Here is a 110,509-nt window from a genome sequence, read left to right as displayed (position 1 = left end):
TGAGCCGCTTCAGGAACCAACTCAAGCCCCACTCTCTGGGAGGTGTTCCCAGACCCGCAGAATCACGCTGGGCTCTGTTCATCCGGATGTTCCGCTTCCCTCATAGAGACGAGTTTCGGCTTCCCCTGCTGCAGCACACCGAGGCCATTTATCCAAAATCTTTTGTTGTTGTTGTTGAGACAGGGTCTTGCTTTGTCACCTAGCTGGGAGTGCAACCACAGCTCCCCGCAGCCCTGACCTCCCAGGCTTGAGTGATCCTCCCACCTCAGCCTCCTGAGGCTGAGACTACAGGTATACGCCATCACACCCTGCTGATGTTTAAACTTTTTTGTAGAGATAGGGTCTATGTTGCCCAGGCTGATCTTGAACTCCTGGCCTGAAGCTATCCTCCTGCCTTGGCCTCCCATAGTACTGGGATTACAGGTGTGAGCCACCCAGCCCGGCCAGGATTTTGGGTAAGTGGCGAGGCACAGGGAGGTGGCACTAGCCACCAGCAGACGCATGTAGGAGCACCTGTCTACAGCTCTGGGGTGGTGGCAGCAGCTCTTCACGCCCACCCCAAGACCCACTCCCCTTGGCACTGGCTGGTGGTCATGCTTCCATTAGAAGAACCTTGGGCCATGCTGCAAAGGGACAACAGGATAAATCAAGGGACCCAGGCAGGTGCTCCCTAGAGAACAGGGTGGTGGATCAGAGGCTTGACCCCACTTAAGCTCTTCCTCAGGGATGAGATTGGTTGAGTGCTGAGGAAGCCAATACCTGGCTTGTTATGGGATGAAGCTCTCAGCCAGAGGGGACCCAAGTGTGAGCTGGTGAGAGGGCCCATCTCCAGGCTGAAAGCGTTGCTTGGGCGCTGGGGAGCACTAATGAACAAACGTGTGGTTGGGGTGAGCCTGCAGGCACCCTGGCTCAAAGGGAGAGGCACAGAGTGCAGAGTACTTTTTCAAGGTGGAGCTGGGGGAAGGACCCAGACCAGGGAAAGCTCAGAAACAGGACTGCACCCAAACAGCCTGGTGGCCCGGGCCGCCTCTGCCGCGTTCACAATGACGGCTTTGCCTGCGAGGGCCTGCAGGTGGTGGTCATCGCTCCCCCTGTCCGACGAGGAGGGGGCTGCTTCCCAGGCGGGTTAGGAGGGGCCTGGCCCAGCCCCTTCCCCTCAGGGGAGAAGGCAGAACAGACAAGACAGACACAGCAGACGTGCCCACGGATATAACTTAGTTTATGGGTCAAGCCAATGCAATGCAAAGTTGTTTCTGTTCCTTTTTTTTTTTTTTTTTAACCAAAATAAATAAATCAGATCTGTCCCTGTGAAGGTCAGAGTGATGAATGAGGGGGCAGCTGGCCCCTTGACCATGGTCTGCCCCTCATCCCCAGCCCCTCCTCTCCCTCTTCTGACCTGCTTTGGCACAGCAAAGAAAATGATGCATCAGAAAGTCTCCATTGGGTTAAAGGAGAAAGAAAGAATGGTTGGGGTGGGGAAAGAGGCCAAGGGAAGAGGTGGGTGGAGGTGGAGGGTTAACAGGACCAAGACAGACCAGCCAGTGCCCCGGTGGTGGCGACCTGAGCCGGGTTTCCTAGCTATGCACAGACTCTGTGGGCTCCAGGTGCTGCCTGGGCCCAGGCGGGGTGGGTGGGACATGCTTGGGCCCCACACACAGCCTGGAACCCTCGAAGGAACAGCAGACAATGGACACTGCAGAGACTGAAGCTGCCCTTTCTGTGCCAGGTCAGGCCAAGGCTCTCTCCTGCCAGCTGCCCCGGGTCGTCCTCAGTTCACGCCACAGCTGGGGACCACCCTAGAAACCTCTGCCAGCCATGGCTAGATCCGACTCCAGGATCCTCTATAGATTCTAAGGCTCAGGCTCAAGTGAAGCTATCCTAGTCTCAAATACAGGAGCCTGTGCCTTGCTGGGTGACGGGGTTGCCAGCACACTAGGAAGCCACACAAGGCCCAGTCCCTACTCTAGTAGGTGACACTGGTGGGGAGGGTTGTGGCCAGAGCTGACCCCTCCCCAAGGACATCCCTCGGGGGCTACCTTTCCTCCTCCTGCTCCCCCTGGTCTCCTGGAAGTCAGCAGAGCCTGGGCAGTGTGTGGCCTGTGGGGCAGCCAAGCACTGGAGGGGGACGACAGCCTAACTCCTATGAGAGCAGAGGGAGGGGTGGCGGCACAGCGAGGAAGGCGGTGGTGTGGGCAGCGCTGAGGCACTATTCTTTAGTTGAGAAGCAAGGGGCAGTCATGGGTGTGGAGAGGGCAGTGGCCCAAGCAACCCTAGGCAGCATCTATGAGAAGTTCTTAAAGACGTCCAGGTCGAAGGCCGTGTCCAGGAGGCGCTGCAGCTCCGTCAGGTGGGTCTTCTTGTTGCCAGTGGCTGGAGCAGCTGCTGGGTCCCGGCCGGCATACCTGAGAGATGGAGGGATGGGGCAGTGAGGGCAGCGGCCACTGAGTGGGCCCAGCCCATCCCTCTGCTGCATGTGCCTGGCTAACCGCCTACTGGCCTGAGAGGAGGGTCCCACAGCTTTCCTGGCGGGGACTGAGCCTTACCAGACGGGCTTGGCACGGCTGATGGTGGTCCGAAGTCTTGGCTTCACGTAGTCATAGTAGCCTTGGTTCTTGTGCTCCTCCTGGCACCAGGCCAGCTCAGCATTGGGGTACTTCTGCACCTCCTTCAGCAGGAGGTCAAAGGGGAATGGCGACAGCTAGGAGACAGCAGGGGTCAGATCAAAAAGGGGAAACTCAGAGGGCAGGCATGATCCAGCAAAGGGAAACTGGTGTTCCGAGCAGGGAAGGTCAGGAACCTGAGGGCCACACCCCAGGCAAGGCTGTTCTGTGAAGGCACCAGAGCCCTGACCCCTACATGGGGGACACCCTGATGGCACCACCCGCCCTCACCTGCTCGATCCTTGTGATGGCCACCTGCCCCACCATGTCGCGTGCTTTGCGCTCTCGGGTGAGGTCATAGTACACTTTGCCGGTGCAGAAAAGAAGCCTTTTGACACTCTCTGGGTTCTGAGCTGCAGGGCCATCTTCTGGGATCACCCGCTGGAAGTGGGTTCCTACAAGAGAGTTCCCATGGCTGGGCTGGTTCTCTCAGGGATGTGGCTGAGAGCTCTCCTGGGCCTGATCTCACTTCTGCTGTGTGAGCAGAGGGCTCCTGGAGCCAGGGCTCCATGGACTGCTGCCAGGACACACAGCTTTCAAGGGTTAGAGATGCTTCCCCTTCACCAGCCTCTGATGCCCTATATTTGCTCAGACCAGGCGCACTTTGAAAAGCACATGATATGTAACAAATACACAGCAGACATGGCCAGCTCTGGCTATCAAGTAACACCAGGCTAGCCTTCAAAACAGCTTCGCTCAGACTTCAGGGACAAGAGTATATTAAAACAGGCCTGGCGCGGTGGCTCAAGCCTGTAATCCCAGCACTTTGGGAGGCCGAGACGGGCGGATCATGAGGTCAGGAGATCGAGACCATCCTGGCTAACACGATGAAACCCCGGCTCTACTAAAATACAAAAAAAAAATTAGCCGGGCGAGGTGGCGGGCGCCTGTAGTCCCAGCTACTCGGGAGGCTGAGGCAGGAGAACGGCGTGGACCCGGGAGGCGGAGCTTGCAGTGAGCTGAGATCCGGCCACTGCACTCCAGCCTGGGCAACAGAGCCGGACTCCGTCTCAAAAAAAAAAAAAAAAAAAAAAAAAAAAAAAGAGTATATTAAAACATCCCAGCTGGGTGCAGTGGCTCATGTCTACAATCCTACACTTTGGGAAGCTGAGGCTGGCAGATTGCCTGAGTTTAGAAGTTCGAGACCAGCCTGGGCAACATGGTGAAACCCCGCCTCTACTAAAAAAATACAAAAAATTAGCCTGGCGTGGCAGCGTGTGCCTGTGGTCCCAGCTACTGGGGAGGCTGAGGTGGAAGAATCGGTTGGGTCCAGGAGGCAGAGGTTGCAGTGAGCCAAGATTATGCACTACAGCTTGGGCAACAGAGCAAGACTCCATCTCCAAAAAAAAGAAAAAAAAAAATCCCATGTTTATTCCATTTCTGCTGCTCAGGATTTTACAAATATAAAAAACTTTCAACACAATCAGAGAAAATATTCAGATAGAGAACAGTATGTTGGCCAGGTGTGGTGGCTCAGGCCACCACAGCACTTTGGGAGGCTGAGGCAGGAGGATCCCTTGAGCTCAGGAGTTTGGGACCAGCCTGGGCAACATGGTGATATTCTGTCCCTACAAAAGTACAAAAATTAGCCAGGCACGGTGGTGCACACCTTGTGTTCCCAGCTACTTGGGAGGCTTTGGTGGGAGAATCACTCTAGCCTGGGAGGCAGAGGTTACAGTGATCCGTGATCACTCCTCTGCACTCCAACCTGGGTGACAGGGTGAGAATCCATCTCAAAAAAAAAAAAAAAAAAAAAAAAGTGGGTTGAATGGTACAAATACACAGAAGGAATAAATTCAACGTCTGATAAAGGAGTAAGGTTAACAAACATGTATTGTACTCGAGTGATGGACACCCTAATACCCTGACCTAAGCACTGCACATCATATACACGTAACCAAAACCAGTTGTGTTTCTATACATGAACAATGAACAATAAGAAAAGGAAATTAGGCCAACAATTCCATTTATGATACAAAAAAATCAAAGGCTGGGCACAGTGGCTCAAACAGGTAATCCCAGTACTCTGGGAGGCTGAAGTAGGAGGATCACTTGAGCCCAGGAATTGAGGCTGCAGTGAGCTATGAATGCATCACTGCACTCCAGCCTGGGTGACAGAGTGAGACTCTGTCTCAAAAAAACACAAAAAATAAAAATCACAACAAAAAAATTAGCTCAAAGTGGGTCAAAGATCTAAACATAAGAGCAAAAACTATAAAACTCAGAAGAAAACATAGGGCAAAAGTTTCGCAACACTGAATTGGTAATGATTTCTTAGATATGACACCAAAGTCACAGGCACCTGAAGAAAAAATAGACAAATCTGACTCCATGAAAATTAAAAACTTTTGTACATCAGAAGATACTAACAACAGGCCAGGTGTGGTGGCTGATGCCGTAATCCCAGCACTTTGGGAGGCCGAGGAGGGCAGATCACCTGAGGTCAGGAGTTTAAGACCAGCCTGGCCAACATGGTGGAACCCTGTCTATACTAAAAATACAAAAATTAGCTAGGCATGCTGGTGTGCGCCTGTAATCCCAGCTACTCATGAGGCTGAGGCAGGAGAATCACTTGAACCCAGGAGGCAGAGGTTGCAGTGAGCTGAGATTGCGCCAATGCACTCCAGCCTGGGTAACAGTAAGACTCCACCTCGATGAAAAAAAAAACAAACCCAAATCCACAGATACTAACAACATAATAAAAGAGCAACCATAGAATGGGAGAAAATATTTGCAAATTATATTTCTGATAAGGAATTAATATCTAGAATATACAGAGAACTCTTAAGAGTCAAAAACAAGCAACCAGATTAAAAAATGGGCAAATGATTTGAATAGGCTGGGTGCCGTGGCTCATGCCCGTAATCTGAATACTTTGAGGCCAAAGTAGGATTCCTTGAGCCCAGGAGTTCAAGACTAGCTTGGGCAACACAGTGAGACCCTGTCTCTTAAAAAAAAAAAAAAGGATTTTAATAGACAGTTCTCCAAGGAAGACATACAAATGGCCAATACGCATATGAAAAGATGCTCAACATCACTTAATCATTAGACAAATGTAAATCAAAACCCAATGATGAAATATCATCTCACACCCATTAAGATGGCTACTATGAAAAAAACCAGAAAGTAGTAGGTGCTGATGAGGATGCAGAGATGGTGGGATCCTCATATACTGTTGGTGGGATGTAAAATGCAGCCACTGTGGAAAGTTTGGCAGTTCCTCAAAAAACTAAAAATAGAATTACCATATGGTCCAGCAATTCCACTTGAGTACATATTCAAAATAACTGAAAGCAGGGACTCAAAGAAATATTTGTACACTGATGTTCATAGCAGCTCCTCTAATCACAATATCTGAAACATGGAAGCAACCCAAGCATCCATCGACAGATGAATGGATGAGTGAAATGTGGAAATGTGGCATACACAGATAATGGAATATTTTCAGTTTTTTTTTTTTTTTTTTTTTTTTTGAGATGGAGTTTCGTTCTTGTTGCCCAGGCTGGAGTGCAATGGCGCGATCTCGGCTCACCACAACCTCTGCCTCCCATATTCAAGTGATTCTCCTGCCTCAGCCTCCCAAGCAGCTGGGATTCCAGGCATGCACCACCACTCCCAGCTAGTTTTTTTTTTTTTTTAAGATGGAGTCTCTCTCTGTTGCCCAGGCTGGAGTGCAGTGGTGCGATCTTGTCTCACTGCAACCTCTGCCTCCCAGGTTCAAGCAATTCTCCTGTCTCAGTCTCCTGAGTAGCTGGGATTACAGGTGTGTGCCACCATGCCCGGCTAATTTTTGTATTTTTAGTAAAGACAGGGTTTCATCATATTGGTCAGGCTGGTCTCAAACTCCTGACCTCAAGTGATCCACCTGCCTCAACCTCCCAAAGTGCTGAGATTACAGGTGTGAGCCACTAGGCCCAGCCTATTCAGTCTTCTGTTTTGTTTTGTTTTGAGATGGAGTCTTTCTCTGTTGCCCAGGCTGGAGTGCAGTGGTGCAATCTCGGCTCACTGCAACCTCCGCCTCCCGGGTTCAAGCAATTCTCCTGCCTCAGCCTCCCGAGTAGCTGGGCGTGCACCACCACACCCTGTTAATTTTTGTATTTTTAATAGAGATGGGGTTTCACCCTGTTGGCCAGGCTGGTCTCAAACTTGTGATCTCAAGTGATCCACCTGCCTCCACCTCCCAAAGTGCTGGGATTATAGGCACGAGCCACCACACCTAGCTATTCAGTCTTAAAAAAAAAAAAGAAATTCTGACACATGCTACACAACATGGATGGACCTTGCAGACATGCTAAATGAAACAAGCCAGTCACAAGGGACAAAGACTATGATTTCACTTATGAGTTCCATAGAGTAGTCAAATGTATAGAGGCAGTAACACACTGAACTGGATACTTAAAAATGGTCAAAATGGTAAATTTTTTTTTTTTTTTTTTTTTTTTTTTTTGAGACGGAGTCTCGCTCTGTCGCCCAGGCTGGAGTGCAGTGGCCGGATCTCAGCTCACTGCAAGCTCCGCCTCCCGGGTTCACGCCATTCTCCTGCCTCAGCCTCCCGAGTAGCTGGGACTACAGGCGCCCGCCACCTCGCCCGGCTAGTTTTTTGTATTTCTTAATAGAGACGGGGTTTCACCGTGTTAGCCAGGATGGTTTCGATCTCCTGACCTCGTGATCTGCCCGTCTCGGCCTCCCAAAGTGCTGGGATTACAGGCTTGAGCCACTGCGCCCGGCCAAAATGGTAAATTTTATGTTGTGTATTTTATCATAATAAAAAAAGATTGGGGACTGGGTGCGGTGGCTCACGCCTGTAATCCCAACACTTTGGGAGGCCAGGACGGGTGGATCACGAGGTCAGGAGATTGAGACCATCCTGGCTAATATGGTGAAACCCCATCTCTACTAAAAATACAAATACAAAATTAGCCGGGTGTGGTGGCGGGCGCCTGTAGTCCCAGCTACTCGGGAGGCTGAGGCAGGAGAATGGCGTGAACCCAGGAGGCGGAGCTTGCAGTGAGTCAAGATCGAGCCAACGCACTCCAGCCTGAGTGACACAGCGAGACTCCGTCTCAAAAATAAATAAATCGATAAAAATAAAAAATAAAAAAAGACTGGGAACCCCCCCTCCCCCTCCAAAAAGAAGGGGCTTGCCTTGATTGAAGACTAAAGAGGGATTGGTGACTGGTGGGATGCAGGCTTCCTGGCCTGGTAACCCCTGGTGGGTGGTAAAGGCTGTGTCAGCCACCTGCACTGCACTGTCCTACAGAAATCTCAGTGTTATGGGTCTCCCTTCACACAAGTGCAGCTGGCATGTGACTTGGCAGGCCCTGCCATCCAGTGTTTTTTTCCTCTGTTCTGAAGGGCTTGCTTTGGGGCTGGGCCTCCGTCCAAGCCAGAGGTGAGCTGCCACTCACCCGCTGAAGGAGGCCGCAGGCAGCGGCACTAACCCTCAATCTTGGACATACTTAATTGCCTCTAGTGGAGTCCTTGGGGGCATTTGCAGGTGAGAGGAAACAGCTCCTGGGCTGCATGTTAAGACATGTCATTTGACCAACTTGAATGTAAGCTGTGACCTTCCTCATCTGGTATCACGGGTCTTTTTTTGAATGTATGTGCCAGAGTTTTGCTTTTATTGCCCAGGCTGGAGGGCAACAGCGCGATCTCAGCTCACCGCAACCTCCATCTCCTGGGTTCAAGCGATTCTCCTGCCTCAGCCTCCCGAGTAGCTGGGATTATAGACATGTGGCACCACGCCCATCTAATTTTGTATTTTTAGTTAGAGATGGGGTTTCTCCATGTTGGTCAGGCTGGTCTCGAACTCCCGACCTCAGATGATCTGCCCGCCTCAGCCTCCCAAAGTGCTGGGATTACAGGTGTGAGCCACTGTGCCCAGCCAGGTATCATGGGTCTTTAAAACCAAAAAGCTGGCAAGAGCCAGTGAGAATCACAAACGTCAGCCCCAGGAGCTGCAAAAGAGCAGCAGCAAAGAAGCCCCAAACATAGTTTCCCCAGGAAATGCCCGTCTCCCTCACACCCACCTGGAAGCATCTCATCAAAGCTGGATCTGGCCTCTGGGTGGCGCAACAGGGATTTGGGGGTGAAGATAATTAACTGAAATACAGAACAATAGGCTTGTGAAGGATCAGATTCTGAAGATTCCAGAAGGAAGGTCAAAAGCAAGGCTACCCAAGGCTACCCCAGCCTTGACCTTCAGGCCATGAAACACACCTGCACTCCCACTCAACAGGAGCCTCAGGTCAGAAGAGGTAGAGAAGGAGGGAAAAGGAAAGATGACCAATTTCCCTGCTGTTCACCTCCCCTAGCTGAGTATCCACTCCTGGCAGGGCCCATCCCAGCCTGCTCAGATTCCCAATACTCCCCTCCTTGCTTCTCTGTACCTAGGAAAGAGCTCTGACCCTCTCCTTGGCAGTCGCAGAGCAAATGCACCCAAAGCCCATGTAAGGCTGTGACATGGCCCAGCACCAAGAAGCACCAGGGCTGTCCTGCCCTGTGGGCCCTTGGGCTGCTGGGGACACTCCAAGCTGCAAGCCTCTGCCCCATACCTCCACCCCTGAGGTATCCCAGGGCAGCAGGGCACTCTCTCTCGCTGTGTCCCACATTCCTTCTTCTTTTTTTTTTTTGAGACAGAGTCTCGCTCTGTCGCCCAGGCTGGAGTGCAGTGGCGCGATCTCGGCTCACTGCAAGCTCTGCCTTCCAGGTTCACGCCATTCTCCTGCCTCAGCCTCCTGAGTAGCTGGGGCTAAGGCGCCCACCGTCACGCCCAGCTAATTTTTTGTATTTTTTTAGTAGAGACAGGTTTTCGCCGTGTTAACCAGGATGGTTTCGATCTCCTGACCTCGTGATATGCCTGCCTCAGCCTCCCAAAGTGCTGGGATTATAGGCGTGAGCCACCACGCCCGGCCTCCTTCCTTCTTATGAATCACTTCTCCCATGTATCCCTCCACTCAACTTCTACTCACTCTTCAACACCCAGCTCAGGAGCCGCTCCCCGGGAACCCTGCACTCCCTTGGCCTTTGCCAGGGCTCACCTCTCTTTCAGAGCTCGGCACACCCTCTGTGATCACCTGTTCAAACATCCATCCTCCCCACCGGGCTGGGGCCGGCAGCCTATGTGGCTGGTCTGCATGTGGTGCTCAGCAGTACCCAGGGCCCAGTCGGGGAAGAGGACACACGGAACACGCAGTTCCCTCATGACAGCAGTGAGGAGGGGCCAGGCTGTCCCTGCTATGTCCTGATGCCATGTCCTGTCGACGCTACCCATGCAGGTGCCCACCTAGCCAACCCCAAGCAAGAGGCTCTCTGAGGAGCCCTTCCCTGCACCAACAGGGCAGGGCCAGGCCTCGTTTGAGCAAGGGAGGCCCTGCCACTGACCGGCTTCCGGAAGGGCAGCAGGATCTGGCGTCGTAGCACGTGGAAGAAGTTGCCAGGGGTGGAGCAGTTGACAACAACCCAATTGCAGTCATACAGCTGATTGATGTCAAAGTTGGCTTCTTTAAGGTCCTGCAGCAAGGAAGGAAATGGCCAGAGGCCAGGACGCAGCACTGAGTTTTCTGGGGCATCTGGGGGCCCTTGGGTGATCTAGTTTGGATATCTGTCCCTGCCCATATCTCATGTTGAATTGTAATCCCCCACTGCTGGAGGTGGGGCCTGGTGGGAGGTGTTCGGATGAGAGCTTGGGCCATCCCCTTGGTGATGAGTGAGCTCTCACTCTGAGTTCACATGAGATCTGGTTGTTGAAAGTGTGTGGCACCTCTCCCTGACTCTCTCTTGCTCCTGCTCTGGTCATGTGACATGCCTGCTCCCTGACTTCATCTTCTGCCATGATTGTAAGCTTCCTGAGGCCTCCCCAGAAGCTGAGCAGATGACAGCATCATGCTTCCTGTACAGCCTACTTGGAACTGTGAGCCAATTAAACATTTTTTCTTTATAAATTACCCAGTCTCAGGTTTTTCTTTATAGCAACACAAGAACGGCCTAACCCACTGACTCACCAGGAGACATAAGCCGGCACTAACAAGTGAGTCCAGGAAGTTCCTTCGGTCAGGCTCATACCCTGGAGGACAGCCTCAGTCCCATTCAATCCATCCTATTTCTCTGAAAGCTACTGCCCAGCATGAAACAGATACTACTTTAAGAGACACAAGTTCTACCTAAAACCAATTTTCCTTAGACACTGACTCCTAATCATTTTCTTTGAGTTCTTTTTTTTTGAGATGGAGTCTTCCTCTGTTGCCTAGGCTGGAGTGCAGTGGCACAGTCTTGGCTCACTGCAACCTCTGCCTCCCGGGTTCAAGCGACTGCCTCAGCCTCCTGAGTAGTTGGGACTACAGGTGCCCGCCACTATGCCTGAATAATTTTTGTCTTTTTAGTAGAGATGGGGTTTCACTATATTGGCCTGGCTGGTCTCGAACTCCTGGCCTCGTGATCCATCTGCCTCGGCCTCCCAGAGTGCTGGGCTTACAGGTGTGAGCCACCGCACCTGGCCAGTTCTTTTTTTTTTTTTTCTGAGACGGAGTCACTCAGGCTGGAGTGCAGTGGCACGATCTTGGCTCACTGCAACCTCCTCAACCTCCGCCTCCCGGGTTCAAGTGATTCTCCTGACTCAGCCTCAGAGTAGCTGGGATTACAGGGGGGCGCCACCATGCCCGGCTAATTTTTGTATTTTTAGTAAAGATGGGGTTTCACTATGTTGGACAGGCTGGTCTCAAACTCCTGACCTCATGATCTCCCTGCCTCGGCCTCCCAAAGTGCTGGGATTTCAGGTGTGAGCCACCATGCCTGGCACCATTCTTTTTTTTTTTTAAGACAGGGTATTGTTTTGTCACCCAGGCTGGAGTGCAGTGGCACGATCTTGGCTCATTGCAGCCTTGACCTCCCAAGCTCAAGCAATCCTCCCATCTCAGACTCCCAAGTAGCTGGGACTGCAGACGTGCAACATCATGCCCAGCTAATGTTTACATTTTTTGTAGAGATGGGGTCTCATCATGTTGCCCAGGCTGGTTCTTTTGAGCTTTTAACGTTTCACTGGAATCACCCCAAAGTTCTCTCAAGTGTGAACCTGAATCAGGGTCTGGGAGGATCCTGCAGGAGCCCATGCTGAGGGGCTCACACGGCATTTCTGTGCTTGCAACAACAGCAGGAAGCCAATGGAGGCAGTCCTTGCACTTTCCTCTGTCCTCCAAGAAGTCTCTCATCCCAGAGCGCCCAGAGGCATGGGGCCACACCTGTCCACCCACGCGAGCTCCCCAGGATGGAGAAAGGAACAGAGGCACGGTCTGCCACTTCAGGATGTCCAGGTAGAATGTTCCTCCCCAGGTTTCCCACCAGACACCCCGAGAATGGCGGGGCTGACAGGGCCTGTATTACTCACTGGCAGGACGTCTGGGTCATCGTTGCACATCTGCAGGAACCGCTCTGGGCGGGCGGAGGAATGTTCTGGACCCTGGAACCAGACATGCAAGTTACAGTTTAGGAGCTCTTGCGTACTGACATTTGCCGCATCTGCTGTTCCTCCTCCTTAACCAACTAGCTCATTTCTGGTTATCTTTTTCTTGATGGCAGGGTTCAGTTCCTTCCCCCTTCCACCGGCAAAGCACTTGGCTCCTCATCATTTCCACACTTGGACGCCTGCACATCTAGGGAGTCTGCACCAGCAGGGACAGGGCATGCTAGCCACATCCAGATGGGCTACTCTGGCTTTCCGAAGTGACATCCCATCTGAGATGGACGGGAAGCACCAGCAGAGCCCTTAGGAGGCTGGTGTGATCTGCTGGCTCTCGTGCCAGTCTTTGGGGTCAGGGTCCTACACAGGCCCTTCCCAGGTCCTAGGTCTGGCAGGGAAGGGCCAGAGGCTCACCATGCCCTCCATGCCATGGGGCAGCAGCAACACGATGCCATTCTGCCGCACCCACTTGGCTTGTCCCGGGCAGATGAACTGGTCGATGATGCACTGGGCCGTGTTGTGGAAGTCACCAAACTGGGCTTCCCAGAGGACCAGGGCATTAGGACTGGCCATGGCGAAGCCCAGCTCAAAGCCTATAAGAGACACAGGAAGGAGAAAACCATGTCCAGGACACCAGCCAGTAGGCCCAGAGGGGGTGGGTGGGTGAGAGACCCCGGTGGTGTGGCTCCAGGCACTCACCCAGCACGCCGTACTCAGACAGTGAGCTGTTGCACACGGTGTAGGGGGCCTGATTGGGCCAGAGGTGGTTCATGGGGATGCAGGTTCTCTTGTCCACGTTCTGGTCATGGAGCACATGGTGGCGGTGGCTGAGACAGGACAACAGAGGTAATAATCAGGAGCTCTGACTTGACAAGCAAATATGCTGGGACCCACACGAAGCACCAGCAGATGCCACGCTCTGTGACCTGGACTTCCAGCCAGGCAGCTGCAGAGTCAGCCCCACCCAGGTCTTAACAGAAGCACCCACAGCAAATGAGGGAGAGGTTTTCAGCCTGACAGCAATGGGACTCAGTAACTGTCTTCTGAAAAAGAAACACCAGAACCCCTCCCTTTGCATTTCCTACTCTTTGGAGGGCAAACAAAACTGCCCAGAACGTTACCTGAATGTGCCCCGCTCCACGTCCTGGCCGCTCAGTCGGATGTGGATACCCTCCTTCAGGAGCGAGCCAAACGCCATGTACTCTGCCAGAGCCCAGTCCACAGTCCGGTTCTTCACCATTTCCCCACGAGTCTTCAAGATCCGGCTCAGCCCTGCAGAGAGACAGCTCTCACCAGCTGCTGCAGGCCCTGCCTGCACATGTCTGCCTTGCTTCTCAGTGTGCCCACGGCAAGAGTGGAGCCTTCTTCACTCATAGTTTCTGGGTTCCTGACATGCTGGAAAAGCTGTGACCTCAGTCTCTTTTACCACTGAGGAAGTGTAGGATGGTACTAAGGGCAGGGAGTGAGAGAGGTGGCTCCATCCAACCACCCCAGAGGCTTGGAGCAGGGCAGGAAGGGAGTCTCTGTAGGACACATGATGGGGGTCAAGGTCACAGTACTAGACAGTCTGGGCCCAACATTTCCACAGGTCAGCACAGAGCTTGTTACCTCCATGAATAGTAAAGTTTTCCACAGGCACAGAGCTAGCCACGTTCCCGATGTGTGTCAGAATATCCTCCGTCAGACCCGTGGAGGGGCAGGACATGCTCCTGGGCTGCCCGTCCAGGGTGAAGAAGCCTAGGAGAGGAAGAACAACTGAGGCATGACATCTGCTCTACTTTTCCAGGGACCACACCATGGCAGACACATGATGTGGGGGAGAAGCAGGGTGAGAGACAATGTAGCTCACACTGTGTTCCCCAGAAAACATGAGTGCAGGGGTCTGGGTCCAGGGTCTGCAGGGGTTTGGCTGAAATGGTGCACACAACTGTGCACTGTGGGTACAAAGTGGAAAGCATGAATGTTTTCCGGGAGGAGGATGCCTCGTTACATCAGATCCTCAAAGGAGCTTATTTGTGGCACTGGTTCTTCACTCACCAGGCCAAGGAGAGTCCAGCCAGTGCTTAATGTGCAAGATCTTCTCATCTTTAGATCTGGCAAAAGCTTCCTCACAGATCTTATCATACTTGGAAATTTCCTCCTGCAGGGTTGGACACAACACAGCAGTGACTGGCACAGGGCATGACTACTGCACACGCCCACCCGTACCCCCACACTTTCTGACAGCCACCATGCAAGCCCAACCATACCCTGGCACAACTCCCATGCATGCCCACCCATACCCCCACACTTCGTGGGTACGAAACATCTCAGCCTCTGGGCCTGCTCCTTCTCAATAGGCATAACACCTGTCTAAGATTTTATTCTTTTCATCCCAGAAGTTTCTTCCTCACATTTGCTGGGTAGAGATTCTGCTCAGAGTTTGAACCCCTAACCCTTCACATTTTTTTTGTCTTTTTTTTGGCGACGGAGTCTTGCTCTGTCACCAGGCTGGAGCGCAGTGGCACGATCTTGCTTCACTGCAACCTCCACCTCCCGGGTTCAAGCGATTCTCCTGCCTCAGCCTCCCAAGTAGCTGGGACTACAAGTGCATGCCACCATGCCCAGCTCATTTTTGCATTTTTAGTAAAGATGGGGTTTCACCATGTTGGCCAGGATGGTCTTGATCTCTTGACCTCGTGATCCACCTGCCTCAGCCTCCCAAAGTGCTGCAATTACAGGCGTGAGCCACCACGCCCAGCCCACCACATTTTTTCTTAAGAACTGGTCCAGGTCAGGCGCAGTGGCTCATACCTATAATCCCAGCACTTTGGGAGGCCAAGACAGGTGGATCACTTGAGGTCAGGAGTTCGAGACCAGCCTGGCCAACGTGGGGAAACCCTGTTTCTACTAAAAATACACAAACTAGCTGGGTGAGGTGGTTTGCACCTGTAATCCCAGCTACTTGGGATGCTGAGGCATGAAAATTGCTTGAACCAAGGAGGTGGAGGTTGCAGTGAGCTGAGATCACACCACTGCACTCCAGCATGGGTGACAAGGCTAGACTCTGTCTCAAAAAAAAAAAAAAAAAAAAGAACTGGTTGAGCTCTCATGGTTCCCAGCACAGTCCCAAGGAGGTCTGGGCCACAAAGCTCTGTCTCCAGGATAGGCTACAGGTTATCAGGTTGTTCTGACCTGGGATCTGTCCTGTTCCCATGCTCAGACATAGCTTCTCACACCCATCCTCTCCCTCTCTAGGGCAGCTGCTTGGCCTTCCCACTCACAACAAACCAGCACTTACTATCCAGATTACAAGAGGCCCCTTACTAAGCTGGATCCACCACCTACCTCCCACCCCTGCACGATCTGTGAAATCTGAGAAAACCTACTGGGCCACTACTACCTCAACCTGAAAACATCCCCTTCTCTTCCCCAAAACACTGTTTAAGGCCCACTTCCTTTACAAAGCATCTCAGTGGCCCAGATTCTCCAAAAAGTTATGCATTGAAATGCTGTAGTTGTAAATATTTCACATCCTCTCACGTGTATCCTCATAACTTGCAACAGTGAGAACTGGCCCTGTGGCCCACCTTTTCTAGTCATCCCCGGCTCTGGAAAGGCGCACTGGGACAGAGCCGCAGGGACATACCTCATACTCGGGCTGGTTGACCACACCCTGCGACACCAGCAGCTCGGCGTACTTCTGTAACACGGGCTTCTGCTTGCGGATCTGCTTGTACATGAGCGGCTGCGTGAACATGGGCTCATCCATCTCGTTGTGGCCGTTGCGCCGGTAACACACCTGCTCAGAGCAGTGAGAGGATGTCAGAGACAAGGGGTGGCCCCTTGGGAAGAAGTGCGGTTGGGGAACCTACCCCATCTCTCCTAGGTGATGGTCATGTTCTTCATGCCTCACACCTGCCCTGGAATTTACCTTCTCTAGAATTAGGATTCTGTGTATCTCTCCTACACAGTACAGCTGCTCTATCAGTGAGGAGTGGTCCTCCTCACCACCACAGCTCCTGCCTGGGAAGCATTCCTTGGTGCTCACAGGCCTGAACAATTTGGAGCTCAAAGGAACCTGCATGAGGCCTGGCAGTAGAGAGCCCTGAGGTGACTCATCTAAACAAGCTCCTCTCCTTGGGACACAAGGGTGCCGAGGGCAACAGGGGTGGGTCAGATGCTCTGCCCAGGACGTGCTGTCCCTGGAGTCACTCACCAAATCGACGACCACGTCCTTGTGGAAGGTGCTCCTCCACTCGGCCGCCACTTTGCACACGTACATGACAGCCTCGGGGTCATCTGAGTTCACGTGGAAAATGGGAGCATTCACCACTCGGGCCACATCGGTGGGGTAGGGGGAGGAGCGGGCCATCCGAGGGTCGGTGGTGAAGCCGATCTGCAAGGAACATGTAGCCTAGCAAGAGGGCACCTGGCACAGCCGGCACAGGGACCAGAAGGTGGGGCCGAGGCCCGGCATGGCGTGCACTTGCCGCCTGGCTACTCTGAGTATGTGCCCCAAAATGGTTGTTTACACTTCCTTTATTTTTTCTTATTCTGATAACAAAATCCATACATATTTAACATAGAGAATTTAGAAGACATAGTTTAAAAAATTAAATAGCTTCCTATAACTCCATAGGCTACGGGGTCAATATTCTGATGTTTTCCTTTCCAGATTATTTTCTTTGTATGCATATATATGTAAATAAATATTTAAATTTGGGATCTTATTATTTCTATTATTTTGATTAATTATTTTTATTTTTTGTAGAGATAGGGTCTCACCATGTTGCCCAGGCTGGCCTCAAACTCCTGGGCCTAAGTAATCCTCCTGTCTCGGCTTCCCAAAGTGTTGTTATAGGAGTGACCCACTGTGCCTAGCCTAAGAAATTTTCTTTTTTTTTTTTTTTTTTTTTTGAGACGAAGTCTCACTCTGTTGCGCCCAAGCTGGAGTGCAATGGCGTGATCTCAGCTCACTGCAACTTCCACCTCCCGGGTTCAAGTGATTCTCCTGCCTCAGCCTCCCGAGTAGCTGGGAATACAGGCACGTGCCATCATGCCTGGCTAATTTTTGTATTTTCAGTAGAGACAGGGTTTCACTATGTTGGCCAGGCTGGTCTTGAACTCCTGACCTTGTGATCCGCCTGCCTCAGCCTCCCAAAGTGCTGGGATTACAGGCGTGAGCCACCATGCCCAGCAAGAATTTTTTTTTTTTTTTTTTTTTTTTTTAAAAGAGACAGAGTCATGCTCTGTCACCCAGACTGGAGTGCAGTGGTGCGATCGTGGCTCACCTCTCATCCCAGCCTTCTGTGTAGCTGGTGTTACAGGTGTGTACCACCACGTTCAGCTAATTTTTAAATTTTTTTGTAGAGACGGGGTCTTGCCATGTTGCCTGGGCTGGTCTTGAACTTTGGGGCTCAAGTGATCCTTCTGCCTTGGCCTCCTAAAATGCTGGGATTACAGGTGTGAGCCACAGTACCCAGCCAGAAAAGAAAATTTAAAGACTTCGTAACATTCCCTACCAGTTAGATGTACCAAAATTTAATGATATATTCATAATTTTATGATCGGCATTTAAATTTTTATCTTATCATATATTTCTTTTTTTTTTTTTTTTGAGACGGAGTCTCGCTCTGCCGCCCAGGCTGGAGTGCAGTGGCCGGATCTCAGCTCACTGCAAGCTCCGCCTCCCGGGTTTACACCATTCTCCTGCCTCAGCCTCCCCAGTAGCTGGGACTACAGGCGCCCGCCACCTCGCCTGGCTAGTTTTTTTGTATTTTTTAGTAGAGACGGGGTTTCACCATGTTAGCCAGGATGGTCTCGATCTCCCGAACTCGTGATCCGCCCGTCTCGGCCTCCCAAAGTGCTGGGATTACAGGCTTGAGCCACCGCGCCCGGCCTCTTATCATATATTTCAAACATAAAGTATGATAATACTACATTGCTCTGTGAGTCCATCACCTAACGTGAACAAATCTCAACAGTTTTGCCATATTTGTTAGTGGACCAGAATGTTTCTGTCACAGAGGCTCAAGCCCACAGGCCTCTCTAACCTTAAATCAGAGGAGAACACTGCCACAAGTTATTTGTATTTCATATGTCCGTAAACAGCATATAGTATCTATCTTCTGAGGCTTGTTGGTAACTTTTATTTATTTATTTATTTATTTATTGAGACAGAGTCTCGCTTTGTCACCCAGGCTGGAGTGCAGTGCTGCGATCTCAGTCTCTGTCTCCCGCCTCAGTTTAAGCCATTCTCCTGCCTCAGCCTCCCAAGTAGCTGGGATTACACGCACGTGCCACCATGCCCTGCTAATGTTAAAAAATATTTTTGGTAGAGATGGGGTTTCACCATGTTGACCAGGCTGGTGTTGAACTCCTGACCTCAAGTCTGACTGCCTTGGCCTCCCAAAGTGTTGGGATTACAAGCGTGAGCCACCGTGCCTGGCTGACTTGTAAACTTTGATGTAATTTCAAATTCATGAGAAAGCTGAAAGAGTACTACAAAGAACTCCCATACAGTCTTTACTTAAAGTCACCAAATGTTCACATTTTGCCCCCTCTGCTTTAATTATTCATGCCCTACCATTACACACATACACCTTTTCCCTGAACCATTTAGCAGACAGTTGTGGACCATCCCTATTTCTGAGGGAAAAGTCTAGACATTCCCCTACCTCGCAGTACAGTACTCAGCCTCACGCAATTTACACTATGTCTTCATCTAATCCATAGTCCACAGATATCATGCAACAGCACTGTATAATCCACTCCACACTCACTCCATCGGCTGTCCTAACAATGTTTATAGAATCTTCTTTTTCCTTAGCCCAGTATCCAGGCCAGGACACCCACTGGACTTACTTGTCATGTGTCTCTAGTCCCTGCTATTCTGGAAGGCTTTCCTTTGTTTCTCATGGCATTGAGATTTTTGAGAGTATTTCCATGTTTTCAAACTATACTGATATACACTCTATGTACCTTATATATGGCATCATACTCTAAATACTGTACAATTCCTTTGCAGTTTGCCCTTTAACATTTGCTTTTATGATACACCCAGGTTGAAACATGTAACTATACTTCCTTTAGTCTCTACTTTCCAGTGAAACTTAACTAGACACAGTATACCCCACAGAGTATTTATCCATCCTCCTGTTGGTGGACATTTCGTTTGTTTCCAATTTGTGGTAAACACAATGTTGCTGTACACATGCTTATACAAATTTTCTCCTGCAAATGCTGAGTTTATTTGCAGTCTAATCCTAGGAAGGGAAAACTGAGCCATAAGCATGAGCATTTAAAATTTTTCTAAATGCTATCAGACTGCTCTCCCGAGTAGCTGTTCTACTTACACTCCTACTAGCAGCATATTAATGTCCTGCAATTTCCATTTACCATACTGTAACCATTTCCCCAGGATATTAAACTTTTTAATGGTTGTTTAATATCCCTTCCTATGGCTTTGCCAAATTTTATGCAAAGACGCTTTTGCTGCTGGACATAAGCTTGTTTCCTAACTTTGTGGTAGCACAAATATGGTTTTGACAAAAATATATATATATTTTTTGAGACAAGGTCTCACTCTGTTGCCCAGGCTGGAATGTAGTGGTGTGATCACGGCTCACTGCAGCCTTGACCTCCTGGGCTCAAGCAATCCTCCTGCCTCAGCCTCCTCAGTAGCTAGGACTACGGATGTGTACCACCATGCCGGGCTAATTTTTGTTTTGTTTTGTGTAGAGACAGGGTCTCACTTTGTTGCCCAGGCTAGTCTTGAACTCCTGAGCTCAAGCAATCCTCTTGCCTTGGCCTCCCAAAGTATTGGGAACAGGTTTGAGCCATTGCATCTGGCAGAAAAGAGTCTTATGAAAAAATATTTACCATTGGATGGTTTCCTTAGGTGAAATTTCTGGAAGGGGAATTTCTAAGTATGTTCTAAAAGAAATAAGAGACTCAGCTAAGAAGTTATTTCCTCTCCTTCTACAGATCTTCCTGACACCACACTACCTCATGAGCAATAAGTCAAAGCAGTAAGGAGATAAAGAAAATATTAGCAAAATCTAATTCTATATTTATGTTTAATGGCTTTTAAATAATCTCCCTTCTCACACTGACTAAAGAAATGATCAGAAATAGTCAGACACTGACAAGAACACTAAAAAAAAAATTATGGGCCGGGCGCGGTGGCTCACACCTGTAATCCCAGCACTTTGGGAGGCCGAGGCGGGTGGATCACGAGGTCAGGAGATTGAGACCATCCTGGCTAACACGGTGAAACCCCGTCTCTATCAAAAATACAAAAAATTAGCTGGGCGTGGTGGTGGGCGCCTGTAGTCCCAGTTACTCAGGAGGCTGAGGCAGGAGAATGGTGTGAACCCAGGAGGCGGAGCTTGCAGTGAGCTGAGATCGCGCCACTGCACTCCAGCCTGGGCGAGAGAGCAAGACTCTGTCTCAAAAAAAAAAAAAAAAAAAAAAAGATGTACTAGAGCCTGACACAAAAGAGAGCCCTGAACAATCTCAGCTGGTATTGAAGCCAGCATCGCCCATCTGGGGCTTCAGCATGTAAAGAAGGTCCTGCAGCAGGAAGTCAGTGATCATAACATGTCTTACTGCTAGAACTTCACAGAAAGAAACCCATTTTGCAAGGCTGAGGTCTCAGCTGCCCTCTCCATAATGTTCACCACTGTTACGAGTTTCTGTGCCTTCATGAACATCTGGGTGGGAGCACACATGATGGAGGTGCACTCTACCAGCAGGAGTATCTACGTGGGTGGATGTGCATACGTGTAATGGAGGTGCAATCTACCGGCAGGGTTATCTATACTAGTGGGTGTGCATACACACATGTGACAGAGGTATACTCCAAATATACTCTGTACTTTTTTCCATTATGGGTGTATTAATAATACCTCCTAGTATATTATTGGAGGCAGCTATACTTACCACTATACCACCAATGCACTCTCTTAGTATACTTTTGGGAGGTAGTGCGTTAGTAGGAAAATCTTGGTAAGAGGAAAAGCTGATTTATGATGCTATGAACATGTAAAAAAAGAAATAAAATTAGAACTAATAAGCAGTTACTCAAAAAGTTAAAAATAGAGCTATCATATGATGTAGCAATTCTACTCCACTTCTGGATATATACTCCAAAGAACTGAAAGCAGGATTTCAGTCAGGCACAGTGGCTCATGCCTATAATCCCAGCACTTTGAGAGGTCCAAGAGGGAGGACTGCTTGAGCCCAGGAGTTCAAGAGCAGCCTGGGCAACAAAGAGAGACCCTATCTCTACAAGAAAAATTTAAGAAAAAATTAGCTGGGCATGGTGGTGCGCACCTGTAATTCCAGCTATTTGGGAGGCTGAGGTGGAGGGACTGCATGAGCCCAGGAGATGGAGGCTGCAGTGAGCTATGATCATGCCACTGCACCTCAGTCTGGGCGACAGAGCAAGACCCTGTCTCAAAGGGGGAAAAAAAAAGCAGAGTGTTAAAGAGATATATGGACATACATGTTCATAGCATCAAAGCTGGTCTGGGAGCCAAAGGAACTCTAGGGCCAAATGGTTTCTCCTCTCACCCCTGGCCCTTCTCACCCCTCCCATCTACTTCAACCCTGACAACTCGCTCACTAGCTGTGCCAATACTTCCAAGGAGGAGGAATCCAAAACTTCTGGTGGAGCCAGTTCCTCTGTTGGAACAGGTCTCACTGTTGAGAGTTCTTCCTTTCATTCAACTAAAATCTGCTTCTTGGTAACTGGAGCCACCCACTGGAGCTAGCTCTGTCCATTAGATGCTTTGCGACAGAATCATTTATATTTGAAAACAGTATCCAAGTGCAAAAGAATGAAGCGGGACTCCTTCTTTGCACCATGCACAAAAATTAACTCAAAACAGATCATAGATTTAAGCGTTAAAACTCTAAGACTCAGAAGAAAGCATAGGAGGTAAAACTTTGTGACCCTGGGTTAGGCAAAGCCTTCTTAAGATATGGCACCAAAAATCACAAGGAACAAAAGAAAAAACAGATAAATTATGCTTGATAAAAAATAAAACTTTTGTGCTTCCAAGGACACCAAAATTGTCCTATATTTGCAAATCATCAGATACATGGCTCATATCCAGAATATATAAAGAACTCTTACAACTCAAAAATAAAAAGACAATCCAGTCAAAAAATAGGCAAAGGATCTGAATAGAAATTTCCCCAAAGATATACAAATAGCCAGTAAGCAAATGAAAAGACACACACATCACCAGTCATTAGGGAAATGCAAATTAAAACCACAATGAGATATCACTTCACACCTTCTAGGATGACTAGAATAAAACAGACAATAACAAGAGTTGATGAGGACATGAAAAAACTGGAATCCTAGCTGGGAGTGTGGTGGCTCATGCGTGTAATCCCAGCATTCTAGGAGGCTGAAGCGGGTGGATAACTTGGGGTCAGGAGTTCAAGATGGAGTAAGACTCTTTTTTTTTTTGAGATGGAGTTTTGCTCTTGTCACCTAGGCTGGAATGCAATGGCACAATCTTGGCTCACTGCAACCTCCACCTCCCAGGTCCAAGCAATTCTCCTGCCTCAGCCTCCCAAGTAGCTGGGATCACAGGCATGTGCCACCACACACGGCTAATTTTGTACTTTCAGCAGAGACGGGGTTTCACCATGTTGGCCAGGCTCGAACTCCTGACCTCAGGTGATCCACCTGCCTCAGCCTCCCAAAGTGCTGGGATTACAGGCCTGAGCCACCGTGCCTGGTCACCCAGTGCTAATTTTTCAATTTTTTGTAGAGAAAGGGGGTCTCACTATATTGCTCAGGCTGGTCTCAGACTCGTGGGCTGAAGCAGTCCTTCTGCCTTGGCTTCCCAAAATGCTAGGATTACTTGGTTTTTAATAACAGATGTATTTTTATAATCAGAAAACAGCGAACATCCTAAATAACTCAGAGCTGTCATTCTAAGTAAGACTGATGTGAGCAGCAAAGCCTCAGGCTGGTGTGAGGTACCTGGTTGTTGACGACCACGTGCACGGTGCCATGAGTTGTGTAGGATGGCAGGTCGCTGAGGTGGAAGGTCTCGTACACAATGCCCTGGCCAGCAAATGCAGCGTCCCCATGCAACAGGATGGACATGACCTGTAGACACCAAAGGAGACCCCAAATCCAAAATGTTCTGATTGCCAAGTCCACAAGGCAAACAGAGGAAATGCATCATTTGTTTTTCCAAAAATAACGTTTTGAGATAATTTCAAACATAGAAAGTAGCAGGGAAGTCCACAGGGCCCCAAGTCCCCAACATGCTAGCACCTTGGTACGTCTGTTCAACACCAACACACCCTGCCATCATCTGGGAGGGCAGCACTAGCTTAGCCATCCGCCCCAGACCCCACATGGGGGGGCAGCATCGCTTGCCAGGTCTCTTCAGCTCCTCCAACCTGGAGCAGCTCCTCATCCTTCCTGTCTCTGCACCCTTGACAGATCTTGGGTCCCCACGTGGGAAGGACACGCTGCATCAGATCAGGTTAACTCTGCTCACCTGGGAGGCCGCTGTCTGCTATCCTCCCCTTCACTCACCATTGTTTTCCTTGGCAATGAGTATAGTGGTAGTATTCTGTGAGAAGAAACTTTATATCCTGTTCCTCCTCAAACCTCCACCCCAGCCTCAGCAGTATGGACAACTGTGTCTGAACCAGCCCCTTGGGTTGATGGCAAACACCAGTTTCTGTTACTCCTACATTTATTAGTTGGCATTCTCTGCAAGGAAGAGCTTTCCCTTCTCCCTTGTTTATTTACTCGTGTTAATGTGTACTCATGGTTCCTATTTTATTCGACAGGTTGCATTAATATTGTTAGTTATTTTAATGCTCAGACTGTTCCAGGTTGATATGGAGAGCAACTCCTTCCAGCTGCCTCCCTTTCCTGTGAACAGGGACAGGTCTCTTTCATTCATGAGTACTTCCTTGCTTCCTGACCAACAGAACATTGTAGCTTCATGTTGTACTGTCCCTGTCCAGCCCTGTACAATATCAGCTGTTTCTCTAAGAAGGCAGCTTCCTGCAGGAGAGGACAGGATTTAAGACCAGTATTTGTATGCTCATCGCTGCCAGGATATCATCATTTCTAGGCCCATTCAGCATAGATCTAAAAAATATATGTGTGCATATGCATGCGCATATATACACAGCTATTTCTCCGTGTATGTGTACGTAATAAAACTGTGAGTTTGTACTGGTACCTCCAAATTTTAATCCAACACTTTCCAGGCCACCTCTTTCCATACCTATAAATATCTCCTACAACTGCAAGACACTCCATCCCCACTGCCTTAGATATGTTTACTGATTTACTCAGTGTCCCCAATGCCACAATCATGTAAGCCCACCACCTCTACTCCTTGGATACATAGCCTATACCTCTTCAAAACCCTTGTATTAGAAGGGCTCTCCATAGAGACAGAACTGTTAGGGGGAAGAGGAAGAGGGGGAGAGAGAGAATGATTTTTTTTTCTTTTTTTTTTTTTTTGAGGCAGGGTCTCACTCTCACCCAGGCTGGAATGCAGTGGCACCATCTCAGCTCACTGCAACCTCTGCCTCCTAAGCTCAAGTGATTTTCCCACCTTAGTCCCCCAAGTAGCAGGGATTACAAGTACATGCCACTACGCCTGGCTAATTTTGGCATTTTTTTGTAGGGACGGGGTTTCACCATGTTGCTCATGCTGGTCTCGAACTCCTGGGTTCAAGCAATCTTCTTGCTTCAGTCTCCCAAAGTGCTGGGATGACAGGCATGAGTCATCGTGCCTGGCCGAGAAAGACAGATTTTTAAGGAATCAGGCTGGCAAGTGCAAAGTCTGCAGGGCGGGCTGGCAGGCTGGAGACCCACGGCAGAGCTGATGTTGCAGCTCAAGTGTGAAGGCTGTCTGGAGGCAGAATTCCTTCTTTTCTGGGAACCTCAGTCTTTTCTCGAAGGCCTTGAATTGACTGGATGAAGCCCACTCACGTTGTGCAAGGTCATCTGCTTTACTCAAAATCTACTGGTTTAAATGTTAATCTTATCTTTACAAAATGCCATCTAGATGGGTGTGTAGCAAAAAAACTAGACGCTGTGGCTAGCCAAGGTGTTATGTAACAGACCTTCTCCTGCTGTGGCCTCAGCCTATGGGCCTACTGACCTGCACCTCCCTGAGTTCTTGTGACTACCCTGGTCCTCAACACTGTGCTGCGTCATCCTTGGTAGGACGGTAAGACCCATGATTTGTGTGTCAGGGACAAAACCTAGAATTTTTAAAAATAGAACTACAGCTGTCCTGCCTTTGGGTGGATGTGGCAGGTGCTCACTAGGGTAGCAGCATGTGGATGTAAGGATCTGGTTTGCTTACAGGCCCCCTTGGAGGTGTGCAGCTTTGCCACGATGCCCAGGCTCCCTGAGTGTAAAAGCCATTGGTTTTGAGTCACTGACATTTCATGCTTTCCTGGTCCCCATAGTGTGTTGTTTTTTCCTGCAGATACTTTTCTGTCCAGTCTGTCTTCTGCTGGCACCTGTAGTCAGTCTTCCTCTTGTCATAGTATTTGTTCTTGATCATCTTGGTGATGTTGTACTGCGACCGCCATGCCATACTGCATTGTGGTAACCGGCTGCTGAAATCACAGCCAGGACACATGGGGAATCTCCTTGTGTCTGGCAGCCTGGGCCGTACCTCTGGCAGGAGTGGGTGCTCCCTTTGTGGCAGGTTGCATTGCTGCACTGAGGAAATGCTTTCATGAACAAAGATCCCAAAGGCCATATTAGCACTGAGCCAAATCAGGTCTGTTTCACAATCATGCATGAGATTATGGGATGACCTCAGCTGCACTTATACAGAGTATGTAATTCTGCACAAGTGCTGAGAGTTACATAACACACACTTCAGCTCTCTGAGTTCTGGATTTAACAGAAATCAAATCACGTCCTATGGGTGTCAAGAGGAGTAAGAACAGGCAGACGACTGAGCCTGCAATGACCCCACACTGACCCTGCTGGGGACATGGGAGGGCTTGAGGCAAGGTGACGAGGAGGCTCAGAAAGAGGGCTTGGCAGCTATCCATATTGGGGCAAGGGCAAACTTGTGACAACATGGTCTGTGCAGACTGGAAACAAAGGGACTGACAGTTTGGACTCAGCTACATGCAGGCTTATGAGCAAATCAGGGACTAACCAGCCTCTCCTGTCCTGGCGTCTCATGAAGGGACCAATCAGTGTGACCATCTGTAGCAGTTTAAAATATACTCTATCACTTTTATTCCAATGATTTCATTCCTTTTTGGGAAATTTCCAACATTCTGAGGAGTACTGCTAGAGTGGATTTTTGTCCACAATCTATGAATGTAGGAGTTACCCAAAGTTTTCGGTAATCTCATTCCACTACTCAGCCCAAATGCCTGGGCAAGTGCCCAGGAGGGTGGAAATACCAGAGGCACTAGTCATCACAATGCTGGTCTCCCCATGCCGATCTCGCCTCAGACCAGCCCATCCCAGACACCCAGTGTTGTTACTGCCTGCGGAGGCTGCAGTTTCCCCAAACAGAGTTGAGGCCTCTTTGCATCTAGTTGAAGTTTCTGTGACACTGTCCTGGCCCATGAGCTTGAAGCCATGGAATGACCTCTGTGTCCCTGTGGGTCATACTCGTTCTTTATAGCAAGTATTGATAGATGCGAGAATCACTTCTCCAGCCCAGGCTCCATTACCTATGATGGCAGTTTCCCTTCCTCTAACCCTGTGAGCATGACAGTAGTAGATTTACAGTATTTAAAATTACAGAACCTGGTAAACTAATAATTGGTTCTACTTCTTTTTTCTTTTTTCTTTGAGAAGGAGTCTCCCTCTGTCACCCAGGTTAGAGTGCAGTGGTGCGATCTCAGCTCACTGCAACCTCCACCTCCTGGGTTCAAACATTCTCCCCACTCAGCCTTCTGAGTAGCTGAGACTACAGGCATGTGCCACCACGCCCAGCTAATTTTGTTTGTATTTTTAGTAGAGATGGGGTTTCACTGTGTTAGCCAGGATGGTCTCGAACTCCTGACCTCAGCTGATCCACCCACCTCGGCCTCCCAAAGTGTTGGGATTACAGGTGTGGGCCACCGTGCTGGGCCAATTGGTTCCACTTCTAACATAGACCTGACCTCTTTCCAGGGCACAACTAGGAGGCTGGCCCATCCCTGCTCTGTGTCCCCAATTTACCTTACATCTTTGCTCCTACATCTCCAGAAAACATTCTTCCCTTCCCACCTCCCTAAATCCTGCCACTTCTCGAATAAAATGACAACTACCTGCTCTGCTGATAAGGGGTCTCCCTTCTATCCTTGGTCCAACTCTAGCCCACACCCCCGCACACCTCTTCCAAAGCTCTTTGCAGCTAACTCCACAGTTTCCTATCACGCTGTATGCGTGCTATTTGCTTCTTTACACACGACCTTTTATCTAAAAAGAACAGGAGGCTCTGGAGAGAAAAGTGGTGATGCCTGCTTTGTATGTTTCCTAGAACCCACACATAAAACATTATAAATATTTGATTTTTTTTCTGATTATTTGGTTTTTAGGTCATCATTAATAGGAAATATAAAATTTGTCAGACAAGATTCTATCTTAAAGTTAAATAAGGGCAAACTGTTAACAATCTGTTAAGACTATTTCTACAAAAGCAGGCTGGCGAGCCAACCCCCAACACTCAGTCACATGACCAGAAATGGTGAAGCAGGACCCCACCTGCCTGCAGCCTGAGCCCTCCTCGGTCTTCAACCAGCCCATGAGCTCCCGCCTCTGATCACAGCAGGCACTACTCTCCTGACAAGTCTCAGTTCTACAATTTCTCCTTCAGGCTCACCTACACTTTTTCCTTACAGAGCCTCTCAGACTCTCCTCCTTTTCAGTGAAAACATCTCTGTCCATTTAGAATAACTGCAAACCTGGCTCCTTCAGAGATTTGGTGAGGACAAAAGCAAACTTCCCACATAGTTCTGACAATTACAACTTCAGGAGAAGGAACACTATAAGCAGGACTGTTTTACTATTGCTATTCTTGAAAAGTTGATTTTATATATATATACACACACATGTATATTGATTTTATATATATGTGTGTGTGTGTGTGTGTGTGTATATATATATATATATATATTTTTTTTTTTTTTGAGACAGAGTTTCACTCTTGTTGCCAGGCTGGAGTGCAAGGGCGTGATCTCGGCTCACCACAACCTCCGCCTCCCAGGTTCAAGCTATTTTCCTGCCTCAGCCTCCCAAGTACCTGGAATTACAGGCATGCACCACCACGCCCGGCTAATTTTGTATTTTTGGTAGAGATGGGGTTTCTCCATGTTGGTCAGGCTGGTCTCCAACTCTCGACCTCAGGTGATCTGCCTGCCTCAGCCTCCCAAAGTGCTGGGATTACAGACGTGAGCCACTGCGACTGGCCAACTTTAAATATTTTTTTAAAGTCCATATGCACCCAGGGCTCTGGGTTATGTTGGTGAGCAGAATTCCATGCTGGAACATGGGGCCTTGACGATCTGCCTTGCACACCTCTCTCTGGGCCTTACCTTTTTCCCTTCAGTGTCGCCACAGTAAAACTGCTCAGCTTTGGTCTTGCCCATCACCACGGGGTCAGCAGCCTCAAGGTGGGAAGGGTTGGCCACCAGGGACAGGGTAATGTTCCTGTCGGTAACACGATTGATCCTGCGGTGATACATGCCCAGGTGGTACTTCACATCTCCAGAGCCCTGATGGGGTAAACAGTGAATTTGCACCCTGGCCAAGGAGATGCTCAGTCTCCAAAAGAGCCCTTTTTTTTTTTTTTTTTTGAGACGGAGCCTGGCTCTGTGGCCCAGACTGGAGTGCAGTGGCCGGATCTCAGCTCACTGCAAGCTCCGCCTCCCGGGTTCACGCCATTCTCCTGCCTCAGCCTCCCGAGCAGCTGGGACTACAGGCGCCCACCATCATGCCCGGCTAATTTTTTGTATTTTTTAGTAGAGATGGGTTTTCACCGTGTTAGCCAGGATGGTCTCCATCTTCTGATCTCGTGATCTGCCCGCCTTGGCCTCCCAAAGTGCTGGGATTACAGGCGTGAGCCACCGCGCCTGGCCTAAAAGAGCCCTTTTAAACGGGAATTTTTTTTTTTTTTTTTTTTTGAGATGGAGTTTTGCTCTTGTTGCCCAGGCTGGAGTGCAACGGCGCGATCTCAGCTTGCTGCAACCTCCACTTTCTGGGTTCAAGCGATTCTCCTGCCTCAGCCTCCCAAGTAGCTGGGATTACAGGCATGCGCCACCATGCCTGGCTAATTTTATATTTTTAGTAGAGATAGGGTTACTCCATGTTGGTCAGGCTGGTCTTGAACTCCTGCGATCCACCTGCCTCAGCCTCCCAAAATGTTGAGGTTACGGGGCAGGAGCCACCACACCCAGCCTTATATGGGATTTCTACTCCCAGGAACCCAACGTAGAAGGACATGGAGGCCTTTTCCCAGGATCATTCTCATCCAGGGCATAGGGAGAATGTCCCTCAGCCAGAGGGGACACACCCCTGCACTCAGAGTGGGGCTGCCGGACCTCTGACCAGGAGGTGGGCCACTGGCCACCTTTGTTCCAACACTAAAATTCTTCCAACAAGGAAGGCAAATCACAAATGGTACAGAAGAACCAACCCCCATAAGTCATTCTAAGAAAGAAGTAGAGCCAGGGGTCTTGTGTAAGTTGGGGCTACGCTGGATGTGTCTCTATGCAGGTGCGTCACCTCATCAGCTGCCTCCAGCTTTGAATCGAATTGACAGAAGATCTGTTCCAGCTCCTTCCTGATGACATTTGCAAGCACGTTCAGCCGCCCTCTGGAACATACCGGAGAGTAGGGTGAGCAGAGCCTGAGGTCACGGCTTCCAGATGGCAGACGAGGGTGTTACAATCCCCTCTCCCTCCCCTAGGGCACGGCACCTCCTCGGTTTACAGCCCAAGGATAGCTGTGAACTGGAGCTAATGTGGGAACCGAGCCTGCTGGGCAATCAAGGCCATGGTAGGCAGCAGAAAGGCAGAAGGTGCAGCAACACCATGGGCCTGAGGCTTCCTTACCCTCCTCCCTCCCTACACCTTCCCTATTTTCACAGTCTTGGCCTCCCCTCCAATGTCAGGAAGCAGCCTTCTCTCCGGGTTAGACCCCAACCACGGAACCTGGGTTTAACTTTCATAAAAATGCAATGTAAGGCCAAATGCCAGTCTGAAACTACATGTGGCTTTGGCTGTGATCATGACTTTGCAGTCTTCCAGAGGCAGGGAATGTGAGAATTGCCTGCAAAACGACACACCCTCAGGAACCAGATGAGCCCAGACTCACAACTGGCACTCAAGGAGGAAACAGCTGCTCTCTCAGTGCCTTTACCTGGTGCCTCCTACACAGCCCACAGGGATGGTGAGAAACCAGGTGGGGCGCGCCCTTGGCCATACCTGTGTGGCATGCCCATAATCACGTAGTCCACGCCGTTCTCACTCGACTTGTCGATGATGGTCTTGAGGGCAGGGATCAGTACCTCACAGCCTTCTAGACCAAAGCGCTTCTCAGAGGACCACTTCCGCTGTAGGAACTCCTCAAACCTGGACAGGGAACCAAGACACCTTGAAGGGCAATGTCACTCTTCCTGACCAAAAAGAGGGGGTTCTGGGCTCATGCTTGTAATCCCAGCACTTTGAGAGGCCGAGGTGGGTGGATCACCTGAGGTCAGGAGTTCGAGACTAGTCTGGCCAACATGGTGAAACCTCACCTCTACTAAAAATGTAAAAATTAGCCGGCTGTGGTGGTATGTGCCTGTAATCCCTGCTACTCAGGAGGCTGAGGCAAGAGAATCGCTTGAATTCAGGAGGCAGAGGTTGCTCTGAAGACTGACTCTACTTGCCTGGTGTCTCTTCACACACTTGCAGCTGGAGCTTTGCCTGCACCACCCCAAACCCCCTCTCACCTCGGCCAACAGGCTGCACACAGGCCCGAACAACAGAGGGTCGCTGCTTCCCTAGGAATGTCTGCCCCATTGCCCAGGGCCAGACCCATACCTGGTGGACCGTACAAGCCTGGCCAGCAGGGTCCGCTTCTCCTCATTTGTGAACTGCATGATTCCAGGGGTCTCAAACTTCTGCCGGATCCACTGGCACTGCTCCAGGTCATTGATGAACATGAACTCCACCCCAATATGCTGGCAGTAGGCCATCTATTCCATACAGAAACACACAGTCAAGGGGTTTTCTAACCAGGCCTGGCTGAATGAAGAGTGCTGACTGCCCATTCAGGCAGAAGGAGGGGATGAGCAGGAGGCTTGTTCTAAAATGTACCTCAGTCAAGTGTGACTGAGGATGGCATGGAGTGGCTGCCAGGCAGAAGCCCTCTTCATAGGGTCATGAAGTACTTCCTTCGGGGACCTGGGTCACTTGTACACAGAGAACCTCCTAGCCTTCCAAGGGCCAGGCCAAGGAACAACCCCAGTTCTACTCTGTTACCTTTGTGGCAAGAAGCACAGACCGCAACAGTTGTAGAACTGGGTCCTTCCCCAGGGAAGACAGGCTATCATCAAGGTCAGACCTGTACCAGCACCCATGACAGGAAATACCCAGAGGGTGTCACAGGCTCAGTGACTGTTTAAGATTTGCAGGTTTTTTAAAAATTTTATTTATTTATTTTTTGAGGCAGGGTCTCTCTCTGTCATCGAGGCAGGAGTGCAGTAGTGCTATCAGGGCCCACTGCAGCCTCAACCTCTTGGGCTCATGTGATCTTCCTGCCTCATGTTTTGAATTTTTTGGAGAGATGAGGTCTCAATATGTTGCCCAAGCTGGTCTTAAACTCCTGGGCTCAAATGATCCTTCTGCCTCAGGAGCAAGATTGCCCGTAAGACAAAAGTCAGGATCCTGAGCAGGTCAAGACGTCCTGCACCACATTCACACCCACAGCTAGGTGAGGAAGCAGCATCCAGATCTGCAGAGCTCAGCAGGGAGGAAGTCAGGAAGAGGAGAGGTGCCAGGAGCGAGAGGAGGCACCAGGCTCTTAGAAATTCATCTCGGGGCTAGGCGCGGTGGCTCACGCTGTAATCCCAGCACTTTGGGGGGCTGAGGCAGGCGGATCACGAGGTGAGGAGTTTGAGATCAGCCTGACCAATATGGTGAAACCCCGTCTCTACTAAAAATACAAAAATTAGCCAGGTGTGGTGGCGCGTGCCTGTAGTCCCAGCTACTCAGGAGGCTGAGGCAGGAGAATCGCTTGAACCCGGGAGGCAGAGGTTGCAGTGAGCTGAGATTGTGCCACTGCACTCCAGCCTGGGCGACAGAGTGAGATTCCCTCTCAAAAAAAAAAAAGAAAAAGAAATCCCTCTGGGACTGCCCTCATCCTGGTACTCCTGCAGAGGCCCAAAGCTCGATCTGCACAGCTGCCCTGGAGGACCAGAATGAGAGTCTGAGAGCAAACTGCAAGTCAGCATGGAATAAAAAGAAGACAGGCCCTGATGTGGGCCAACAGACACTTTACAGACCCCCAAAGCCTCCTCTAACTGCCTTTACAGCAGCCACTGCTGCCAGAGTACTTTGTGTTTGGTCCTGCTCAGCAGCTCTCATCCATGAGCCCACTTGGTTTTCACAACAGACAATGAGACCAGCTGGCATGAGCAGTTAAAGGATGTGCTGAATCTGAGACCAGTCCTGTTCTTTGCAGAGGAGGGTGAGCTATCCCTGCACACATGCTTCATGACCATGAAACAAAGCAAACTTTGCCTGAACTCAAAATTATGGCCAACCACAATACTCTAGTTATTATCCAAGTCAAAAGAAGCAAAATCTTGCCTAGAAACTAAAAGAGAAAGTCCTGCTGGGAAAGACCCTAGTATTTAAGGTTTTTTTTAAAAATTAATTAATTAATTAATTAATTTTTGAGACGGAGTCTCGCTCTGTCACCCAGGCTGGAGTGCAGTGGCGCAATCTCGGCTCACTGCAAGCTCTGCCTCCCAGGTTCACACCATTCTCCTGCCTCAGCCTCCTGAGTAGCTGGGACTACAAGCGCCCACCACCACGCCCAGCTAATTTTTTGTATTTTCAGTAGAGATGGGGTTTCCCCGTCTTAGCCAGGACGGTCTCGATCTCCTGACCTTGTGATCCGCCCGCCTTGGCCTCCCAAAGTGCTGGGATTAAGCATGAGCCACTGCAGCCAGCTTTTTTTTTTTTTTTTTTTTTTTTTTTTGAGACGGAGTTTCCCTCTGTCGCCCAGACTGGAGTGCAGTGGTGCGATCCTGGCTCACTGCAACCTCCACCTCTCGGGTTCAAGCGATTCTCCTGCTCAGCCTCCTGAGTAGCTGGGTATACAGGCGCATGCCACCACGCCCGGCAAATTTCTTTTTGTATTTTTAGTAGAGACAGGTTTCACCGTGTTAGCCAGGATGGTCTCGATCTCCTGACCTTGTGATCTGCCCGCCTTGGCCTCCCAAAGTGCCGGGATTACAGGCGCGAGCCACCGTGCCTGGCTATTTAAGGTATTTTCATTAACCCGTTTGTTCCCCCACAAACTTCATGCTGAAATTTGATCCCCAATGTTGGAAGTGGGGCCACATGGGAGATGTTTTGGTTGTGAGGGCAGATCCCTCATGAGTAGATTAACGCCCTCACTCAGAGGTGAGTGGGTTCTTGCTCTATCAGTTCCTGAGAGAGCTGGCTGCTAAAAAGAGTCTGGCACCTCTCCGCTCTCTCTCTTGCTTCCCCTCCCACCATGTGATCTCTGCACAAGCAGGCTCTCCTCTGCCTTCCAGCCATGAGTGGAAGCAGCCTGAGGCCCTCACCAAATGCAGATAGATGCCCAATTAGATTGTGAGCCAAATAAATCCTTTTTCTTTATAAATTATCCAACCCCAGGTATCCCTTTATAGCAATGCAAAAAGGACTGAGACAACCCCAAACCATATTTTCTTTCTTTTTTTTGGGGGAGACTGAGTCTTGCTCTGTCCCCCAGGCTGGAGTGCAGTGGTGTGATCTCAGCTCACTGCAAACTCTGCCTCCCGGGTTCACGCCATTCTCCTGCCTCAGCCTCCTGAGTAGCTGGGACTACAGGCGCCCGCCACCACGCCCGACTAATTTTTTGTATTTTTAGTAGAGACGGGGTTTCACCGTGTTAGCCAGGATGGTCTCGATCTCCTGACCTTGTGATCCGCCCGCCTCGGCCTCCCAAAGTGCTGGGATTACAGGCATGAGCCACTGCGCCCAGCCAATCCCCTCTAATTTTTGAAAAAGGTACAAATTGACCACCACGTCACACGATCAATAGCTTAAGATCTGTCTGATTATACCACCAATCTAACATACACATACATTAAATGTAAGTAAAGCATCACCATCAGGCAGGGTGCTGAGAAGTTTATGCAAATGTCTGTAAACTGTTGTGAAAATGGAGTCTTCTAAGTTGAGGCCACTCTGGGGCCAGGAGGGCGTACAGCCTTAGACTCCTGGGTACAGGTCCAACTGTCTCCGACAACAAGAGCCAACTCCAGGGCTCTGGCATCAACTGGACTGAAAGGGAGGCAGCCCTTCAACATGCTTCAGCTCCCTACACCCCCTTCGTATGATGAAATTGGAACTACTTGGGATGCAAGATTCAGAGAGGAAGTTAGCCATAGGGACATCAATGCCTCTGCCCCTCATTTTGCTGTCTGGGAAGGAAGGTGCTGAAGAGGCCCCCGAGAGGTGACACTGTGATGTGCTATGGAGATGGTGACTCTATGGGAGCTTTCCAATGTGAGAGCATGTTAAGGATGAGCTGCTGGGGCCAGGCGCAGTGGCTCATGCCTGTAATCCCAGCATTTTGAGAGACCAAGGCAAGAGGATCACTTGAGTCGAGGAATTCAAGATCAGCCTGGGCAACATGGTGAGATCTCATCTCCATAAAAAATAAAAAAAATTAGCCAGGCATGGTAGTGCTCTCCTATAGTCCCAGCTACTCGGGAGGCTGAGGTAGCTGAGGTAGGGGGATCGCTTAATCCCAGAGGTTGAGGCTGCAGTGGGCCATGATTGTGCCACTGCCCTCCAGCCTGGGCGACAGAGTGAGACCCTGTTTCAAAAAAAAAAAAAAAGAAAAAAAAAAAAAAAAAAAGAAAAAAAAGATGAGCTGCCAGGCTCCCCACAGGGGACTCCTCTGAGGTAAAAGGTATTAGTGCTGAGTCTACTCTCAGTGCAGACTGGTCTCACCAGACGGCTGCTGTAACAGAAAATACACTGAGGGAACTGGGTGGAACACGTGAGCAGTGAAATAATTTGGGGGTAGGGCCACTTGGAGAAGCTATATGGGGTGCCATTTGTGGGGGTCCAGGCAACACAAGAACTTCTATAGATCAGCAACATTCAATAGAAACATTACGTGAGCCACATATGTAATTTATTTTTCTAGTAGACCCACATGAAATTTTCCTATTTTATTTGACCCAATATATCAAACATTGTCTTTTCAACACTTAAAAAGTCATTAGGCCGGGGGCAGTGGCTCAAGCCTGTAATCCCAGCACTTTGGGAGGCCGAGATGGGGTGGATCACAAGGTCAGGAGATCGAGACCATCCTGGCTAACACGGTGAAACCCCGTCTCTACTAAAAAATACAAAAAACTAGCTGGGCGAGGTGGCGGGCGCCTATAGTCCCAGCTGCTCGGGAGGCTGAGGCAGGAGAATGGCGTAAACCCGGGAGGCAGAGCTTGCAGTGGGCTGAGATCCGGCCACTGCACTTCAGCCTGGGCGGCAGAGCGAGACTCCGTCTCAAAAAAAAAAAAAAAAAAAAAAAGTCATTCAAATATTCTGTACATTTCAAGTGCTCAATAGTAACATGTGGCTTAGTAGGCAGAACTAGAAACTATCGTCAGTGTGGTCATGCGGGTGCAGATAAAGGTGACAGGAAGGACCCAAAGGTTCATTCTTCTTGGATTAAGCCTTATCACTCCCTCCTGGTGCCCAATACATCCCATTAGCCACAAGCTTCTGATGCTGGCACATAGTTCTAGTTTCCACCCCTTTCTCCCCAACGTGAGGAAGGCAGGCGGTGAAGCAGCTCCGAGATGCTGACAATACTTCAGGATGCTCATCATAAACTACAGAAAGTGCCAGCATTGGACACTCAGGTTTTTTTTTTGAGATGGAGTCTTGGGCCGGGCGCGGTGGCTCAAGCCTGTAATCCCAGCACTTTGGGAGGCCGAGACGGGCGGATCACGAGGTCGGGAGATCGAGACCATCCTGGCTAACATGGTGAAACCCAGTCTCTACTAAAAAATACAAAAAAAAAAACTAGCCGGGAGAGGTGGCGGGCGCCTGTAGTCCCAGCTACTCAGGAGGCTGAGGCAGGAGAATGGCGGGAACCCGGGGGGCGGAGCTTGCAGTGAGCTGAGATCCGGCCACTGCACTCCAGCCTGGGCGGCAGAGCGAGACTCTGTCTCAAAAAAAAAAAAAAAAAAAAGAGATGGAGTCTTGCTCTGTTGCTTAGGCTGGAGTGCAGTGGTGTGATCTTTGCTCACTGCAACCTCCCCCTCCTGGGTTCTAGCAATTCTCTGCCTCAGCCTCCCACATAGCTGGGATTACAGGAACCCGCCATCACACCTGGCTAACTTTTGTATTTTTAATAAAGACAGCATTTCATGATCTTGGCCAGGCTGGTCTTGAACTCCCAACCTTGTGATCCACCTGTCTTGGCCTCCCAAAGTGCTGGGACTACAGGTGTGAGACACCGTGCCTGGCCTGGACACTCAGATCTTTTTAAGCCACGTGCAGCCAATTGTGGAAACACTGACAAGAGAATTTTAAATTAAAATTCACTTGCTGCAACAAGGGTTAATCCCTGGGGTGCTAGGGGGATTCTGATTTAGGGGACCTGGGCTGTGGCCTGGGTATCAGTTCTGTAAGCTCTCCAGGTGGTTCTACTGCATCCAGCCATGAGAGGAACAGCCTCAGAGAGCCCTGATGGCCAGTGTGGTTCAACTTGGGTAAGTTAGGGACGTCAGGATTCAGACTGTGCATGACAGGCGGACCCCAGGTGATTTATATGCTCAATTCTGAGGGTTCCATTCCAGAGTATTTTCTCAGTTTATTTTAACCTGGATCCTTTAGCTCTGAATACCAGGAACAGCATTAAGTAACAGTAATAGCCAACTCTTGGCATGGACCTCTCATCAAATCCATTCTCCCCTCTGCAATGGGCATGGAAGTCACCCTTATACTGAGGGAGGCTATGATTTGCCCAGGATGGAAGAACTAGACACAGGTGGCCTAACAGCACAGCCACAACTCTTAGCCACTGTCTATAATGTGTGTGCATGAAAGAAATCCCTGGCAGGCTTAGTACTAACAGAGTCCAGAGAGAAGGAAAAAAATGAAACGAAACAGAAGGATGAGAGGAACAGAGGGAGAGAGGGAAGAAGAAGAGTGGCCACCACTCAGCAGCCCTGGCAGTGAGCTGTGCAGGAAGCCACCCTTGACTTGAGGCCTGTCCCTCAGGGTTGAGGTGACTCTCCTACCATCTGTAATAAACTCCTAGTGGGATCTGAAAGCAGACTTTACTTCCCCTATCTGGCTGATCGCAAAACCATTGGTTTCTATCTATAAAATGGCAACAACAACAACAACAACAACAACAACAAATGTCCTCCTTCCTTACAATTTTGAGAAAGACAGGACCGGTTCACGCCTGTAATCCCAGCACTTCGAGAGGCTGAGGTAGGAGGATGACTTGAGCCCAGGCATTTGAGACCAGCCTGAGGAACACAGTAAGACCTCATCTCTACAATAAAAAATGAAAAACTAAATTAGCTGGGCATGGTGGTGTGTACCAGCAGTCCCAGCTACGAGAGGTTGGGGTGGGAGGATGGTTTGAGACTGGGAGGTTGAGGCTGCATTGAGCCCAACTGTGTCACTGCATTCTAGCCTGGGTGACAGTAACTCTGTCTCAGAGAAAAAATAAAATAAAAAGGACAAAGAAAAAAAATAAAACTAGCCTCAAAGTCATCCTGCTAATACAAGTTCTTAAAAAGTCCACTAGATTTTTCCAGAAACTGTTCTTACCTCCAGCCGACGGATGATCTCCCGCAGAGGAAGTGCTGATTCCTGTCCCCCGATGAAAGTGGTGGTGGGCAAGTGGAAAACCTTGTCGAGGTCAGACTCGTCCAGGCCATAGAATCCTGCAGGGCGATGTGGGCAGGACAAGCCCGATGAGGAGGGACGGGGCAGGGCCACGCAGGGACCATAGTTTATGGAAAGGGGAAGGAACTCCCCAAGGGAGCAAAAAGAGAAGAAAAAAATCATATAAAAAGCCCCTGATATATGTGAAATAAGTAATATTTTACAGCCAGAAACACAAACTTTAGCAATAAATAGAAGCTGAAGATGTTAGAGTATGACAGGTAAGTCACAATAAAATTCATATTATGCATATGTTAGTTACGTACGCCAATTTTTCATAATTTAGAGACAAATTTATTTCAAGGTCCCAAAGATAACCAATTTTGGGGGTGGGAAGAGAGGTCCATGAAAAGGCACTGGGTAAGTCAATCAAAAATCAATACAATAGTTAAGGAGGAATTAAAGCAGAAAATGAAGAACTGATATAGAAGAACAGATCATATGACAATAATATATGTATGTGGTGAATGTCAAAGAGCTGGGAGAGGGGGACTAAGAAGTGAGGGAGAAACCGTCACCAGAAGTCAAGTGGTCTGTTGGAGCTCCAGGCAGGGGTGCACCACTGGGCAGTACAGCAGCGTGCAAACAGCCACCGGCCTTGGATTAAGGACGTCCTCTTCTGAAATTCCTGAACTGTGCGTTCTGAGCCCATTCTGCAGGCAATACTCAGCAGTCACAGGTGTAACCCTCCCTTCTCCCGACTCCAATCACTCAGTGGGAACCAACTAAGTAAGCACTAATATTCGCTGCAGCACTGTGGGGGAAGACGCCACCTCACCTGAAAGTGCATCTCAGTTTGAGAAAGAATAATGCTGGAAGAGCTCTTTCCCTGGCATTATATGCTTGTTTCATCTTGTTGTATCAAAGAGGAAGACTATCAAATGACACCATACATTCTTTTATCCAGTTTGGCATCTCTCCTGACATAATATATCAGCTACAGTACAGCAAAAAGCACAGTTCAAGAGTCACTAGCACTTGAATACCTTACATCAGCATTTTCTCAGGCTCCAGGAATGCACAATGAACCGGTATTCTGCAAAGTCTCCAACATCTGACTGGACCTGATGAAATGTTCTCATTGTTTCCTGGCCAAATTGAGACTAAAAGGAGCCACTGTGAGACGTAAGGGTCCAGCACAGGATTAAAGATGGTAGTTTGCAAACACAATTGTGTATTTTGATCTCCTTGGAGATATATAAAAAGGCTTGTTTCGAGGCTCCAACCCTGGTACCGACTCAGTGAGTCTCAGGGTGGGTCCACGATTCTCCCAAGGAGATTCTGATTCAAGCATGGTTTGGGAACTACAGCCTTTATTTATCTAATGCTTTAGGAGAGGTTTTTTTTTTTTTGTTTTGAGCCGGAGTCTCGCTCTGTCGCCTAGGCTGGAGTGCAGTGGTGCGATCTCGGCTCACTGCAAGCTCTGCCTCTCAGGTTCATGCCATTCTCCCGACTCAGCCTCCCGAGTAGCTGGGACTACAGGCACCCACCACCACGCCCGGCTAATTTTTTGTATTTTTAGTAGAGACGGGGTTTCACTGTGTAAGCCAGGATGATCTCGATCTCCTGACCTCGTGATCCGCCTGCCTTGGCCTCCCAAAGCGCTGGGATTACAGGCGTGAACCACAGCGCCCGCCCTTGTTTTAAGTCTTACAAGCAAACTCTATATTTTCCAAGCCCTGTTTGTTTTATTAAAACAAAGCAAATCTGGCTTTTTTTTTTTTAACCTGGAGGGTGGTGATGTTAGTAGTGGCTTAGTTAAGCCTGCCTACCCATTCCCTCCTGTTAGTCTGTCAACACTGAAAGCACAGCAACCACTTGGGCCTAGGTGAAGTACAAGGCTCTTGCCATTTATGGCCTGGCTTTCAGGCAGTTGCCCTATAGTATTTATGGAGGAAAAACAGAATCATCTTTGAGAAATTTTTCCTGACTAAAAAACTCAGGCCAGGTGCAGCTGATTGGGGACCAGAATAACAATGCACATTTTGTTGGGAAATATTTTGATTGTGAAACTAATCAGTCCAGTGTATGCCCCCAGATAAGGACTGTATACTGGTTGCAATCTTTCAGCATGAAGACCCTGTGAAGTAGGGGCCTACAGATATCCCCTGACCTCACCATGTGATGGTTTTTCACTTCTATCATCCTGAGTTCATAGTTCTAGAGCCTCAGAACTGCTGGTACACTTTTAGTTCTTTAGCTATCTGAGAAACTAAATCTATAGATGAGTGCTTTGTGAAAGTGGAGTAGACATATTCTTCCCTACTCCCCCAATAAGTACAACTAAAAATCCTAGACGTTATATGCAAAACGATCATAAGACAACTCCGAAAGGTGGAGAGAATAAGGCACACCAGCTAGGGACGTCTCAAGGCAAAATACACCAAGGAGTTCCCTGGAGTTTCTTTTTTGCTTCAAATACCGCAGACTTGGAGCAGAAGAACCAGCAACCCCAAAACTTTAAGAGGTGTATTTGATAACAAAAGCCCGACAAAAGCTGCTCTCTATCAAAAGACCAGGAAAGAGGTAGCCTATCAAGACAAAAAACTTTTAGACAAAAACTGCTCTACTACAGCCAAATACCAGATAAAACACTGTGACCCCGCCCTCACCAGGCTGTAATGGGCCCTAGCACCCAACCCCATCCCAGAGGTTTCAGGGAAGGCCCAAGAGGGAATCCAAAATGTCCTCCTCTCTGGGAGGTAATGCATCAGCCCCTTCCCCTAACCCCAGTAACAGTGGATACTTGAGTGGGAGAAGGATTCCACCTCTGCCAGCAATAACAAGGTTGGGCCCTCCCCTTCCCCCACCACAGTGGGGAACAGTGTCTACAAAAGGTCTGCTATAACAGAAGATTTAAATAAGATCCTGACTCTCATGATACCCAAAATGTCCTGGTTTCAATAAACTATAATTCATAACAAGACCCAAAAATATCTCATAGTGAATGAGAAAAGACAATCGACAGACATCAATACCATGATGACCAAGATGTTAGAATCACCTAAGATGTGAACGGAGTCATCATCAAACAATTTCATTTTTTTTTTTTGAGACAGGGTCTCACTCTGTCGCATAGCCTGGAGTGCAGTGGTTCGATCACTGCTCACTGCAGCCTTAACCTCCAGGGCTCAGGTGATCCTCCAATCTCAGCCTCCTGAGTAGCTGGGACTACAGGCGCACGCCACCACGCCCAGCTAGTTTTTATAATTTTTTTGAGACAGCCTCTCGCTCTGTTGCCCAGGCTGGAGTGCAGTGGCATGATCTCAGTTCACTGAAATCTCCACCACCTGGGTTTAAGCAATTCTCCTGCCTCAGCCTCCTGAGTAGAGTAGCTAGGACTGCAGGCGTGTGCCACCACACCTGGCTAATTTTTGTGTTTTTAGTAGCGACGGGGTTTCACCATGTTGGCCAAGCTGGTCTAGAACTCCTGACCTCAAATGATGTGCCCGCCTCAGCCTCCCAAAGTGCTGGGATTAAAGGCGTGAGCCACAGCACCCAGCCTAGTTTTTGTATTTTTAATAGAGATGGGGTTTCGCCATGTTGGCTGGGCTGGTCTTGAACTCCTGAGTACAAGCAATCTGCCTGCCTTGGTCTCCCAAAGTGCTTACAGGCGTAAGCCACCGCACCTGGCCCAAACAATTTCAATGAGCAATTAAGAACATGATAGAGACAAATTTTTTTTTTTTTTTTTTTTTTGAGACGGAGTCTCGCTGTGTCGCCCAGGCTGGAGTGCAGTGGCCGGATCTCAGCTCACTGCAAGCTCTGCCTCCCGGGTTTTTACGCCATTCTCCTGCCTCAGCGTCCCGAGTAGCCGGGACTACAGGCGCCCGCCACCTCGCCCGGCTAGTTTTTTGTATTTTTTAGTAGAGACGGGGTTTCACCGTGTTAGCCAGGATGGTCTCGAACTCCTGACCTCGTGATCCACCCGTCTCGGCCTCCCAAAGTGCTGGGATTACAGGCTTGAGCCACCGCGCCCGGCCGATAGAGACAAATTTTTAAAAGTGAGTCACAAAATACAATGTTTCAGCCAAAAACTGAAGATGTAAACAAGTACCAAATAGAAATTTGTTAAAAAAATCAAAAAACGTTCAATGGATAGGCTCAATGGCAGAATGGAGGGGCAGAGAATCAGTATATTTGAAGACAGAACAACAGAAATTAACCAATCTGAAGAACAGAAAGAAAATAAAAAATGAACAGAGCCTCAGGGGACATGTGACAGTATAATCAAAGATTTCACAAACATATAAATGGATAAAATAAAAGAAGCAGAGAATAAAGAGGGTAGTTGAAAAAGTACTTAGCTAAAAACTTCCCAAATATGGTAAAAGACCAAACCCAAAAATTCAAGAAGCTGAGTGAATCCAGAGGATATCCTCAAAGAAATCCATGCCAAAACATATGATAATTAAACTTCTGAAAAACAAAATCAAAGAAAATTAAAAGCAATGGTTGTAAAGTGACACTTTACCTATAGGGAAAACAATTCAAATGACAGGATTTCTCATCAGAAACCATGGAGGCTAGAAAGAAGTGGCACAGGCCGGGCACAGTGGATCACGCCAGTAATCCTAACACTTTGAGAGGCCGAGGTGGGGCAGATCACAAGGTCAGGAATTCAAGCCTAGCCTGACCAACATGGTGAAATCCTGTCTCTACTAAAAATACAAAAATTAGCCAGGCGTGGTAGTGCGCGCCTGTAATCCCAGCTACTCAGGAGGCTGAGGCAGGAGAATCACTTGAACCCAGGAGGCGGAGGTTGCAGTGAGCAGAGATCGCACCACTGCACTCCAGCCTGGGTGACAGAGCGAGACTCTGTCAGAAAGAAAGAAAGAAAAATAAGAAAGAGAGAGATAAAGAGAGAAAGAGAGAGAGAGAAAGAGAGAAAGGAAGAAAGGGCACAACACCTTTCAAGAGCTAAAAGAAAAGGATTATGTCCAACTAGAATCTTATATCCACCAAAAATATCCTGTAGGAATGAAGGGGAAAGAAATAGAGATTCCCAGGTAAAGGAAAATTAAGTTTGTCACCAGAAGACCTGCTCTAAAAAACTGGCCAGAGGAAGCATTTTAAACAGAAAATAAATAAAGAAGGAATCTTGGAACATCAAGAAGGAAGAAAGAACACAAAAAGCAAAAATCTGGGTAAATACATCAGACTGTCCTCCTCTTGGGTCTTCTAAATTATATCTGATGGTTGAAACAAACTTATAACTCTGTCTGATGAAGTTCTAAATGTATGTAGAGAAAATATCTAAGATAATTATAAATGCAGGACGGTAAAGAGATACAAAAGGAGGTAAAGTTTCCACACTTAATATGTACTGAAAAGTTATGACTCTGTAGACTATAAGTTATGTCTACATAAAGTAGTAATACCTAAAACAACTACTAAAAATGCTACATAAAAGGATACACTCAAAAACATGCCGGGCGCAGTGGCTCACACCTGTAATCCCAGCACTTTGGGAGGCCAAGGTGGGTAGACTACAAGGTCAGTTCGAGACCAGCCTGGCCAACATGGTGAAACCCCTCTTCTTCTAAAAATACAAAAAAATTATCTGGGCGTGGTGGCGGGTGCCTGTAATCCCAGCTACTCGGGAGGCTGAGGCAGGGGAATCGCTTGAAACAGGAAGGCAGAGGTTGCAGTGAGCCGAGATCGTGCCACTGCACTCCAGCCTGGGTAAAAGAGCAAAACTCTGTCTCAAACAAACAAACACACAACAAAAAAAAACTATACATAATTTAAAAAATTTTTTAAATGTGGGTTTGAAACTCCACAGCACAGGAAAATGAAAGCAAAGCAATGAAAAGCAGAACAAAAAATAAATAATAAAATGGCAGACTTGAGCCCTAACATACAATAATTACATCAAACATAAATGACCTAAATATATTAAATAGAAGACAGAGATTATGAAGAGTGGATAAATATAAAACAAAACCCACCTATATGCTTATCCACAAGAAATTCACTTCATATGTGATACAGACAGGTTGAAGTAAAAGGAGGAAAAAATGTATCATGTAAACATTAATCAAATGTAAGTACGAGTGGCTTATATTAATATGAGATGAAATGACTTCGCAGCAAAGAAAATTACCGGAGACAAAGAGGGACATTCCATCATGGTAAGAGGGTCAATTTACTGAGAAGATACAGCAATCTGAAATGTGTAAACACCAAAGAACAGAGCTGCAAAATATGTGACCCAAAATCTGATAGGACTAAAAGGAGAAAGAGACAAACCCACATTTATAGCTGAAGACTTTAATACTCCTCTCTCAATAACTGACTAAAAAACTAGACAGAAATTCAGCAAAAATATAGAAGAACTCAACAGTCATTAACTAACAGGATCTAACAGACGTGTGTGTGTGCACATGCATGTATGTGTAGTTTAGAGATAGGGTCACCCAGGCCAGAGTACAGTGGTGAAATCATAGATCACTGCAGGCTTAAACTTCTGGGCTCAAATGATCCCACCACCTTAGCCTCCTGAGTAGCTAGGACTACAGGCATGTGGCATCATGCTTGGCTAATTTTGTTGTTGGTGGTGGTGGAGACAGGGGTCTCGCTATGTTGCCAGGCAACAAACTCCTGGCCTTCAAGTGATCTTCCCATCTCAGTCTCTCAAAAGTCCTGGATTTATAGGCATGAACCACCATGCCTGGCTCTAGCAGACATTTAGAGAATACTCCACCCAACAATAGCATTTCAACAGTAGCATTCTTTTCAAGCAGCCGTGAAACATATGCCAAGACAGACAATATGGTGGGCCATTTATTAAAAATTCAACAAATTTAGCACAATTGAAATCATATAGGGTGCATTCTCCAACCACAATAAAATCAAACTAGAAAGCAATAATAAGAAAAGTAACAAGAAAATCTCCAAACACTTGGAAACTAAACAACACCCTTCTAAATAATCCAAAAGCTAAAGATAAAATATCAAGGAGCATATGAAGAATACAATAACAACTAGCCTGGGCAATACAGTGAGATTCCATCTCTATAAAAAAATTTTAAAAATAGCCAGGCATGGTGGCCTACACCTGTAGTCTCGGCTACTTGGGAGGCTGAGGTGGGAGGATAACTTAAGCCCAGGAATTAGAGGCTGCAGTGAGCTGTGATCATACCACTGCACTATAGCCTGGATGACAGCGCAAGACCTTGTCTCAAAAACAACTGAAAGAAAATAAAAATATAACATATCAAACTTTGTAGGACAGCTAAACCAGTACTGAGAGAAACATTTATAGTAGTAAATACATCAGAAAAGAGGGACAGTCTCTAATCAATAATCTAAGTTTCCATTCCTAGAAAAGAGGGTAAAACAACAAACAAGCCAAAAGCCAATAAATAGAAGTAAGGAAATAATAAAGAGCAGAAATCAATGAAATTGAAAACAGCAAAACAACGGAGAAAAACCAATGAAACAAACAACTGGTTCTTTGAAAAGATTAGTAACATTGACAAATCTCTTATAAGACTGACAAAAAGAGGACACAAATTACCAATATCAGGAATGAAACGGGATATCAATACAGACCCTTCAAATATCAAGAAGATTCTGTTCCTTTTCTTTTAGTTGAAAAAGAAATAAAAAAAAAGAATGACTATCAAAAAGATAATAAGGGAATACTATAAATAACACTACATACATTTGACAACTTAGATGAAATAAACCACTTCTAGAACACAAACTACCACTACTCACCCAGTATGAAACAGATAATTAGAAAAGCCCTATGGCTAATAAGGAAATCTAATTAATAAATAAAAACCTTGTGAAAAATTAACCTCTAAGCCCAAACGAAGAAGAGTTAACACCAACTCTATTCAATGTCTTTCAGAAAATAGGAGAAACACTTCTCCATTCATTTTATGAAGCCAGAATTACCCTGATACCAAAAACAAAGAGAGTACAAAAAAAGAAAATGACCAATATCCCTCATCAATATGGATGCAAAATATATAAAGAGACAAAGACATATTAAAAAAATTATATACCATGATCAAATGGTGTTTATTCCACTAATCCAAGGCTGGTTGAATAATCAAAAATCAATCAATACAATCCACTACATTAGCATTAAATTGTCTACATTAAAGAATAAAAATTGGCCGGGTGTGGTGGCTCATGCCTGTAATCCTAGAACTTTGGGAGGGTGAGGTGGGCAGATCACTTGAGGTCAGGAGTTCTAGACCAGCCTGGCCAACATGGTGAAACCCCACCTCTACTAAAAGCACAAAAATTAGCCAGGAGTGGTGGTGCACACTGGTAGCCCCCACTACTTGGGAGGCTGAGGTGGGAGAGTTGCTTGAACCTGGAAGGCAGAGGTTGCAGTGAGCTGAGATTGCACCACTGCACTCCAGACTGGGCGACAGAGCAAGAATCAGTCTCAAAAAATAATTATAATAATAAATCACAAGATCATATCAATGCAGGAAAAACATCTGACAAAATTCAATATACATTCATAATTAAAACTATCAGAAAAAAATATGAAAACAGAGAAACTTCCTCAGCTTGATAAAGAGCATTTACAAAAAATCTACAGTTAACATTATACTTAATGATGAAAGGCTAAATGCCTTCACCCTAAGATCAGGAACAGGGCATATAAGGCTATCCACTCTTACCTCTCTTATTCAATACAGTGCTAAAAGTTGTAGCTACTGTAATGAGGCAAGAAAATAAAATAAAAGGCACACAGATTGGAAAGGATGAAATAACTTCCTATTTTCAGATGACACGACTGTCCATATAGAAAATCCTAAGGAATCTACCAAAAAAAAAAAAAAAAAAAAAAAAAAAAAGCCCTAGAATAGTTCATCAAGATCTCAGAATGCAACATAAACACTGAAATCAATTATATTTCTATATACTACCAATGAATATGTGGACATCAATGTTAAAAAGAAAATAATAGTTAAGTGTAAATACAACAAAACGTATACACAATGTATATGCTGAAAACTACAAAAAGCTGATTAAAAAAATCAGTGATCCAAATAAATGAGGAGACACACTATGTTCATGGATTGGAAGACAACATGGTAAAAATGTAATTTATCCCTAAATGGATCTATACGTTTAAGCCAATTCCTATCAAAATGGCAGCGAGGTATATGTAGACATAGATACGCTTATCCTCAAATTTACATGGAGAAGGAAAAGGTCCTTGAATAGTCAAAATAATTTTGTAAATGAAAAATAAAGTTTAGTAGCTACAGTAATCAAGACACTGTGGTATCGAAGGAAAAACAGACACACAAAGGAAAATAACTGAAAATCCAGATATAGACCCACACCAGTAAGTCCAACTGATTTTTGGCAAAAGTACAAAAGCAATTCAATGAAGGAAGGACATAGTTTTCAGCTAATGGCGCCAGAACAACTGGACATCTACACACAAAAATATAAAATGAACAATAAAAGAATCTTGATCTAAATACCTTATACAGAAATTTACTCAAAATGGATCATTTAAATGTAAAACACAAAACTATGAAACCTTTAGGAAAATACATAGGAGAACATTTTGGGGATCGAGGGCTAAGGAAAAAGTTCTTAGACTTCATACCAAAAGCACAATCCATAAAAGAAAAATTAACAAACTGGATGTCATCAAGCTAAAAACTTTGGGCATAGAAGCTGAGCTGGGAAATGAGGGGGAAAAAAGATTAAAAACTTCTGCTCTGCAAAAGATCCTATTAGCCAAAAAATGGAAACAATCCCTTCCAATGAAGAGGTCCTTCAACAGGTAAATGGTTAAAAACAATCATCCACACCATGGAACACTACTCAGCAATGAAAAGGAACAAACTATTGATTTACACCAACAACCTGCGTGAATCTCTAAAAAAATTATTCTGATTGAAAAATGCCAATCCCCAAAGGTTACATACTGTGATCCCACATGTACAACATTCCTGAAATGACAAAATTATAGAAATGGAGAACACAATAGTGGTTGCCAGGGAATACAAGTAGTGGCTGGGATGGGAGGGAAGTAGATATGGTGATAAAAGGGCAACAGGAGGAATTCTTGTGGTGATGGATGTCTAGAGTCTTACTTTATCAATTTAGTGTAGTGGTGTGATGTTGTACTATAGCTTTGCAAGATGTTACCATTGGGGAAGCTGGCCAAAGGGCACAGAACTGTTATTTCTCACAAGTGCATATGACTCTACAATGATCTCAAAATAAAAAGTGTAATTAAAACGTAGAGTCTCACAGATATTAGAAGGAGAAAAAATACAACTGCTTAGAGAAGCCAGAGGGCAAAGAAGAGACTGGTCACCAGGGAGGATGACAACAGGCAGATGATCCCCCAGCATTTCAACTCTGGATTCCTCAAATGTGTTTTGCCCAACCGGGGGTCACTAAGAGTTCTCGGTAAGTTTTTATTAATACTTCAGTTGGCCTTCAAACATAAAACATTTAGGAAATCTTGCCCAAAATGCCCAGGAAGCAGAATCTGGAAGAATCCAGAGTCCAGTCAAAGCCTCAGCACAGAATGTGGAGGACAGGACAAGCCACCATGCAGAGCTGAACATGGCTTCATATGCCCAGCTGGCTATGGCAGCAGCTAAAGGTGAACGATGCTGAAGATGGAAGCTCACAGTGAAGCGATGAAGCACACATGAAGATGAAAAATGCTCTTCGAAACACAAAATGAACAGAAACAAAACAATACCATATAAGTAATTCTACTTATTGGTTAATAACCAAATGAAGGGAAAAACATATTTCAGAACAATTAGCAAACTTAAAAACACGCGACAGAAGTTGTGTCAACTTTCCCCATATTGCATGCTAGGAAAAGTTGCACATCCTATTCAAATGAAGTCCTCAACTCTGAAAAGGTGAAAGGCTCATTATTTTCATACCTCCTACTGTTAGCATTCGAAGTCGTTCCTTGAAAACTGCAAGATCTGAGAGGCAGAGTGGGGTATCATGGGTGAGCGCAGAAGGAAAAAGACAGGTGAGAGTTAGTTTTAAAAAGACCCAAACACCAAAACCCTACACCATTACCGCAGTAACAGGTAGCACAGACACCATCACAGGGACACACACACATCAAGGGAGAAATGGGTGGGTTACATGATCAGGGGATCAATTTTGTTAAACATGGAAATGATTCATAGAACAGCTGGAATAAGGTGAATCAGAAGGAGGGGAGGTTAGCACCCTGACCATGGAAAGCCATCAGGCAGTGTCGTTTGAGAGCTCCTCATCTCCTTAGCTTCAAGAAGTGGCGGATAACAGCACTTTCCTGGGAAGTCACTACTTTGAGATGAAAATCAAGGAAAAGAAAATGAAAAAGCCTAACTTTTAGAGTAGCCATTTCTCAGCACTAGATCAGGGGGCAGACTACTCTAAACTGTAAGACTTTGAAGAATTCTCAAGAATGGAAGGAGTCCTTGATCTCCCATCTCAAGAAGGCAACTAGAAAAGAAGAGCTGAAAACAACCCAAGAGCAACAGCCACATCTGCACAGCTGTACATTTCCTTCTACCTGTACGCTTTTCATCAGATTTCTACTCTACATAAACAGCCTTCTGAGCCACTGGTGAAATCAAGACATTTATTTGGATACACAAAACATGCTCCTGACCCTTGCTGTCTGGGCGTGTGGGCCTGGGGGCAGGGTCAGGAAGGAAGGCAGTAACAGGCACACAGAGAGGCTGATGGTTGAGGACTCAGAGTGTTGTCACTGGGGATGCTCTCCGTGCTGGGAGTGCAGAGAAAGGCCAGCGAGCGCTTCCTTTGAAGTCAGACTCAGATCCCCAAGAAACAGGCCTGCTTCCTAGGGCTGTGGCAGGGGCTGCAGGTCTCCAGTCCTGGGCAAGCCACACTGTCTCCTTCCCCTAAGGAACAACAACCTCTGAAGAACTCAGAGCCAAGTGGCTCTTAAGACAACAGAATATCTAAGTGTCGATATTTTGCTTAAGGCAAGGATGAAGAATCTTAAATTTTTCCTTCAATCTTCAAAACCAAGACATGAGACCATGTCAAGATGCCGTGAGTGCTCCTGTGGAGCTCCGAGGTGTATGTTAGTCACCCTGCAGACTCCAGGTAAGGATTCACACAGGGGAGGGCCTCAAAAGGAACCTTAAATACTCATTCCCATTTTTAAAAATCTAAAGGTAATGTGGTAATTCTCAGTACTGAGTATGTGAATGCTCTTACTTTTATCTGTACTTTTTTGTATTTTTAAAATAAAAGGCAAACAAAAGATACAAACCAAAGAAGAGGAGAGTGAAGAGAACAATAGAAGATATTCTGGTTGTCACAATTTACAGAAAGCACACAGATTTTCCAACACCTGAGTGCTTTGAAGCACTGTAAATTACTTCTTGAAGAGTGCAGGTGTGTGAGGGAGGGGAGAGGGAGTGGATGGAGAGTTGGCCACAGTACTTCCAAGTGAAGCACAGAGGCAGGAATGTGACGCCAGGACCTAGGGGACTTGGTTTACCAGTTTCTGGGTATCTCCAGTCAAAGAATCTTCTCAAATGTCAGATGTCTGCTTGGCCACGCTTCATTCTCCTTGAGGGTGACCATATCGCCCACGGCTTCAACCACCCTGGGTATGTTCTTAGCTTGGCCCCGCCCTCCCAAGTCACTTAGGAAACCTCATCTCCAGCTCCTCAGTTATCTGTGGCACAGCACGCTGCACACGGCAATCAATGTTTACTAAATGAACTGCTCTGTATCACTCTGAAATTTACAAAAGCTAATTAAACATCAACTCTATTTTTAGCTTATTTTTCTCAGCCACCAAAGGAACAAACCGGAGAGCCCTGGAAGGTCAGCAGGATGTGTGGAAACTTTGTCATCACTCGCTGTGCTGTTAATGACAGCAGGTTGTCAGGGAAAGGCAAGAGCTAAGTGGTTGACATTCTGCCACATTTTTGAACTTTTAAATTGATTTTTTAACTATTTAACTCAAGTTCATTCCCTAAAATGGCATTAGCAATTTGTAAACATCAATGGTAAATGGGAGAGAAGTTTCACACTTTCTTTCCATTTATTTATACAATTGGTTTTTAATTCTCCTTTAATTATGTTTAAATCTCACATTAAAGTACATCTCACTGAGTGCAGTGGCTCATGCCTATAATCCCAGCACTTTGGGAGACGAAGGCAGGTGGATCACTTGAGCTCAGCAGTTTGAGACCAGGCTGGACAACATGGTGAAACTCCGTCTCTACTAAAAATACAAAAAACAGCCGGGCATAGTGGCACATGCTTGTAATCCCAGCTATGTGGGAGGCTGAAGTGGGAGGATCACTTGAACCCGGGAGGCACAGGTTGCAGTGAGCTGAGATCCTGCCACTGCACTCCAGCCTGGGCAACAAAGCGAGACTCCATCTCAAAGAAAAAAAAAAAAAAAAAAAAAAAAAAAATTACTTAGGCCAGGCACAGTGGCTCACGCCTGTAATCCCAGCACTTTGTGAGGCCGAGGCAGGTGGATTACATGAGGTCAGGAGTTCGAGACCAGCCTGGCCAACATGGTGAAACCCTGTCTCTACTAAAAATACAAAAATTAGCCTGGTGTGGTGGCGCACGCCTGTAGTCCCAGCTACTCAGGAGGCTGAGGCAGGAGAACTGGTTGAATCCAGGAGGAGAGGTTGTGGTGAGTAAAGATCATGCCACTGCATTCCAGCCTGGGCAACAGAACGAGTCTTTATCTCAAGAAACAACAACAACAACAAACCCAGTAAAGTACATCTCAATCATTTTTGTCACTGTGAAAAGTAATACTATAGAATTTATATCGAAACCACAGACAGTGGCATTTTTAAGTGGGAAACTAATTCAAATGCTACACTTGAAAGGTAAAATTGGGCCAGGCGCGGTGGCTCGCCTCTATAATCCCAACACTTTGGGAGGCCAAGGCAGGCGATTCAAAATGAGTTCAAGGCCGGCCTGACCAACACAGTGAAACCCTTTCTCTACTAAAAATACAAAAATTAGCCGGGCATGGTGGTGCACATCTGTAATCCTGGCTACTTGATAGAGGCTGAGGCACGAGAATCACTTGAATGTGGAAGGTGGAGGTTGCGGTGAGCTGAGATTGCACCACTGCACTCCAGTCTGGGCGACAGAGTGAGACTCTGTCTCAAAAAACAAAAATAATAATAAAAAAAACCAAACAACAGCATGAAAAAACTGAGGGCAAGAGTTTTTTTTTTTTGAGACGGAGTCTTGCTCTGTCACCCAGGCTGGAGTGCAGTGGCCGGATCTCAGCTCACTGCAAGCTCCGCCTCCTGGGTTTACGCCATTCTCCTGCCTCAGCCTCTCGAGTAGCTGGGACTACAGGCGCCCGCCACCTCGCCCGGCTAGTTTTTTTGTATTTTTTTAGTAGAGACGGGGTTTCACCGTGTTAGCCAGGATGGTTTCGATCTCCTGACCTCGTGATCCGCCCGTCTCAGCCTCCCAAAGTGCTGGGATTACAGGCTTGAGCCACCGCGCCCGGCAAGAGTTTCTAATTAAGCAAGTCTCTAACTGTTTCTAATTAGGCAAATGAGTGGGCCTCACTGTTGGGCCTCACTGTCTAGACCTTTCCATTGATAATACCCTGGTTCTAGTGTTTTGCAATATACCCCCATATCTACCGTGGCACCTCAACTGATGACCCTTCTTCAAGAGCCAGTGGAGAAAGCCTCCCTATGAGCCCTCCTACCACAAGATGTTGGGTTGCCACTACCTCCCGACCTGACTGGATTCATTCAGGGATATTATAACATGAGATTGGTGCCTCATTCTCCAGGTCTGCAAATTTGCTGTCAAGGAATCTCACTATGGAATGTGAGTGAAGAGAAATGTGTATTCAGTACGTCTCAACTGGGTGCGGAGGCTCACTGTTGTAATTCTAGCACTCTGAAAGGCCAAGGCAGGAGGGTTGCTTGAGCCCAGGAGTCCGAGATGAGCCTGGGCAACATAATAAGACCCTGTCTCTATTTTTAAAATAAAATAAAATAAAAAAATAAAGCATCTCATGTTGGAACGCTCAACCTTCTTTCCCAAGGGAAATGAGGTCTATAGTAGAGCCTGGCACAAATTAAGATGGGCATCTGGGGATTTACCTGGAAACTGACCCCTAACTTTGACACTTCATTAAAAAGGTATCTCTGGCCGGGCGTGGTGGCTCACACCTGTAATTCCAGCACTCTGGAAGTCCAAGGCGGGTGGACCACCTAGGTTAGGAGTTCGAGACCAGCCTGGCCAATATGGTGAAACCCATCTCTACTAACAATACAAAAAATTAGCTGGGCATGGTGGCAGGCACCTGTAATCCTAGCTACTCAGGAGGCTGAGGCAGGAGAATCACCTGAACCCAGGAGGTGGAGGTTGCAGTGAACTGAGGTCATGCCATTGCACTCCAGCCTGGGCAACAAGAGCGAAATTCCGTCTCAAAAAAAAAGTTACCTCCGTTCAGGCCATCACCTGCACAATTATGGAACATAATCCACACATTGAGAAACTGTTCTAAAATTAATTTTAAAAATTGTTAATGAAAATAATCACTAGGCTGGGCATGGTGACTCACTCCTGTAATCCCAGCACTTTGGGAGGTGGAGGCAGGGGGATTGCTTGAGCTCAGAGGAGTTTGAGAACAGCCTGGGAAATGTGGTGAAACTGTCTCTGTTTAAATTTTAAAAATTTAATTAGGCTGGGCATGGTGGCTCACCTGAGGTCAGGAGTTTGAGACCAGCCTGGCCAACACGGTGAAACACGGTCCCTATTAAAAATACAAAAATTAGCTGGACATGGTGATGGGTGCCTGTAATCCCAGCTACTCGGGAGGCTGAGGCAGAAGAATCACTTGAACCTGGGAGGCGGAGGTTGCAGTGAGCAGAGATGGCGCCACTGCACTCCAGCCTGGGCAAAAGAGCGAAATTCCATCTCAAAAAATTAAATAAATAAAATTAATAGTAACAGTAATAAAACACTAGCCCTACCATCTCAACAATATTTTTTACTGTATTCATAACAAGTTCTGTCGTGCTACACTTAAAAGATAAAACTGAGGGCAAGAGTGTGTCCATAACATCTGATGGTAAATCCTGACACTCTGGCGCTATTGAGGAGTTCTGTGTCTGTAGAGTCTCTCCTAACTGGCAAGAGTCTACTTGTTAATTATCTTTCCTTATCACTTCAGGGACCAGGAGAATTTCTGAGAAGTGAAGACAGGTGCCCTAAGCCAGAATTTCCCAAACTTTTCAAAAATGGTCATAAAAGGTCAACTCAGTGGAAACTATAGCATATATTCCACTTTATTAAAAAACTCAGAGTGGACAGAATTCCCTGCTTGCACTGCAGACCAAATTGGCCAACCACCCAGGTGCTCAGTTGGCAGAGTGTTTTCAGGGCAGCATCATCAGTGCCCTCTGAGAATGAATGGCTTTGCCAACGGCTCCTGCCCTCCATCGCTGCCCCCTACGTGGAGCTTTTCCAACAAAAGACGGAAAAAGCTCTGACGGAAGCACCAAAGGCTATGTTCAAACATGGATATGATCACTGCTCTGAGCCTGTTTCCCCAAGGAGAGGCAGAAACTGTGCCTGCATCCACAGGGAGGGGGGAACGGCGGCTAAGTGGAGACATGGGAAGAATCCTAGCTCTGGGGAAATAGTCATGTGACACTGGACACTACCGCACAATGGTCCCTGACCCGCAGTCTACACACTGGTCAGGTCACCAGGTGGCCACTCAGCCTATCCCCTTCTACTGTCCCATTCCTAAGCTGGCAAACAGTTCTTCTGGGTCCCAAACATCCCCCATGTAGAGTCCTCACTTCTTAGTTTGCGAATTCCTGCACTAGATGCTACGCTGCTTCCTTATCATTTGGCTACAGGGCAGTCTTCACCACTAACTCCTGTGTGTTCCTGGTCTTCCTGCTTGACCTCTCAGTTTCTGAATTTATCTTATTACCAGAGAGTTTGGCAGCTACTCATCTCAAAAGATTGCTAGTAAGCCCACTTGGAGCATAGTAAAGTCCAGGCACTACTTTAAGGAGTTTATTCAATTTTGAAACCACCTGAGGAGGTTGATACCATCACCCCTGCCTTACAGATGAGGTGACTGAGGCACAGAGAGGTTAAGCAATTAGCCCAAGGTCACACAGCTAGTAATAGTGGGCTGGGATTCCAATCCAGGGAGTGTGGTTCCAGAGTCCAGGCTCCCTGAGGTTCGAATGAGATGACGAGTCTTGAAGTGTTCTACAAACTGTCTAACGAGTCTTGAAGTGTTCTACAAACTGTCTAGCGGTCACATTTGACCTGCTGTTTTCTTGAAAACCTGCATACATCAAGGGTGAGAGTTCGAGACCAATTTTTCTACAGATCCAAATGTTTTAACAAGTTTACACGGTTTCCATTTTTTGTACCTGAAGACTTTATTGCGATTTTTAGGTCACACTATTTCAAATCCACAGGATTAAAATGCACCTTCCTCTTGAAATGTAGAAACTACTCCCTGACTCTCTCTCTCAGTGGTTCCAAAGGGTTCCTGGCCAGAGAGGTCAGAAGTCTTCCTTCCTCAAAGGATTTCAGGAAGCTTTAGGGCCACTTCTGTATGTTTTAGTTTCTTGGTTTATAAAGTCCTCTTGTTCTCTCACCCTCACCATGATGTTGTTGCTGAATCTGGAACCACAAACCTCACAGAAATACCTGAGGACACTATTCCAGAGTGAAATATATGGTGAGACCTTGTGATGGCCTGGGAAGAGATTCTTACATTCTGGCCCTGCCTTGGCCACTAATGAGATGGGAAATTAGTGCATATGTTGACAGTGCTTAGGGTTTCTCACCCTTAAAAGACTATGCTGGATTGGGCTCACCTAGGTGTGGCCCCTCTTGATATTAGTCTGAAGCGGGAGAGAGGAGAGCTTTAGAGCTCCCCTAGTTATACTAACGGGCAGAGTTGGGACAGGAGCTGGGACAATGCAGGTTCTGGCAGGAGAGGGAGAGTTGGTCACTTCATCTGCTCCTCTCCTGTTCGAATGTTTTGCTGCTTGTAAAAAAATGAGCAATCCAGCTGGGCGCGGTGGCTCACGCCTATAATCTCAGCACTTTGGGAGGCCAAGGTGGGCGGATCGTGAGGTTAGGAGTTCAAGACCAGCCTGGCCAACATGGCGAAACCCCATTTCTACTAAAAATGCAAAAATCAGCTCGGCCTGGTGGTGCACACCTGTAGTCCCAGCTACTCAGGAGGCTGAGGCAGGAGAATTGCTTGAACCCGGGAGGCGGAGGTTGCAGTGAGCTGAGATTGTTCCACTGTACTCCAGCCTGGATGACAGAGCAAGACTCTGTTTCAAAAAAAAAAAAAAAAAAAGAAAAGAAAAGAAAAGAAAAAGAAAAAAGAAAACGTGCGTTCCACAGCTCCCCTACCCTGCCTAAATGCAGAGGGATGTTTTCCTCTTAAGAGGTGGCTTCCAGGTGCAAGTGCCTGTGCTCTTCATCAGGGAGCAGCAGGTCTACCAGCTGGGGAGTTTGGCTTGCTCTGAGCACCTGAAGGGGACCCCACAGGTCTAGAAGTCTCTGGGGGCAGTGAACACAGGGGGCTGGAGAGGCTCAGGGCAGACAGGATGTGATGGGACTGGGAGTGCCAGCGGGGAGAATCTCTATACTAAGGGGTGAGCAGTAGAGAAGAGGCTCCAAGACCTCCTGGGACACTGCAAAGAGAGGCCCTCTTCTTGGGAGCACAAAGTTGTCACCACGGAATGAAAAAACAGGGTTCAACTCGTGCCTAGTCTACAATCTGAACTGACCTTAATAAAATTCAAGAGGATTTCTCTAAACTCCTTTCCTAAATCTGCTAAAGGGTTGGTATAAAAAAAAAAAACAATTACAAACCATCAATGCCAATTCCAAAGTCAGTGATGTTTCATGACTAATGCCTCATCCCCTAGACATAACTTGGTAATGCCTATAAAGACATTCAGGCACTGCAGAACCTTAGAGACTGTCTGCACTATTCCCCGAAAGTGCCTGTGAGGAGGCTAATTTCGTACCCATCCCAAGAGCAGTATTAGGCAGGTAAGTGATCATCAATTTCATCAGCATGCACAGTGTCTACTGTGAACAACCTGGCCATTTAAAAATTAGTCACATCATAATTTCTTTAGTACAGGTTAGCAGCACAGTGACGTAAAGCAGACTAACTCTGCAAAGCAACTGCAGGTGAGAGCCCAGCCACAACACCTCACTTCATGAGGAGGAGGGGATGTAGGTGGGACTATCTTCTGGCAACCGTGACAAAACCCCAATGTGCTCCATACATGCACCTCCCAAAGGCCCTGACCTCCTGACGCTGTGGGAATGCCTTCCAAAGTTTCCTCAGTGTGATCACCAGCAATTACAAATCAGGAGACCCAAACCGCACAAGTTGCTCTGGAATTCGTCCCCTAAGGGACACAGCCTCTGGTCAAGGGCAGGCCACACCGGGCTTCAGAAAAGGATGGCTGTGTCAGCAGTTCCTGAGCAAGGACTCATGGATATGCCTCACTGAAGGCAGTGCTGCACTGACATTTGAAAACCTGAAGCCAAAAGAGCTATACTCTGAAGTGCTTCTGATCCACCTGCCCCAGGTGGACAAGATTTTTCCCTGTGCCACAAACCTTTCTGTCCAAAATTTTATTTTCAAATTTTGAGACTTAGACAATCTGGCTGAAAAAGATAAAAATAACTTGCCCAAAACACACTAAGGCTGCAATACTGATAAATTTTAAGTGATCAGAACGAAAGGAAACTTAAGAGCCTTTCCCTCCTGCCTGGACATCCTGGCTACCACAGGTCGTGGCACAGCGAGAGGAGCTCAAGCAACGCAGCTGACTGCTCTCAGACCCTCACCAAGTTTGTCTGTGGATGAGATAATGTCAGCGGGCACGGAGGAGTCCAGATCAGCATCCAAAATCCCCAGGGGGTCCAGCTGTGCTACATGGTGCCCTCGTATCTATGAGTGGGCAACGATGAGAGGGAAGGACACACACAAAAGGACAGAAGAAAAAAAAGAGGGAAGGGGTAAAAAAAAAAAAAAAAGTAAAATTACATTAAAATTAGCATTTACAGCTTAATTCTCACCCACGTTTGAAGAAACAGTTACTGGAGCATCATCAAAATTTACACAACTAATTCCGAGAGGATCAAGTTTTGCAATGTGGTGACCCCTGACCTGGAAGCAATAACACAAGTAAGTCATTAAGCAGATCCAGCAAGCTGTGGGGAGGGTTAAAAGAGTCATACATTATGCAAACCTTTTGCAAAGAGGAACACGGCACCAATAAACCCATACGACAAAATTAGTTTTTAAAAGTCTTGGAATAACTTATTTTAAAAGCACTACTGTGTACAAACGTACTTTTATAAAAAAGAGATAAACTCAGGTTATGACAAACTTAGGAGTCTGAAACAATCCTTTCTTGGGATCATATACAGTTTCCATGGATAAACAGAAATGAGATGTGCTGAACAATTCTTACTCCAATGTAAAGCCTGCCTCAGCTCAGAATATAAACATTTCCCTAAGGTGCTGGGTACAGTGGCACATGCCTGTAGTTCCAGCTACTTGGGAGGCTGAGGTAGGAGGATCTCTTGAGCCTAGGAGTTTGAGGCCAACCTGGGCAATGCAGTGAGACCCTATCTCAATTTAAAATAAATAAATCAAATTTAAAGAAAAATTTTCCTAAGGAGGAAAATGAAGGTTTAAGTGTTGGCCTTTATTGGGAAGGAGTGCAGTTAAGAGGTCATCTTACTAAGAGAAGGTTTGTCTTTACCATATATCCCCGTGAGGAGTGAGGGTTCCGGTCCGGCTGCTGCCGAGTAGGTCAGCACATAGTAGTCAGAACAAAAAAACCCTGCTACACCACAGACTTAAAGCATCTGATTTGAACTATTTAAAAACCAAAAGGAGAAAGAAAATCCCTTCCAATTTAAGATTCTTTCACTATTTCTTGCTAGCAATTTGAGAAGGGAACAGCTGCTGGTAAGTCACTGCAAGATCAGGCTGAAGTTGTTGCTGAGGCCAACTGTGTGCAGGCAGTGATAAAGAAACACCACTGGGCCTCCTCCTTATGCAAATATCCACGTGGACAGCACTTTAAAGCATTATGGCATTTACAAAACTCCATGCATCTCCATTCTAAGGCAGAATACACTTGCCCCAGGGAAGACAGCCTTACTTGCCAGGCCACGGCATGAAGGGCCAGAGACCCAGGACCTCCCCCATGTTGCCCTATTACAACACCTGCACTGCCGCCCTGCTGGCACAGGAAATGGCCCACGCCACCAGAAACCAAAGCATGAGAGAGAAAAGACAGCCCAGGCACATGAGTCCCCTTGTTGCCACCAAAGCAGTTACATAAGAACAGGTGGCAGGGTCCTGGACGCCCATGGGAGCTTCCAGAAGGGAAGCACCAGGCTCACTTGTCTCCACCTGTCCTCCTTAGAACTATCACAGATGAAGTCTTAAGATCTGAACTCTGGGCTCTCCCCATGTATCAGGTGGACATCCTAGAAAAACTTTGTCATTGTGCTCTGGGAAAGGACAGGGAGGAAAAGCCTTGTCTTGCTCAACACTTGCCTAATGAGACTGGCCACTAACTGCAATGCTTTTGGAGAGTTCCCCTGCCCCTCATCACTCTCTGTAGGCTCAGCTGTACCCTCAACTGCCTCTCCCTGCTTCCATATCCTCAAACTCTATAGATTTTCTTCTCTTATAGTATTCAGTTGTTAGCAACTGGGAAGGGGGCATCAACTACCCAACAGCATCACCCCTCCCAGCCACGGCTCACGGGTGGATGGGCAGCACTTCTCCTTGATGCCCGGGTACTGACTTGGTTTCCCTGCCCACAAATATTTCTTGCCAAGTAAGGAAAAGAAATAAGGAGCCCTTTATGGGGCAGGCATTAGTGGTGCCAGAAGATTTGCTCAAATAGGGCTAGCCTGGTTCCTTTTCTCTCGTGTATTTATTTTTTAGCCTCCCAAAGCAGGGAGAAAGCACCTAGTATTTGAGGAGGTATAAGTAAAACGACAACATACACTCAGAAAGGTCAATAGGGCCCATGAGGCATGACCTAAGGAACACTGCACCCTTTCCCGTGTGGAGAGTCAGCGCCCACCTTACCTGATATGCCCTGATGAGCGACTGCACCGCCAGGTGGTCCTCCACGAGCTTGTCCACGTTGGGCTGTGCTTCCACCAGGGACTGTGCATGGGCCACAGCAGCCAGGGAACCTCGGCTCAGGGGAAGGGGACTCTGGTAGGCAGTGCCCGGTGGGGCTCCAGCATTCGTGTTGCGAAAAAAAATGTCCCATGACTAAAGACAAAGAAGGTACAGGGTTACCTCACTGCTCCCCTAAGTCCAGGATGCATCTGTGGCCACAGACAACTGCTCTCTGCAGGCAAGGCAAGTCTACCACAGGCTGGCCGAGCCCGCTTCCTCGTGTTCTGGACAGTGGGGTCTCTGTCTGTTCCCAAATGGTGGGTTTCTCTCAGCGTTCAGGCCCCCTGCTTTCCACTCCTTTGGTCTTCGGGATGCACTTTCTGACCCCCATAGCTGTAACACAGATGCCCTGTGGCCGCCTTCCGTTAACACACATACCCCAAAGGCCCAATGCCAGACAGCTCTCCTCGGCTCCCATACACTGGGCCTGGGGACAGACTCAGGAAGTAGGTCAACAGAGACACTTACTGTCTCAGCCTTCTCCCCAGGCTCCAGCCCTTGGGAGGTGATCTCTTGACCTTCTGTCTATAGGTTTGCAAACCCTACCGGTTCTTCTGTGGGGTGCCAGATGCTCACACCCCATCAAGCGCCTCCCTCAAGACCCTAGGGGCTCAGCACAGCCTGTGAAGAGCCCAGGGTCACCTTGCTCATGTCCTTTCACTTCCCTGGATACAAAGCAGAACCTGATCCTTTGTAAGAGGCAGCATTGACCGCACAGAGAAATAATCTCATTGCTACTTCAGGGGGCACTCAGGAGCTCAGAGCTCAAGGTGTGGGGTCAGAGATGGAAATTCAAATCTGATCTCTGTGTTGGTGACAAAAATTCAAATTCAAGAGGTAAGCTCTTAGTGAGTTACCTTTCTGTGTTGTTTTCTCATCTATGAGGAGAGAAAGATATACATTCTTCATAGGTATGCTGTAAAGACTACCCTAGTTAAAGGCATTAGCATGCAGTCTAATACTTCACAAGTACTTCACAAAAGTCAGGTGTTAGTATCAGTTTGAATTTCCTTAGAAAAACTATAATTCACTTATATTCCTACTATTTTTGGCTAGTTCACGTCTGAATTATTTGATTTACAATCTGCAGAGATACTGTGAACTGTAATAGTTTATTCACCTCATACAAAGATGCAAGTTTGTAAAATATTTAAGAGATCAGACATACTAAGACTTCACAAAAGTTCATTGCAAAAAGAAAAGAAAAGCACGATTAAACACCAGCTTTTTTATTTTATTTTAATTTTTTTTTGAGATGAAGTCTCGCTCTGTTGCCCAGGCTGGAGTGTGGTGGCATGATCTCAGCTCACTGCAACCTCCACCTCCCGGGTTCAAGTGATTCTCCTGCCTCAGCCTCCTGAGTAGCTGGGATAACAGGTGCATGCCACCAGGCTTGGCTAATTTTTGTATTTTTAGTAGAGACGGGGTTTTGTTGACCAGGCTGGTCTCAAACTCTCGACCTCAAGTGATCCACTCGCCCTGGCCTCCCAAAGTGTTGGGATTACAGGGGTGAGCCACCGTGCCTGGCAAAACACCAGTTTTAAAAAAATAAAAACATTGTTTTTCTTTCCTGCAATACATTTTCTAGCCTCTAAAATTCTTCCATCAATAAACTCTGATAAGACTGTCTTGAAAAACTTGGAGAGGCAAAGGCAAAACTTTATGAGATCTTTGCATTCTCCTTCTAACAAGATGCCACCCAGATGTGCTCCTTGTCTGGGATATGGGTGGATATCAAATGGGTCTGTCTGGGTCTAGAGATAAGAAGGTAGAGATGGCTACAGAATCCAGTATGCTGGTCCTTAAGGTCTTCTGGTTTTTTCAGACAGGTTCTTTTGTAATGCTGGCTAGGGCATAGATGTACATCACTCAGATGGTCCTAATACCAAGAGCACTGCTATATACTGCTGCTAGACGCAAACTAGAAAACACACAATGATAACGCGCAGGCCTGGACCATCTGCCTCATGAAGGGGAGTCTGGTCTCTCAGTGAAATCTGTTTTTGAAGGGAGTTTTGTGAAATACTTTTTTTTTTCCTTTCCTTTTTCTTTCTTGTAGAATCTTTAAAACATTCTATAATAAGCATTTTTTTTTTGGCATTCAGAAAAAATAATTTAAAGAAAACCACCACCAGAGATGTAACTGCACAGTATTGTGAATATACTAAAAACCACTGTAGCTGGGTGCAGTGGCATGCGCCTGTAGTCCCAGGCACTTGGGAAGCAGAATCAGGAGGATCACTTAAGCCTAGGAATTCAAGGCTGGCCTGGTCAATACAGCAAGATCCCATCTGTTAAAAACAAAACAATACTCCACGGAATGGTACATGTAAAAATGACTCTTTTTTTTTTTTTTTTTTAAAGAAACAGGTTCTTGCTCTGTTGCCCAGGCTGGTCTCAAACTCCCAGCCTCAAGTAATCCTCCTGATTCAGTCTCTCAAAGTGATGGGAATCCAGTTGTGAGTCACCAGGATCAGGCCAAATAATGACATTTATGTTACGTGAATTACATTTAATTTTTTTTTTTTTTTTTTTTGAGACAGAGTCCAGCTCTGTTGCCCAGGCTGGAGTGCAGTGGTGTAATCTCAGCTCACTGAAATCTCTGCCTCCCAGGTTCAAGCGATTCTTCTGCCTCAGCCTCCCGAGTAGCTGGGATTACAGGCGTCTGCCACTATGCCCAGCTAATTTTTATATTTTAGTAGAGACGGGGTTTCACTGTGTTGGCCAGGCTGGTCTCGAACTCCTGACCTCGTGATCCACCCGCCTCGGCCTCCCAAAGTGCTGGGATTACATGCGTGAGCCACTGCACCCAGCCTTTAAAATGTTTTTACAAATCAAACTATTTGAGGTTTTACTGTTTTTACCTTTCTGGTGAATTTCTGTTGTATTGGCTGATGTAGAAGTGAGATGTGGGGTTCTCTTCTGGCACCTCCCACAAAACCTATTATAGAAGCATCTTATACAAATGTAACCCAACAATCAGGAACATGAAAAAAGGCTGCAAACTTTCCTTTTCTTTCTTTTTTATTTTTTGAGACAGGGTCTGGCTCTGCTGCTCAGGCTGGAGTGGCATGATCTCGGCTCACTGTAACCCCCACCTCCAGGACTCAAGTGATTCTCCTGCTTCGCCTCCTGAGTAGCTAGGACCACGGGCATGCACCACCACTCACGGTTAATTTTTTTATTAAATATTTTTTGTGGAGATGAGGTTTCACCATGTTGCCCAGGCTGTTCTTGAACTCCTGAGCTCAAGTGATCTGCTCGTCTTAGCCTCCCAAAGTGCTAGGTTTATAGGCATGAGCCACCATGCTGGGCCTAAACTTTCTTTTTCAACAGATGCTATCAAAATGTTTGCTAAAGTAACCCAGAGTTTGGAATCTCCAAAGAGATTCTCTCAATCTTCCTCCATTAAATTGGTTCTCACAAAAACTTAGTGTTCTCCAACATGAGAAAAGGCAGTATTTCCACCAGAGAAAAAAACTGACTTACTCTTACGACATAAAACAGAGGATGTCTCAGCATCAACTCCCTAGGCAAAGTAAAGGCTGCCTCCCACTCAGTCCATGACTGGTTCTGTCAAGGACACAGGGATCTAAAAGGTGGCTGTGCACAAACACACTGGACACCCTCAGGTACTTCTTTTTTTTTTTTTTTTTTTTTTTTTTTTTTTTTGAGACGGAGTCTCACACTGTTGCCCAGGCTGGAGTGCAGTGGCGCGATCTCGGCTCACTGCAAGCTCCGCCTCCTGGGTTCACGCCATTCTCCTGCCTCAGCCTCCTGAGTAGCTAGGACTACAGGCGCCCGCCACCGCGCCCGGCTAATTTTTTTGTATTTTTAGTAGAGACGGGGTTTCACTGTGGTCTCGATCTCCTGACCTTGTGATCCGCCCGCCTCGGCCTCCCAAAGTGCTGGGATTACAGGCTTGAGCCACCGCGCCCGGCCACCCTCAGGTACTTCTGACTTCACGGACCTTTTCCAGCAGGGCAGACAGCTCCCTGCATTCTAGAAGCAGAGATGACTGGGGACCACACGCATTGGACATCTATCCTCATTGTGAAAACAGGGATGACCAATGACTGCACTTCTTGGCCTCTACCCAGGCCTCCAATAACTGAGAATCTGACCTAAAAGGAGAAGCCCCTCGAATACAGCAGGTAACTGGGCAGGAGTTCAGTCTGGCTGTATCCCACTCCTGCACAGCAAGAACCAACAGCAAGCTGCCACTGTCACGTAAAACCTAATCAGGCCGGGCGCAGGGTAATCCTGTAATTCCAGCACTTTGGGAGGCCAAGGTGGGCAGGTCACCTGAGGTCAGGAGTTTGAGACCAGCCTGGCCAACATGGTGAAACTCCGTCTCTATTAAAAATACAAAAATTAGCTGGGTGTGGTGGCACAGGCCAGCAGTCCCAGCTACTTGGGAGGCTGGGGCATGAGAATCACTTGAACCCGGGAGGCAGAGGTTGCAGTGAGCTGAGATTGCGCCATGGTATTCCAGCCTGGGCAACAGTGCGAGACCCTGTTTCCAAAAAAAAGAAAAAAGAAAAAAAAGAGAAAAAGACCAGGTGGGGTGGCTCACGCTTGTAATCGTGAGCACTTTGGGAGGCCGAGGCGGATGGATCGAGACCATCCTGGCCAAAATGATGAAACCCTGTCTCTACTAAAAATACAAAAATTAGCTGGGCATGGTGATGCGTGCCTGTAATCCCACCTACCCGGGAGGCTGAGGCAGGACAATCACTTGAACCAGGGAGTCAGATGTTGCAATGAGCTGAGATCACGCCACTGCACTCCAGCTTGGTGAGAGAGTGAGACTCCATCCAAAAAAAAAAAAACCCTACAAAAAACATAGTCCAAAGTTTTCTTTAACCCAAACTTGCTCCAGCGTTAGAATGTCTATCCTCACACCATGTGACCCGCACCCCAAGTCTAGCTGTGGACACTTACTCAGTTCCCTGGGGCCACAACAAGGTTCACAGATAGGGCATGATCCTCAACCCCAGTAAGTACAAGAGAGCAGCACAACCCGAACTTTATTAAACCCTTAAAACATACTGTCTTTCTTCTACTTCATAAAACCCATTAAGTTTCCAGAAACACAGGGCAAAGTCACCCAAGTCACCCAAGAGCAAGACCTTGGATCAAGAGTCTCTCCAGCTGTATAAACAGCCTCCTTTATCCTAGGAGACAATATCCACTTTTGAATCCAGAGCCAAAAGTCACAGCAAAATCACAAGTTTACTTCTTTTCAATAAAATTAGCTTTGAATAACAATTAAAACAGTAAAAAATAAAAAAAAAAATAATAGCAGCAGTGATAGGTATAGCTAACTTTTACTGGGGCTCTCTGGGCTTTTCTAACTTACTTGGAACAACTGGAATGTCAATCATATTCCCACTGGCAGAATTTATACACAGCAGTCACCACGCAGGGTATTAATAAGGTTAACTGAGCAACAGCAGAGCAACACTTATATAAAGAACTCTGGTCACTCTAGTAATAGTGCCTCTTATCCTAGCTTAACCTTGTCAAAGAGAGCTGGGAGCTTCTGGGCTCAACAATAAAATGAAAGGAATTTCCACAAAGTCAGCTCTCTGGTCCTGAGAGCACAAAGGCTGCAGGACTCCTTCCAGCCTAGGCCCTGGAAAGAGGGCGATCATGATCATCGGGCCTCCTCTCTCTGACCTTCTTTTGTGCTTGGAATAAAACTCCAGGTGATTTTCAATTGGCTGAGGACAACTGCACAGACGGAAATTCAGCGCATGCTGGAGGCGGGCAGAAAAAAACTGGTTCATACCGGTACTGCTGGGCTGCTGGGAATCCCCGGGAAGGAAAATGCTGGGAATGCAACTTCTGCAGCCTTTCCCTTATTCATCTTACACCATGCATCCCATTCACTCCCTGGTCGGCTCAGTTCCCACACCACTGGGGGAGCACCCTGCCCCACCTTCAGACAAAGAGCCCATTCTGTCTCCAGGACTGGGTGAGCCTGCACACCCAACAACAGCAAGCCCTCTTTGCACCAAGACCTGGAGGTATACTGAAAGGTTTTTGAATTTGAGTGATAGAATGTTTTGTATCGAGTGTAGTGATTGCATACATTTGGCAAAACCTACTGCACTAAACACTTAAAACAAGTGGATTTTAATGTATGTAAGTTAAACCTCAAAAAAGTTTATTTATTCAAAAAGGCTTTGAAAATGAAGGTCATTTTTTGGCCTACGGGCTTCACCTCCCAACAGATGTGGCAGCAGGAAGCCAGACCTGCCCAAGTACCAGAGCTCCCAGCCACCCAATGGCCCCACCCCTCCCTGTATGAGTCACCAGTGGGGCCACTTCCTTCCTGGCAGGGGGCCAGATGCCACAGTCCATCCCCCACTCTCTTTCCACCTCCCTGTTGTCCTGCAACCCTGCATCTCTCCAACATCTTCCACTCCCCAAGGAGATACCTCTTCTCCAGCGCAAACCACCCACCCCTGCCTCATCCTCTGAACACCTGAATCTGGATCTGACTTCCATGACCCCTGGCTTTAGGTTCCAGGGGACCTGCAGAGCCCTCCCTGTCCACCTGCTCCCATGCCCTGGCACCATGCTCCTTCCTTCCCCCAGGCCTGGCAGCTAACCTTCTTTCCATGGGATGTTTGTCTTCTCCCTTCACATGGTCGCTTAGCTTTGTCACTATCTGGGAGAGGGTTTCCCCTTCTGATACTCCCAGCCCTTACTGTATACTCATCTCAACCTGAGATCTCTCCCCTGCTGTCTGTCCCCATCCTGGGGCATAAATCGAGACTAGGCTGAGTCACTGACCAGCCAGCGCAAAGGGAAGCCCCTTAGAAACGAAGAGAAAGCTTCTGGAAGTGAGAGCCAAAGCATGTCCCATCTAATTCCCATGGAGCATGAAGAGACACCTGGAAGGGATAGAAGCCCACTCACTGGAAGGTGGCACCTGGTGGCTGATGGCTCACTGAGAACCTGAGCTGAGTCAGGCAACCTCAGCTCTCTTAACTAAGTGAGAAAAATAAGCGTGTTGGTTTAAGTTGCCTAAGCTGCATTCTCCCTTTCTTCCAGCCAAATTTATTCCTAATTATCCCTTGCTGTTGCCTGGATGTCCCGGAACTGCAGTCTGATGTGGGCAGGGGCAGTGACTTCTACTTCTAGAAACATTCCAAGTGACAAAGCAGAAGTGAAAAGGAGAAAGCACAGTAATGGGGAAAATCAGACTTAAGAATACACAATCTAATAGCCTGCTACCATCAAAAACACTGAAGACAAAAGTTTCCTATAACAGAAATAGTTTTTCACTCATGAGAAATGGAGGCAGTCAGACTTTGGCTTCTTTATGAAGTAAGTGTGGTATTTGGGTCTTACTTTAGTACTTGGCTCAGGGCAGTGACATGGACTTCTGAGTCACAGTGACGGTACGCGGGTGTGCCCAGCTCCACACCCAAGTTGAAACCCATCACTAGTGTTATTCACCTCTCCAATCTCTTAATTGGCTTCTGTTGCACAACTAATAACGTAAGGAAAATATCTGTCCCCTTGCCTTGCCTCAAATATACAGTCACAGACAGTTAATTCTCTGGCCATTCAATGACAATGTCACTGATAAGGGAAAAAATGTTAAAATGTTAAGGTAAGTGGGCAAGGCTGTAAATGACATTCAAGGGGCAGGAAGCTGCCAGAAAAGGTGAGCCAGAAGGAGTGAGGGGTCCTGGGCCAGGGGAACGGTGAAGGAAAGTACTCACTTCCAGAAGGCCAACTTCTGAGCCCTACAAGGGGCTATGGGATTCTGATGAAGTTCTTACCACACATAAACATTTTCCTAAGAGTGTCAGATGTGTGAAGGATGTACCATGTCAAAAAATGAATACCTTTTTTTTTTTTTTTTTGAGACACAGTCTGGCTCTATCGCCCAGGCTGGAGTGCAGTGGTGTGATCTCGCCTCACTGCAACCACCCCCCAACCCCCATTCCAGTTTCAAGTGATTCTCTTGCCTCAGCCTCCCCGGTAGCTGGGATACAGGCGTGAGGCACCATGCTGGGCCCATGAATGCCATTATTTCTAAAAAACCAATAATTCTCATTCAATTCAACAAATATCTATTAACTATATGTGGCATACTATAAGATTTGTGAACAGGAAGATGACTAAAATGAGATTCTTACTCTCAACAAGAATAAGAAAAACCAGTAAACGTGTAAATTCAAAGAATGGATCCAAGTGCTGAGAAACGAAGAGTAAGACAAGCGGGGTGGGAGAGGAAAGCAAGGCTGCTCTGAGGAGGGGTCCATGGTCTGAGCCCTAAAGGCAGGGTAAGGCCTGAGGAGACTGAGAAGGAGAGAGAAGACATTTGGCCAAAGAGAACAGACAGCGGGAACACCTGGCCAGTGCCCGTCCACCACGTGCTGAGACTCACGGTACTGCCACATGCAGGGTATACAGATGGTTAAGAAACCAGGCTGGGCTGGGCGTGGTGGCTCACGCCTGTAATCCCAGCACTTTGGGAGGCCGAGGCAGGCGGATCACGAGGTCAGGAGATCGAGACCATGCTGGCTAACACGGTGAAACTCTGTCTCTACTAAAAATACAAAAAATTAGACAGGCGTGGTGGCGGCGCCTGTAGTCCCAGCTACTCGGGAGGCTGAGGCAGGAGAATGGCGTGAACCCGGGAGGCGGAGCTTGCAGCGAGCCAAGATCGCGCCACTGCACTCCAGACTGGGAGACACAGCGAGACTCTGTCTCAAAAAAAAAAAAAAAAAAAAAGAAAGAAAAAAAAAAAGAAACCAGGCTGGGCAGGTGAGCTGGAACCAGGCTGCAGGTGAGTGAAAAAGAACACGAGAGATTAAGGAGAAAACCACTAACCACCCTCAAGAGGAGGAAGCACCTGACCAGGGTAGTGGCTGACCTTTGCCACCAAATGGCATCGGAGGGAGGGGTGGTTCGCAGGCAGGGAGCTTGTGTGCCCCCCGACCCCACCCACCACCAACTTCCCATGAGCGGGTTTGATCATCAACTTGTTGCTGAGATGACTTAAACATGATAGATTTCAGCAGTAAATAATTTTTACATTCTGGATGAAATGAAACCAGACCTCCTATTTAATTTTAGGTAACTAAAGGCACTTAGCTGTAATAAATGAAGCTCAGTTTTCCAAGTCAAAAGTCACTGCTACCCAAGCTCCCACAAACTCAGAATTCTATTCAACCACAATGTACTTTCCTCACAGTGACCAGTGCTCTTTCTTCAAAGGAAGCTCTTGAAAGGCTGGAAACACCTCAACGCTCTCTGCATGTGGCAGCTGCTCACCCAACCTTTACCAAATTAAATTCCAATGGTATTCAGCCTCCTTTCTGGGGGAACAGCCTGACAAGTACAAGGTTCCACCCTGGGAGTGTCTGAGTCCAAGGGTGCCCCTCACTGTGCAGAGGTGCTGACCTCAGCAGGTGCCACTCTGCTAACCAAGGAGCACTTGTCTGTTCCCACACATCAGCAGCTACACGCAGCAGACTCTGCCCTTCCTGAGTCAGCAGTTGGGAGTCTCGAGGGCCAAGCTCCCGGCAAATCCTCGGTTGTGAGGTTTCCAATAGGTAGGGCTTCCTACTTCTGAGGGTGGCAAATATACCATCTGACATCCCTTCCCCCAGCAGTAGTTGACACCCATCGTCATGCAGGACAGTGCTCTACAGCCCCAGTGCCCACTCATAGAGCAGCAGGACTGACTGTGGCCACCTCCTGGGTCCCCAGGCCCTAGGTCTGCCTCCCATGGGCTGCATGAGGATTTGGGAAGTTGCTTCAGTTCTCTGGCCTGTTTTCTTGTCCATAAGTCTCAAACACAGGCTATTTAAGACGATGGCCCTGCATTTGCACAGCTTTTTAAAATTTATAAAGTCTGGCCGGGTGTGGTGGCTCATGCCTGTAATCCCAGCACTCTGGGAGGCCAAGGCAGGAGGATCACGAGGTCAGGAGATTGAGACCATCCTGGCCAACATGGTGAAACCCCATCTCTACTAGAAATACAAAAATTAGCTGGACGTGGTGGCGCGTGCCTGTAATCCCAGTTACTCGGGAGGCTGAGGCAGGAGAATAGCTTGAATCAGGGAGTCGGAGGTTGCAGTGGGCCGAGATCGCGCCACTGCACTCCAGTGAGACTCCGTCTCAAAAAAAAAAAAAATTTTATAAAGTCCTTGCATATATACTTGCATTTGTTCAAGAAGCTGATGAGGAACATGAGGAGAGTGTTACAACTTAGCCCAAGCTCTATGACTATGGGTGGCTCTGGACTGATGAGACCACTTCCCGTCATCTATCCATAGCCCCTACAGATGCCACTCCTACAGCTGCCCTCCCTACTCCACACTCCACCTCAGCCACAGAACAAGTCCTGCCCACACACAGCTAACCTTGGTCACCACGTTACTGCCACCTTGTCTAAATAATGCGGGGCGCGGGTGGGGCAGGCTCTGGTCTCCTTGCTGCATGGAGCCACACTCAGGCTCAAAGGCCATCACTTAGCTGATAAGTTGATGAGGCCCAGCGCTATCCACACCACCTCACTTATTAAGTTCTGACACTAACTATGCTTTTTAATTGCTATAAATATGAACTACAGGGCACCACGTAACCAAGGAACACGGGCGTATTTCTAAACCAGCCAAACTGATAAAAAGTCAGCTGCTGGGCACCATGTGACCAGCCTGCCTGGAGTTCACCCGGCGCTGCTGTAAGGGGCAGGCCTCCCATCCCGGCCTCAGTGTATAGACCAACAACTCATTCCTTTCCTGCACACAAGACAGGGCAGGCCTGCATGACCTCTGCCACTCCTTCCAATGCTGCCCAGGAAATGGCCCTAAATGTGTGGGCCAGAGCCTTTCCTGAATAAGATTTAAAACCCGTATGTGTGACTGCCCTGAACGTCCAAACAGGGTACTCCCTATTGGGGAGACCTGAGGATGGAATGCCCACCTCCGAGCCCTCAGCAAATGATTTCTGCTGTTGGGCTAAGCACAAGTCTCCAAAGAAAATGTGCAGATGGTAGAGCTGGACTCTGCACTTTCCATCAATGCAGGCCTTGCTCAGACCTTGCCTAGGCCAGAGTACCACCTACCACCATTCTGCCTATGAAGCAAAAACAAGGTAAGGCACTGCCATCCAGGCCTGCTGACCTGCCACTACAGACTGTTGATACTGAAGCCAGTTAAGAATGGGCTTCTATTTAGGTATTCTTCAATTAAGGAAACCACATGCTCCATTATAGCAATGCTTAGTCATTAAAGGTGACAGAATATTTCTAAACAATCTCTCTTATCTTCTCTCTGTACAGGTATGTAAATAAAACATCAATAAACTTCCAAGATTAGCAAAGAACAGCTCCTACAGCTCTGCCGTATGGAATCTACTGATATCAGAATGATATTTGCTGGGACTCTGCACTAGATTAAAGGTGGCTGCTCTATCAGGGTCATTATGAAAAGGGCTGTGGAGGGCTGTCCAGTGGCCACGCCTTCTCCTCTCCCCAGACGGATGTCCCTAAGGGCTGTCTGTGACTTGCTCTAACCAAGGTAATGGGGTGGGCAGTAGCAGTGTATGGTCTGGACCTAGGCCTCAAAGGCCCCACAGCCTTTCCTTTCCCTGTCTGGAGCTACTCTGGGACTTTTTGTGCAGGAATTGCTCTGGTCTACTGGAGGATGGCAGGGCCCAGTGAACAGCCAGCACAAACTGCCAGACACATCAGAGGCCTTCATAACTTCTAGCCTGGTGTGAGCCTCAGCTCCACAGGAGCTGGCAGTGGGAGGAGTGGGGAAACCTAGCCAACCCACAAAGTCATGAGACATGCTACACTGGTGCCAAGTTTTGGGATGGTTTGTTATACAAACATTCATGGAAACCAGACTTTTCACTGCATGAAAAGATGATATCCAAGATACTGTGATCACTTTCTCACAGTCTTTCTGACATCCCTCAGGAAATGGGAACACTTAAAACTACCCAGATCTGCACACAATGGCACATGTTATCAACTCTCAGAATTGCAACTCTCAAGGGAGGTGGGGAAGACCCACAGTCTGGGGTCACCTGTGGTCATCTGGTTGAGGCCTGCCTCATCTGTCCTCAATAATTATGCAACCCTATTTGGGGGAACCACCGTTCAGCTATGCAAAGCACCTGCTACAGGGTTTCAGACCGAATACCACATGAGTGGCCACTCAAAGAGAGGGTTCTAAAAGCTATCTCCTCACCTCACGATCCATTCATGGACGTGAAGAGATATGAGAATCCCAAAGCCCTCAAACCTCCCTCCAAGGGAGTCTTGGATGGGGAGGGGAGCCAGAGAACAGTAACCCAGAGACTAAACAGATTATTTTTTAATAACATGACTTCATCTGAAAAACTGGCACTAACCTTTTAGTAATTTCTCACTGCCACCCAGCTTCAGACTGTGCGGGGAAGCTGAGCTGCCTCTGACTTACAAAGTATGGCTCTTTCATTTCCTCAAAGGCAAGCACCTGTGGACACCTGTGCTACAGAATGGAACTCACTGGAACAATTTGCTCCTTTTCACTCTTGGAGTCTACTTTCCCATTAAGGTTTTTTTTTTTTTTGACACGGAGTCTCGCTCTGTCACCCAGGCTGGAATGCTCAATCTTTGCTCACTACAAGCTATGCCTCCCGGGTTCACGCCATTCTCCTGCCTCAGCCTCCCAAGTAGCTGGGACTATAGGCATGCGTCACCACGCCCGGCTATTTTTTGTATTTTTAGTAGAGACGGGGTTTCACCATCTTAGCCAGGATGGTCTCGATCTCCTGACCTCGTGATCTGCCTGCCTTGGGCTTCCAAAATGCTGGGATTACAGGCGTGAGCCACTGTGCCTGGCCCCATTAGGGTATTTTTGATCTCTCTCCCTTTTCCTTTAATTTCTGACATTAAATTAAAAAATTTTTTTTTTTTTTTGCTTTAAGTACAGTACAAAAGGATAATCATTAAAAACATCCACCAGGCAGATCATGAGGTCAGGAGATTGAGACCATCCTGGCTAACATGGCAAAACCCCATCTCTACTAAAAATACAAAAAATTAGCCGGGCGTGGTGGCACACTCCTGTGGTCCCAGCTACTCGGGAGGCTGAGGCAGGATAATCACTTGAACCTGGGAGGTGGAGGTTGCAGTGAGCCGAGATCATGCCATTGCACTCTAGCCTGGGCAAAACAGAGAGAGTCTGTCTCAAAAAAACAAAAAAACATCCACCAGGCACAGTGGCTCACGCTTTTAATCCCAGCACTTTGGGAGGCCGAGGCAGGGGGACAGCTTGAAGCCAGGAGTTTGAGATCAGCCTGGGCAAAAAAACAAGACCCTGTCTCTACAAAAAAGTTAAAATATTAGTCAGGCATGGTGGTGTGCACCTGTAGTCCCAGCTATTCAGGAAGCTGAGGCGTGGAGGAGTGGTGGGGGAGTGGATCACTTGAGCCCAGAAGTTTGAGGCTGCTATCATGGTGCCACTGCACTCCAGTATGGGTAAAGGAGACCCTATCTCAAAAAGAAAAGCTCCAAAAGATGCAGTGATCCTCATGTGGAGTAGCCTCTCTCCTCCCACCAGCCTCAGTGACCTCGTATGCCTGCTGTCCTGGCCTCAGTCCCTCCTGCTCTTGGGGATCCCAACTCCTCCTGCACCACATCCTCAAACTTGCTCTCCTTCTACCTGCTGAGGGGTCCACGCTCCCACAGCACATAACAAAATCAACAAACACCTCTTGGTTTGATCTTGGAACCTCTCCATTTACTTCATAACCCAAACTTTTGCTCTTTTCTTGCTGCATCTGGCTCCTGGCCCTGAAGTCTGCGTCCATCACCCTGCTGAGTGACTGTGAGCCCCTGTTGGGCTCCTTCACAGCACAGCATAATGTACTTCCCTTCAGAAGCTCAGTAGGTTCTATTAGAATTTTAACTGTTTTTTGTTTTTTTCATTTTTAAGGGCCGGCGGGGAGAGTGAGAAAGGAGAGACAAAGGAAAGAGAGAAGGGGGTGGCGGGGGGGACAGAGAGAGAAGAGAGAGGTAGAATTTTAACTGTTGTTCAAACTTATTTAATCATCCGGCTAGGATGACAGGGCAAGACTGCTTTTCCTCTTGCAGCCGCCACTCAGCATAGTCTTCGAACACAGCTGTCATGAGCTGCAAACTACCACACAAGAGAGGGTGCTGCTTCATGCTTCCTGTTGTTTCAAAGAGGTTATAATTTTATCACCCTAAATAAACCATAAATGCAAACTGCTTAAGAGTGAAATACTGTGCTAAAGTTGGAGAAGGCGCAGTCAGTTTAGCTGATTTAACATAAAAAGCCACAAGTGCTGAGATTGCTCTTAACACGTGAAGTTAAAGATTAGCAAGTGGCGGGGGGAGGGTGGGAGAAGAATGAGGGTTGAAAAATTGCTTATTGGGTACAACGTTCATTATCTGGGTGACGGGTATACTAGAAGCCCAATTCCCACCATTACTTAACCTACCCATGTTACAAACCCACACATGTACCTCCTGAATCTTCAAAAACAAAAAATCATCAAGGGGGAACTTCAAAGCTTGTCGCTGAAACCCCATTTACGTAGACCATGCAGTTTATGTATACAGTCAGCCCTCCATATCTATGGGTTCTGCATCCATGGATTCAACCAAACGTGGATTGAAAACAGTTGGAAAAAAACCGTCTGTACTGAACATGTATACTTTTTTTTTCCTGTTATTATTCTCTAAACCACGGATCCCCAGCCCCCGGGCCATGGACCAGTACTAGTCAGTGGCCTGTTTGGAACTGGGCTGCACAGCAGGAAGTGAGCAGCAAGGGAGCATTACCACCTGAGCTCCGCCTCCTGTCACATCAGTGGGGGCATTAGATTCTCACAGGAGAGCCAACAGGATTGTGAGCTGCGCATGCAAGGGATCTAGGTTCACTCCTTACGAGAATCTAACTAATGCCTGATGATGTGAGGTGGAACAGTTTCACTGCGAAGCCATCCTCTCCTGATCCCTCAGTCCATGGAAAAACTGTCTTCCACGAAACTGGTCCCTAGTGCCAAGAGTTGGGGACTGCTGCCACAACAATGAAGTATAACAACTATTTGCATAGCATTTACCTTGTATTAGGTATTACAAGTAATCTAGAGATGATTTAAAGTATACGGGAGAACGTGCATAGTTTATATTTCATTTTATAGAAGGGACATGAGCATCCTTGGATTTTGGTATCCTCAGTGTGCCCTGGAACCAATCCCCTACAGACACCAAGGAATGACTACATGTATTTCTTTTTTTTTTTTTGAGACGGAGTCTTGCTCTGTCACCCGGGCTGGAGTGCAGTGGCCAGATCTCAGCTCACTGCAAGCTCCGCCTCCCAGGTTTTCGCCATTCTCCTGCCTCAGCCTCCAGTACAGCTGGGACTACAGGCGCCCGCCACATCGCCCAGCTAGTTTTTTGTATTTTTTATTTTATTTTTTTTTTTTTTTTTTTTTTTTTTTTTTGAGACGGAGTCTCACGCTGTTGCCCAGGCTGGAGTGCAGTGGCGCGATCTCGGCTCACTGCAAGCTCCGCCTCCTGGGTTCACGCCATTCTCCTGCCTCAGCCTCCTGAGTAGCTAGGACTACAGGCGCCCGCCACCGCGCCCGGCTAATTTTTTGTATTTTTAGTAGAGACGGGGTTTCACTGTGGTCTCGATCTCCTGACCTTGTGATCCGCCCGCCTCGGCCTCCCAAAGTGCTGGGATTACAGGCTTGAGCCACCGCGCCCGGCCGTTTTTTGTATTTTTTAGTAGAGGCGGGGTTTCACCGTGTTAGCCAGGATGGTCTCGATCTCCTGACCTCGTGATCCACCCGTCTCGGCCTCCCAAAGTGCTGGGATTACAGGCTTGAGCCATCGCGCCCGGCCTTGACTACATGTATTTCTGATAAGTCATTCATAAATCAATTACATAAAAGATTAAAATACTCAAAATGTATTCCAACCGCCCAACTGGCATTGCCTAAAATGCCTTGTGAATTACTACCAGAAATAAATAACTTGAGTGGCACCAAAGTGTTCTGCAGATTTTTCAACACAGCTGTTCCTTGTCACGTGAACACATCAGCTCTCCTTATGAGTACGTCATACTTCCACATACCCACTGTGGGAAGCCCCTTCACTGCACATGCAGCAGCTAGGAGGGTAAATTGGAGCAGGGCTCCTGCCAAGGGAGGAGCCCCAAGCCAGGACAGAACTGTGGGTACCACAGTCCTATTTTTCAAAGTGAGGCCAAGGCAGTTTCAACATTGCAGAGTTGAAAAGGCCGATATCACCCCATAATGGGACAGCGTGTGTATCTGTGCTTTTCCTCCACTTAGTTTCACTCATAGAAAATACCAGTACTGTGTTTCATAAGCATGGAAGGAGGAAACAGAACGGTGTCGACAGATGAGCAGCGAGGCCAGACTTAGCAGCGGGCCAACAGCCTGCACCTGTAATCTGAACACATAGAGCCCCTCCCTCCTGCAGCGACCACATGTACACACTTTAGGAGCTGACATGTGAAAAGTACAAGAAGAAAAAACCATCAAGAAATGGGCATCAGGCATGGTGGCTCACACCCATAATCCCAGCACCTCAGGAGGCCTAGGCGGGCGGATCACCTGAGGTCGGGAGTTTAAGACCAGCCTGGACAACATGGTAAAACCCCATCTTTACTGAAAACACAAAAATTAGCCAGGCGTGATGGCGCACGTCTGTAATTCCAGCTAGCTGAGAGACTGAGGTACCAGAATTGCTTGAACCCAGGAAGCGGAGGTTGCAGTGAGCCGAGATTGCGCCACTGTACTCCAGACTGAGTGAGACTCGTCTCAAAAAAAAAAAAAAAAAAAAAAAAAAAAAGAAAAAAGAAATGGGCATCAGTTAACAAGAACAGGGAGGCAGGCTTTAGGGAGATGGGCAGGGCAGAGGAAGGCATAGAGCAGAGGAAGAGCCCGGAGGTACAAAGCAAGCTGTGGGAAAGCCAAATGGCTAAGAGGGCCTAGAAGAAAAGCAGGGCCAATGATGGCACCCTCAAGGCAGCCGCTGTAGGCACTGTTGGGAGAAGAACAGGCCCCAGCTCCTTCCACTCCCTCAGGACCTAATCCTGGCTCTTCCTCAGCAGGGCCAGAACCTGGCAGATGCATTACAAGGAACTTAACATTATGCTACGGCTATAAGTGGGCACCTGTCCCTACAAAACAAAATGAGACCAACACCCAGACTCATGGGGGCTTAGCAGTTCTTAATTACCTGTTTGTCTTAAACATTATTAACAAGGATAACTTAGCTCTGACTGTGTCTTAAAGACACAAATAAAGGTAAGATGTCACCATTTGATGTGACCTCAAACGTGCTGAGACCCTAATGAGGAAGGCTTTATATGCTGACAGCCCAGGCCACTGCTGAAGCTTCTTAAGAGGGATCAGTGAGGAACACAAATGCCAGACTATAACAGAGACAAAAGTCTAGGATAGAACCAAAGGTAGGAACAAAAGGGAGATGGCAGATGGTCCCACCACAGAGACAGACCCAGGTCAGCTAGTTAACCAGATACTGCTCTGGGGAGTGGGTTTAGGGTAAAAAAGGTACTTGCAGCTCTGATTTGCTAAAATATTTTACCACAAATATAATTTTCATAACAGTTAAGCATTTTAAAAGTTTTTTTTAAGAGGCTGGGTGTGGTGGCTCACGTCTGTAATCCCAGAACTTTGGGAGGCCAAGGTGGGAGGATTGCTTGAGCCCAGGAGTTCAAGACCAGTCTGGTTAACATAGAGAGACTCCGTCTCTATTTACATTTTTTTATTTTTTAAAACATTTTCTATTTTATTTTTAATAGAGACAAGGTCTCGCCATGTTGCCCAGGCTGGAGCCTCCCAAAGTGTAAGGATTACAGGCATGACTCCTACTTATGTTAAAAAGTTTTAAATTAAAAAATAAATTAAATTAAAAATAAGGACTACAACAACCAATTATAAAGTATAAAACCAAATGTAAAAAAATAAGTAAAATAAAAATTAAAAAACAAAACAAAACAAATGTAAAAGGACAGCTTTAAGAGAAGAGTAAATATTTAAACATAGACTGAGAAAAAATTATATTAGAGGATTAGCCTGTTAAAGTTTGTTGGGCGTGGTTATGAAAACATTTACTTATCAGTTAGTTACACTGATGCATATATGCCAGAAATGACACAGGTCTGGAATTTGCCTTAAAATACTCCAGTGTCTACTCCTCAAACCCCAAACAAACCAACAAATAAAAAAGTCACTGGGGTAAGGAACAGATTTTTAAAATACCTGCAAAAGGTGGACAGCTGTTGAAGCTGTGTGACCAGTCTCCTCACAAGGTTTATCATCTACTCTTCTCTCTACTGCTATGTATGCTTAGAAACACTGTAACACAGATGTAAAAGTAACAATGGGGCTGGGTGCAGTGGCTCGCACCTATAATCCCAGTACTTTGGGAGGCAGAGGTGGGCAGACTGATTGAGGTCAGGAGTTTGAGACCAGCCTGGCCAACATGGTGAAACCCCGTCTCTACTAAAATACAAAAATTAGCCCGGTGTGGTGGCATGTATCTGTAATCTCGGCTACTCAGGAGACTGAGGCACGAGAATCACTTGAAACAGGAGGTGGAGGTTGCAGTGAGCAGAGATCACCTCACTGTACTCCAGTCTGGGCGTGAGTGCAGGCTGGGCTGAGTGAGACTCCGTCTCAAAAAAAACAAATAAATAAATAAAATAAATAAAAATAAAAATAACAATGGGAAAGTGTGCCAAAGGGCAGGAGGGGAAGATGTTAAGTTTGTTCCTTTTCTGCTGTATATGAGTTTAGTCCTTGCAGGCCCCGTTAAGCTCTCTGAAAATAAGTACGGAATCTGACCTCAGGACATTTCTGATGTTTAAGCAGAAGATGAGATAGATGATCTATCTAAATCCTACAGCACTTCTAATTGTATTATCTCTATTTAAACAATTATTATCTCTATTTAATCTATGTGTTCTAAAATAAGAGCACAAATAAAGTAAAATAGCTCTAAGGCTATGGATCCTAACCTTTCATGGGTGACAGATGCTTTGAAAATTGGACAGAAGTTATGGATTATCTCCCTTGAAAAACATGCACACAGCCAGGCTCTGTGGTTCACGCCTGCACTTTGGGAGGCCAAGGCAGGTGGATCATGAGGTCAGCAGTTCAAGACCAGCCTGACTAACATGGTGAAATCCCGTCTCTATTAAAAATACAAAAATTAGCCAGGCGTGATGGCACAGGCCTGTAATCTCAGCTACTCAGGAGGCTAAAGGCAGGAGAATCACTTGAGCTTGGGAGGCAGAGGTTGCAGTGAGCCGAGATCGCACCACTGCCCTCCAGCCTGAGTGACAGAGTGAGACTCCGTATCAAAAAAAAAAAAAAAAAAAGGAAAAGAAAAAGAAAGAAAAACATGCACACACCACATACTGGGCCTAATTCAACTTAAAGAGGACCCACCTTGTCGTCTGGGACGGCAGAGGAGTGAAGTCCCTGCCAGATGACAACCGGGATTGCTGGAGGGCACGCCCACTGATTTAACCATCCTGTCCCCTCCCCTCTACAAGCAGGGAGGAGTAGAGCATGCATGTGAGTACCACACGGTGCCCCCTGGAGATTCCTGGCAACAGAAACAGGCATAAAGACATAAAGCCAGCATGCCCCTACAAAAACCATCTTCAAAGGCTTCCAGCAGGAGCAGCTATGATGGCAGCAGGCCCAGTGTCCACAGCACTGTGGCCACACCGCTCACAGAGTGCACCTCTTACCCATGAATCATTGAGGACCAAACCTTCACAAGGACATGCAGTCTCAGCCAGGTGCTCTTCACCTTTCAGACACTAGGCACTGTCATTTAGGAGCTACTGACTCCAAATCCTAACATCACTGAAAACAACTTGGTTGGTTCCAAGAAAAGGTTATGTTTGAGAAAAGGAAGGTAAAAGAATAGGCCTGTGCACATAACAGTCCTTGATTCTGAAACCTCAGGGCTCAGTTTTATTCTAGATATAATCTACAGCTGTAGTCGTGTGTGTATGTGTGTGTGTGTGTGTGTGTGTGTGTGAAATCTGCCACAATCTGCAACCACAGTCTTCAGTAACATCCATGACATTAAAAGCAGGGGCCAGTTTCACACAGCACTTCTTTTGGGTAATTTGTTTACAGACTAGGGAAATAAACTACAGATTTCTTACAGAAAACCAGGTCTCACCTTGCCCAGGAAGCAATGCTGCTCCTAGGTTGCCATGGAAACGGGGAAGGATTGGGTTAGAGTCCCACCACTGCTGGGCAATAAGGCTGAGACAAAGCGGCATTCCTGAAAAAATGGGACCTGGTGGCCCAGCAGTCACAGGAATATACGCCCCCCTGCACCTTTTTTTTTTTTTTTTTTTTTTTAATTTTAGAGACAGGCTCTCCCTCTGTTGCCCAGGATGGAGTACAGTGGCACCATCATAGCACACCGTAACCTCGAATTTCTGGGCTTCAGCAATCCTCCCGCCTCGGCCTGTGGAGTAGCTGGAACTGCAGGCATGTGCCACCACACCTAGCTAAATTTTAAAAAAACAATTCCTAAGTGTCACTAATACTTAAAGGGAAAGCTTGTTAACAGGAGCCCAGTGGAAGCAGACTACCTTTTGGCGATAAGCCCCCAAGATTCAAGAGTAGGAAAAAAAGCCAAATTCACAGTGAAGATAAGCAATGTTGGCTAGGCACGGCCTCCAAGCTGAGTGCCTTGCTCATGCTACCTCCTTTCATTCTCCCAACCTCTTACAGATGAGGCACAGGAGCTCAGAAACGCTGGGACCCACCCTCTTATTACTATACTATGCTGCTTTCCCAATTCCTTCAGGAGGCTGGCTGCTTTCCCTGAAAATCAAGGAATGGTTAGCAAAACCTATAAATATTCACTGGCTCAAAATAGAATAAAGGAATTCTGTCACAAGGCATGACTTGGCCAGGCATGGTGGATTATGCCTGTAATCCCAGTACTTTGGGAGGCCAAGATGGGTGGACCACTTAAGGCCAGGGGTTCGAGACCAGCCTGGCCAAGAGAGTAAAATCCCATCTCTACTAAAAATACAAAAACTAGTCAGGCGCGGTGACGTGTGCCTGTAGTCCCAGCTACTCGGGAGGCTGAGGCACAAGAATCTCTTGAACCCAGGAGGCGGAGGTTGCAGCAAGCTGAGATCCACTGCACTCCAGCCTGGACAACAGTGGGACTCTGTCTCAAACAAAACAAAACAAACAAAAACAAAAACAAAACAAACAAAAAAAACAAGACATGACTTACATCAGCAATCATGTGGTGAAAAGTTTAGAAAATGCCCTTATATGTAATACAGAGAAGTTAGAAACAGGAAAAAAATAGGAACATAATGATCTAAAAGGCCATTCATACAGAAATTACATGAGGTGACTAAGGCATGTTACATATGAAAGTATCCTCTCCAGACAGAATGGAGGAGCTTCCTAAGGTCCTGCTCTTTTCCACACACGTTCTTTTTTTCTTCTTTCTTCAGAGGCTTCATCCTGAAGCAGCCCTTGCGGAGATTCTGGAGGGTCACACACATGCTTCTTCACATCCTCGCAGAGTTAAGTGCAATGTCTACCGCTGGACGCCAATCCAGGGACCATGGCTTCTGCTGGGGCCATGCTGGGTCCGATACAGATGTGGTGGTTGGTACGGCGCTTCAGTTGCCTGCCTGCCCGCTGACTCCTCAGGACGCACACACTTACCTGGTGACCAGTCAGGAACAGGCCAATGCACCAACATGAGGTAGACCGACGGCCCTGCGAGCCTTACCTTATGTACACTTTTGGGGTTTTCCAGCCAAGCACAGTACATCTCCTCCACATAGTTCGAACTAGTCCCACTGAGAAAGGGCTCAGCAGCAACAGGTGCAGAATAGCACCGAATCTGTTGAAATGTCCTAGCTGCTGCTGGTCTGTTTTGTGAAAATGTCTTAACAGTCTGGGAAGCCGTCAACGGCCTCAACTTAGCAGCACAAGTCCTTAAATGAAACATTTTTGTCCTGAAGTTTTTCACAACTGCCTGTATAAAAAAAAAAAAAAAAAAAAAGAAAAGAAAGAAAGATTTTAAAAATGAGCATTTAAGACAAGGCTACTAGATCCTGATGCTCTAGAGAAAGGATTTTTTTTTTAAAAAGCTACTAGAAAAAAACAAAAAACAAAACTTGTTCAACTCTTAACTGTTGAGGAGAAAGACCCTGGCCTATAAATACATTCACAAGAATACTACCTGCTCAGTGCCACCAGTTCATGTGCCTGAGAGCACAGCAGAGCCGTGACTGTGTGAAACTCACACACACTCTTGCACCGACTAATACAGGATGCCTGTGCTAGCCCAAGGAAGGTTAGTGTACAGTTGCAAATATTACCATCTTCACTTAAAAATTTAAATCTTGGCCAGACTCAGTGGCTCACGCTTGTAATCCCAGCGCTTGTAATCCCTCCTTGGGAGGCCGAGGCGGGTGGATCATGAGGTCAGGAGATCGAGACCATTCTGGCCAACATGGTGAAACTACATCTCTATTAAAAATACAAAAATTAGTTGGGTGTGGTGGTGCACGCCTGTAGACCCAGCTACTTGGGAGGCTGAGGCAGGAAAACTGCTTGAACCCGGTAGGCGGAGGCTGCAGTGAACTGAGATTGCACCACTGTATTCCAGCCTGGCAACAGAGTGAGGCTCTGTCTCAAAAAACAATAAAAAAAAAAAAAAAAATCTAGTTTAAGGGCTGAGATGATAAAATATACCATGTTCTTTAAATTTACATATTATATATATAAAACAATTAGAAAAAAGGCAACAAGGATTTAGAATTAGGATTAATTGCAGAATAAGAAAAACATTTCTAATCTGTCTAGAAATTACTGAGTACCTGCTGTACTTACGATATTACGGAACATACAAAGAAATTAGAAAAATACTTTCCTTACTCTCAATTCACCCTTGAGCAGAGGGAAAACAACAGAGAAAAGATTGCAGAGGAAACACTGAGTACTTTAGAGGCGCAGAATATCCAGCAGACCTGTGAAAGGATGGGCTCCTTCCAGGTGGGTGTGTCTCAGGGTAAAAGGACATGGATGGGAAGGAGGGAAGAGGAGGCACTGCATGTGGCAGGACCCACAGGCGGAAACAGAGATGGGAAGAGCCAGAATCTCATGGTACTAGGAAGGGTAAGGAAAAGCCACAGAGGGATGTCCAGTGTCCCACCCACCACCTCCTGCACTCAGCCCCCTTTCATAAGCCATGGGGAGCCAGGTCTGAGCAAGGGAGACGTGGGTGGGCCCTGCAAAGATTGAAAAGAGCACATGGAGCAGTTCAATAATGCCTGCCTGTCCTGGGTCCTCCATGGTGAGTAACTCCACACATCTGACTCATGCATAAACCCAGAGGTTCCCTGTAAGGCAGGCATCAGCTCTTTCACTTTACAGATAGCTTCAGTTTCCATTCCCTTACATTTCATCCAAGGTCACAGGCTACTAGCAGCAGAGTCAGGATCCAAGAGGAAAGTTCACAAGGACGCTGCCTGTGGGAAGAAAGGTGCTTGCTGGCCTACATGGTTGCTCATGAATTTGTCTCAAAGCAGGCGCCCGGGTTGTAAAGTTGGAACTAGACCCCGTGTCCACACCTACCCGAAGGAAATCCAAGCTCTGAAACATAGTGTGAATTGTTACATAAAATATCTTCTATATTATTTATTGGAACCTTCCTCTTGGCCCAAATATGCTCAGGATACACATTAGGGACACCGAGAGAGGGCTCAGAGTGTCCTGCATTCATCTCTGGCCTGTTCCACTGAGAAGAGATAGGTCAGCAAGAGGAAACAGCAGAACATATTCTTTAAAAACAAACAACACAAACAAAAACTTGCTCCTTACAAATTAAAGGTAAACAAGCAATATATTCTGGATATAATTAGGGAATGCAATTTTTACTCCTGGGTTTTTACTTTAAAAATCAAAAGTTTTAAGTTAATTCAGTAGTTCTTCCTACCTCCAACTACACTCCAACTTTTTCCACTGATATATTTAAGGGAAACAAGGAGCCCTAACACTGACAGCAAAAATACTACTGTTGCTTCGTTTTATGCTATTTTTTTTTTTTTAAATTTCTCAGGCTCAAAGGAAAATGCTCATTTTTTTCCTTTAATGTCATTATCTAGGCAACATTAAACACCCAATTGCCTCTGGGTTGGGTTTCTCCCAGAAAACAATAGCATCACCTCATTAACCATCAGTATTCAGTTGCTGCAACAGCCCAATTAACAGGCACCGAACTGACAACTGTAAAACACCCATTTCATCTGTTCTTCCCAAAGTGCCCCCTTCAACATGATCCTGTTTAAGTAAATCATGACATTTTGCTATCCACAATCACTGAATCTGACAAACAGTTAAGTGCTGCCCAGCAGAGCTGCCAGGACAGCTAGACTTTTTTTTTTGATATGGAGTCTCGCTCTGTAGTCCAGGCTGGAGTACAGTGGCGTGATCTCGGCTCACTGCAACCTCCCCATCCCGGGTTCAAGCAATTCCCCTGCCTCAGCCTCCCGAGTAGCTAGGACTACAGGTGCGTGCTACCACACCTGGCGAATTTTTGTATTTTTAGTAGAGACAGGGTTTCACTATGTTGGCCAGGCTGGTCTCAAACTCCTGACCTTGTGATCTGCCTGCCTCGGCCTCCCAAAGTGCTGATATTATAGGCATGAGCCATCATGCCCAGCTGAGATTTTTAAACTTTCTTTAAGATGACTCATGGGAAGAGGTGCCCTTCAGCAGATGGCTCAACATCCCCAACTCCACCCAGGAACAGCCAGGACAGCTGTTTGCTGTCCACACTCTGACAGACCCACAGAGCCAACACTAACGCAAATTTCCAATTCTGGTAAATACCCATTCTTCACCTTTCTCTATTACATAAAATGGCATAAGAAGATATTAAAAGCCAAGCACAGTGGTTCATGCCTATAATCCTAGCACTTTGGGATGCCAAGGCTTAAGGACTGTTTGAGGCCAGGAGTTTGAGACCAGCCTGGTAGTGAAACCACGTCTCCACAAAAAATTTAAAAGCTATCAGGGTATGGTGGCACATGTCTGTAGTCCCAGCTACCCAGGAGGATGAGGTGGAAGGATCGCCTGAGCCCAGGAGGTCAGGCTTCAGTGAGCTATGATCGTGCCACTCCACTCCAGCCTGGGTGACAGAGCGAGACCCTATCTCTAAAAAAATAAAAAACAAACAAAATATATTAAATACAAGAAGAAGGAAAACTGCAGGCCAGTCAACATTAGGTCTTGAAATTCAACTTAGAATTCTGTAACTGATACTAAGTCAACTTTAAGAATAGTATGTTATTTGGTAGAGACATTCAATTGTTTAAAACGCTTTTTCTGAAAGCGCCTCTGAGCTGTCCAAAATATCTAAGTGTTTTGAATTTTGGTTTAAAACAGGAATGTCCAATATTTTGGCTTCGCCGGGCAACACTGGAAGAATTGTCTTGGGCCACACATAAAATACACTAACACTAACGACAACTGATGAGCTTACAAAAAAAAAATTGCAAAAACATCCATAATGTTTTAACAAAGATTGCGAACTTGTGTTGGGCCACATTCAAAACTGTCCTGGGCCACGTGGGCTGGAGGTTGGACAAACTTGGTTTAAAAGAATATTTCTATTTAAATGGGTGCCAACTCCATTCGGTGAGGAAAAGAACAGTCTTTTCAAATGAAGGTGCTGGGACAACTAGAGCTCCACGTGTAAAGAAGAATGAAGTCACACAGTCATATACAAAATTCAAAATTGATCAAAGTCTTGAGTGTAAGAGATAAAACTATAAGATACTTAGAAGTTTTATAACTTCCATGAAGTAAATCTTTGTGACCTTGGTTCAAGCAATGGATTCTTAGTTATGACACCACCAGTATAAACAACAAAATAAAACCCACAAATTGGATTTCATCAAAATAAAAAACTTGGCCAGGAGCGGTAGCTCACGCCTGTAATCTCAGCATTTTAGGAGGCTGAGGCAGGTGGATAACTTGAGGTCAGGAATTCGAGACCAGCCTAGCCAACATGGCAAAACCCCATTTCTACTAAAAATACAAAAATTAGCTGGGCGTGGTCATACACGCCTGTAGTCCCAGCTGCTCGGGAGGCTGAGGCAGGAGAATTCCTTGAACCCAAGAGGCAGAGGTTGCAGTGAGCTGAGATCACGCCACCACACTCCAGCCTGGTTGACAGAGTGAGACTCTGTCTCAAAATAAGCAAAAAAAATAAAAAATAAAAAACTTTTGTGCTTCAAATAACTTATTAAGAAAGAAATGATATAGATGGGAGAAAATATTTGCAATTATCTGATAAGGAACTTACATACAGAATATATAAAGAACTCTTATAATGCAACAGTAAAAAAAAACAACTCCATCAAAAAGTAGGCAAAGGATTTGAATAGACATTTCTCCAAATAAGATATACTAATAGCCAATAAACACATAAAGTTACCATATAACTCAGCAATTCCACTCCTAGATATATAATCAAGATAAATGAAAATGTACGTCCACAAACAACTTGTACACAAATGCCCATAGCAGCATTATTGGTAAAAGTCAAATAGTAGAAACAACTCAAATGTCCATCACTGATGAATGGATAAGCAAAACATGTTATATCTATAGAATATAACAGCATTCTGCAATGAAAACTAAGAAGTGCTGGCGCATGCTCCACCTGGAGGAACCCTGAAAACATTATGCTCAGTAAAAAGAAGCAGATGCAAAAGACATTATGAGTCTATTCCTCTGCTCTCACACAACAATCAACACAGAAGATTTCTGTGACTAAATGTATGAGGAATTCTCCCTACCAATAAGCAATTCAAGTCTGCTGCTACCTACCTGGAGATGGCATCAGATACCACAGGTCAAGAGCTCAATCCCACAAGGCTGCCCCCTATTTCCGATGTAATAGCAAGCCCCCAGTTGTCTTACTTGTACTTCTGGCCAACCAGCTAGAAACTGGAGATCTCATGACCCCCTCCTTTGGTTCAATAAATTTCTAAGAACTCAGGGAAATACATACTTACATCTACTGTTTTTTTCAAAGAATATAACATAGGATGTGGATTAAGAGTTGCACAGGTCAAGGTGTAGGATGGGATACGGAGTTTCCATACCCTCCCCAGGCATCCCACCCTCCAGGAGTCTCCACATGTTCAGCTATCCAGAAGCTCTCTGTACCCCATTATCTTGGGCCTTTTATGGAGACTTCTTTGGATACACATGACTGAAGCATAGATAACCACGTAGATATGTGATCAGACAAAAAGGGTATGATCTAATACCAACAGACTGAGTGGGGAAACCCAGCCAGGCCTGTTTGTTCAGATTCTTCTTGGTCTCTCTGTGCAGGATTCCTTCCTGTGCGTGTGAGGCAGGACTCCTGAAGTGGGTGTCTTGTGACCTACAATCAGACAAGGTAGGTCAGAGAATTTCTTTATGGCCGGCTCCAAGACAGAACAGTGGGGGAATATTAGAGTATATTTTTAGTTTCTATGGCCTCCCTCGGGGAGAAAAAGCAGCAGGTGAAAGGAGTGCCACAGGCCTGCTTCTGGGGCCTAAAGCACCCCAACATTATAACGAAAGACTGTCTTTCACCTTTATCACTCTGAAGCTGTTTGGAAGCTACTTCAGGAACCAAGGATAAATACTTTAACAAAATACAAGCTTATTTTAGTCACTTAGGAAATAACAAGAGCTATGGGAGTTATAACCAGGAATCATGGACAAAAACCTATATACCTATAATAATATCACATTCCAGAATAGGCAAATCTATACAGAGAGAAAGTAGATTAGTGGTTGCCCGGGGCTGGGGCAGAGGAATGAGAGGAGGATGAGTGACTCAGTGGATACAGGGCTTTCTTTTTGGGAGGAGAGGATGAAAATGCTCTAAAACTAGATTGTATTGATGGTGTCACAATCCTCTAATATACTGAAAAACATTCACCTTACAATGTAAATGAGTGAATTGTATGGTATGTGAATTACGTCTCAATAAAGTTATTTTTTTAAATGTGTAAGAAAAAATGTAACTGAACTTATCACTGCACATGAAAATGATACAAGTTGTAATTCATTAATTTCAAGATACAAGAATAAACACATACATTTGGGAAAAGTAAGTTGTAAAAAGAAAAAAAGTAAAAACCAAAGGAAAATTAGTTTTCAGGTGTTAAATGCCCTGCCCTTAGGAAATGATATACTTAAATAGGGTTCTGTCTGAAACACGAAGCCTTTGAGGTCTATGCCTTGAATTTCCCCAGTTGGGCAGGAGGCACCCTATCCCAGGGCACAAAGAATGAGGGAAATAAACCGACTACTGACGCCTATCAATATGACGTTGGCTAGGTAGAGGGGTAATTAAAAAGGCAAGACCGAGCAAAAACAGTCTGCTGTTTCTCAGCAAATGAGTCTTTGAGAGAAAAAAAACGACACATCATTATATGATCCTTATACCCTATGAGTGTTAGCTGGCAACCATTTTAAAGGACAACTCATCCACTTTCTTTTTTTCAGTTTCGGACTCAATCTTTCTGATGAATCATGAACACAACATTCGCTACAAACCTATGGCTGTTATCTCATGCCTGCAATTATTTTTTAGTAGTAATACAAAGAACTCATATACAGAGTACAGCTATCAATTCTCCCTTATTGGCTGAGAATCTCAAAGAATTTAGTATCTTTCACTAGTGACACCTCATTACACAAAAGCTGAGGGACAGGGAAGTAGTGAGGATTACTTTTAAACTGTAAAGTTTTTTTCGGTTGCTAGTGGAAACAATTACTAAGCCTGCAAGTACAGAGGCCTCCTGACACCAAGTCACCATGTGAGCTTTCCTGGGCCATATAAGTAGAGACAGTAATTACTCCTAACCTCCTCATAATGTCTTTTTGTAACTGTAACACAAATATGAAAGCACTTTGAAAACTTGAAGATATATCTACGACTAAAGAAATGGTTGGGTATAGTAGCTCATGCCTGTAATCCCAGTACTTTGGGAGGTCAAGGTGGGTGGATCACCTGAGATCAGGAGTTTGAGACCAGCCTGGCCAACATGGTGAAACCCCGCCTCTACTAAAACTACAGAAAAATGAGTTGCGTCGCATGGTGGCAGGCGCCTGTAGTCCCAGCTACCTGGGAAGCTGAGGTAGGAGAATCGCTTTAACCTGGGAGGTGGAGGCTGCAGTGAGCTGAGATCTCGCTACTGCACTCCAGCCTGGACGACAGAGTGAGACTCCGTCTCAAAAAAAACCCTCTCTCTCTCTCTCTCTCTCTCTCTCTCTCTCTATATATATATATAGAGAGAGAGAGAGAGAGAGAGGGAGTGTGTGCAGAAAAGAAAAGGCAAACTAGTGATATAAAAAGTTCCAGTTTCTGGCCGGGCATGGTGGCTCACGCCTGTAATCCCAGCACTTTGGAAGGCCGAGACGGGCGAATCACGAGGTCAGCAGATCGAGACCATCCTGGCTAATACGATGAAACCCCATCTCTACTAAAAATACAAAAAATTAGCCGGGTGTGGTGGCAGGCACCTGTAGTCCCAGCTACTCAGGAGGCTGAGGCAGGAGAATGGCATGAACCCAGGAGGCGGAACTTGTAGTGAGCTGAGATCACGCCACTGCACTCCAGCCTGGGCGACAGACCAAGACTCTGCCTCAAAAAAAAAAAAAAAAAAAAAAAAAAGTTCAAGTTTCCAAGATATTTAAACCTAAACATTAGCTAATTTGGAGTGGTGGTCAACTGGTAACTTCCAAAACATTAGTAGGCTGTCTCCATCATTTAGCACAGAAGCTTTTTTAGCTCACCAATCATGGGCCGTCACCACTGGTAGTGACTGACACCTCTCTGATCAGATCCCTGAGTATGCTTCAGTATATAGGTCTGAAGACTGTTCTGCCCCTTCCCCGAGACGTGGTCCCATGGCATCAGAGATGCCCATGACTGAAGTGGTATAAATAGGTTGACAGGGGAGGGTGTACATAAATAGGCACTTTTAAAAGGTATTGATATTAAATCTTTATGGAAAGCAGGACAACTTTTCCAACATCTTATTAAAGCATATATAAAAGGTCTGTTTCCTGCTAAATATAGCTAAAAACACGAGGTACTACATTTAAGACAAAACAAGACTCTGAAGGGTGGAGAGAAGGAAGCAGACTGGCTAGGAACCAGAGGACCCAAGGAAAGAGGATTGAGTTTTTTGTTGTTGTTGTTGTTGTTTTTATCAGGGTCTTGCTCTGTTGCCCAGGCTAGAGTGTAGTGGCATGATCTCGGCTCACTGCAGCCTGGACCTCCCGGGCTCAAATAATTCTCCTACCTCAGTCCCCCAAGTAGCCGAGACTACCACAGGCACACATGACCATGCGTGGCTAATTTTTGTATTTTTTATAGAGACAGTTTCCCCATGTTGGCCAAGGTGGCCTCGAACTCCTGACCTCAAGTGATCCGCCCATCTTGGACTCCCAAAATGCTAGGATTATAGGTATGAGCCACCACACCTGGCCGAGCACTGAGTCCTTGATTTTCTTTTTGCTTCATATGTCTCAGACCTAGGTACTGGAGAAGCCTACAATCCAGAAATGCCAATAGGTATAGACAAAGAAAACTACAAACAGAAACCTGTTCTCTCTAGCCAAAGGACCAGGAAAAGAGCAGCAAGATGGAACACTTTTAAAGTTTTAAAGAACAATTGCTCTACTGCAGCCAAACTCCACAGGAAACTTCCTCACTCCACTCAGCTGATGTCAGAATAGAGATCAGGGACTTTCATCCCCACCTGGTGAGTAATGAGTCCTCCGCAACTCACTCCCTGATAAGTCAGTGGAGACCAGGCAGGGAGTCTGGATTTCAATCCCATCCAGCAGTAATGAAGCAGCACCCCTCCCTTCCCAGGCAGAGTGATATCACCAAGGCCTAATGGGGAACTCTTACAGCCATACAGCAGTAACAAGGAATCCCTTCCCCCAGACACCCTACCCAGCAACAATGAGGAAGCAGCCCCTCCCTGCCCCAGCAGAGGAAGCCTGCATTACTTAGAGATTTAAACAAGATCAAGAGTCCATAACATAACACCCAGAATGTCCAGGTTGTAAGTCAAAGATCACTCTTTACATCAAGGGCCAGGATCATCTTGGCTGGGGGTGGTGGCTCACAGCTGTAATCCCAGCACTTCAGGAGGCTGAGGTGGGTGTTATTACTTGAGGTCAGGAATTCAAGACTAGCCTGGCCAACATGGTGAAGCCCCATCTTTACAAAAACACAAAAATTAGCCTGGCATGGTGGCACACGCCTGTAATCCCAGCTACTTGGAAGGCTGAGGCAGGAGAATCTCTTGAACCCGGGAGTTTGCAGTGAGTCGAGACTGCGCCACTGCACTCCTCCAGCCTGGGCGACGGAGAGAAACTTCGTCTCAAAAAAAAAAAAAAAAAACAAAAAAAGACAATCTACAGACACCAATACCAAGATGACACAGATTTAGAATTATCTGACAAAGATTCTAAAAGAGGCATCCTCAAAATGCTTCCACGAGCAACTATGAACATGCTTGAAACAAATGAAAAAGTTTCAGCAAAGAGAAGATGTAGAGAATAAAATAGACATTTCAGAACTGAAAAATGCACTAAGCAAAAGAAAAAAAACTTAAGCATGGGTTAAATGGCAGAATAAAGAAGACAGAGGAAATCACTGAACTTGAAGACAGAACAAGGCCTCAGGAAAATAACAAAAGATCTAATATTTATGTCATCGGAGTCCCAGACGAAGGCATAAGAAGGGGCTGGAAAAACATTCAAAGAAATAATGGCTACAAATCTCCCAAATTTGGCAAAAAGGCATAAAGAACCCCATGCAGAATAAACCCAAATAAATGCACACCAAGACACATCATAAACAAATTCAGAAAACTCGATACAAACCCCCCCCAAAAAACAACAACAACAACAAAAAACCTTGAAGGAAGCCAGAGAGAAATAGTGCATTATATACAAGAAAAGAAAAGAAAAAAAAAATGCCTGTAATCCCAGCACTTTGGGAGGCTGAGGCGGGCAGTTCACCCCAGGTTGGGAGTTTGAGACCAGCCTGACCAACATGGAGAAACCCTGTCTCAACTAAAAATACAAAATTAGCCGGGCGTGGCAGCACATGCCTGTAATCCCAGCTATTTGGGAGGCTGAGGCAGGAGAATCACTTGAACCCGGGAGGTGGAGGTTGCAGTGAGCTCAGATCATGCCATGGCACTCCAGCTTGCACAACAACAGCAAAACTCCATCCCCCCTAAAAAAAAAAAAAAAAAAAAAAAAAAAAAAAAAAAAAAAAAAAGACAGGGCCGGGCGCGGTGGCTCACGCCTGTAATCCCAGCACTTTGGGAGGCTGAGGCGGGCGGATCACAAGGTCAGGAGATCGAGACCACGGTGAAACCCCGTCTCTACTAAAAATACAAAAAAATTAGCCAGGCGCGGTGGCGGGCGCCTGTAGTCCCAGCTACTCAGGAGGCTGAGGCAGGAGAATGGCGTGAACCCGGGAGGCGGAGCTTGCAGTGAGCCGAGATCGCGCCACTGCACTCCAGCCTGGGCAACAAAGCGAGACTCTGTCCCAAAAAAAAAAAAAAAAAGACAGGTGGCTGGGCCCGGTGGCTCACACCTGTTATCCCAGCATTTTGGGAGGCAGATGCGGGCAGATGACTTGAAGTCAGGAGTTTGAGACCAGCCTGGCTAACATGGTGAAACCCCATCTCAACTAAAAAAATAAAAATTTGCCAGGTGTGGTGACAGGCACCTATAGTCCCAGTTACTCAGGAGGCTGAGGTGCAAGAATAACATGAATCTGGGAGGTGGAGGTTGCAGTGAGCTGAGATCACAACACTGCATTCCAGCCTGGGCGACAAAGTGAGACTGTCTCAAAAAACAAAAACAAAAACAAGCCAGGCGCAGTGGCTCACGCCTGTAATCCCAGCACTTTGGGAGGCCGAGGTGAGTGGATCACAAGGTCAGGAGATCGAGACCATCCTGGCTAACATGGTGAAACCCTGTCTCTACTAAAAACACAAAAAAATTAGCTGGGCGTGGTGGCACGCACCTACAGTCCCAGCTACTCAGGAGGCTGAAGCAGGAGAATCACTTGAACCCGGGAGGCGGAGGTTGCAGTGAGCTGAGATCGCGCCACTGCACTCCAGCCTGGGCGACAGAGTGAGACTCCATCTCAAAAAAACAAAACAAAACAAAAAAAACAGCCAGGCATGGTGGCACGTGCCTGCAGTCCCAGCTACTCAGGAGGCTGAGATGGGAGGATTGCTTGAGCCTGGAAGGTAGAAGCTGCAGTGAGCTGTGATTATGCCACTCTACTCTAGCCTGGTGACAGAGTGAGACCTTGTCTCAAAAATAATAAATAAATATAATAAAGAAAGGTGGCTGGGCGTGGTGGCTCACGCCTGTAATCCCAGCACTTTGGGAGGCTGAGGGGGTGTCAATCACGAGGTCAGGAGACCCAGACCATCCTGGCTAACACAGTAAAAGCCAGTCTCTACTAAAAATACAAAAAAAATTAGCCGGGGGTGGTGGCACGTGGCTGTAGTCCCAGCTACTTGGGAGGCTGAAAAAGAAGAATCGCTTGAACCCAGGAGGCGGAGGTTGCAGTGAGCCAAGATCGCACCACTGCACTCCAGCCTGGGCAACAGAGCGAGACTCCGTCTCAAACAAACAAAGATGAAAATATCTGCAAACTACATATCCAACAAAGCGCTGGTATCTAGGATACATTAGAAATTCTCAAAACTCAACAGTTAACAAAAACTGAACAATCTAATTACAAAATGGACAAAATATATGAACAGACATTTCACCCAAGAGTATACAGGGGCCAGGTATGGTGGCTCATGCCTGAAATCCTAGCACTTTGGGAGGCCAAGACAGGAGGATCAGTTTATCCCAGGAGTTCAAGACCAGCCTGGGCAACATAGCAAGATCCTATCTTTTCCAAGAAAAGAGAGAATAGACAGATGTCAAATAAGCACATGAAAAGATGTTCAACATCATTAGCCATCAGAAAAATGCCCATTACAACCACAAAGAGACATTACTACACATCTATGGAATGGCTATAATAAAAAAAGTAACATCACCAAACGCTGGCAAGTATGTGGAGAAACAAGATCATACAGTGCCAGTGTGAATGCAAAATAGTACAATCTCTCTGGAAAACAGTTTGGCTGTTTGTTAATAACTAAACATGCACTACGACTTATGACTTAGTGATTGTATTCCTGGGCATTTATCTTGGAGAAATGTCAATTCATGTTCACATAAAAACCTGTACATGAAGGTTTGTAGCAGCTTTATTTGTAATAGCCACAGAATGGAAACAGTAAAGATGTCTTTTAATGGATAAATAAACCAACGGTGGTACATCCATAGCCCAGCTTCAATAAAAAGGAATGAAGTACTTTTCTTTTTTTTTTTTTTTTTTTTTTTGAGACAGGTTCTCACTCTGTCACTCACGCTGGAGTGCAGTGACGCGATCTTGGCTCACTGCAGCCACTACAGCCCAGGCTCAAGTGATCCTCCCACCTCAGCTTCCTGAGTAGCTAGGATTACAGGAACGCACCACTGCATCAGGCTATTTTTTTCTTTTTTTTTTTGTAGAGATGAGGTCTCACTATGTTCCTCAGACTGGTCTTGAACTTCTGGGCTCAAGCGATCTGCCTGCCTCAGCCTCCCAAAGTTGCTGGGATTACAGGCGTGAGACACTGTGCCTGGCCAAGGAATGAACTACTGGTACACGCAAAAACCTGGATGATTCTCCAGGGAATTAATCTGAGTGGAAAAAACCAATCCCAAAAGGCTCTATGAATCCCTTTATTTGGCATTCTTAATATGCCAAAATTAGGGAAATGGAGAACAGATCAATGGTTGTCAGGAGTTGAAAGACTGGGAATGGGAGGGATGTGGGTGTGGCTATAAAAAAGCAATGGAAGGGATCCTTGTGATGATGGGAATATTCTGTATCTTGAATTTTACTAATGTCAACATCTGGTTGTGATATTTACTACAGTTCTGCACAATGTTAGAGAAGTGGGAAAGGAACGCAGGATCTCTCTGTACTATTTGACTGCATAGAATAAATTTTTATGTACAATTTCTTAAAATTTTACTGTTCTTAAATTTATCAATAATTTGTACAATGATCTCAAAATAAAAATTACCTAAAAATCTAAAAAGTAGATGATACTGTAGTTTTCTCTTTCCTTTTTTTTTTTTGACCTGGAGTCTCCCTTTGTCACCCAGGCTGTAGTGCAGTGGCGTGATCTCGGTTCACTGCAACCTCTGCCTCCTGTGTTCAAGTGATTCTCCTGCCTCAGCCTCCCGCTGAGACTACCGGCCCACGCCACCACGCCCTGCTAACTTTTGTATTTTTAGTAGAAACGGGGTTTCACCACGTTGGCCAGGCTGGTCTCAAACTCCTGACCTCAGGGGATCCACCTGTCTTGGCCTCCCAAAGTGCTAGGATTATAGGTGTGAGCCACTGCGCCTGGTTTGTTTTTTTTGTTGAGACAGGATCTCACTGTGTCACCCAGGCTGGAGTGTAGTGGTGCAATAATGGCAGCTTGGACCTCCCCTGGCTCATGCCATCCTCCAACCTCAGCCTCCTGAGTAGTTGGGACTACAGGTATATGCGGTATATGCCACCATACCCTGAGAATTTTATTTTTGGTAAATGCAGGGTATCACTTAGGTTGCTAAGGGTGGTGTCCTTGAACTCTTGAGCTCAATCGATATTCCTTCCACAGTCTCCCAAAGTGCTGGGATTACAAACGTGACCCACCACGACTGGCTGAAATTGTGCACGTCAAATGGGTGAACTGCATGGTATGTGAATTTTATCCCAATAAAGATATTATTTAAACAGAAAAAGTAACTGAAATGTGAAAAGTGTGCTTAAAAAAAAATAATGAGGGGCCGGGTGCAGTGGCTCACGCCTGTAATCCCAGCCCCTTGGGAGGCCAAGGCGGGTGGCTCACCAGAGGTCAGGAGTTCGAGAACAACCTAGCCAAGGTGGTGAAAACCCATCTCTACTAAAAATACAAAAATTAGCCAGGCGCGTGCCTGTAATACCAGCTACTCGGGAGGCTGAGGCAGGAGAATCACTTGAATCCAGGAAGGCAGAGGTTGCAGTGAGCCGAGATCATGCCACAGCACTCCAGCCTGGGCGACAGGGTGAGACTCCATCTCAAACAAAACAAGACAACAACAACAAAAAATGAGCATACAGTGACCTTTATTCAACTTTCCAAGATCCAGTCCTCAGCTAATTTACAAAACTACAATAGTGGTATATACTATCCTAGGTCTACACGGCAAAGTACAGTTTGTTGCAACTAATGCTGCCTTATACAAAAAGGCTTTATCCTATGCCACCCATCCTACACCCAGCTGTTCAGAGCAGTGTACCTGGAAATCAGCCTCAGGGTACGGACTGCAAGACATGGCACAAGGAAACCCTAACACGAAGTCCTATATTCTGGGCAAAGGGATGGGGATGGCAGGTGGGACGCACTCGGGTCAGGGCGAGGGCACGGCAAGTTTTCTATTAAATCTCGGTAGGTTAAAACTCATATCCATGGTCTGATACATTTTCGAGGGAAAATGGTGCTTGAAAGATGTTTCTACGGAAAACAAGCTTCATCTCAGTCAATCTGTTCGTCCCAACTTTGGGCAGCAGGTGTGGGGGCGGGGCCAAGGTCTGCGCCGTAATCTAAACAGGCAGTCCCACCCAGGGCCACCCCAAGGCTAGATGCTCCGACGCGACTCCAGCAGGCCACACTATCTTTCGGACAAAGCGACGCGGTCCTCACAGGCGGGAAGGAGAGTGCGTCCCGGTCGGGAAGGACGCCGCCGGAGAGCTGCCTGCCCACGTGACGCCCGCGGCGACCTTGGCGGTCACCCTTGCGGACGCACCGCCCTCTCCCTCACATCCGCCGCCGCGCCCGCCCCTCGCTCTACCACCGCCAATGGCGCGTCGCTCCGCGCCCCGCGCGACCTCGGAGCGCGCTCGTACCCGCCAATCTCCGCCCGCCGGGCGGGCCCCGCGGCGCCATTGGCTACCACGGCCATCCATCAGGTCCCGTCCCTCCTACCACCCTCCGTCAGCCCCACTCCATCCAGCTCCACTCCCCTGTCACCGCGGCACCCGCAGCACCAAGGGCGCGGAGGCCTCGCCCTTTACCGCGATCTCCAACCCCGGGCCGCCAAGCGCCGCGCTACCCAGCACTGAGACGGGCGCAGCGACAGCGCAAGGTTACCTGTCTCCGGCTCAGCTCCACCCGAATGAGGCGCCGACACCCCACTCCGGGGCTCTAAACTCTCGGCCCCGCCCTGGCGTATGGCGTCAACACGTAGCCCTCCCCTGGAGAAGAAGGTCCTCCCCTCTTACAGTGAACCGATTCGTGACGTCACAGAGCCGCGCCGGACGTCACAGCGCCGACTACGCAGTTGCGGAAGCTTGGGCCGGCGGGAGCGCAGCTGTTTGCTCCGCTAGAGCGATGAGCTTGAGTGCATGGACTTCCAGCGGCTTCTACGATCATAAGTAATTTCTAAAACATATCTCTAGTGCCTGGTAGGAACCTATCAAGAGACAGTTGGGTTGATGTGAAACTTAGCGCACAAAAATAAACAATTTAAATAACAGAATCTCCGTTTTTGAGATTGTCCTGGGTCAGGCTTTGTGACAAGCGCTTCACCGGCGCTATTGGTAACAGCCTGTGAGATAGGTATTCCTGTCCCCGGTCTACAAATGACAATAGGCAGTGCTGGAATCTTGCCCGGGATCTTGCCCGAGTTGTCTTGACTTTAGAGCTACCTATCAAAGATAAAACCCGGCTATTAACCTGTCACAACCTGTTGATTGTAAGATGTTCCCTATTTTAAAGTATTAAAATTTGGGGAAAGGCCGGGCGCGGTGGCTCAAGCCTGTAATCCCAGCACTTTGGGAGGCCGAAGCGGGCAGATCACTTGAGGTCAGGAGTTCGAGACCAGCCTGGCCAACAGGGCAAAACCCAGTCTCTACCAAAAATTTTAAAAGGCCGGGCGTGGTGGCCGGCGCCTGTAATCCTAGCAACTCGGGAGGCTGAGGCAGGAGAATAGCTTGAACCTGGGAGGGAGAAGTTACAGTGAGCCGAGATCGCGTCACTGCATTCCAGCCTGGGCGACAGAGTGAGAATCAGTCTCAAAATAATAATAATAATGATAATAAAAGTAATAAAATTGGGGGAAAAGTATCTCAGAATTGATTAAATAATATCGCAAATTATATTCACTCACATATTGAGAAAGCCCCTTGCACTTGTTCAGTCTTACAGCCAGGAGAAAACCTCATTTCATATTCATGTCTTTAACCTCACTTTTTCTTCTTTCCCTTTTAGATAGAGATCAGACTTTAGGCTCAAAGCTTTCAGTGGGCAATATTATTATATAAAGCTAGACCTTAAACTGCTTTGTATTCATGATTTTGGACAGTTTATCTTTGTTATTTGTGGCAGGTAATACTGGTTTTCTTATTTACATTAAAAATTTTTTCCAATAAATGGTTCTATTTAAAGAAGATGTTAACCATTGTAGATACTAGTATAGGAAGGCAGCATCCAAATAACTGACATTAGGGAAACGCTGTTGCAGACTGTCTTGAATGTTCTCCTGAATATATTTTCCCAAGTAGATAACTACTTAAAGACAAGGATTTTGTCATGTGGCACACAGCAGCAGATATTGGGGTGACGAGGAACAGCGATCCATCAAGCACGATAGTCCCATAGAGAACACAGATATCTCAATTGGGCCAGTATTCAGACCAAAGCTATGCCACCCACAGGTGGGATATGATATAGACTTAAAGCGACTTATAAAAGGGAAAAGTCAAAGAGGTGTTTTTTTGTGTTTTAAATGGGGAGTATAGGCCGGGTGTGGTGGCTCATACCTGTAATCCCAGCACTTTGGGAGGTGGAGACGGGCGGATCACCTAAGGTTGGGGGTTCGAGACCAGCCTGACCAACATGGTGAAACCCCATCTCTACTAAAAATACAAAAATTAGCTGGGCGTGGTGGCGCAGTAGCTGGTAATCCCAGCTACTCAGGAGGCTGAGGCAGGAGAGTCGCTAGAACCCAGGAGGTGGAGATTGCAGTGAGCCGAGATCATGCCATTGTACTCCAACCTGGGCAACAAGAGCGAGAAACTCCGTCTCAAAAAACACACACACCCAAAAAGGGGGCGTATAAGTGCTTATGATAGAACAAACTTAGGCTAATGTATGTGACAAGGATCTAGAGACTGGAAGAAGGTAAGAGACCAGGGTATAAACTTCAGTATTCTTTTTTTCTTTTTTTTTTTTTGTAATACGGTAAAAATGCATGTACTAAAAATTTGCAGCTGGGTGCAATGGCTCACACTTGTAATCCCAGCACTTTGGGAGGTGGAGGCGGGATGATCACTTGAGCTCAGGAGTTCCAGATCAGCCTGGAGAGCACAGCAAGATCTCATTTCTACTAAAAATCAAGAAAATTAGCCAGGTATAGTGGCACTCACCTGTAGTCTCAGCTAATTGTAGGAGGCTGAGGCAGGAGGAGGATCTCTTCAGCCTGAGAGATTGAGGCTGCAGTGAGCTATGATTGTACCACTGCACTCCAGCCTGGACCAGAGAGCAAGATACTGTATTTTTTTTTTAATGCCATTTTAACCATTTTTAGGTGTATAATTCAGTGGCATTAATTACATTCACAATATTGTGCAACCATCATCACTCTATTTCCAAAACTTTTTCATCACCTGAAACAGAAACTCTGTAACCATTAAGCAATAACTTCCTATGTCCCCCTCTCCTCCTGTCCTTCTCTCCTTTGGTAACCTCTATTATATGGTCTCTATACATTTGGTTACTCAATTACCTTATGTCAGTGGAATCATACCGTATATGTCTTTTTGTGTCCACCTTGTTTCATTGAGCATGGGGTTGTCAAGGTTTATCCATGTTGTAGCATTGGCCCAGAACTTCATTTCTTTTTATTTTATTTTATTTTACTTTATTTTTGAGACACGATCTCCCTCAGTTTCAGGCTGGAGGACAGTGGCACCATCTCAGCTCACTGCAGCCTGCGCCACCCAGGTTCAAGTAATTCTGATGCCTCGGCCTCCCAAGTAGCTGGGACTACAGGCACGCTCCACTATGCCTGGCTATTTTATTTTATATTTATTTATTTATTTATTTAGGGATGGTGTTTTGTTCTTGTTGCCCAGGCTGGAGTGCAGTGTGCCATCTCAGCTCACTGCAACCTCTGCCTCCTAGATTCAAGCAATTCTCCTGCCTCAGTCTCCCAAGTAACTGGGATTATAGGCGCCTGCCACCACACCCGGTTAATTTTTTGTATTTTTAGTAGCAATTGGGTTTCACTATGTTGGCCAGGCTGGTCTTGAACTCCTGACCTCAAGTGATCCACCCACCTCGACTTCCCAAAGTGCTGGGATTACAGGCGTGAGCCACCACACCTGGCCAGAACTTCATTTCTTTTTATGGCTGAATAATATTCCATTGTATGTATATACCACATTTTTATTTATTCATCTGTTTATGAACACTTGGGTTATTTCTGCTTTGTTGCTATTTTGAATAATGTTGCAATGAACATTGGCTTATAAATGTTTGAGCCAATTGTGTTACCAAGCAATGGGCTCACTGCTAGACACACATAGAAGCCAATACTATGTCATCAGCTTTTGAGAAAAGGCTTTATTGTAAGGTCGACCAGCAGGGAAACCAGAGGCAACACTCAAATTTGTCTCCCCGAGATGGAATCTGGGGGCAGGTTTTATAGGCAAAGAGCAACTATGAGGGAGATGGGAAAATACAACAAGGCATGATCTGTTTGGGTCATGCAAAGAGGCAATGCTGGATCTTTGAGTTCATATTGCAGCAAAACAGGACGCCCCATGCTTCCTAATTTGGTGTCCATTTCTCCATTTGAGTGCTTAAGTCATGCCTATGGTTGACTTTTGTGTTCCCACCGACACCAGGGTCAGTTATCAGGCACGCTTGGTTCATCTGGGCATGCTCAGGTTACATGACTTGCAGCCTGGGGATCTATTATAACTGAAAAACAACTCATCATTTTGTTACTGATAAAAGTTGAACCAGGTTGGGCGTGGTGGCTCACACTTGTAATCCCAGCACTTGGGGAGACTGAGGTGGGTGGATCACCCAAGGTCAGGAGTTCAAGATGAGCCTGGCCAACAGGGTGAAACCCCATCTCTACTAAAAACACAAAAAAATTAGCCACGCATGGGTGGGTGCCTCAATCCCAGCTTGGGAGACTGAGGCAGGAAAATCGCTTGAACTCAGGAGCCGGAGGTTGCAGTGAGCCAAAACCCCGCCTTTGCACTCCAACCTGGGCAAGAAGAACAAAACTCCATCTCAAAAAAAAAAAAAAAAAGCTGAACCAGATTGAACTGGTCCTGTGGTTACACCTGTTTATAATTCTTTTGCCTGTATACCTGGGAGTGTAATTGCTGGGTTATATGGGAATTCCGTCTAGCTTTTTCAGGAAGTGATAAATTCCCACAGTGACCACACCTTTTTTGTTTGTTTGTTTGTTTTTGAGACAAGGTGTCAGTTTGTAGTGCAGTGGTGCAATCACAGCTCACTGCAGCCTCAACCTCCGGGGCTTAAAGCAATCCTCTCAGCTCACGCTCCTGAGTAGCTGGGACAACCGGCACGCACCACCATGCTAGGCTAATTTTTTCTATTTTTTTTAGAGACAGGGTCTTGCTGTGTTGCCCAAGCTGGTCTCGAAGTCCTGGCCTCGAGCGATCCTGCTGCCTCAGCCTCCCATAGTGTTGAGATTACAGGTGTGTCTCTATTTTTTTTTACTGTCTCTATTTTTTAAAAAATTATTATCGGTCAGTCATGGTGCCTCACTCTTGTAATCCCAGCACTTTAAGAGGCCAAATTAGGAGGATTATCAGCTTCAGCAACACAATGAGACTTTGTCTCTACAGAAAAAAAAAAAAAAAAAAAAAATTAGGAGTGGTGACACATGCCTGTGGTCCTGCCTATTTGGAATGCTAGGACAGTAGGATTGCTTGAGCCCAGGAGCTTGAGGTTGCAGTGAGCTATGATCATGCCACAGAACTCTAGCCTGGGCACAGAGCAAGACCCTGTTCTCCCACTTCCCCACTCCCCAAAGAAAACATTTGGTGAGGTGTAATGGCTCATGCCTGTAATCCCACTACTTTGGGAGGCTAAGTCAGGAGGATTGCTTGAGGCCAGGAGTTTAAGATCAGCTGGGCAACATAGCAAGACCCCATCTCTAAAAAAAAATTTATTACAGCCAACTATAATAAATAGGTATGAGTTGGTATCTCATTGTGGTTTAGAAATTATTATTTTTTAGAGGTAGAGTCCCACTCTGCCACCCAGTCTGGAGTGCATGAGCACAATCAGAGGTCACTGCAGCCTTGAACTCCTGGGCTGGGACTGCAAGTGTGGGCCACCATCCATGGCTCATTGTGGTTTTGATTTGCATTTCCCTAATGGCTAATGATGTTGAGCGTATTTTCATGTGCTGCTTGTCCATTTGTATATTTTCTTTGGAGAGCTGTCCATCTGAGTCATTTGCCCATTTTTAAATTGGGTTTTCTTATTATTGAGTTATAGAAGTACTTTGTATATTCTGGATATTAAATCTAATCAGATATATGATTTGCAGATATTTTCTCCCATTTTGTAGGTTTTCATTTCTTTTTTGTTTGTTTGCTTGCTTGTTTTGAGACGGGGTCTTACTCTGTTACCTAGGCTGGAGTGCAGTGGTGTGTGATCATGGCTCACTGCAGTCTTGATCTCCTAGGCTCAAGTGATCCTCTTGCCTCAGCCTCCTGAGTAGCTGGGACCATACCACAGGTGCACACCACCACGCCCAGCTAATATTGTTATTTTATTTATTTATTTATTTTGAGACAGAGTCTCGTTCTGTCACCAGGCTGGAGTGCAGTGGTGCGATCTTGGCTTACTGCAACCTCTGCCTCCTGGGTTCAAGCGATTCTCCTGCCTCAGCCTCCTGAGTAGCTGGGACTGCAGGCATGCACCACCACACCCAGCTACGTTTTGTGTTTTCAGTAGAGACGGTGTTTCACCACGTTGGCCAGGTTGGTCTTGATCTCTTGACCTCCCACCCGCCTCAGCCTCCCAAAGTGTTGGGATTATAGGCGTGAGCCACTGCACCTGGCCGATATTGTTATTTTTTGTAGAGACAGGGTTTTGCTTTGTTGCCCTGGCTGGTCTTGTACTCCTGGCCTCAAGAGATCCTCCCACGTCAGCCTCTCAAATGTGCCGGGCCTCTCTTTATCTCATGACGATGTCCTTTGATGAACAAAAGTTTTTAATTTTTTTTTGTTGTTGTTCCTAAGGAGTTTATCTGGACTGTCTTGGGGGTGGAGAGGACTCTGCACCTAGAGAAGGTATTGGGTCTCTTGTTAGCAAAGTGTGGTTCATGCTGGCATGGCAGGACTAGTGGGGCAGAAGGAACTTGAGGGTGAAGTGGTGGAATTGATCGCTGACCGATGGCACTTTCTGATGCAATCTCCTTCATCTTCCTCATCTGAATGGAATGCGCCCAGTACTCTGTCACCAGGTGGTGGTGTCCACCAGGTCAGGACCCACGTTCCCAGTTTAGGTTTTGGATGCCACTTGGAGGATAGTGCAGCCAGATGCCCAGACTCTTCACCTGAAGAGGGAGGGTTCTCCATCACCTACCCACTGGAGACAGTTTCCACCAAGACTTCTTCAGCTAAGATACAAAGTGCCAGAGGCTCAAAGATTCGCATGGGGTAGAGGATTGGTGTGCAGCTTTTGGGGGTGGTCAGGCACCCCACCACCTTGTGTTCTTGACATTTGCCCCAGGCCTTCTTGGCTTCTCTTAGTGCTAGCCACCACTCACAAAAGGTTGAAAGTTTTTTTTTTTTTTTGAGACAGAGTCTGGCTCTGTCGCCCAGGCTGGAGTGCAGTGGCATGATCTAGGCTCACTGCAAGCTCTGCCTCCCGGGTTCACACCATTCTCCTGCCTCAGCCTTCGGAGTAGCTGGGACTACAGGCGCCCGCCACCACGCCCGGCTAATTTTTTGTATTTTTAGCAGAGACGGGGTTTCACCGTGTTAGTCAGGATGGTCTCGATCTCCTGACCTCATGATCCGCCCGCCTCGGCCTCTCAGAGTGCTGGGATTACAGGCATGAGCCACCACGCCTGGCTGAAAGTTTTTAATTTTGATGTTGCTTATGTCATATCTAAGAATCCATTGCCAAATCTAAGGTTGTGAAGATTTACCCTTATGTTTATTCTATGAGGTTATGGTTTTAGCTCATATTTAGATTGTTTACCTATTTTGAGTTAATTTTTCTATGTGACTGCAGTAGGGATCCAACTTCATGTTTTGTTTTGTTTTGTTTTTTTTCTGAGACAGGGCCTCTCCCTGTCATCCAGGCTGGAGTGCAGTGGCATGATCATAACTCACTACAGCCTTGAACTGGGCTCAGGTGATCCTCCTACCTCAGCCTCCTAAGTAGCTAGTAATACAGATGCATGCCACCACATGTGGCTATTTTATTTTATTCTATATATATATATATATTTTTTTTTTTTTTTTTTTTTTTTTTGAGACGGAGTCTCGCTCTGTCGCCCAGGCTGGAGTGCAGTGGCGCAATCTCGGCTCACTGCAAGCTCCGCCTCCCGGGTTCACGCCATTCTCCTGCCTCAGCCTCCCGAGTAGCTGGGACTACAGGCGCCCGCCCCTGCGCCCGGCTAATTTTTTCTATTTTTAGTAGAGACGGGGTTTCACCATGGTCTCGATCTCCTGACCTTGTGATCCGCCCACCTCGGCCTCCCAAAGTGCTGGGATTACAGGCGTGAGCCACCACGCCCGGCCTATTCTATATTTTATTTTTTATTTTAATTTTATTTTATTTGAGACAAGGGTCTCATTATGTTGCCCAGTCTGGTCTCAAACTTCTGGATTCAAGCAGTCCTTCTGCCTTAGCCTCCCAAAGCACTGGGATTACAGGTGTGAACCACCACACCCAGACCAACTTCATTCTTTTACACGTAGGACTCCAATTGTTCCAGCACCATTTGTTTAAAAGACTATTCTTTTTCCATTGAATGGACTTGGCACCCTTTTTGAAAATCAGTTAACCATAGATGTTGGGTTTATTTCTGTATCGTTCCACTTTTAGTATATATGCTGCTGAAGCAAGCCCTGGGTTTGTTTCTGAACTCTCACTTTGATTCCATCCATTGATCTGTATGTCTATCCTTATGCCAGTACCACGCTGTTTGCTTTTAGGAAAATCTGTTTATTCTAAGTACCACACTGTTTTGATTACTATACCTTTGTAGTAAGTTTTGGAATCAGGAAATGTCAGTTCTTCAGCTTTGTTCTTTTCCAAGATCGTTTTGTCTACTCAAGGCCCCTTACAATTTCATATGATTTTAAGAATTTGCTTTTCCATTTCTGCAAAAAAGGCTGTTGGGTTTTTTGTTTGTTTTTAGAGACCAGGTTTCTCTCTGTCACCCAGGCTGGAGTACAGTAGCATGATCATAGGATCATAGCTCATTGCAGCCTTGAACTCCTGGGCTCAAGGGATTCTCTTGCCTCAGCCTCTTGAGTAGCTGGGACTACAGGTATGTGCCACCACACCAGGTACTTTTAAAATTTTCTGTAGAGACAAGGTTTCAGTATGTTGCTTAGGCTGATTTCAACCTCCTGTTAAGCAATCCTGTAGCTTCAGCCTTCTAGTGATGGGATTACAGGCATGAGCTGCCATGCCTGGCCAGCTATTGAGACCTTGATAGGTTGGGATTGTATTGAATCTCTAGATCACTGGGTAGTACTGACATCTTAACAATACTAAATCTTCCAGTCCATGAATATAGGATGTCTTTCCATTTATTTAGATTGTCTTTAATTTCTTTCAGCAATGTTTTATAGTTTTCAATGTATATGTCTTTCACCTCCTTGGTTAAATGTATTCCTAGATACTTTATATTTTCCAATACATATGTAAGTGGAATTGTTCTCTTAATTTCCTTTTCTTTTTTTTCTTTTTTCTTTCCTTTTTTTGTTTTTTTTTTTTTTTGAGACAGTGTCTTGTTCTGTGGCCCAGGCTGGAGTGCAGTGGCCTGATGCAATCTCAGCTCACTGCAACCTCTGCATCCCAGGGTCAGGTGATCCTCTCACCTCAACCTCCTGAGTAGCTGGGACTATAGGTGCATACCACTACAGCCAGCTATATTTTCTATTTTTAGTGGAGATGGGGTTTCTCCGTGTTGCCCAGACTATTCTTGAACTTCTGGGTTCAACCAATCCGTCTGCCTTGGCCTCCCAAAGTGCTGGGATTACAGGTGTGAGCCACCGTGCCTGGCCTTAATTTCCTTTTCTGGTTGTTCATTACTGGCGTATAGATTTTTGGGTGTTGATATTGTGTCCTGTGACTTTGCTGATATTGTTAATTAGCTCTTGTAGCCTTCTTGTGGATTCTTTGAGATTTTCTGTATGTAGGATTTAGTCATCTGTCAATAGAAATAGTTTTCCTTCCTCCTTTCCTGTTAGGATGCCTTTGGTTTCTGTTTCTCATCTAATTGCCCTGGCCAGAGCAGCCAGTACAATTTGAAGAACAGTGGTGAAAGTGGGAGTCCTTGTCTTGTTCCTAATTGGTGGAAAAATCAGGGGAAAGCTTTCAGCCTTTCACTGTTGAGTGTGATGTTTGCTCTGGGATTTTCATAGATGCCCTTTAACATGTTAAGGAAATTTCCTCCTATTCCTAGTTTTCTGAATGTTTTCTTTTTGTCATGAAAGGCATTGAATTTTGTCAAATGCTTTTTCTTCATTACTTGAGATAATCGTGTTTTTTTCCCCTTTCTTCTATTCCTGTGATATATCACATTAATTGATTTTCTTTTTTTAAAAAAAAATTTTAAACATTTTATTTTTCTTTTTTTGAGATGTAGTCTCGCTCTGTCACCCAGGCTAGAGTGAAGTGGCACAATCTCAGCTCACTGCAATCTTCACTTCCCAGGTTCAAGTGATTCTCCTGCTTCAGCTTCCTGAGTAGCTGGGATTGTGAGCACCTGCCACCATGTCTGGTTAATTTTTTTTGTACTTTTAGTAGAGATGGGGTTTCACCATGTTGGCCAGGCTGTTCTGGAACTCCTGACCTCAGATGATCCACCCGTCTTGGCTTCCCAAAGTGCTGAGATTACAGGCGTGAGTCACCGTGCCCAGCCTTAATTTAAGTTCCAGGATACATGTGCAGGACATGTAGGTTTGTTACATAGGTAGACGTGTGCCATGGTAGTTTCCTGCACCTATCAACCTATCACCTAGGTATTAAGCCCCACATGCATTAGCTGTTTATCCTAATGCTGTGCCCTTCTCGGATTTTTTTTTCTTTTTGAGACGGAGTTTTGTTCTTGTCACCTAGGCTAGAGTGCAGTGGCACAGTCTCGGCTCACTGCAACCTTCGCCTCCCGGGTTCAAATGATTCTTCTGCCTCAGCCTCCTGAATTGCTGGGATTACAGGCGCCCACCACCACACCTGGCTAACTTTTGCATTTTTAGTAGAGGGGTTTCACCATGTTGGCCAGGCTGGTCTTGGACTCCTGACCTCAGGTGATCCACCTGCCTCGGCCTCCCAAACTGCTGGGACTACAGGCGTGAGCCACTGCGCCTGGCCTCTTTTTTTTAATTAAAAAAAAAAAAAAATTTAGGCTGGGTACAGTGGCAGATGCCTATAATTCTGACACTCTGGAAGACTGAGGTAAGTGGATCTCTTGAGCTCAGGCGTTTGAGACCAGCTTAGGCAATATGGTGAAACCCCATCTTTACAAAAAATTACAAAAATTAGCCAGGCCTGGTAGCACATACCTGTAGTATCGGCTGTTTGGGATGCTGAAATGGGAGGATCACCAGAGCCTGGGGGTCGAGGCTGCAGTGAGCCATGATCATGCCACTACACTCAATCCTGGGTGACACAGTGAGACACTGTCTCAATTTTTTTTTTTTTTTTGAGACGGAGTCTAGCTCTGTCGCCCAGGCTGGAGTGCAGTGGCGTGATCTCGGCTCACTGTGACCACTGCCTCCTGGGTTCAAGCAATTCTCTGCCTTAGCCTCCCGAGTAGCTGGGATCACAGGCACCCGCCACCACGCCCGGCCGATTTTTGTATTTTTAGTAGAGACAGGGTTTTACCGTCTTGTCCAGGCTGGTCTTGAACTCCTGACCTCAGGTAATCCGCCTGCCTCGGCCTCCCAAAGTGCTGGGATTACAGGCGTGAGCCACTGCGCCTGGCTTTTTTTTTTTTTTTTAAGTAGACACAGTATCTTCCTACATTGCCCAGGCTGGTTTTGAACTCCTGACTTCAAGTGATCCCCCCACTCCCTGCCTTGGTCTCCCAAAGTGCTGGAATCACTGGCGTGCACCACCGCACCTGGCCAGCATGAATTGATTTTTTTTTTCTTTCTGAGACGGAGTCTCGCTCTGTTGCCCAGGCTGGAGTGCAATGGCATGATGTCGGCTCACTGCAACCTCTGCCTCCTGGGTTCAAGCGTTTCTTCTGCTTCAAACTCCATAGCTGGGATTACAGGCGTATGCCACCACGCCCAGCTAATTTTTGTATTTTTATTAGAGACAGGGTTCACCATGTTGGTCAGGCTGGCCTCAAACTCCTGACTTCAGGTGATCCACCTGCCTCCCCTTCCCCCCTTTCTTCCCCCTCCCCCCTTTGTCTCCCCCTCCCCTCTCCCCTTCCCTTCCCACTCCCCTCCTCTCCTCTCCCTTTCCCCTTCCCCTCTACTCCCCTTCACCCCTTCCCCTCCCTTTCCCTCCCTCCCCTCTTTTCTTTCTCTTTGTCTTTTTCTCACCTCCCTCCCTCTCTCCCTTCCTTCCCTCCGTCCCTCCCTCCCTTCTTTTTCCCTCCCTCCCTCCCTCCCTCCCCCTCTCTCTCTCTCTCTCTTTATTTTTGGACAGGGTCTCACTGTGTCCTCCAGGCTGGAGTGCAGTGGCATGATCATGGCTTACTGGAGCCTCCACCTCCCAGGCTCAGGTGATTCTCCCATCTCAGCCTCCTGAGTAGCTGAGACTACAGGCACACCCCACCACATCCGGCTGATTTTTAAAATATTTTTTGTAGAGATGGGGTCTCACCATGTTGCCCAAGCTGGTCTCAAACTCCTGAGCTCAAGTGATCTGCCCGCCTCGGCCTCCCAGAGTTACAGTTACAGGCATGAGCCACCATGCTTGGCCATGAATTGATTTTCTTACATTGAACCTGCAGGACAGGTCTCTGGGTGGGCTTGAACTGATCCAGTTCTCCCCACTTTCTCACTTACAGTTTTCAAGAGTAACTGTAGAATGGGCTGGTACTGCAACATCCTGAGATGGGGGGAATTGGCTGGAACAGCCTGGGCTGTATTCCAGTTTCCCCTTGAAACAGGATGTCCTTTAGTGCTTTAGCCCAGTGTTTCATGTGGTCCCTGGGATATAAAACCCTTGGCCGACTACTTTCTGGGGTCTCTCAACTGTGGTGCAAGTGGCGCAGGTACAGATGAGACTTAACTGCCTCAAGCAGCCTTCCTGAACCTTGGGGTACTGGCTCAACTTGAATCCTAGGCTGCCGTTGTCCCTTGCTGCCTATCTATAAATAGTAAACCTGTTTCATGTGACTGATTGTGTATGTGAGGCAGAGTGTTCTGCCTCACTGGATTCAGGAAAGTAGTAAAAGTGCAGCCCAAGAGGCAGTAGGCTGAAGTGGTAACCAGTGCACAGCGGACCTGCTTCACAG

At 46.8% G+C, this 110,509-nt stretch overlaps 1 protein-coding gene across 7 annotated transcripts; it reads right to left on the bottom strand.

The window, feature by feature from the left end:
• Positions 1-1,202: 1,202 nt before the first annotated feature.
• OGDH (oxoglutarate dehydrogenase) lies at positions 1,203-98,095 on the bottom strand. Of its 7 annotated transcripts, XM_050783371.1 has the most exons (25): positions 97,942-97,989; positions 84,045-84,114; positions 82,368-82,616; positions 60,419-60,610; positions 58,147-58,249; positions 49,179-49,223; positions 38,158-38,273; positions 31,156-31,310; positions 30,556-30,702; positions 29,855-29,945; positions 28,666-28,845; positions 23,105-23,233; positions 16,316-16,495; positions 15,746-15,898; positions 14,155-14,257; positions 13,726-13,854; positions 13,239-13,389; positions 12,817-12,944; positions 12,532-12,710; positions 12,046-12,117; positions 10,047-10,175; positions 8,693-8,765; positions 2,892-3,055; positions 2,544-2,698; positions 1,203-2,402 (listed from the first exon to the last, which is right to left on the bottom strand). In XM_050783371.1, exons 3-25 carry the CDS (start codon positions 82,587-82,589, stop codon positions 2,282-2,284), a joined length of 3,117 nt encoding a protein of 1,038 aa, XP_050639328.1. In that variant the 5' UTR covers positions 82,590-82,616; positions 84,045-84,114; positions 97,942-97,989; the 3' UTR covers positions 1,203-2,281. The 7 variants fall into 7 exon arrangements, with proteins under 7 accessions (XP_050639328.1, XP_050639330.1, XP_050639329.1 ...); XM_050783373.1 differs by lacking the exons at positions 58,147-58,249; positions 84,045-84,114 and adding an exon at positions 58,378-58,468 and having other exon boundaries at positions 97,942-98,095; XM_050783372.1 differs by lacking the exon at positions 84,045-84,114 and having other exon boundaries at positions 97,942-98,095.
• Between the last annotated feature and the right edge of the window lie 12,414 nt (positions 98,096-110,509).

This window comes from Macaca thibetana, chromosome 3, assembly GCF_024542745.1.
Source record: "Macaca thibetana thibetana isolate TM-01 chromosome 3, ASM2454274v1, whole genome shotgun sequence".
NCBI lineage: Eukaryota > Metazoa > Chordata > Mammalia > Primates > Cercopithecidae > Macaca > Macaca thibetana.
This window is presented reverse-complemented; position numbering and strand designations above follow the sequence as displayed.

What these genes read in the sequence shown, in the direction of transcription:
- OGDH (XM_050783372.1), bottom strand. Translation starts at nt 82,589, where the DNA reads ATGTTTCATTTAAGGACTTGTGCTGCTAAGTTGAGGCCGTTGACGGCT. An exon ending in CGCTCATCAGGGCATATCAG is followed by an intron (nt 58,250 to 60,418) that starts GTAAGGTGGGCG and finishes GCCCACTCATAG; the next exon opens with ATACGAGGGCACCATGTAGC. An exon ending in GCTGGACTCTCCTTGGCCTG is followed by an intron (nt 13,855 to 14,154) that starts GTGAGTGAAGAA and finishes TTCCTCTCCTAG; the next exon opens with GCTTCTTCACCCTGGACGGG.